Source organism: Tauraco erythrolophus, chromosome 6 (assembly GCF_009769465.1).
Source record: "Tauraco erythrolophus isolate bTauEry1 chromosome 6, bTauEry1.pri, whole genome shotgun sequence".
Lineage (NCBI taxonomy): Eukaryota > Metazoa > Chordata > Aves > Musophagiformes > Musophagidae > Tauraco > Tauraco erythrolophus.
The window spans coordinates 34,474,703-34,618,881 of NC_141470.1; the positions used below are offsets into that span (position 1 = coordinate 34,474,703).

The 144,179-nt window shown below is 43.1% G+C and overlaps 2 protein-coding genes across 9 annotated transcripts; one reads left to right on the forward strand and one right to left on the reverse strand.

Moving 5' to 3' along the window:
- Positions 1-14,700: 14,700 nt before the first annotated feature.
- EXD2 (exonuclease 3'-5' domain containing 2) lies at positions 14,701-35,943 on the reverse strand. 8 transcript variants are annotated; one of them, XM_086614093.1, is made up of 10 exons: positions 35,911-35,943; positions 34,711-34,848; positions 25,678-26,086; positions 24,494-24,750; positions 23,334-23,460; positions 22,199-22,524; positions 19,796-19,902; positions 19,442-19,577; positions 18,328-18,684; positions 14,701-16,119 (listed from the first exon to the last, which is right to left on the reverse strand). In XM_086614093.1, exons 3-10 carry the CDS (start codon positions 26,014-26,016, stop codon positions 15,903-15,905), a joined length of 1,866 nt encoding a protein of 621 aa, XP_086470219.1. In that variant the 5' UTR covers positions 26,017-26,086; positions 34,711-34,848; positions 35,911-35,943; the 3' UTR covers positions 14,701-15,902. The 8 variants fall into 8 exon arrangements, with proteins under 8 accessions (XP_086470219.1, XP_086470218.1, XP_086470222.1 ...); XM_086614092.1 differs by lacking the exon at positions 35,911-35,943 and adding an exon at positions 35,354-35,388; XM_086614096.1 differs by lacking the exon at positions 35,911-35,943 and having other exon boundaries at positions 25,678-25,819; positions 34,711-34,801.
- On the forward strand, positions 35,822-113,866 carry DCAF5 (DDB1 and CUL4 associated factor 5). Its single transcript, XM_086614090.1, is given in 10 exon segments — positions 35,822-36,035; positions 46,801-46,944; positions 51,167-51,203; positions 53,597-53,736; positions 57,901-57,956; positions 57,959-58,032; positions 78,977-79,190; positions 93,619-93,685; positions 105,087-105,214; positions 111,807-113,866. Coding segments are annotated over 10 exon segments (2,880 nt in total). The 3' UTR covers positions 113,613-113,866.
- The last annotated feature ends 30,313 nt before the right edge of the window (positions 113,867-144,179 follow it).

A 144,179-nucleotide genomic window follows, 5' to 3' on the forward strand; every position in this document is an offset into this window, starting at 1 on the left:
GGGGTGTTGGTTGATGAGAAGCTCAACATGAGTAGGTGGTGTGCGGCCCAGAAAGCCAACTGTATCCTGGGCTGCATCAAAAGAAGCGTGGCCAGCAGGTCGAGGGAGGTGATTCTGCCCCTCTACTCTGCTCTCATGAGACCCCACCTGCAGTACTGCATTCAGCTCTGGAGTTCTCAGCCCAGGAAAGACATGGACCTGTTGGAGCAGGTCCAGAGGAGGGCCACGAAGATGATGAGAGGGCTGGAGCACTTCTCCTGTGAAGACAGGCTGAGAGAGTTGGGGCTGTTCAGCCTGGAGAAGAGAAGGCTCCAGGGAGACCTTCTAGCAGCCTTCCAGTATTTAAAGGGGACCTACAAGAAAGCTGGAGAGGGACTTTTGACAAAGGCATGTAGCGATAGGAAAAAGGTAATGGCTTTAAACTGAAAGAGGGTAGATTTCTATTAGATCTAAGGCAGAAATTCTTCACTCTGAGGGTGGTGAGGCACTGGAACAGGTTGCCCAGAGAAGTTGTGGCTGCCTCATCTCTGGAATTGTTCAAAGCCAGGCTGGATGAGGCTTTGAGCAACCTGATCTAGTGGAAGGTGTCCCTGCCCATGGCAGGGGGGTTGGAACTAGATGATCTTTAAGGTCCCTTCCAATACAAACCATTCTATGATTCCACAAATGCAGCACTAACTTATTTGGAAGTTCTTGCAGAAACGGAGCTGCTGTCCTCCATGGAAACCCCTTGCATGAGGATCATGCAGGTCCAGTCACTTCTAATGAGAAACCTTCAGCAATGACAGCTCTGCCTAGCAAGACTCCACAATTAAACCCCTGTGCAACTCCAGCCTCTGGCGGGGTGGGACAGGTCAGTGGCCCAAGTGTGACATACCCACCCCTCCTCGTTCGTTTTGTCTGGGTTTCATTATTTCAGGGCATTTGGTGCTTCTCCGCGGCATTGGGCTTAAGCTCCAAGGCAGTGTGGGAGGACAGGGAAGCCAGGCTGACCCGCGCCATGCCACAGCCCAGGATTAATGAAGCACAAAAAGTACAGCGACAGTCAGGGCAGAGAGAGAGGTACCAGCAGCAGCCACCAGTGTCCAGGCAGGCACAGGCACCGCCTCGGCAGCAGGGCTGAGACTGACGCTGCGAGGCGCTGAAGGTGATGGTGAGGGTTTGGGGGCATTTGCTGTAGGGAACTGAGTTCCCCCCATCCCTGTTTGGTGTCTCTGCACTTGCAGGCCCTTTCCAGCCCTGCAGCCCATAGCGGGCACATGGGGCTCCCCCATTTGCAGATCAGGGCACACAAAACAAAAGGAGATGCAATGCAGAGGGCAGAGCTCTCCTCCAAATCTCCCCAGTGCTGAGATCTCCCCCAGGAACACACCTGACACCGGGGGCTGTCTGTTACAAGACACTCCAAAAGACTGCTAAGAACCGTAGCATTTGGGACAGAGTCAGCAGAAACACAAGTTATGCTTTACTGAGTGAAACCAAAGGTTTATTTTCACCCTGTCGCCCTGCTTCTGGCAGCAGTCACAGAAGACGCTGCCCAGGGAGACCTCATGAACCTGACCCCTTTCCGTAGTCTGAGCCTCTCCTATTCCTCTGAGATACTCACCCCCCTTATCTGAGATGCTGGAGGGTAGTCCTGCTATTCCCTGTAGGATCTGTTTATGGGAATAGAGCCTATGCATTTACATAATGGCCTTCTTAACCCCTTAATAGCATCTGCTTCCACCACCTCCTGTGACTGCAAGGTCCAACACTTCACTATGTGCTGCACAGCAATGCTTTATCTTTTACATGTTGTAAAAGAACCTCCTACGTGCTCCAAGGGCCCACTGGTCCTCGAGCCACAGGATTTGGTGCATGGCAGTTCTCCATCCACCCTATCCACTACCTCCACGAGTTTTGTCTTCTCAGCCAGCCTTCCCTGCCCCAAATAGACAAGTCCCAGACTTTTCATCCTTCCGTGAAAAGCAAGGTGCTCCATCATTAGGAAGTCATTTTTATAACACACACTGTATAACGAGGATATGAAATAGAGATTACTTTGTAATAGTAATAGGGAAGGTCAGATCCATAGTCTTTAAATATTCACATTTTAGGACAAACATTTTTTTCCCCCCTAAAGGGGAATCATAGAATGCTGTAGACGTGCTAAACAAAATGACCTCCACCACTTTTACATAGGAGAGGGGATGGGAATTATGAAGCAAGATATTGCACTATTTAAAAAATGACCCCTCATTTTTGCTCATAATTGTCTCCAATACCCAAATGCAAGGCTTGGCAATGAAGAGCTGCCACTGTGGAAACAGCAGCCAGAAAAAAGTAGTGAGAAATGGGAGAAACTGCTTAAGCCATTGCAAGCAGAAGGAGTATTCTTTCATTTGAATGCTTGCACATCTGCAGAGATACTCAGCACATCACTGCAGGTTTTTCAGATGCAGACATATAATATATCCTTGCATGCATATACATGTGTGCACATGTGTTTCATACACTTAGTGTCAAGTCTGACTCGAGTTTGCAGCAGACACTACTTTCTCTGGTGCTGGCTGAAGACGAGAAAAATATCTCCTACTGGAGTGAAGAGCCATTGCAAGCCTGACCATTTCTGTTTGAAGGTCACAGCAAGATCAAAGAAATGTGCCATCTCCAGCAAATATATAACTACTTGTGCATGTAATTCCTCTACAAACATGTCTGCTGCAACATACCTTTCTCCGCAGAGAGGGGATGAAAAAGCTTATATGCAACAATTATAACCATATTGCTTAATGACATACTGAAGAACATTTATGGGTTATAAAATCTATATAGCTGAAAATAACCATATTGATAGGCCCAAGTTTTAAAGCCTTGTGTAAAGCTGGGTGCAATCTCAGCCTGCAGATGGTTATGCTACCGGGCATTAGCATGATACCGGCCTTTCATGCTCCATAGCCCAGATCTTTGCTGCTCCAAGCAGCCAGCTCAGCTAGGCAGGCTGCGTCCCAGCTCCAGCACTGGCAAGATCAGGCCCCACGATCACAGCACCTCAAACACATACCAGGCTCTCCCATGCCATGTTCCCACCCTGACTGGGGGGGCAGCAGCCCCTGTAGCCATGCCTCTAGGGATGAAACACAGCTCTCCTACCTGGCATCCCCAGAGGCAGCTGAGAGCAGCAGACACAGAACAAGGGAAAAAGGAGGCACCAGGTTCCTTTTATCATCAGATGAAGGGAGGAGCTTGCCGGGAGAGCAGCTGTAGCCAGAGAGGACAGCTGTGTCTTGCAGGGCCATTTGGTCCCTGCTAAGCTCTGAGGGACACGTTTGCTCTGGCAGGTTTCCAGGGGCTTCTGTAACTCCCCCAGAATAATCCAGGATAAATTAGATTGTAAATAGATTTTATCTATTTTATTTTATCTCTCCTGCACTTCAAACATCTCATCCTCACTCATCTCTGAAGGGTATCATACAAGCAGCCTCATCGTGTTTGGGATTTGCTCTGCCCAAAGATGGGAGGCTGCATCAACTTCAGCGGTGGTCGCTGCACCCTCCAAGCTCTGGCCCACCCGAGGCCACTCTCACCGCCCCTCTGAAAGTCAGCTTTGAAACCTAACTTAAAAATCCAGTTCCCGCATCTAGGCTTTACTGTATCTCCCAGTGCATTTCTTTCTCTAACAGTGTCGCAGGGAGACCAAGATCCAAATTTAAGATGGCTTGTTGTTCAAGAGCAAAGATCCAGTGTCATTAGACTCTGCTCTGAGCAGGGGTGCCAAGGAGAAGAGCCACGTTTCATACGTCTCTGCTGGGGCAGACAGTGCTGCAGCTAATTATTTCCCTGAGATATTGGCCTGAGATTAAGCCCTTCTGGTATTGGCAAGGAAAAACCTGCTTCTCATTCTTGAAACATATAAACAAAAATGTTTTTTGAAAAGGAAACAATGGAAGAGATGGAGAAAAAAAACGGACATTTCCAATGGATGGGAAAGGAGGTTCCTTCTGTTTCTCAGAAGCTACCCTTGTAAATTGTCATTTTTGAGGTGCTTTACAACTTAAGCATCTGTAAATCGGAAAGCCAGCTGCTCTCTTCTCCTTTGCCAGCCCTTCTTTCTCTTGCAGAGGAGTTAATACACTAAAGCTGGGCCTGCCAGGTATAAATTTATCAGAGCACTGCAGGGGTTTGGATTTGAGTCAGAAGACACTATGGTTGCACTCAGTACAGAGGCAGCGATCAGATATGAAGACAGAATTGAGAAACTTTCCTCCATGTTAGGGATGTGGAGAGATGGTTAAACCTGAGGTCTCAGCATCCCTGAGTCTCTCTGGTTCAGGTGCGTACCTGCACTTTTCCCATGGACATTAACTTGCTGGAGAGGAAAAGCTCAGTCAGCTGTATTGAGGGTGGGTTACATGTTTCGTCTGCAGGCATACCTATTGCTATATTTTAGTCCAGCCATCACGCTCCATCCACAAGTTTATCGTGAAGCCTATCGGGCATGGCGCTTTACATATCCAAAGGGATGGAAAATGCTTGCACAATGACAAATTGGAGAAGGACTACACATTACTGCAATACAACACACAAGAGTCAGCTTGAAATACTGGGCTTCGTTCTCAGCCAGCCTCAGACTCCTCAGTCTCTCTTCTTGCTGAGAGAGATCAGCCCTCAAATAGGCAAATGTTCCCTTTAAAAACATATAAATAAATAAAAAATAATTATTTGAAAGGATGCTGCCAGCCACGTACAGAGGAAGGCTGTATCTCATTAACACAGGCAGGCCCTTGACAGTGGCCCAGGGGGCTCCATCACCGTCATCAGGTGTTGTCCCCTCTGGCGGGGCAAGCCCAGGGTGGAGCAGGGTGAGCCCATGGCACGAGGCAGAGGATCGCTTTGAAGGACCGGAGCCAGGGTCCCTTCTCAGCTGCTCTCAGCCAGATCCTCTGCCAGGAGTATCCCTAAAAGTTTTTTGTCTGTACCAGTGGCACTTCAGGAGGTGGACTCTGCATGGTGCACCAAGAATTGCCCTGGCTTTAGCTGCCTGTCTCTGAGAACACGTCGCTGCAAATGGTCCACCAAGTGGAAAACGGGAGCTGGAGGGACAGCATGGGCAGGCTGATGATGGCTACTGGACGCCTCTTACGCATAGCGAGCAACCTGCTCCAGTGTGGCTATGTCAGCTTCTGTGCAGCTTACTTTTTACTTCCAGACCTGGCCTGAATGCCATTTTCCCCACAGCAGCTTAGGAGCTCCCCCTCTTGCTTTGAGCTATGTCTTAAATTGACTTGAAAGCATTACACGAAACCAGCTTAAAGGCTGCCCCATGACTGAAATGAGTACGGATTTGTGTGGCCTTGATCTCACCACTGCCTTTGCAGCCTTAGCCTTTCCCTGGACTTGGAGGTGGCCTTTGCCAATCTGAGACCAGCTCACACAGTGATGAAGTGCAAAATTACGTGGGACAAATCCATCTTGTGCATCCTCCTGTGCAGCAGAGGTGAGATGCTGTCAGGAACACATGGGTTTTCTTCAGCAGATTGTATGTGCACCAGACAAGGGAGAGCAGTGAGGAAGGAGTGCAACATGACAAGGGAAGATGGACCGAGTTAAAAACAAATGGATGGAGAAGGTTGAAGGTTTGCAGAACAAGACGGAGGATGACAACCACACTCAGGAAAGGAAAAACCTCAATCCTTAACGGGCAAGGAGAAGCAAATGCTCCACTTCTTCCCATCTCCCTCCTCCTGCCTTCTCCTCCTTCAGGTTCTTCGTGGCGCCTGGATCAAAAAAAAAGAGCTAAGAATGAGCAATGTGAGAGTGTAATCAACAGCGAAGCAAGTGAAGCGTTTTCTGCTTGCTAGCAGAAAACTAGTCCTGTCATTAAATAACACAGGCTGACAGCCTTCTGTGATGTGAGGAAGTGGGAAATGAAAGGTCTGAGCCAGTAAAGCTGAGAGCAACAAATGGGAATCACAATCAAAAATGTTTGATGGATCTGGAAATTGAAGTCCAACCTCCTGGAGCCTCAGAGGGAGCCACAATGAGAGACTGCTCACCGGAGGAGAGATTTTGGGGAAAACCAGGAATTCCTTGGTCAGGTGTCCCACACATCACAAGGAAAAGCCAGGAGCCTGTTCCTCTCATAGACACACTCATCACTGCCCTCGCTGCTTCAGGACAAACCTGCTGGAAAGAGGAAAGCATTCAATTACCAGAGCGAGGTCCGTAACAACTGAAGTGAGAAGTGGAGGAGCTCCACTCCCCAGGACTGCCTCTTACTCCTTTGCTCCCCAGGCAAGCTGGCCCCTGGGGCTGTGACAACCTTCCGCCTCAGTTCAACAATGCTCCAGTGCCCAATTCCTCAGCAGGCTCCTTCATACAAGTCTGCTGGGTGGCAGCAGGGGTGCAGGCTGCCAGCAGTGCTTAAACACACCTAGCCAGAAGCCTGAGGGGGGGACACACAAATTTAATGCCTTTTATTCTCTGTTGTCAGAAAAAAATGTCATTTATTCACTACACATTTTCACTGTTAAAAGAAAGAGGAGCTTGGTGATACACAAGTAATACTGCTTTAATATACTGACAGCGTTAAACCAGTGCAGCTCCCTCAGGATGGACACAGCTGCTGGATTCGAGGTGTTTATAGCACAGCACTGCCAGGGGAATGAGCTATAACCACATAACAGACCTTTGCACCCCCCTTGACAGCATCAGATCAAATTTCAGTTAGATAAACAGTAAGACCATCCAAAAATCCACCCCCGATCAAAACAATAATTAACGACATGTAAGCAAGATCTAAATTTCTGGCTATGATGACAGAGCCAGATGCATGCAGAGGGTCCTCTTCAGGTGGTCTGTGGTAGCTTAGAAAACAGGTCACTTGATGCATCTCAGTGGGCATTAATAGGCATAGCTAGTTAAATACTGTATTGTTTAAGACACAGCCATGTTTTTCCTGGATGATATCTGCTCATCTGTCTCCTTGCCACTATGGTCCATCTCCCCAATTGGCTCATCATCAAGTGACCTTCCAAGGGTTTCATTTGCACAGTGCAGCTGTTGATGGGCAAGCAGTTTCAGCAGAGGCAATAAGGACACCAAAGGCAACTTGAATCCCTTCTTTGTCCTCTCTATGTCAAATCCGTAGGGCAGTAAGGCTAGCAAATGTGTAGAGGGAGTTTCTATTCTTCTGCCACACATGGTAATTAAGAAGTCAGATTATGTGTCTCTGACACTGTTCCCCTACAGCTTTTCATGTCACTATCACCACAATCCTCTGGCAAATATAGGAAGGATGGTGGAGAAGCCTTTTTTGTTTTATCAAACCAGCACACCTAGAGCATTGAAGTCTTTAGGGTTAAAATGTGCAAAACAGTCTGTGTAGCTCACCACAGGATCTGTCTGAACACCAGCGCTTCATTCCACAGATGCCCTTACTACGCTTACCATCGATCTCTGCATCTCCCATCCTTAAAAGAAATGGAGAACCAGCTAGAGAATAGGGTACTTCAAAGACCAATCTGTGTGAAGACTTGGAAGTTCTTTGTAAAACACCCTGCTAACTGACAGTCCCTCCATGCAGGATCCTTTCAGCCAAGCAAACTGAAGCAGTGCTGTATCCATCAGGGTCTTTCTCCTGCCTCTTCAAACCCTAAATGCAGTTTGGGAATTCGTGTTGTTAGAAACATGTGTGGCCACTTTAGCTGATGTTTTTCAGACAGCCGGCCCATTGAGAGTCTTCTCACTGCCCAGTATTTAGAGAAGGGAAGGTGAAACTAAATCCTGCTGACCATACAGCTCACCCTCTGCAAGGCAGTCACTGCCACATGTCTTGGTGATAGAAGACTTGCTAGAAAAATTCTGCCCAGCTTTCCTCAAACTACCACAAGAAATATCAATCTGTTTTCACCCTGAAAACATGAAGTATGAAAAACAAACTATCTACGAAAAACCAAACTCTCACTACTGACCACTACGGTCAGAGAAATTGTCTTGAACTAACTAGACTTTGGCTTCAGTCCAGCACAGCAACTCCTACATCCCCATCGTTGCCCTTATGGATCATTTGGGGCATATTTTTTTGCAGTGTGCTTAATATACAGCATCCTATGGCTTTTGGAATCCCCTTCAACTTCAAGTTGGTCACGTTTTCCAGGCTTCCTCCTTCATCTTTGTTTGAGATGTAAGTATAGCCCTTTAAGGACAGAAGTGAGAAAATCATGCTGGTTTTACTGGCGTGTATTTCCTGTCTTGATTCCAGCACAATTTGTTTCCTTGTCCAGCAGTTCCATTTAACTTCCCAGGAAAAAAAAAAAAAAAAAAGGAAAAAAAAAAACAAACAAAAAACAGCTTACACAAAAAATTCCCCAACAAACTCACAGCGATTTATAGAAAAATAAGACTGGTGAGGCAAGCGTCTTAATTGTCTCCCGTAAGTGAAGTTCTGAGATATAAAAAAAATGAGTGCTTATTTAGCAAGAGAAAGTTTGTTTAGGTCTGAAGGTCTGTTTTTGTATTTCTTCTCAAGGGAGCACTGATTTTTGGAAAGCTACTAAGTTGCACTTTTTAAAAAAAAAGCTCATTTGGCTCCTGTCCTTTTTTTTTTGAAGCATTTGACTGGAAGAGCAAAGCGCGGTGCTAACACACAGTGCGAGAAGCGAAGGGGAGGGAACACGTGCCAAGGTCACCTCCTCAGCAGTAGCAATGGCAAGCTTCACAGCAGTGATAGAAAACCTCCCTCTGATACAAGATACCACTCACAGCTACTTTTTAAGAGCCATAAAAATCCAGAGCAGGCACACATTAATTAAAGCAGTTCAGAGAGAAGCGCTGCGCGTCAGTCTTGGCAGCGGGTGACTGAAGGGCACGTAGTGCATATGGAAGCGGAATGCCCGTGGACAGAGTTAGCTGAAACATTTTCGTTTTTATCACCTCCAGGTTTGTCAGTGGGCAGCACAGATGGTTTGCAGCTGGGGAGCCAGCCAGAGCACTTGAAAAGGAAGCAATGTGACCTGTGTCATGAAGAATGTGTACCCTAAGGAAGCTTTTCTTCAGGACTAGCCCCAACCTCCTTCAGTGGCATTCGAGTCCATAACCTCCTGTCCTAGCTAGACTAAACAGCAGACCATAAAAATCCCCCTCCTCCTCACCACAACATTTTTCTTATTTATCTCCTTATCCCTCAGTTGTTAGTTTCCCCTGATCTAGACAAACACAGTTCTGGGCTTTGCTCATAAGCTGCATTTCCACACCGGTGTCCTCTGCAGAGCACAGGACTCCCCTTACAGAGTGGCAGGTCCTGAGCAAAACAGGCAGCAAAGAGGACTCTTAAGGACCCATCCAGGCTTCCCTCAGCCCCTTTCCCTCCATGGTTAGGGCAAGGCAGGCTGAGAGTCAGTTGAGGTTATTATCCAAGGGCAAATCCGTGAGCTATAGTAATTTCTATTCCTTGTCTCCTACCGCAGCTCATCATGAGAAATAAGCTTGGGCTGACTTTTTCTAGTGTGGGGAAAATATCTGTAAAATGGAGCTGGTCTTTCAGACAACAGCACAGTGCTCTCAGATGTGCAGTTGAGCAACATCTAGTATCACTACCCATCTATCACAGGAGAAGCAGAGGGGGAGAGAGGAAGGTGTAACACTTTTAAAACATATGGAAAACATTATCTGAATAGCAAAAATCTGACATAAAACTGTACACACGTACTTATAGCTCAGACTTGGGCTCTCCATAGTCCTTGGTAGACAAGTAGGGATAATGATTTTTCATTCACAGTGCATTGAAAGGAGGTTTCACTCTCACTTTCACAACTTGCCACCAGCAGTCAGTCTCTCTGCTTTTATTTATGGCTAAAAGTCCTGGACAGAGTCAGGGCACAGAGGAAAAAGGGAAGAGCAATTGGCAGATCTCAGCTGATGCAAAGTACTGTTTGGCATTTTTTAAAGGAAATCAATTGGAAAGGATTTGCTGTTAATCAATGTGAAACAGATACATGTCAGATCCCCACAGAGCACACTACAATGCGAAACAGCTTCTTAGAGCAGCAAGTTTTTGTGGAGGGGGTTCGGACAGGCAGTTTTTCGCTTAAGCCTGCATTTCTGATGGCTGCCTAGGACCTTTCTCCCAGACTTGTCACATTTGTGCTGAGATATATAAATGTCTTCTCTCTTTTGCTCCTTAACCATTGCACAACCTTTCAATTTTTTAAGCAAAGATAAAAGCCGTATTTTATATCATCTGTAGCTGAAGCTGGAGTTTTTCCTGTAGAAGGAAATGGTTTCTTGTTATCTGAAGATGACATCTCTATTTTACCATAAAAGCCTCCATCCTCTTTTTCTCCAGTTCTCTTTACTCCCTCTATCTCAGAAAATGAACTTATCCAATAGCTTGCAAAGAAAAACAATAAAAGAAAGATGGTTTTATTCTGTTTCCTGGCGACCAACACCACGGAAACCCCAGGTAGTATCACACTGGCTAATTCAAGACAGAAACAAGCACCATGACAGTTAAGTGGGAAGAGAGGATGCAGCACTAACTTTGGTGCAGAAAATCCTTGCCACAGCTGTCTGCTGTTCATGATGCAATTTACAGATAGAGGAATCTGGTTTGAATATGGAAAATTATGTTCCAAACATGTTTATTTGGCTTTTTGGGTTTTTTTTTTTTTTTTTTTGCTTACTAAGCTTCACCATCTTGGCTCTCTTACGTTACCCTCTCTAACTGTAAAAGCATTTAACAAAACTCCCTTGATGCAGGGCTAATTCAAGAGGACACACTGCGACTCCCTTAACTCCCAGAGAAAGCTGGATATGTCTTCTTGGCACTTACCTCAAACTGCCTCTCCCTTTCTCCAGAACAATGCACCCCTGAGGGTGAGGAAAAGTCCTTATGCTAATAACACAGCACTAAGTAGAAATGAGTAGAAAAGTAGAAATTTAAAATGGCCCTTATTCCCAAAGAACATGAAGGGGATGACAGTTTGTCTTAGACTGTGGGAATGAAGAAGGCATTACAGGTCTGGATTACTGTGGAGGTCTGAAGGAAGGAGGAGATGAAGGAGCAGCGATGGGAACTGACCTACTGGTTCAGACAGGAGATGCCTCTGAATCAGTACAGAACACTGCACACTGGCGAGGGCTCCTGGTGACTCCTGATTACAGAGGCTCCCTCTGCACATGCAAAATACCCAGTTCCTCAAAGGCATTTAGGCACAGGGCCAGGGCAATGGCTAACCACTTTGCCTTCACTGAGAAAAACCCACCAAAACCACGTTACAGACAGCGTGGCGTTCAGATACTCCCTAGGGAGCCAGAGCAATAGAAATGCATAGGAAGACAGCTTCCCTTCCCTGCCATTAGCGAATACAAACAGAGAAAAATGCAACAAGCCCATGGGGATACATTGTCTTCAGTACTGTCAGTCACAGATGTGACAGCTGAGACCTTTAAAAACTGTCAAAGGAGGGAAACCAAGGCACTCCAAATGCCAAGTCTGTCAGCTGCATAATTAACACATCATGTATGGTCTGCTCTGAAATGCAGCACTTACTGCACCTCCAACCTAGTGCTGGTTGTTGTTGTCCTGCTGGACTATCAAAAATGCTGCTTGGCTGGTAATTCCTGCACCTTGCAATAACATCTAAGTTACTGCAAAGCCAAGAAAAAGGCAAACTGCAGTGTCTGGGAAGACAGAAATCAGTTTGCAGCCCATGGGGGAAGGCAAGCTAACCTCCCACAGGGGCTGTTGGTACTCCTGCTCCAGAGGAGTGTCTCTGGAAACACGTACCCAGTCGTATTCTTAGAAACATCCATTTCACATGGGCAAAACACCTGAAACAATAAGGATCGAGGCAAGTTCTGCAGGGAATTCATAAACCAAGGCAGGTTTGGGGACCTTGGCAGCTGACACGTGCTCTCCACTAACCTGCAAGGACCAGTCTGAGGCAGGTTGCAACAAGTACCAGGTAAAAGGGAAAATTTTTCTCCTCTATCTCTGTCAGCATCCCTTGGGCAAACTTACAAACACAAAGTGACAAGAGACAGAAAAAAAAAATCCCATGTTGTGAAAGCCAGCCCACACAGAGAGGCACGGCAATTCTCTCCCTCCGCAGACAAAATGGCTGTGCACGGTTTAGTGCAGGAGGGTCCTAGTACAGATAAGATACTTGGGGCAACCTAGATGAATGCTCAGGTTGAGCAAAATCTAAGTTTTTATTTAAAAAAGGGTAGATTTGTAGCCATCATGACTGACCAACACAACCAGGCCAAGGACAGCACCTGAATCCACCAAGAGCCTCAGAACAACAATTCAAGTACACCTGGGCAAACTTGCTGTCACATTGCTTAGAAGTACAGTCTTGCTGCCAGCACGGGCTCTTCCACGGTTGATCTCTGACAGACAGATAAGGGGAGACACTGGAAAGAGAAACTCAGAGGGTGAGGTCCAGGTGCTACTGTAAGGAATGATGGACTTGTAAGGACAGGGTAAGACACAGGAAAAGAAGAGAAAAAGCAGGCATGCAAAAAAGAAGCAAAGAACTTCAATAGTGGTAAGTCTGGTAAAAGAGTAAATTTTTACTGAATGTAACAATTAGCAACGAAGACATACACAACTTTTATCTATAGATTAGCAGAAAATTTAAAATCATGATCATATAAAAATAATCTATTTCTGCATCATAAATATACCGCTTTCCCTCCTCTTTCAGGTTGACTTAAAATGATGCAAGTTAAGGATATCTTAGAAACAACAAAGAATCTTAGTTAAGAAAATCTTTATGAAGGAGGTTTTCCTTGCAAATTTCTATTTCTGAACAAGTGATTTGGAAAAAAAAAAACCAAACCCTCACAGAAGTTTTCAGTGATACCACTGACTCCTTAAATTTAGAGGACTTGTAATCCAATTCTTGTCTCAACATCATTTTCTTGTCTCAACAAACAGAAAAGACAGCAGCCCTGTGGTCAGCCCATCGGTTCCATTAAACAAGGACAGCTTTATCAGGAGTTTCTGCAGCAGAACAAAGGGAGAAAAAACAAAGCAGAACGAAGAAGTGAGATGAACACCTTGTACTCCTGATCGCTGAAAAGGAGTTTCTAAGCCATGCAAAGAGCTCTCGCCACCCTGATCAGATGGCACTAAAGACAGGAGATAGCACTATCTAAACACATGCTCAAAATGCTTTGGAGAGAAATAGTTATATCCGAGCTGCTGCTGTAGACAGGAGGTTCTTGCTGAGATTACAATCAGTTGTGTGAATGAACACAGAGACAGAACACATTTGGCTAGATCAGTTTTTGTTAAGACCTGCCAGTGGTACAGGAAAGGAATAAAATTGCCCCTATAATGAAAATGGTCTCATTTGCAGCTCTGTGATAAGTAGTGTTTATCATGAATCTTTGATTCCCTGTGCTCAGGCTGCTACTTTAGCTCCTCTGGGATGGCATTAATGTAACATTTCTCCATGGCTCATACTTATCTCAAACGGTCTCTGCTACAAACAGATTTTTCACCCTTGGCCTCCGAAATTTCTTGAATTATCTGATAAGGGAGAGTTTCAGCCATGATCACAGCAGGTCCACGCTTCTGCCCAAATGTTATAATAAAATCTGGGTCAACTGCACTATACACAGTAGGATGAAGTATGATTTCAGAGTTTTACTGAAACTTCTTTACAGAGATCTATAAAAGTTAAGCATAGCTTCATTATTCAGGAGAATCACGCTGATCTCATGCAATCAAAATCATTAAAAGTGACTTCACAGAAGGGGGCATTTTTAAAGAAGTCATATTTAACTAAGGTCTAGCACCAGGCAAAAACCACGAATATTTAAGAAAGTCAGACAGCAGCACATATTAAAAAACAACAGTAATAATTAGCACACATGAGCTTATATTTTCAAAGCATTTTACAAAAACATGAATTAATTAAGCCTCACAACACCCTTGTGAGATAGGTTAAGTATTATTAGTCCCATTTTAGAGACAGGGAAACAGGCATGGAGAGAGTATGACCTGCTCACCACCACACACGTCAAATCCAGGAACAGATTTTCCAGTTTTATGCCACACATGGTCTCTTAAAGATGCTAGTCTTTAAATAAAACTTGTTTCCTCTCATGCCTTTTCAGACACTTGACCCCATTTCAGTCCGATATGAAAAGGTACCCACTGAGAGCTATTCATGATAAACAAGTGGAAGTAGGAAATAACATTTTTTATAGACTGTGTGTTGCTGGAAGCTGTTTAAGACTTGACATGGGCATTTCCACACTGCCAGAGCCAAAGAGTGTCACTTCTCATCAGGCACCTGCCACCAGGAAACTCACTGAGGCCTATATGCAATGCTGATACAGCTCAGAATCTGCAAAAAAAAAAGAATCATAGAATGGTTTGGGTTGGAAGAGACCCTAAAGATCATCTAGTTCCAATCCACATGCCATGGGCAGGGATACGCTCCACTACACCAGGTTGCCCAAAGCCTCATCCAACCTGGCCTTGAACACTTCCAGGGATGGGGCAGCCACAACTTCTCTGGGCGACCTGTTCCAGTGACTCACCACCCTCTGAGTGAAGAATTTCTGCCTTAGATCTAAACTAAACCTACCCTCTTTCAGTTTAAAGCCGTTACCCCTTTTCCTATCACTACATGCCCTTGTCAAAAGTCCCTCTCCAGCTTTCTTGTAGGTCCCCTTTAAATAAATACTGGAAGGCTGCTAGAAGGTCTTCCTGGAGCCTTCTCTTCTCCAGGCTGAACAACCCCAACTCTCTCAGTCTGTCTGCACAGAAGATGTGCTCCAGCCCTTGGATCATCTTCGTGGCCCTCCTCTGGACCCTCTCCAACAGTTCCATGTCCTTCTGATGTTGGGGACCCCAGAGCTGAATTCAGTACTGCGGGAGGGGGGTCTCCTGCGAGCAGAGCAGAGGGGCAGAATCATCTTCCTCGACCTGCTGGCCGTGCTTCTTTTAATGCAGCCCAGGATACAGTTGGCTTTCTAGGCTGCAAGTGCACATTGCTGGCTCACGTTGAGCTTCCCATCAACCAACACTTCAAGTCCTTCTCCTCAGGGCTGCTCACAATCTATTCTCCACTCAGCCTGTATTTGTGCTTGGGATTGCTCTAATCCATTCACAGGATCTTGCACTTGGCCTTGCTGAACTTCATGAGGCTCACACAGGCCCACCTCTCCAGCCTGTCAAGGTCCCTCTGGATGGCATCCTGTCCCTCCAGTGTGTCAACCGCACCACACAGCTTTATGTCATTGGCAAACTTGCTGAGGGTGCACTCGATCCTACTGTCCATGTTGCCAACAAAGATACAAAACAGCGCTGATCCCGATACCGACCCTTGAGAAACACCACTCATCACTGGTCTCCATTTGGACATCAAACCATTGACTGTAACTCCTTGATTGTGACTACCCAGCCAATTCCTTATCCACCGAGTGCTTACTGAAAAGGTAAGGTTTCTTTGCCACTTCCAAGCAAGGAATCTCTGAGAAGAACTCATATGAGTACAACTGCACTGAAAGCAAAGACTTTTATCAGGAGAGTCTCAAGGTGCAGCTAAGGCTGAAGATGTATCTGTTGGAAAACCTGGAAATGTTCATATATCGTGCTTTGTGTTAAGAGAGAGAGTCTGGAGGCATCAGCCATCCTGGGGATAGAAAATAACTCTCCATAGTGAACTTAGCATATAACTTTTGCACTGAACTGGCCAGTGACAGACTAGGATTAAAAATTCCAAATCACTTGAAAATTCAAGTCAACGGATTTAACTCTTAATGCCAAATCTGGCATATCCACTGCTGCCTGTTTGCAAACCCAGGCCCAGATGTTAGTGGAGACACAGAAATAAAAACAGTTCTTTCACCTTCAGTTACATATGTCCATTAGACACTATCTAGAGTCCAGGAAGTTAGTTTCACGACAGCTCGATCTGAAGATCCTCCCCATACTTTCGGATCAGCTTCATGTGGTTATGGTCCACCGACCATTGCTCTGGAAGGTGCTTGGGCTGCATGCTGTCCAAGAAATGTTGCCGCCAGCGTCTCTCCAACTGCATAAGGGAGCGCAGGCCTCCTTTAGCAAAACACTGCACCACCTTCAGTCCATGTGGCATGTAGCTCTCATTGCAGATCCTGCCAGGACACAAGCAGAGTTTATTTTCACACAGGCCCACTGTCAGACTCTAGACCTGCTGCAATGAACAGCAAGACACTGAAAATGCTTTCAGCTGCGGAATTTAATTACAGACACATGGTAAACTAACCAGGAGGGAGAGTTTTAAGCTTTGCTTCAATGCCAGACTGCTTTCTGGAACACAGTTACACTGGGAAGCTGGTTTCTCTGAACTGAGAAATGCTAAACAAAGCTCTCAAGGTCCATTACAAGCTCCTCAGGAGACAGAATGCAAATTTCTCAAGGCAAGAACCATATGACACTCCAGAGCCCTGATCCTGCCACTGAATTCCCTGCCTGGATAGGTCCTGAGTTATAACATTGGCACATTACAAACAACAGTGAGTGTAACAAGCAGAAAATACTGACTTCGTGCTGACAGACACTAGATGCTAGTTAAGAAAAGATATTTGAGGAGGCTTTGAGAAAGAATAGAGGAGACTTATGATACAACTGTCTTTCAGTCTTCCTCCCTGATCCATCTTTCAAAAGAAGTATAAAATAGCAGAGGGGAAGATGGAGAGCAAGAATAGGAGGAGATTGCTTAAAGAGAAAGGGAAAGAGGGGAAGAAATGAGAGCTGCAGTTCCCAAACCACTGTTGGGTTGAGGGGAGAAAGGGGTAAACAAAAACACAGGGAGAAATGCAGACCATGCTTGTCTGCTTAGAGCCTTATGCAGCAGCACAGACAGTTATCTTCTTCCTATCCTTGTTTTCTAGCTAAACGTACCAAAGTACTTGAGTCTGGTTTCAGTAGCAGGGGAGGGGCTACACGGATAGCCCCTGTAAGGAGCTGCAAGAAGCTTTCCCGGCTTCAAGCTGGACCTGCCTCTGGTCAGGGCTGAGCCCATCGGCGCCTCTGAATAAACACACTTAAGAAGGGACAAAGAAACCCACGCCATGTGGGACCTGCAGTGAAGGGGTGGGTGAGGCAGGGGCCTGGCCCCTGGCCTCCCACGCAGGCGGCTGCCTGCGCTGGGCCACCGCCACTCGACTGCAGATGGCTGTGGTGGTGGCATGGCTCAGAGAGCTCCAAGTGCCCCACTCCCAGGGCACCTGCTGGGCAGAGTTCATCCTGCCAGGACTGCTGAGGTTTGTCCGGCTGGTTGGGCCAGGCGTGGCTGCAGCAGAGAGAGGGCCAAGACCTGAGAGATATGGCTATGCAGACACCAAGGTCAGTGAAGACAGAGCAGGAGGAGGTGTGCTGGAGCTGAGACTCCCCAGAAGCCCGTGGTGAGATGGCAGGTGGCCCTCCTGCAGTCTGTGGAGATCAATGGTGGAGCAGAGATCTACCTGCAGGCTGGAGCAGGTGGCTTTGCCCAAAGAAGGCCGTAACTCTATGGGAAGACCACACTGGGGCAGTCTGTTAGTGAAGAACTGGACCCCATAGGAGGGACCTCACGTTGGAGAAGGTAAAGAGCGTGAGGAGTCCTCCCTCTGAAGAGGAAGGAACAGCAGAAACGACATGTGATGAACTGACAACCCCCATTTCCTCTCCCCCTGTGCGGAAGAAGGTGGAGCCGGGAAGAAAGGAGGGGTGGAGAGAGGGGTTTTCAAGATTTGGCTTTGTTTCTCATTATCCTTTCTGATGTGATTGGTAACGAATTGAATTGTTTCGTCCCCAAGTTTAGTCTGGTTTGCTCATGACCATAATTAGTGCGTGATCCCTCCCTGTCCTTGTCTTGACTCTTGAGCCTTTTGTTCTGTTTTCTCCTCCTCATCCAACCAGTGTGGGGTGGGGGTGAGGAGTGAGTGAGCAGCTGCGTGGTACTTAGTTGCCAGCTGGGCTAAACCATGACAGAACTACAAATCCAGACTCTGCAGGCTTCTACAAATGATAAAGCTACATTTTTAGAAGCCTGTTTTTCCTCTGCAAATCAAATCAAGAATTGTCTCAAATTCAGACACTCCTTAACTTGACACCATTATTTTAGAAAGGATACTTTAATATCCCAAGGAGACCAGCAATGGGGTTTGTCTTATTTTCATTAAAAAGCTGGAGGGGGAAGTTAGCATGCGTGATCCTCAGCTCTGCAAATCCTGCTGGATTTTCTTTTATTTTGCTGCAGCAATATTTAGCCAAGGCTCTGTGTGTAGACAACTTTTTGTTGAACTTAAGTGCCAATATAAATTACTAAAATGTTGTATCTACTGATGAGCTTGTTATACCTAGTTTCCAGACCAGCTGCTTCCTGAAGCATCTCTGGGGTGACTGCCTCTGTGTTAAAGAAGTCCTTGATGCTTTGCAGAAGTTCTGCCCTTCGGAGGTTAGGCAGGCTGTCTGCATTCAGCAGGGCTCGGGCCCCCGAGCGCACTTGCCTGCGCAGAGGGTCCTCCAGCAGACGCACACCTTCCTCAGAGCCGATTGGGGCACCAAACTCCTCAGCCAGCTGCTGCTTTAGATGGTTGTCATAGTAATTAGAGATGGCATGGCAGGATGTGCAGAGTAGGAGCACGTCATGGGAGTTGTGGTCCTTCATCTGGATGGGGAAGTGTCTTCGGTATTCGTGAGGAACAATGTTCTTCCTAGGGAAGACAAACCAGTCAGCTCATTACATTTACCTGGAGCGGCTACTCCCCATTTCCTCCTCTTCTGGCCTACAAAGGGTCAACTAATACTAAAAGTCCAGGAAAACAAAAATAACCAGGGTCAGGAACCTCAGTGCAGCAACAGGTTCTGTAACTTATTTTGATTTGTACTTCTCTCCACAGGTTTTCTGCATTTCTCTTCCCTCCACCCCCTTCCAAAAAGTCACTGCTTTCAATTAAAAAAAAAAAGTGATTCATACTGTAAAACAAATAGAAAGCAATGCACTATGACCAGCATACTTCTCAACTAAACAGCAGCTGCAAAGCAAAAAATCTCACCCTTTGTGACCTCACAGGCTTCAGGCTCACCTAAACCTTTCAAAAATAAAAGGATTAAGTAGCAGAAGGAATAGTACAGCTATTTTCTTTTCAGAAAAGCATGCCATCAGAACAGCGCGTGTTGGCATACTGCTGCCCCCTGTCATTCAGACTGCAGCACATACATGTTTCACATGCTTTGTTCTCTCCAAGGACAGATACCTCTTGCCTCTGGAAGAAGAGGGAAGGTTGGCCTGTTCAGTGTCAAACTTACCCAGACATATACACCTATAGAGCATTCAAACAGTGATAGCCCATTCAGGATGTAAACAACTGTGATGTTTCAGGCCACTATCCAAGCTTCTGGATGCCAAACTAGACACAAACCTCAGTCCTGTTTCAAAAGATACTTTTTTCTCCTGTCCCACAAACTCACCGGATATAGGACTCTCGCTTGCCGCACACAACACACAGGTTCTCTTTGACTGTCAGATAATAATCAACTTGAGACTCCGGACGTCCTGAAGGCTCAAACCGCAGCTTCACAACAAATGGGTCTGTGCTAACTAGCTCTGAAAGGGTAAAGGCAAATAGAGAATACTCAAGACAAATTTGCGTTTGAAAGCTAAAATAATGATACTAAAACATAGGAGTCATCGTAGTGAATCCCCAACAGTATTTCCAATAAGAAAGGATACAAAAAATTCATGCTCAGTTATCTAATAAACAAGGCAAGGAAAAAAAAAAAAAGCTGTATTTCAAATACCAACAGGAAAATGGGTATACTCACCTCCAATCCCCTTGTCCAGATACCACTGAGCCTTCTTGCGATCACAAGTGCACAGGGGTTGTCCATCTGGTGCATGCAGGAAGCAGTTGTCGTACAGTGGAGACTTTCTATGAAACAAGGGCAGCATTACAGCAACTACAATAGTATGCCAAAAACACAGAGCGCTCTATAGCCATGTGTTCCACACTGCAGTTCATGCTGCCTCCTCCAAATCACAGGAGTGTCCCTAAACACACACTTAAGGCTGCTGAGCACTGCACAGGCTGCTGCTAAGAGAAGAACATCTGAAACCTTACTTGGGCTTCACCAACTGACTGTAAGGTGTCTTTGCTCTCCTGCTGACAAGAGAATTGTAACTCTGAATCCCAGTTTTCAAAAGATGCCATCAGCGATAACAGCAATTAAAAAAAAAATTACATTAGAAAACAAAAGAGAAATAAAGTCAAGAAGGACAGTGAGCTAAGAGTAAGCTAAGAGAAAGTGTCAACAGTTTCACGGATCAGCTGCCTAAGCCTGTATTTTAATGTTTTATTAAGATAACTTTTCTAAAACTTAGCGTGAACAGCAATTACTTCATTCATCCAAGGTAAATGCTCCAAAATGGCTCTAGCAGCACTGGGAACCCAAACACGAGTCCATGAGAACAATGAAGCTGAGCTGAGGCCCTCTGAAACACAGGCACCTAACCTTAGTGGCAAAAAGACCTGCTTGAGTGATCTCTGGTGGTTTGTGGCAGTGTGTGGAAGGGCTCTGTTTTGCAGAAAACATTTCCTTACTTTCCCAACCTTCTTCAAACAAAACAAAGAGTGGAGCAGGCTGGGCTCGGGACCACCTGGGAGGAACTGGCCAGGGATACAGACATGTCTCAATACACTGTGGAAATTTCCTTTCTTTACAGCAAGATCACATAAATAAGTACTCAGCAAAGCTCTACCAGCTAAAAAGGTTGATTCATAGGCTATGTAATCTCACAAAAGGACTTCTTCTGAGGTCCCTGGGGGAAAAAAAAAACACCACCAAAAAAACCCAATAATGATACAGGAGGTCTCCTTCCACTGAGCATCAATCACTATGATAATTTGAGTACTTCCCAATTCTAAATGAATAAACATTAAAACTAAACAGGCTTAAAGAAAGGAAGAGTGGAAAAGGACTTTTGAAATTACATCGGTCTTATTAAAAACCAGAGCCAGACTGCTGGAGATGCTGTAAAATACAGTGAGTCTACAGATCTCTCATGAAGTCAAGCGCAGTTAAAAACAATGAACAAAAACAAACATGGGGAGATCTCAATTTAGCTTGGAATGCAATTTTGTTTAAATTGTAATCCTCCCATGAGGTGCAGTCTTTCTGGTTTATATGACACAGGCTCCAGCTGAAAAAAAAAACCAAAACTGAAGAGACTTGCTGTGTACAACACAATAGTGTTAATGACTGCTAATGAAATCAATATAATTGACTGCATTAAAATGTCTTATTGCTAATCCAATAAACTTGAAAAGGAGGAAAACAAATACTAAAATGACTGTTTTTCTTTCCAAATGGTAATTACAGACAATTTTAGTTCCTACATCCACGTGATTAATTCTATTAGATTGTATCCGAACAAAACCAAACATACTAGCTCTCCATGTTTTCCACTGCATTGAGCTTAAATAGATTTCTCTACCTTGTTTTAATTCAAAACCAACTGAACTTTCATTAGCAAAAGGCTGTAAGAATTTAGAATTTGCTCCACAAAAATCACCTGCAGGACACGGATCCTGATTCCAGCAACAGCTGCCCCTGCAAGGCCAAAGTAGTACCATTCCCTCCTCTCTCCCTGGCCAACTCAGAAGCACAGTGCTTCGATGCTGCCATAGACTGTTCCTTCCTGTGCCCTCTGGCATCTCACGTAACCTCTCTCACCCCTTCTAACCTCAGCTTTCAACTCTGCAGAGTACCCCAATGTCTCCGTAGCCACAGTGACCTGGAGCAGCACAGCACAAACAGCAGTCCACGAGGCAGATCCGGCTCACAGGACAAGCTCTATGCAGCTGCCACCTTTCCTATGGAGGAGGCAGGGCACAACTGCTTGGGCAGTAAATGCCACCCAGACAGTCAATCGCCTCATGCTGGGACTCTGCTCCCTAGCTATGCCTCCACAGGAGAAGGAAAGGCAAAAGCTGAAGACAACCCCAAACCTGCTCATGACTTAGCAGAGATCCAAGTGTTGCCCCCACTTTCAATACCACCTAGAGGCAAATGGGGAAAACAGAAACAAGATCTGGCTCCCATGCCTGTTAGGTCCTGTGTTTCTTTTCCTAGCTCATATTATCCACTTTGTTTAATGAATAGAGCATGAGGCATCATTCAAAGTCTTCCATCTGCAGCGTGAAAAGAAAAATGTGCTTGTAGACTTACCGTGCAGAATATCCCACCCCCAGAGGCTTTCGCTTCTGCCTCCGTGGATCTCTGACTTGCTGACTCCCAGAGGGCTGGCCATTCACCGAAGATTTCCGATTCTTCGTTTTCTGAGGGGAGCGTCCCTCTCCACTCTTTTCCTCTCCTGTGCTGCCACTCCTTCTTCCTCTAAATGGGATATCCACCAAGCCCCGGCATTTACCCAGTGCTTTTTCCCAAGCAGCGACAGAGTTTTCAACTTCAGATGTAGCAGGGAGGCTGGCAAATCCCAGCAAATGGAGGAACAGAGCCACTGAGACCTGGGCATCCCTAGCAGCGTAGAGAACCTGCAGAATAGCATAGACATCAAGATACTGACAAACAACAAACACTCCCAAACATTGTCAGTCTAATTCTTGGTACAGTAAAGCCAGAAGTTACATTTATTTCCTTTTGAAGTTCACACGAAGTTCTGGCAGTTGAGTGACACACTCATAACATCACCACATCCCACATTTTTAGGGTCAGTCAGACTTGAAATACTTATGGGTGCCCCCAAGAGTCACAAGGGACTGAAAAAAATTCGGGTCAGCCAGGCCTTTAATGCCTTCCTGCCCCACCAAGCCCTATCTAATTAACAAAAAGCTCCCTCTTGACACACAGTCTACGAATATTCAGTGTGGTTATTTATCCTGTCACTCCCTCTACTGGTCACTGACTTTGCAGACATCTGCAGCATGACACTAAAAGTGACCAAACAAGGAAATCATAATGGTCTAAAGATGGTGAACAAGGTTTCCAGGGTCTCTCTCCAATATTACACTGACTGCTATAGATTGAAGGCAAGAAAATAATAGGGTGAGGTTTTGGGTGCACAAACACTTCTTCAAGGAATCTTGCCTCACAGATCTTTCAGGACCAAAGGAAAACAAGGGTAAAGTATCCAGAGAGAATGGAAGGAAATTATCTTCATGGAAAAGGAGGGAAATGCAGACACAGAGTCTGAAACTGACTTCACACCACAGTCACACATAAGGCTTAGAGGTAGAATCCGAAGCAGGCAGAATCCGACACAGGCTCAGATCTCCCTGTTGTAATGCCTCTTCTCTACTAAGAAGGTTCCTTTTCCTCCCAAAACACTAAGTTGAAGACATACCTGATCTTGAGTTAGTTCTTCTGCCTCCCAGTTGCTGCAACGCACATGAGGAGACTTGTCAAGCGGGCAGTTCAGAACTTTCTCAGCTAAAGACTTAAGGCTAAGGCAGTTGTGAAGTAGATCCTTCCTTCAGTTTAACAAAGAAAGTAAAACAAATATATTAATGCTGAAACTATACGCTCATGCAAATTTGCATGGCCTCACGTACCCTCAACCTGCCAGAACACAATGCACATGATGCATGACTTCACTCAAACAGCACATAGCTGCCTGTCAGTTTTACAGGCCGTTTCCCCCCCCTCTGCTAAAATGTTGTTTCTTGATTTAGTAATTACCTACTGTTTGCAATATGCAAAACAGGCAAGGCTGGGAGTTGGTAACATTTAAGGCCAAAGTGTTTGGCTCTAAACCACCCACTTCTGAAATAAAGAGGTCTATCATAGAGTGATGGACCAGCTGCTCCAGGGATTCATGAGGAGCATGACAGCCAGGCATGATTCAGAGGAATCCTGGCCGCTAGAGACAAGCAGTCCATCCTCAGTGCTAAAAAGGCACTACCGGGTCATCAAACCCGTGCCTCAGATCACTAACACCACACCCAGCCACACATACACTGTACATGAAGGATATTCCCAAGTAAAACATTTTATTTTGGGAAGAATTAAAAATAAGAAAATGACATCGTAATTGTAACCTTTTAATGGAAGCACTGTTATTAGAAGAGAAAATCAGAGCTGGTTTATTTTAGTCATTTTTCAAGAAATCCTGTAATTCCACAGTTCCACTTACATGCCCCTGGCACATTTACCTCATACTTCTAGGCAGTGTTTTCAAACATCTGTTGACATGGTGATCACTCTCACTGCATTACATCACTGTGCCTAGACTTCTTAAAAGCTGAAGCATGATACTCAGAAAAGTCCATATGAGGATTGCATGAGAAGACTAACGGACACAATTAGCATATGAAATCTCCATGAAGATTTCATTTCTACTAAGACCATAGAACAGAAGTATGACATGTTCTTGGGCTACAGCTGTCAATGCCCATGCATTGGACCTACCTGTCTGGTATCATTCAGCATATGCAAATTACTTTAAAAATATTCCCAACTCAAATGATGCCTCAAACAGAGCTGCCTCTGTCTTCAGACACTCACCGCTGTCTCATGGCTAAATACCGGAGATCCACGCTCCCTTTGACTGGAAGGCCATAGTCATGAAGTAACTTGCAAGCATCTTCCCAGCATCCTACCCCAACTTTCAACACAGTGCTATCTGCCATGATGTCCAACAGGGTCTTTGGGATAGTCTGTCCGCTGGCAACAAGCCTGGGCAACCGAACAAGAACGCAGCGGCCACTGGAAGAAGCCATCTGCAGGAGGGATACAGGATTTGCTTTTCCCTCCACAGATACCTGAAATAAAGACAAAAATCAGAGCCTGGGTTGCAGTATTATTAGCAATACTGGAGCTTGAACAAATTGCAAAAGAGGCCATTGAACATCTATCAGTTTACACAGTCAAGTATCATTACACGTCTCTCAAATTTTACTACAAATTATGTGATCTGTTTCACAGTATTACTGTCCCCCCAGATACTTCTTGCCACACTCCAACGAGAGAAACTTGCGCCCTTTCACTCTTCCCCCCCATAGCTGAGCTGGTGGAATAAATCAGACACATTTCTTAATCCACATTAATCCACCACAAAGCCACCCACCACATAAATGTTTATGGCAAACACATTGTTTAACTGTGGCTTATACTAAATACTGTGAGGTGAATAAATTTCCAGCCAAAAAAATGGCAAAGCCAGGCTTTATAAATGACTCAAAGCCTATTTTGAGAGTTTACAAAGCCAAACATGCAAGTGGAAGAGGAACTTTGCTTTCTGGCAGTCTCACTGAGTTTTATCTACTTATCAGTATTATCCTCCTTTTTGGGTTTATTATTCTTAAGAAATTTTTTCTTAAGTATATAGCTGGATTTAAAACAGTGCAAACCCAAGCAACTTCTAGTAAATCACCTTTAAAGAGATATTATACAAAACACAGAATGTCATACTTAGCCATACAATTATCACTATGTTTAATACAGTCAATTTATCACAGGTGTTCAGTAAACGAATACAACTAGTGAACTGACAACTTACAGTCAAGCACACTTAAATGTGAGAACAATCAAAATTAGTGGCTACTTCACTGCCGTCATGACAGATAATCACACAGGCAGTTTTAGTAGTCAGTCCTGTTGTATCCTTTCAAGTAAAGGAATCACTCCTCCCCAGATGATTTCCCATTCCAATTTGCAGTCTAAAGGAGAGGCGCTTCTTCATCACTCACCCACTCACAATCAATTCCAAGTACTGGCCACTTCTCCAGCTCCTTCTTCAGCAAAGGTTCAACACGATCCCAGTCCTCCTGCTCTGAAACTACTACTATGTCTGCACCAAGGGTCCTCTCTACCCAGGAAAAGGTGGGAGATCTGAAGAAGGAAAGCACCTCCTTATCCTCTGCTTTAATCAGTTTCTCATCTCCTGAGTTTACAACTGCTTCCTCTCGCTGACTACTACAGCATGCTTTTCCTTTCCGACGCTGGGTTGCTTTCCACAAAACCAGGCCCCCCACTGCAACACCTAGTAGGGTTGCCAAAGTAATCGTCACTGCTGTTTGCTTGGGCATTTTTTTCAATCCCCTTTTTCCCCCCTTCACTTCACCCACTCAAAATGGCATGGTAGGATTTTATCATGGCCTGCAAAGAAAAAGGAGAGAGGTGGAAATTAAAGACAACTTAATTAAATGTGCTTAGAGGTATTAAATATGCCGACTGGTATCATATCAAGGTTCTACCCGTAACTCGCAATACAGGCAGACAGAAAAAGGTCTGTGCCTCACTTTGATAGACTGGGGGTCAGGGGACAGACTGCTGCAGTGGTGGATTGGGCAGTAAACAGGAGACAGAACGCTGCTGTTGATCGCACCACCAAAACCCTTAAAGGGAATCCATTGATTTATACTGGTGCAACTAGATGCTTCCACAAACTCTTACATTAAAAAAAAACCAACCACAACACACCAACAACCCACAAAACAACAACAAAACAAACACAAAACAGTCAGGACTGTTAACATCTTTTAACTCAGTTTGGAAACAGATCAGCCTAAACATGGATGAGATTACTGCAGAATAAGCATGCTCATCCACGTATTATTAAAAATTAGGCATTGTCCATTACATTCACATCCACACTAAGATCAAATAGCTCTTCAGGCATTGAAAAGCCCTAAAGAAGCAGCATAATATAACCTTCCCTTTATCATACAAAATCTTTACTTCCCTTCAGTAAATTACAATCAATCCTGCCCCTGCATCCCCATCTCCCCAACCCACCCCGTTATTTTTAAAAGTCTGCCCTTACACGTCCTTCGACAAAAGCAGAAGCTCTAACAGCGTTCGGAGCACGGGCACGGACCTGAGCCTGCCTGAACGCCTGGGAAGCGACAAGTAATTCACTCTCACTTCTCAGACCGAGCGAGAAGGCTGAAGGCAATGAGGGCCACCCGCACCAACGGCCTCTCCCCTCGCTGCATCAGCTCCCACCTCTTTGGGAACCGGAGGATGCCGGTGCAGACCGCGGCCCTGTGATCCCTGGTAGCCCCTTTCTGCGGATCCCCCCATCCCATCCCGCCCCAGCAGGGGAAGCCCCGATGAGCCAAACCGCCCCCCGCTCAGCCCCAGCGCGGGGACGCCGGCCGGGCTGCGGAGGCTCAGGCCGCCCGCCATGGGGAGACGAGCGGCCGGCAGCGGCTCCGGAAGCAGCGGTGCGCCCCGGGCCGAAAGCTACGCGGAGGGGTAAGCCAGGGACCCAGGGCTGGGGCCTGGCCACCGCAGGCCACCACCAGAGAGAGCCGAGAGCGCTGCCCTGGGCCGCCCCGCAGGCCCCAGCGGGATGGGGGCGTGTAGGGAGGGGAAGCCGGGGCACCGGGGCGGAAGGGCGCTGCCCGTTTTAGGCTTGCTCGGGACTCTAGCGGGAAGAGGTCAGCCGCCCCGCCGTGGGGAGCGGGCAGGCGGGAAGCGCCGAGGGTCCGGCGAGGAGGCCACAGCCTCACCGGCCTGCGCAGCCAGCGCACCTACCGGTGCGGCCCGCCCCCGGGCTGCGCGGGGCAACCTAACCTCTCCCCTCCCGGCCCCTGCCGCGCCGCCGCCCGGCCCGCAAGCGCCCCGCCGAGGCGCCCACCTGCCCGCCCGCTACCTGCGTCTCCGCGGAACTGTTGTCTCCGGCAACAGGAACGACCCGCAGGGTAGTTGCCGCGCTCACCGGGAGGCTTAGAGTGGCGGACGCTTCCTCTTTCCCAGAGGTGCGAGCGGGCAGTGGGCGCCGCCATGTTGTACGGCAGCCGCCCCCTGGGCAGCTGAGGCCGGGCGCGCGGCGGCTCTCGGTACCGGCCCGGCCCACAGGGGAAGACGTATCCTGCCGCCTCGGTCGCTTCGGGTCGTGTTTCCGCTCCCGGGGCGGCGGGAGCCGCCCAGGCCGCAGCCTGCGCTCGGGGCGGCCAGCCCGGAGAGGGGCCGGTGGTGGGAGCTCCGCGCGGGAGCAGCGGGCGGTGGCGCGGTTGCGGTGACCTGTCCCTGAACGGGCGTTAGCGTGCCTTCAGCCGGGGGAACAGCACCTCAGAAATAATGCTGGGGAATCAAACACTAATGCAAGCATTGAAAAGTGAGCTCTTCTTAGAAGGCGTCTGAAGTGAGCAGAGAGGCGTGTTTGCGAGCGGGAAGGCTTGACGGACAAGCCGCAGCTGGGTCGTGGGAGCCACCCGCAGCCGGAGCGTGTCCGGGAGCGGGCGGGCGACACGGAGTCCTGCGGGGCCGGCAGCGCCGAGGCCTGCGAGGAGCAGCCGCGGACCTGCCGCTGGAAGGCAGCGCTGCCCACCGCCTCGGGCCCGAGCGGGACCCCTGCCCGGCGGCCAGGGCCCTCCGCCTGGGGAAGGGAAGCGGGAGCCCGGGCAGAGGCAGCAGAGCGAACGGAAGGTGAAGCACAAAGGCAGACCGGAAAATAAAAAGCAAATCGCAGCCATCTCCGAAGTGGCAAACTGGAAGAAAACAAAAAGGGAAAAATCAAGTGGAAAGGATTAAGGGTTTAACAGAGGAATAACGATGGCAAAGCTCGTGTGTGAGGAACAAGTATGAACATCAGAACTGTGACACCACAACACACGGACAACTATACAGCCAGCTGCTGTGTTCAGGGTTATCCTCAGAAAGTCTTGAGGCCAAGATTGTCAAAAAGCAAACAGGTTGCCAGCCCCAATTCCATTGCAACTGAAAGGGATCTGAGCACCCAATTGCTTTGAGTTCCTTTGCAATTCCCAATATTTCCCAATTATTGTGCAGTTAGAACTCGGCTAGTTGCATGTTTGAAGGAGACACTGAAACCACAGGAAATACTGCTTTAAATGGCTCTGACAATTTGACAGCATCAAATTTCATTTTAACTTTGCTGCTTGTAACAATCACCAGGATAGGAGGATCTCCCTAGCAGAGGCTCAGCATGTAGCAGATTGTCCGAGGGGTGCAACAAAGCAGCTAATGGCTGTCGTCAGGGAAAAATCTATAGAAGCAGTATTTTTTCCTGTTTGTAGGTGAATGCTTGCTTCTTTCCCTCCCACCTCCATCCCTGTTTAAAAAAAAAAAAAAACAAACAAACAAAACACCTCAGGAATGAGGTAGGGACTAATTAATAGCAAACAAGCAACATAGTTGGTTTCCAGATCTCTGAGCAAGTAGGGCCCTCTCCTTATCAGAAATAAGATGACCAGACCATTAAAGCTTAAACAGCTGCATGTTCTAAGGACCTGGTCTAAGCCCAGGATGGTATGATCACACCAGGTCTCACTGGTGGTGGGGTCACATGAAGAAAGTTTGTTTTCCATTGAGTTATGTCTGTATTTTGAATGTACAAATGCTTTATACCGGAGAGTTACAGCTTCAGTGTAAGAAGCCCATCTGCAAAGACCCTCAGTCTTTCTCTACAGTGAAGAAATTTTTATCCATTTTTATATTTATCCACTGGGTGTTACAAAGCACTGCAATATCACACACTGCAGTAATTAACGCATCTTGTCTCTGGTTCATTCTCCTCTACAGGGAAAATCTGTGTCTCCCTTACAGTCACAACCTGGCCACAGCTTCTCCATCCATCCCCTCTGATCCGATGCACCAGACACAGCTGACCAGATGAAATGGAGGTCACCAAGGAGGAGCAAGCCCTACTCCAAAGTTCATCACATGACTCACGCTCAGCAGAAAAAGCTGGAGGGGTCTGGCTGTAACTGAGTTTCCTACAGTGAGATGGACATGTTCTCCCTCCTTCTCTCCCTCCCTCTTCCCTTCACACCCCACAATGTATAATACTTTGTTCTACATGGGCTCCAGGATCCAGCTGCCCCATTACAGGGTAGGCAAGGCATCCTAAAGAGAACTCTATCAGAGCTCAAGATGAGTTCAGAATAGCGACCAAATCTGAAAAAATCTGCAAAGTTTGTTCATAGCTGGACCCATTTGCAATAAACTGGCATCTGCCCAGAAATCTGAAATAGACTGGTTTTTCCTTTTACAAATTGTTTATTTTAGTTTCTAAGGTAATAGGAGCTTAAACATTAAGTTACAAAAGAGAGAAAAACAATAAAATACCCCAGCACTTATTACACAGTGAAAGTCTCACAGAAAAGATACTATATAATGGAACCCCCAAGTCTAGTTTTTCCACAATAACAAGATTGTATCCTTGGCTGCATTTAAAGCCTTTATTTTTCATGGCATCACTGACATAAACATACTCCTGTAAACCACAGGTCCCTTTAACAGCTTGTCTTACTACCTGCATAGCCATTTATTCAAATATAAAGGTTAAATTAAAAATAAATGAAAGCAACTCATGCATGAGTGCACTCTGGGGAAAAAAAAACCCAAACCAACCAACCCAAACAAAAAAAAAAACCCTAAGTTGCCAACACCTGATGGAGACATTGCTGAAGATGTGAAGGTAACGAAGTGAGTAAACACCAACTGCTAGCTTAGCCTTACTTATGAGAAATCTGTTGCAGCAGGTACCTGGAAGCCTTTACATGGTAAACAGCAAGATTCACTTTTCTTTCCGTCTCTGTAGCCTGATCTGAGATCCGTGCAGAGGTCTCTGTCAAAAGACTCATTTTTAGCCTTATTTCCTAAGGAAAGAAGGCTTATGCAATTACACTGTCTGTTGGTGTTTCTGCCTGTGGGTCCCCTTTCTTCCCCCCTTTCCTTGCCAAAAAATCATGTTTAAGCCATTGCCTAATTTCATCTAAATTTGTACAAAGGTAGCTTCTGTGAAATGCAAAGCCAAATTGATGAAATAGATCCTAATAAAGCTGTCGCTGATAAAATGGCAAGCATGTGCAGACACTGCTTAATGAGAATCAAACACATACATATAAGAATCCACACAGCAGTACCACATGAGGGCAAGTCCATAGGAAACCAGGCTTCATTTGTTCTGCTGATCACAGAAAAAAAAAAAAAAAATTTATAACCATACTAGCTCGTCCTTTAACAGGGAGAGGACTAGGGCAGATGACTCAATGTTCAAAGGAAAATCAATGATTGTGGAATATCAAAGGAAAGAGGCTCCAGTCAAGAAAATTGCTGTTAGCAGACAATGAGCAGAGAGCTGCGTGTAGTCCCCACTAGCTCATTAATAACACTCTATTTGGGGCCCCATCCCAAGCTCCAGAAGACAGACAAGCTTGCAGCATTTCAACTCCTAATGTGATTTATCTTCCTTCTGTCAATGCTAGCAACCCCACGACTACATATTCAAACCAGTCATTTTGAGCGGGGTTTGTTTTAACAGGGCTGATACCAGGGAGGCAGTAGGACCGCTTCTTTCATAAAAAGCCAAAATGAAATCAGTTTCAATCAACTGTGAAGGTTCATCCTAAACATGGAGTTTCACACTGCAACAAGGTGGAGAGAAGATTTAGCTCCTGATAAAACTGCAATTCTGCTTCCCCCTTCTACCTGTAGGCGTTCTTCTACTGCCTCACTTCTGCAAACACTGGTGCCAGTTTGATTCAAGGAATTAAGTGAGCAGAAAGCTAGCACAGAAAAAAATAAGAGTTTTCTTCTGGTTGAATTCCTTGAACCAGCTCACCATAGAGCTAGATCTCAGTGAAACTATACCCTGAGCCAAAAGATGAATCAGTGGTAACTCACTGCAGGGATCTGCCAGAGTTTGCAGGTTTTGCAAAGAAGCTCAAAAAACTGCTGAGAGGTGTGAGCTGCCAGATTGATCTCATGAGGATGAGTTGTATTAACACTGATCATCACCAACGTTTTTCTTCATTAATTGCCAACTCCTTCATTGCCTATGTGGGAATAGAGAGGAATTTCACAATTCCATTTCTTGAAGAGCTGCTTAACTTACCCCAGTGGTTTAGTTCCAGAAGGCACACTAAGTTGGCCTCATAGTTCATAGCTGCTCAGAAGATGACATCCCTCCATCTCCCAAAACTCCACTCCCAGCTGGGCACACCTAACCCAATAGGCTGTTCCTTATCTCCCATTTCCTTTCCAGTTGACTCCTCCCCTCTATTGCCCACTTGTTAAATTCCAATCAAAACATCTTTTGTGCTTTATTTCATGCTGCTTTTGAGGCATGGAGGACACTATAAACGTCCTACCGAATTAAGCTCTTCAGTTTGGTCTGTGACATTCAAACAGTCTCAGTACAGCACCCCATGTGCTAACGTGTCCAACAGAACAGTAACTTCATCAAGTCCAATCTGTTTGGCTAAGTACTGTCCACACCTTAATTCCATTCCAAGCTGTGGAAGGTTCCTATTAAAGTAGAAAAAGATGCTCCATTGATGCTACTTCAGCGTGACTCAGGCCAGTATGTGTTTTGAAGAGATTACAGCACTCTGGCATTATTAACAAAGCAACACATTATTTTCAAAGGAAAATGTTACCAGTATAAGTCATGATCATTTCCTTAGGTGTTATATTCAAAATTAATTCAAACAAAGGAATCAGAGGTAAAAAGAATGCTTACCATCACTTTTTTTAACCTATATGGTCATGTGAGAGAATATTGCATTTAGCAGAACAGACTAGGAGTCTTCTACTATTTTTCTTTCAAATTCTGACAACATGGTATCTTCTGCCTGATGAATGTCAAAGAAAGTGTACCTTCCCAATGAGCAAAACTGGCAAACTGGTAACAAGAGACAAGGAGAAGGCTGAGGTACTCAACAATTTTTTTTGCCTCAGTCTCCACTGGCAACCTGTCTTCCCATATCTCGAGTGGATGGACTGCAAGACAGGGACTAGAGCAGCAAAGTCTCTCCCATTGTAAGAGAACATCAGGTTCATGACCACCTGAGGAAGTGGAACATACATAAGTCTATGGGACTCGACAAGATGCATCCAGAGTCCTGAGGGAATTGGCTGAGGGAGTTGAGGTTGTTCAGCCTGGAGAAGAGGAGGCTCCAGGGAGACCTGCAATAGCAGCCTTCTAGTACTTAAAGGGGGCTTATGAGAAAGATGGGGACAGACTTTTTAGCAGGGCCTGTTGCAATAGGACAAGAGGTAATGGTTTCAAACTAAAAGAGTGTAGATTTAGAGCAAATATAAGGAAGAAGTTTTTTACAATGAGAGTGGTGAGGCACTGGAACAGATTGCCCAGAGACATGGTAGATGTCTCATCCCTGGAAACATTCAAGGTCAGGCTGGATGGGGCTCTGAGCAACCTGATCTAATTGAAGATATCCCTGCTCACTGCAGGGGGCAACAGATGACCTTTAAAGGTCTCTTCCAACCCAAACTATTCTATGATTCTATGATTCTTTTGGATTGCTTACAAATGTGATTTAAAAAACCTCAGTTAAATCTTCCCTGAAAATTCTAGCACTGGGGGTTTAGGGAATAATTTTATTTCTATTTGTCCATGTAAGCACACATCTTTCCTAGAGTCTGGATCCAGAACATGGAAAAAAGCACTGGAGATTTTATTGTGTTGCATTTCAAATGAAAGGTTCCTACACCTATTTACTTCAATACAGAAAACAAAGATATCCATCCTGAACAATACTTTAGGAAAGAGGAAAAAATGAACCACATGACAAAAGTGACAGCTGCAGTGTTCAAGGCCAGGTTGGATGAGGCTTTGAGCAAGCTAATCTAGTGGAAGGTGTCCCTGCTCATGGCAGGGGGGTTGGAACTAGATGATCTTTAAGGTCCCTTCCAACCCAAACCATTCTATCATTCTGGGATTCCGTAATGTATTTCTGGAGGGCTCTCAGATTATATGGTGATGTGAACTGTCTGAAAATTACAGACAAGACAATGGAATACAAACTGACAGAGTCAGTTTAGAGTCTATAGGTAGCAAAATGTAATGCCACTTACCTATGTTGGTAATTCAGGAGTGAGCAACAGTTTCTAATATAATTGTAAGGGCATAGAATTTCATGGCATGCAAGCAAAAGAGCTATACAATCTGATTTATACCAGTGCAATTTACCTGTGTCTGAAGCTAAGGTAATAAACACAAATCGTGATGGACAAGGTTTTTGCCTCTCTATACTGAGGCTTGCTAGACATGTTACATCGCAATAGGTACCCATCAACAACTGTAACTAGAAAGAAATCGTCATATATCTCAGATGCAGAAGAGATTAACAATGTTAATATTAAAGTGAAAGCAACAGCCAATTATCATTCTAATAGAAAACAGTTAAGAGAATGTGTCTGGATAGTCCTCTCAAATTATTATTATGCCTGTAATTAAGTTGATATTTATACCTACTGATATCACGTACAGAAAAAAGTTACATAAAAAGTCGAAGTGTAAGAAATGTTCTATATTTTTAATACATTTTCTTACATTCTTTTTTTTTTCCAATTAGAAGGAAAAGTTTTGGGTTTTTTTTGTTATATGTTAGAAGTAAGGCTATAGTGCTGCCAACTAAAAAGTATGGTTTATAGGATTTAATATTCTTTCTCTAATCTTAACCAAGAAGAATCTCACAGCTTTTAACTGACTTTTTATAATGAAATAATGTAAGTTTCTACTGAAAAGCTGCCACTGGAACATGGCAGCAGTCTAACAGTACTCAGCAGTGTTGCTATACCACAGTTTATGTCAGGAAGGGTTTGTTTGTTTGAAAGCTTGGAGACTCCTAATTCCCAGCAGGTGCAGTTCCACACAAAGAAGGCCAGGACTGTCAGGCTAATACCTCAGCTTTCAGTTCCAGAGGTACTGGTGCCAGTTCACCTGCACCTGTGGGGAAATACAGACCTGAAAGTTTCAAGCTGCAGGTCCGGGACTACTCACTCACCTTGTGCGCAGGGAGTATGCAGTCAGATGCTGCAAGGTGGGACTGGGGGCTCCGCGCTGCACCTCACCGACGTTGCTCTTCAAACGACGCTCCTATTGTCTTATACAGCATCAGATGTTACATGTGAGGGACAGGGTCCTGTGAAAGAGAAAAGGTATTTTTCCCCACAAACACACTGGTTAGGGTGTTGTAAAACAGTGAAGGACAACACAGATCAGTTCCACCTGTTTAGCCAGCTGCCTTTTGCAGTTTTGTTGATACTGACAAGTAAGAGAAGAAAATTAATTTGTATTTCCAACAGTCTTCTGGGGCTCCAGAGAGGTCTACTCACTCACTGAGAAGGGGCAACCCTCCTATTTTCAGTGTTGCTCGGGTAAGAGCAGGGAGGACCAAGCAATAAAGCCTCACAGAGCCTCATAAAAACTGTTAAAGGGGAAAAAAAAAAAATCAACAAAATTCTAAAGACATAATTTTCGGAAATACCACAGAGATCTCTCATCGCTTATGGAGGACAAACCCCACTGCAAACCGTACGCACTTGGGGTATCTTTTTCCCCTCATCCTCCCCGCAGGACCCTGCGGGGCACACCTCGCACCCCCCGGCGGGCCGGCCGTGGCTCCGGAGAGGTCCCTTCCCCTTCACCTGGATCGGGGACGACGCCCGCTCGCGGCAGCACCTGCCCGGCCGCCCCCTCCTCCCTGCCGGCCGCGGGGCGGCTGGCGGCAGCGAGCCCCTCGGGCGGGCAGCCCCTCGGGCAGCGAGCAGCAGCGGCGGCGGCGGGAAACGTCCTCCCGCAGGTCCTCAGAGCGACGAGTGTGCCCGTCCCCGCCGCGCCGCTACAGGAGCGAGTTAAAAAGCGGCAACGGTGGCAGCGGCGCGACGTTAGAGTCGGGCCGGGAGGCGCGGGCTGCAGCTGAGGATCAGCTGCTGAGGGGAGCGGGGAGGAGCCAGCGGGATCAGGAAGCGGCGGAGTGTCTAACACCTCTCTGCCATGGCTGGCTAAAGAAAAATCATCATAACCATAACAAGGGGGGAAGCGGGGGAGGGGAGGCGGCGGCGGGGGAAGGGGCGGCGGGGGAAGGAGCGGCGGGGAGCGGCGCAGGCGGCAGCATGAAGAGGAGAGGCGGCCGGGGGGGCAGCATGCGGTCGGTGGTGGGGTTCCTGTCCCAGCGGGGCTTGGAGGGGGACCCCCTGCTCACCCAGGACTTCCAGCGGAGACGCCTGCGGGGCTGCAGGAACCTCTACAAGAAGGACCTCCTGGGCCACTTCGGCTGTGTCAATGCCATTGAATTCTCCAACAATGGAGGCCAGTGGCTGGTCTCAGGTAAAGCGAACGCTCCCCGTCCCTCGCCCCCTCCCGCCACCCCCTCCCCAGAAAGCATCTTCTTCCTCCTCCTCCTCGGCCGCCTCCCCCGCGGCCCGCGGGAAGGGGAGGGGAGCGGAGCCGCGGCGGCGCTCAGAGTCATTTCTCAAACCCACCGGTGCCCGGGAATAATGTTTCCCAAGTAGAGATCTAAAATGGTTGACAGGTTTTAAATTCTACTATTATTGGGGGGCGGAGGGGGAAAGCCCTGGACAAAGTTTTTAGGAGAGTGCTTCCAGGGCGCGAGGGGTGGAAGCTGGGGGTGCCTCTATATTTGATGGCTCGCGTGTTTTGCCCCTTAAAAGAGGATTTTATTATTTTGGGGAGACGACGGCAGAGCGGAAACAACCCCGCGGCGTGCATTGTGGGCGCCGGGTGACATTTGTCAGCGTCGTGCCCCGGGCCGGCTTCCCCAGAGAACAGGCGGGGGTCAGCGGTCGCTGCCGGGGGCCGGGCCGGAGTTCGGCCGGCGGGGTGGGGGGCTGCAGTCCCGCTGGGGGTCGGGCGGAGAACCGGATCTGTTTAATTTAGGGACCGGTCACTTTGGGACCAGCCCCCGTCTCCGTTTGGGGGAGGGGAGTCGGGTTTTGTTTTGTTCCTCCTTCCTGCGCTTGCCGGGCGCGTTTAGGGGTGTGTGGGGAATTATTTTCGTGGTGATGTTTTTTGGGTTCAGGTCCCCACTGTTGCCTGCTGGGGCTGAGGGAGCCATGGGGCGGGGGGATGCTGCCAGGTGAGAGGAAGGCGAGGGCTTGACATCAGCGGCGACACCGAGGATGGGGAAAGGCTCCGCACCCCCTTCCCCACGCCGGGGAGGGGCTGCGGGGCTCGGCGGCCGGCTGCTTGCCTCCCCCCCACCCCAGCAGCCCTTGGCGCAGGTGCCTCTTCCTCCTTCCCCGCCTCCGGGCTCGGAGGGGCGGCGGGGGAAGGAGGCAACTTCAGGCCGGGGCCTGGCCGGGCGCTGCAGGCCGCGCTCTCCTCGGGCGGCTCGTAGCGACAGGCCGGGGAATCGAGGGCCTATCCCGCCCGCGGCGGGGCACGGCACGGCGCGGCGCCGCCGGTCCCCGAGGGCTCGGGCCTTGAGGGAGTGCGGCGCTCCTCTCCCGCCGAGCCGGGGGACCCTGCGCCCCGCCGCGAGGGGACAGAGCCCTTCGGGGCGGCGCGGCGGGGGCAGCCAGCCTGAGAGGGGCTCCTCCTGCCGCGCCGCCCCGGGGACGGCCTGGCCGCTGAGCGCGGTGTCCATTGCAGGCCGCGGGCGGGGGCGTCGTGTCCCGGCCGCCCCACGCTCTCGCGGGAAGCGGGCTGGAGAGAAGGGCTCCCCTTCTCCTACCCTCCCGCCAGCTGGGATCGGCGGCAGCTCCCTCCTCCGGGGCCGGGCTGCAGCGGGGATGGCCCATTCCCAGTCGTATGGGGCTTAGGCCCTCGGGGGAATTGCAGAGCTCCTTGGCACAAGGCCGTAGCAGCTTTGTTGAGAGGGGTCTCCTTGCTTAAAAGGAGGCAATGGCCTGATTACCAGCCGAGGGTTGGAGGAGGGGCGAGAGGGTTCGGTCTTGCCTGGCCACCTTCTGATGGGCTGTAGATAGCGGCAGGGGCTACTGAGAAAGGTGATGTGGGCATGGCTGAGCCGGCTGCTTATTGCCTTGCCATGGTGTCTGTCTGGGCAGAGGTGGGCTCTGTCACACAAAGGTATCAGTAATAACTCCACAAATAACACAGGGATTCAGTAAAAGGTTATTATGGCTGTTGGGTTACCTTTAAGCAAGGGCAGAGTAAGAACACCTTGAAAACATAAAGGAAAAGCTGATACACTGAGACCTACTTAAATTTAACTTTATGTTCTGAAGAAACTTAAAAGCATAAGTCAAATGATTTCTGAAATAAGTGTCTGTGAAGGATCCTAGAGTTACTGTCAAGTATTCTTGTATTTATATGCACATGCAACTTCTGAGGTACGCATCCATTTATCTTGTGAGTATACATATATGTATTTGTACACATGTGCGTGTATGTATATACGTGTGTGTGTGTTGGGAGGGAATGCTGATTCATCTGTTTCGGAGTTCCCAGATGTGCTAGAGTCGGCCTGCTAGTTTGTACTGGTCCTTCTCCAGTTGTAAGTAGAACTGTGTATTTCTAGTTATAAAGTGCTACAGAGAGCTCAAGTGCATCTGTTGCTCTTTTATTTTCCATAATAAGTGATGGAAGCACCATCAGTATTTTCTGTTCTTACTCAAGAAAGCCTCAGGAGGCACTTCAGGTCTTGTCATATCATCAATGCACTTACCTATATTGACATCCATTCTTTAGATAGAGGCATAAAAAGTTGAGAGATGAAGGGACTTTAAGAATTATTTTTTTCCAAACTGCCTGAGTCAAGGTAGGTGCAGTGAGAGAATGGAGGCAGATTTCCCATCGCATGGGCATCTGAAGAAGCCTGGGTAAAAGGAAAGCATTCAAACTATGTCCAGTTTTCAATTTCCTAACTTCTTTTAAAGATACAGAATGTTTACAGGGGTTAAGCTTTTCCTCAGTATGTAAGAGATGAATGGTACTAGAGTTCTACCGTCCTTAATTTCATGAAATGACTCTGAAGCGAGTGGGGGGTGGGGGTGGGGGGGTTGGAAGAGGGTACTTAAGTTACATGTGTTAGCAGTGCACAAATTTGGAATAATCAAGAACAGACTACCTTAAGTCTGACCTTGTATTGATGCTCTGAGAAAATAAAGAGCTCTAATTATGGTAACTGTTTTTAACGAAGTTTTACATTAACTGTGACCACAAGATCCGGAATGCTTTATGTGACATAAAAACAGCAGGCACGTGCTTTGTTCTTCCTTCAAGAATAAGAAATTAAAAGGCAAAAGATTTATGGATACTCTGTTACTCTTGCTGCTGTAAGTCTAGACTTCATTAAAGTTACACTCAAAACACTCCTTTTTTTAAGGTCATACTTAATCTTGAAACTCTGAGAAACAGCAAAAGCAGGAAAAAACAGTAAGGAGAGCTCAGATGAAAGATAAAGGAAGGGTATAAACTGTCTCTAATCTGAAGTTTTCTAGAAGAGTTGCTTCAGAAGACTTCTAAATGCAGATAAAGCCTTAGAATAGATGGCATGTGGGTCTCTCCTCCCTCAAAATAGTCAGTGTGCTGAGGTAAAGATGAGATGTTAGATGCTTCCATCTGCGCTTATAGCAGCTAAGAGAGTTAACGGGGATATTGGAGTGTGTGAAAAGGGAGAGTGCAAGCAGTCTTTTCAGTCATTCAGTTTTAAGTAGTATGTATATTCTTAACCTAGAGAAGTCTGCTTCAGCTAATTGACTTGTTAACAACTTAGACCTTGTTAGAGCTGTTTTAAGTACAGCTGATACAGTGCGTTCGTGATGGCTATACTAATACTATTTAAATGCTAGCCTGCATCCAAATTAGTGCTGTTCTCATCAGTATTGGCTGGAATGCTTTTTTTGGGTGTGTGTCCCACTTTTTTCTTTTTTTTTAATGTATCTCCCAGGAGCAAGTCTGTAAAGCTAATGATTACTGTTTCAGTAAACATTTCAAACTGCTTGAACAGGGTTTATTTTGCAGTTCCAGATAGTTTTCCTGTTAGGATTTTGGAGAGAACTTCAGTGCAGACAAGTCTCAGCAGGCCTTTTGAAAGCATGTTTGAAACTTTTTGGTATCTTAACTTCTTCAAATCTTGTGTTGGAGATTACACATTTAATAGTAATTAATTTTGTTCCTAGCCATGTTTTCGAGTGAAAAAGTTGAGGTCAACAAGTTGGGTGGGAGGCCAGTCTGTAGGAACTCAGTGTTCTGTGTGGAACTATGTATGGAACTCAACAGTGTCACTTTAGAGAGAGGGAGAAGGAGAGTGAGATGATAATGTTTTGGGGCAGGAATGCTAGAAGAAGGGACAGGCATAAGGACAAGAATTAAAGAAAATTGAGAGAAATGAAAGGGGGAGGTGGATACTCAGGAGAAGATGCAATGTGACAACTAGAGAAGACCTGTTTGTAGAATCACACAAGGCTACAGGAAAGTGTAACATATAAGAAATGTGTGAGTGGGCTGAAATTAGTTAAAACTAGCTGCTGGATGGAGTTGAAAGATTTTGTTGGAAAAATTGTGTCTTTGCAACACTTTATATACTAGGTGGTGGTATTTTTCTGTTAACAGTTTGAGAAACACATGACTGTTCGTGCACGGAAATTAAATTCACCATGCAATGATATGCAACTGACTTCTTCCCTCAGATATGCCAAGCATCTCCTTCTGCAATTTAACTTCTTAAAAATCATCTTTACTTAGTCTGTGTGATAGGCCTGCCTTCTTCCATCCTCAAGTTTGGTGGATATGATATGTTTTCCTATTTGTTTATCTGACTTTCATTTTTCTTGCCTGCTATCTCTTACAAACATGAGTATCTTTTTCAGAACCTCCCACTTTTTCCCCCCCCTGTTTTAAACTGCACTTTCAAGATAACTTCTGGGAAGTACTGTAATTTGAGGCTTACTTAATCCACACGTACGTTCTTTTTCCCTCACCAGATAATGCAAAAATTAATAGCTCTTCTACGATCGTAGATTTGTAGGGATGCAAGAAAGTACTGGAAATTCATCTGTCATTTGATTGCCATGTAAATCTGAAGAAGCAGGAACCTAAAACAAAGGAATGAGGTGACTTTAGCAAAGGTAGTAGAATATTACTTCTGAATTAAGAGGATTATGTATCAAGTGTGTTTTAAAGAGAGGTAGTCTTGATCTTAGGCTCTTTGTATCAAGCAGAATTCTGTGCAAGGAGAGGTCTTAGATCCAGTTACTATGCGATGTTTTCATTAATGTCTGAGAAATTACAAAATTTAAAGGTGATACCAGGAAAGGCAGCAGTAATTGCAGAGGATAGGACTTGAATTTAAAGTTAATTATGAGCTGGAAAAAAATGGCATGTGATTTGATAGGGACAAGTGTGAACTACAGCAGGTGAATAAAAATGGTTGGCTATACAAATACTTCATGGAGACTGGACCATAGTCATGTAGAAGAGGATCCAAATATGATAGTAGATCACAAGATAAATATCATCAGACATGCTAAAGCATGTGAAGAAATCCTGCATTGTTTTGGTCCTGTTGGGGTCTCGTATGGAGTGCTGCGGTCAATTTTGGCCACTGTACTTTCAGAAGGATGTGGTTGAACTAGAGAAGGTTCATAAGAGCATGTGAAGAACAATCAGAGGTCTAGAAAAATGAAAGCCTGAAAGAAAGGCCTCCATTTTGTCTACAGAAAGAAAAACCGAGTAGAGATGCAAGTCTTAAGCTGCATAAAAGTGTTTTTAATTATTATTACATAAAGTTGTAAACTCTTCTTTGTCCACTGGGAATAGGACAAAGAAATGGTCTTAATTGTAGAAAGAAAGATTTTAAGGATGCTCTTTAATCTTACACTTTCCCATCATCTTGTAGTTTATTCACTTATGTCTCCTCTCCGTTGTTTGTAATGTGGCACTTTTATAGCTTAAAGTCATAAACTGGTATGATGGAAGTGTCTAAACAGGGGGAAGGAATGGGCAGGGAGAGATTGTTTGACTGACAGTTGATTTTCTGTCAGGTCAACTTCTTTAACCTACTCACACTCTGGCTGCATCACCACTGAATTCAATGAGAGGGAAAATAGCAGGACCACATGGCAAGAGGGAGTGGGATCATATATAATGTCACACTGCACCCTTGGGCTAGATATTAGGATAATCTGCCTAATGGCAAGGATAAGGAAGCACTGAAATAGGCTGCCTAAGGAGGGTGTGAAATCTACCTCAGTGGTAGGTTTTTAAGAATAAACTAGACACACATCTACTGGGAATAATTCTGACACAAGTCTGGCCTTTTGTCCATGGCCACGGTCAACTAAGTGATCAACTTCTTGAAATACCGTCCAATCCCACTTTCTGTGATTTGTGCAACTTCTTGAGTAAACATAAGGAATAAGATTAATCTTTTATGTTATGATTTAGAAGTGTTGCTCACTTGCCATGTAGGTTCTTCAGTGACTGGACCTGTGTATAGGAGACAAGAGGAGAAGTGGTCTTGAGCTTTGTCCACAATCGGCAAGGTTAATGCACTTAAAAACTGCAGTTTTTAAGTACTGACTGGTGTGATTTTGAAGTGCTCCTTTTGGCACTGAAGAGCTCAAGTGTGCTTCATGAGCTATGCAGATACTATTTGGACTAGATTTGCTTGTGGCAAGGATATGTTCTGGCCTCCTTCAGACTATTTTAGGACTAATAAGAACAGTCCTGAACTACAGGTAGACTACTGTTACTGTGAAGTAGACTCTTCTTTCAAATTGATTTGTGTATAAATTCAGTGATTACCTATTTAGAAGGTAACCAGATCAGAAAACTTTTTTGGGAAGAACTGGTCCAAAAGCAGGGCAAAACTAGAATGCTTTGGTTTAAGATCTATGGAGGCAGTGAACCGTTTGTGCTGAAATATATGCCGTGCTGAGTCATTTGGGACCTGTTCAGTTCTCTAGAATGGACATATTCTACCTATAGTGTTTGTCTGTGCTACTTTAAAATGGGAAAAAAAAAAAAAAGCCAAACCAAAACAAAATAAAAAACACGTTCTTGGGAGCTCTACTTCCTCCACCCACCACTTGCAATCTTAGGATATGCAGCATGCACGAACCATTCTGAAGCAGGCAGACTGTGAAGAAGACAAGCACTTTTAATTCTTCTGGGAGATTCACAGGAACTAGAAGTTTGCCAAGGGTGAACACAAAGTTTGTCTACTTAAGAATCTATTTCAGGATAACTAGTCCAAGATTTGAAATGCAAGCTTTCTTTTTAAGTATGTTCTCTTGCGTATCTTCTGGGTAGAATTCCTTAATCCTGCCTGTGTCTCTCATCAACATTAGTAAGAAGGCCCAAAGCATTAACAAAGTATTCCAGTGACTAGGGGCAGGAGAAGAAATGTGTGTTTATGTATTTTTCATTCATGTGTGCTTGTAAAAAAAATCCAAATAAAACAAAACCCAAAAAAACCCACAAGTACTCCTCTTCTCTACATCAAGACTAATATGGGAAGGTGATAAAATTTCCAGCCTCTCTGACCACAAATACTTCTTTGACCTGACTTCTCTTACTGCCTCACTTTGATTTTGAATGTAGAAGTTTGACCCATAATGAACACTGAAGTGCTTGACTAATTAAGTCTTTTAAAATACAGTTCCTTTCTGAAAAGTAACTGTGGAATAGCATTGTATGATTCTTAGCTGGGTCGCACAAGCCTTTGCTCCTCAAATTGTCAGTCGTGCAGTCCTAAACGGAATCAGCAAAACAAGATGTAAGTGAAGGTATTTCCACTTTGTAGATGTCAAACTTATTACTTCTACCACCATGAACTGAAAAATAACAAATTCAAGACTTATGTGGGTCTTCCATTTCTAGAAAATCTGCCTGTGGAACCCTGGTGGCTAAGGTGTTTTCATGTGAAGCCATATATACAGGTTTCCTAGATGTGTAGGAAACCTGTTGCTCTTGGTATATGCTTTGTATCATGTCAAGAACATACTTTTGCCATACACAGTTATTCTCTTTTGGAGAGCGTTGTGGAATTATCACAAGTTTGTGTAGTGGGTTCAGTGATTTTTGAAAAGTGTTGAGTGGCTTCAGCTTCACATGTTGTAGAATCGGTGTACATATGCAATAAATCCACTGTAAATTTAAAGCATCTTAATTAATCTGCATTCACGGATCCACTGTGAACGAATGCTGTAGGCCCAAAGTTTCCTATAATTCTCAGGCTTGTAACTCGTGTTGCATAATGTGCATTCACTTTTGTGTGTGATGAATCATGGTTCCTTTCCACAGAGTGTAAGCCTCTATATATTCACATTTTCTTTGCTGTCTCCCTGTGTATTTGTCCGTACATGTGTGCCTCCCTCCTTTCTTCCCTCTTGAAATAAGAGTCAGGTTTTGGTAGTGGAGATTGCATTTGGTGGTTTGCACCTCTCCTGGTTTCAGTCACGTAAATCTTGCCTTTTCTTGGATATATTTGCCTGTGACCTAACACTTCTTGCTGTCTTGTGTAAGGATGTAGAGACTGGTGAAGTGTCTTTCTGCCACAAATACTCCTCTGTGACTGGACATATTGGTAAGCCTTTTTCTTTCTGGTGGAACTGACCTCAAGTCAGGAGTATTTCTGGAATAGCTAAATTGGAGTTATGAGGGAACACGCTTCCAACCCAAGTAATACTATAATTTTATTAAACTTTCTGTCTCGGTGGGGTACGAGAGGAATAAAACTGAAGCATGAAACAGGAGTGTAGAAGTTCTCAAGGCAAGTATGTGCAAGACAATGTATAGATGGAGAAGGGATAGAATTTGATGAGTGTGGGGAGCATTTAAAAGCTCCTAAACTGTGGAACCTGTGCCACCACAAAGGCAAGCATAGTTCTCTGACTGCTATAATGTTGGATACTTGATAGTGGGGCCCTTTGTACCAAAGTCTCATGGAGATCTAGGTGTTGGGGAAGAGAGGTGGATTCAGTAGGAAGAGTTGGTTCTAAGCTGGAGGCAGAGAAGACAGGCACTAAGGTATAGGAACTCATGAAAAAGAAGGTAGTGGCAACTTGTAACGCTGTCAAAGACTCTTCTGCACAGGCTGCATTTTATCCCTCTCGTACCATCCTGTGTGTGTGCTGGAAACCACAGTTTGTTGTCTTTGGATATCTTCTTTATTTTTGTTCGTATCTGGACTAGGTGGGTAGCGGAAATGAATTGTAGGTTGCTGTTGAAGTGAGACACCTAGATGGCTGTGCTATCAGGTAGGAAGATGTGTAGACGTACTGCAGTGGTTTTGCAAATTGATTTGCTATGGTAACAATTAGCAACAGTATGTTATTATTGAATAATTATTGACTTGAAACATCTTTTACAGAAGTCTTGAAAGACAATAAATGTAGTCTGATAGACGCACCAGCCTTAAACGTTGCTTAAATTGTTTGCCAGGTAGTGGCAACTTTAAGACCTGGCTGTTGCCAGCTTTGAAAAGTAACTACTTTAAGTGTGACAATCACTTCTTGATTTTAGCGTTACTAACGTGGTTGCATGTTTCAGCAGTCGTATATTTCTGTGTCTCCTTGTTACTAGCTCATCTGCAATCACTAGGGTGCAATTACAACTTTCTCTCCTGTTTCTAGACAGAAAGCAATCTAAGCTCTCTATCAGTTTAGTTGACCATAAATTACTCTTTTTCTAGACCCATCACATTTGACTCTTATTCCCAGTAGTTATCAAATGCATCACAAATCTTTTATTGTGTATTTTTGTTTGCTCTGTAAAGTACAAAATCAGGAGGAGGAATACACAATTAATTTTACGGAGCATGGGTAAGCTTAACATGCAGCTGTACTGTCTATCAAAGTGATTGTCGTAAAATCTGTTAAGAGACTTAAAGGCTGAGAGACTGTTAACTTAAAGGATGTTTGACATAACTCAGCTCATTGGGAAAACTTCTTAATACCATCATATGATGTGAAAAGTTTTAAGAAATCTGATTAACAGTAGTCATGAATTCTATTTATATATTTACCTCTTCTTGAAGTAAACTGCAGACCAATTAATTTCAGTTTACTTTTTTCTCTTGTTTCATATCTTTTTCCTTCTGGATAGCAGCTCAGAAGGCGCTGAGTTTATGTTTTCGATTGTGCAAAGCAGTAAAATGTTTTAACTGAAATCAGTACTTTTGACTTGGGATGCCCTTCTCTTTTGTTTGTTATTAAAGACAGATACCAGAAATATTTTGAGTGTGTCTTGAAGATGCTTTATTCAGACTTTTGCAGGCACTCAAAATTGATGTTGAGAGTGCTTTCCAATACAATAGTATCTTGAATTTTTTTCTCTTCCTGGTAAACAACAGTTTAATGCAATTAAAGCGTGGACAGTGTCTAATATTTGTTTTAGATCTGACTGTTTACCAGAGGAGGAGGCACTTATTTGTGCACAGAGCTCTGAACTGAGACCTGCACCTAGGCAAGCCATTAGAAGTACTGCAACCTGTAAAGCAGGGGAGAGTTGAACTTCTTTTCCGCAGTTATTCTCTTTGTCCGGAGTTCATCTCAGAAATGGCTGTCTCAACCTTTACAGATCTAGAAGCATGACATGACTCTGCATGCTGGAGACTTCTGAATGCTCCAGTAAAATCTTTTTATGGCCATATGTCGGTCCTGTAGCCAATGTATGCTATGAAGGCTTTGCAAAGACTGCTTAGAGGAGATACCGTTGTTGGTGTAAGGGGAGAAACATTCCTGTTTCATGAATAACATAAGTGATGCAACAAGGAGTTGGTGTAGAAGCATTTTGCCAACATGGATATGTTATTTTGGCATGTAGTTCATCTACAGCTCGCCACAGAATTTTACATGCTAGTAAAATTCTGAGTCTCCAGGTTGCTATAGATTGTCACTATGTGTTGGCAGAATGGCAGCCGTTTAATCCAAACTTCTTCTGCTGGTTCCTCTGTTTTCATTAATATTAATTGAATACCTGACTGCATGGCATCTTAATGTAAATGTGTGTCTATATATGTAAACACTTATGAGGTATAAATTTTTTTATGCTAACTAGGGTTTCAGCAAAGCCTTTTATGAATAACTGCAGAGTTAAATAACTTGTCAGTCATCAGTTTACATATGGCTCAGGCAGTAATGCACACTTCCTTTCTTTCTTCTAGGGGGGGATGACCGCCGGGTCTTACTTTGGCATATGGAAGAAGCCATCCACTCAAGAGTTAAACCAGTTCAGCTGAAAGGGGAGCATCACTCTAATATCTTCTGCCTAGCTTTCAACAGTGGCAATACGAAAGTGTTCTCTGGAGGTAAGGAAAGAAGAGCACCCTCATTTCACAGGAGTTTGCATTGTGAATGCCTTAGAGTAGAAGCCATGAACGAGATCCTGCCCCACATGAAAGATCTTTTCCGTAGTCGCTGAAGGATCTGGAAGGTGTCCTTAATTAGCAGCTAAAGGTTCTTTGGGAACAGGGAATTCTTTAGCTAGCACGACATTTTCAGTTTTGTTGTGCTTCTCCTTTTCCCAAGCCCTGGTGTAAGTGCAACATGTCTTGAACTGTCCTGAGAATCCTAGGTCCAGTCTGCCCCTACTTGTGCTACAGAGCGTGGAATATGGTCTTTGGTATTCCCGCTTAGCTGTACTGAGAGCAGACACTGTGTCCTCTCTGCCACTCAAGCCGGATGCTTGAAAATCTCTGCTGCTGCTAGCTGATTTTAATGCACCCTTAGATGGCTGATGAAGGGCTATTGCCATCTATTGGTGTATCACTTTTTCTCAGACCTCATTTTAGTCCTCACTAGACAAGTGTCTGCCTTTTAGAAGTGTTGGCACATCGGGCTCTAATTGGCATTGATATTCTTCATCTTTTTTAAATAGAAGTCCACTTTTTAACACAAAGTTTAATTCAGTCTTAAAACCAACATAAGGAAAGTGGACATGTACTTGTTCTGAGGTAATAATTCCTAGAATTTAGGTTCATTTCATTACTTGATTTTTGAAGTGTTGAGGTAGAGAGGAAAATTGAATTGAAAAGAAAAAGGCACAGGACTGTCAAAATGCAGTCAGTGTCATTTTCTGCTCTACTTCATTTCCTCTTCCTAATATAATAGAAGAATGGACAAGGATTTGTATCTTTCATCAATATGTCCATTAAACATACAACTAGACTTCTTTTAGGATTTATGAGACTACTTGGTCAGTGCCCTTCATTACCTTTTTGAACCAAGATTTTTGAACTGCAAATCGACACTATAAATTGATTCTAAGTGATTGTGAACGGTGGAAGCATCCCATCCTTCAACGCCATATAATGTCCCTTAGAAAAAAAGACATGGCAAAGCTTAAAATGGTGTCAAATTTTAAGGATGAAATGATTCAGATATACTTTTCAGGTAGAGAAAATGGCCAAAATGTCGAATAGTGATGCCTGTCTTCTGATTCTTGAGACTGCTGTTTGTTTTATGAGGAAGACAGAAGTCCACACTGTCTTTAAATGAATGTATCTGCAGGAGTGATTCCAATGAAACTTTGGGCTGGAGTCTGCTTTATTATAGTTTGAATTGAGACAAATGGAACCTTACATGAATATTCAAGAAATGCACTGTTCCAAATCTTGCTGGAGCAGCTGTAATGGTATTTTCTCATTTCCAACTGAGCCTTCTGTCCATTGGGCCCTGCTGTCAGAGGCTACTGTTTTCACAGGAAGGGCGGCAGAATGGTTTGACTGTACCTTGCCGTGTCAGTGAACACCTGCAGTTAAAGATTTACGTCATTGATTATAGTGGATTTTTGCTAAGATGCCAGGTTAGATGAGCTGTGACAGCTGATGCACAGACAAACTGGCTGTTCTCATCTCTTTTTCCTCCTCCAGTTTGCATAAACATACTGTGCCTCTGCCAGAAATTATTTCCATTGGAGGAGTCAGGAACTCTTTCAGCTGCTCCACCAAGATTCACAGAGCTCATCTGCAAGGGCTGTGAGTCTGACTCTTGGATCCCTTGTAAAGAGTCGTTTTGCTGCATGGCCTAGATGTACCATCTGTTTTATCTCTGTCAGTAAAATGGGGCTAACTATATTTATTCACTCAACAGTGTTCTGAGAGATTCTTAAAAGTTTTGAAAGAATTGTGGGTCCTAAGATCCCTCCTCAATACTGAAGTTGGAGTTGTATTCAAATCATGGAAGTTGAAATACTTAAAAAAAAAACCCTAAAAATTAGAGTATGGAAACTAGCACCAGGCCCGCAGAACTCAATTCATTCTGTAAATAAAGCTGCCAATGACTAATGACTTATGATCTGATGACCTTTCCCTAAAGCAGCTCTTGATAGCAGAGGAGAAAGGATTTTCCACTTCAGTACAAATTGAATTGCATCCAAGGAATTTCAAAGCTCTTTGCTTTGAAGGAGCGCATGTCTAGCATGCACCACATGTAGCCATTACAAAATGGAAGGCAGGAACTGAATGGATAGTATTTTGCATGTAATCTCTGGAGAAAAAACTGTCTCAAGATACCAAAGAAGTTTGTATCCCTGAAGAATACTATTGCCCTTCTCTGTCCACACGCACTGAGAGTAGAGCAGCATTTGAAATGAAAGATCCCCTCTTAGTAAACTGCATGGAATTTTTTTTTTCTTTTCATGTTAGGTATACGAAAAGCTGAAATAAACCTGCAGGGAACTGCGTTGGTTTCTCTAGAGGCCTGATGTGACAGATACAGGGTTTAGGCACCCTTAACTGTGCTCCTCTATGTGTGCTCTGCAGTATTTCATACTCACAAGTATAACTGAAGGGAATGGCAGATACTTCTCGTCTTTTTGATCATCATAACTTCAGTTACCAAAAGAAGAAAGATTATAAATGGGAGAGTTGGATATACAATTACAACCCAATTGTTCTCAATGAAGAATGAACTCTCCTGTGTTAAACACTGTAAGTGGGAACCCTGCTGGGATGAACAGCAGTGACGTTTTCTGCAGGGATGAATCCTTACCAAAAGTGACCAAGCAATTTGTGGTTAGATTTTTGTCACCACCTTCTCCTCTTATACATGAAACAGAGAGAAGCAGTGGTTGTTCCACACTCCCCTTTCTTTCGTTCTTTCTTTCACATTTTGGAGCTTGTGATGGAAGGGAAGGTTGATCCCATGATGACTAGAGGCGTGAAGCCAGGCATCTACAATGGTTCTTGTATTCACGCTATATGGAGGGTGAGGAGCAGGAGTGTCTGCTGGCGGAAATTTTGTCACTGAAGAAACCAGGCTACTGGTGAAATACGTAGACACTTGAGTAGTTTTCCTAGGTATAAACCGTGCCTGTGATGTATAATGGACAGTTTCCATTGCAATTAATGGTCACAGGACACTTACAAGTAATTGATTTGGTTATTGTACCACAGGAAAGATAAGGTACTGCAGTAATCTACGACTGGCATGATTTAACTAGGAGCCTGTGCAAAGAGCAAGTGGATGTAGAAAAATCTCACACCTCATTAGTCAAAGAGAAGCTTTCTCATATTTCTTCTGTTGAGACACGCAAATTAAAATGTGTACGGGATAAATGAAAACTGAATCATCTGAACGCTTAATAATCACAACATGAAATCTTGCTCCTTCTGAATCTCTGGCTTTTGCGTACATTAGGAAGCCTTCACAACTTGGTATTGTGACTACAGAGACATACTGAGCATAAAAATATGACTGTGGGCTTCCTGTTTGTTTTTTTTCTTCTGAATTAAATATAACTATGTCTCCTTAAATATTTCTAAAGAGGAGGTGCCACGTTAGATAAATTAATATTCATTGCAGAGACTAAAAGAATATTCTGTTGCTATAGCTTGAAAAACACTTCATGAGCCGGTGGAACTACTCTGTAGCTGTGACCCTTTTAGTCTGCATGCATGTGGTTAGTTTGCATTGTATTCAGTTTGATCAAAGAAAAGTAACATGATTGTCTTGTTTGGTTTGGTTTGGATTTTGTTAATACAAAAGAAATTACACTGGCTGTCACGTTCATGCTTTCTCAGTGATTGCAAAACCCTGAACGCTGACAGTGTGAACTGGCGGCATTTAAACTGGGAGCCCGTTGCGTTTTGCTTGTGGCATCTCTTTTCACCCTCCATTGTCTTCTTATAGAGCGTCCTCTGAGCAGGAAGAAAGGTGTATTCACATGAGAGTTAAAGGTGTTCTGCTGCTTCATATGATATTCTTCTCTTTAGGGCAAGCGTCCCAAAACTCAAGCTTCCTTTGTTAAGAACAATCAATAACACAGTTAAGAAGAAGCATTTGTTGAGCCGTAGCAGATGGAATGGATTCGTGCATTTGATCATGACTGGAAATGTCACATGGAGCCTTTCACATAACTGAGCAGAGGGCTGACCACTTGGCAACTGAACTGGTCTCTATGCTTCAGTTTTGTTTTCAAAATAGAAATTAAAAACCCCCACATTTATTGTTGTGGTTGTTTTTTCTTTTCACAATAATGCTTTTTAACTGCTGGAACATGATGTTAAGTGTTTATATTTCTCTTTACAGGCAATGATGAGCAAGTTATACTCCACGATGTTGAAAGGTAAATACACAGTTTGTGTTTCCACTGCTTCAAGAGTTCCCTTAATGTCAACTCACTGGAGGCACTTTTTGTTTTAAATTAATGGTCTGAGAGAAGAGCACAAAACATGCTTTTTGTTTATCTAAATTCATATCTGGAATGAAGTATTCCCCATTACCCCATTTTTTTTCAGCACTTGGGTTCTGCATCGTTTTGACCTTGGGAAAGAGAACGGTTATTAAATACATATGCTCTCCTGCAGGCAGCATAATAGATCCTGAGTAGATTCAGAGCCAGATTGTTCTGGTACATATACACGCGTTGTGGCACATACAGGCTTTTTGTTTTGTATTTTAAAACACTCACCTGGCTTGTATTTAAGATCACTAGTGCTTGGCCTACCTAACTACCTTTTAAAACCTTGAGTGCAGCTCTGCCTGATTCTCCATGCTAATGTGAAGCACACTTATTCTGATACCTTTTACCAAAACTGCAAAGCAGTGGGAATTAGGCTTTGTTGTGCTACATCAAGATTAGACTGTTAGTCAAAATATAATTAACACAGTAGAGGTAATATATTAGATTGGTATTCTCTAGATATAATGTCTTTTGAGCTTACTGTTTTTGAAGTAGAACAAGTATAGAGTTAAAATTCTGTCTGTACTAATAACTTCTACGGATTTACGCAATGGCTGTTTAAATAACATGAACTCAAAAAACCAAGCATAAGGAAAATCAAGGAGACATATATGTAAGAACTGAGAAATATAAAACCTTAAATCTTTTGAGTTGCCTGAATCTGGTTAACATAATTTGGGCGTATTTCTTACTAGGTTTGCCCAAAGCCTTTTGCATTGAACTGGTTGGTTTACAGCTGCCTTCCATCGTACCTTATATCTGCTTCTTGTATAAATCTTACATGAGAGCTGGGCAAAAGTAAATTTATCTTACTCCTCTAGGTTTTTTTTCTGATTTTTCAATATATTGTTTGGTTTTTGTTTTTTTTTTTTGTTTGTTTGGTTTGACTTTTTGGGATTTTGGAGATGTGTGGATTTCATACATTAGTTTGAGGGGGTGGGTTTTTTGGGAGAGTTTTTTGTTCAATGCTTTGTTTTTTTTGTTGTTTTTTAGTTAAATGTGAAAATGTCAAAATTTTAGATGCTGGTGTTCATTGTGTTCTGACTTTTCAAGCTTCTACAAGATCTCAGTCCTTGACACTTTTCTATATAACACATTTTTTCTTGCTATGTTTTGCTTAGATGTTTTAACAAGTCTTTTTGATATGTATGTATTTGTAAGGTGCTTTTGTTATCAGGGTGGGGTTTTTTTAGGTGTGCTAAGTCCAGTTGTAATCCACACAGAATTCATTCCTCTAAGGCTATTTGTGTGATCTTCTGAAAGAAGCCTTACTAGTCTGACACACTGAATTCTGATTGATTTCTATGGAAAGTTCCTCTGTCTTCTTGAATGGTAACGCTTGGTCTATCAACTAATTTTTTTTCATGCTTTTAAATGGCTTTTTCTGTTACTGGTGGGGTTTTTTTGGCCTTTCTGTTAAAGGTCCATGAGACAGAGTTAGTACATCTGTCACTAAGAACATCAATTGTCATGCGAGCAAACCACTGATTTTCACTTGAGATCTCTTGGTGGAGTTTCCATGAGGTGTAGGAGTTAGATACAAAGTGTATTCTCTAAAGAAATAAAAGAGTTTTGCCAAAGAAATAAACAACCCCAGAATGTTCTGTCTTAGTATTTCAGCTTTTGGCCTCTCCTTGCCACTGTTTCCTCCTTTTTAATTGATCTAAAATGTTGGGAAAAGAGAGGAGAATGGATATTTTCTTTTTTATAGCTGCTAAATGGCTGAAATCTAGGTACTTTCAGGGAACTTGTTTTTATTTTGCTCTTTTTTGCTACTTTTTCTACATCGAAAGAATATTGGTCTGGTCTATCCTGGAGAACCAAGAAAACTTAGTAAAAAAGCCAGCTGGAAAGTTGCTCTTTTGTGAGCTTCAACTGGACTTCTGGATGATACAAAAGCCTGTATTAAGAATGAACTTCTGCGGTGTTTTACTTTTTACATTAAGTAGTAAAAATTTAGTCCACAGGACCCAAGACCTCTTTCCCTTTCCCATTACCTCCTCCCAAACTTAATCAATACAACATGATTTCTATCTTGCAGTATCTGAAGTTTTTCATGTGTGGGTTTTGGTCTGAGGGTTTTTTCCTCATAGCATGACATCTTGGTCACTCTACATGGGCTTTTGTTTGTTTTTTACTCTAATTAAACACAAGGGTCTTATGAAGTTACATAAACCTTGTCACTAAGTATTACTAAGTAGATAAAGCTGTAAATACTTGCTTTTTAAAAAAACAGCAGAAGAAGCAAAATTATAATATTATGTGTCTTTTGCTAGCACTGAGACCTTGGATGTGTTTGCCCATGAAGATGCAGTGTACGGCCTTTCAGTGAGCCCGGTAAATGACAACATCTTTGCCAGTTCATCAGATGATGGTCGGGTTCTTATCTGGGACATCCGAGAGTCTTCCCATGGAGGTGAGATCTCTAGATGGAAAGATAATTGATTTAGGAAGAATCTGGGCAAGTCAGGGAAGGGAAAATTTATCTGGGACAATCAAGACAGTGAGTGTTGGACAAGGGTGATAGTGAGGCATAATTCTTGTGGCCAGTGATAGGCAAGCCTTGGTCTTTACCATTCAGTGCTACAGCCTGGGATAAAAAATTTTGGACGTTTAGAAAGCTGTTATTTTGATGTGAATAATTTTCCAAAGCTATTTATATATGTCTCTGTGACACTGAGAATTGTTCTTATGCATAATGTCTTCTGGTTGTATGGAAACATGAGCCCTTATGTGATAACAGGAAAGTTGGATTACTGCTTCAATCTTTGTTTTCTTAAACAGAACTAAATACTGTTGATTCATGTGACAAACATGCAGTTTCTCAAAACACTGCAATCTGTGTTTTTACAGCTGTAGTTTTAAGGATGAAGAATCTCAGTTTAGAACTGTAGTTAAACAATTTGGAGAGGAATACTTCAGTAATTGAATTTCAGTATATGAATACTTAAGTAATACTTCAGTAAATGAAGTTGTAAGCTTAGCTCATCCTAAGGAACACAAAGCTGAGAATTTAAAACTGAACAATCTGCAGGAGTACAGATTCTGGTTCCCTTCCTTCATAGCGAAATAAACTTCCTTTTTTTTTTTTTTGTAAGCTCATTAAATGCAATTGCCTCGACTCATGGTTTCTATGGGTCTTACAGGAAAGTTGTTTATGGCACTGAAATCCAGCTTATGTATTTTATGGCAATTTGTACAGATTTGGTTTTGGGTCAAAGTTGCTGTTTAACTGAATTAGGTTTTTCCAGACCTAGTGAATTTGATAACTTTTCTAGACTGCAATTCTGTCCTTTTTTGACTAGGAAATGAAAGCTGAAATAAGACATACTTAATAGTCTCATAGGAGTCTTTTAGAGCCACTAGTATCATGAGGGATTTATTGAACATGAATAACCAGAGTTAGATCTTTCTTGATAAGCCCCACCAGAGTACCTGGAGTAGATTGCTTATTGATGCCCTCCCTACCCAGGCATATTGCTTTTGTAAAAAATAAAAAAAAAAATATACTAGCACTGCATTCAATTTTCAGTAGTCTGATTCTTACTGTGAATTCTAATTCTCTTTTGGAATTGTGATACCAGATGGGAAAGAGATAAGGGGTAATTTTATTAAAACATTCTGAAAAACAATGCACACAGTATATCACAAACTTGAATAAAAATATTTATAATGTCTCTTCTCTGTTTTTGAGGAACTCAGTAATAACCTCTGTCTTGCTCAGAAGTCCCTTACTGTTACAGTGAACTGTTGTTTTCCCTTCAGCCAGTTTCTTACCCCATGCAACTCCCTTTGCTTAGCCCAGCTGCCTGTCGCTAAACTTGATACTACACAACACGTGAATTTAGTCCTCATTAGATCTACCAATTTCCCTGTATAAAAGGTCAGTTACTTTACCAAAGAAGGAGATCAGATTGGTCTGATGTGACTAATTTACCTTTGGTAAATCCAAGTGTCACTTTCTCTCTGTTTTTCTGTTTTCATAATGTCCAAGTGATCAGACCAGACACTGAATATGGCTTCCAAATTAGAAATAGTGAATGCTCCTTTATTGCCTTCTCCTGAACTCTACACCCTAAAATCTCTGTCTCTGTTAGGAGAGCTACCTGTTGCTGATGGTTAATGTCAACAGTCGATGGGACTGGATGCTTAAATGCATCTGTATGAAGCTGCTCCGTATCATAAGCTAGTGTCCAATCTGATCTGAGTTTCTGAAATTGTATGAAATAAGGTTTGTCCTTCTTTGTTGTAGTTAAACCTTGCTACTGCTTTACTGTTGCTGAGACCTTGAATGAGAAGGCTGCACCAGTGAAATGAAGTGAAGTGTTGGCTGTTGTACATTTGAGGCTTTTTCGAGTAGTGTCTTAGGTTCTCTGAATTTTAAACAAAGGGCTTTTGCATGCTTATATAGGAGCCCTGAGTCAGCATTTATATGTGAGCCCTGCCAATGTTTACTACAATACAATGCTTCTCACTGGAGTAATCCTCTTGTCTGCAATGGTATTGTCATGGGAATATACGCTCTGCCTGCCAGCATTAAGTATAGTTAGTTACCATGAATGGCCAGCTCATTAAAATCTTGCAAATAATCTCCTAGTTTTAATAGTGCATGAAAAGAAGCTGGAAAAGGAGTTTCATTCCCCTTCTGTTTCTCCCTGTCTCTCACTGCTGAGTGATTTATGCAGTGATTTTATAAACCCACTTCTAATTTTTGTTAGAGAAGGTGTTGAGCTTCTCCCTTGAGAAAGATTGTCATACTCCAGTGTGTAAGAGCTACAATTGTGAATAAGCATAAAGAACAATAAAAAATATTCCCTCTACTTTCCATTAAAGTGACTTAGTGCCTCATTAGTTTAGCTCCTGTAACCTCTCTTTAATTTGACAGTTGAAAGGCAACTTTTGATATCTTAGAAGAAACTGTGGTGCAAGGCCAGGCTATTTATTATAAAGAGGTGAAGGAAAACACCAGTAATTAGTGACAATGATTTGAGTATACAAACATACACAAATTAAAAGTTATTTTAAAAAACCAGCTTCTTTATTCGCAATCTGATGTTGTTTGTCTCTTCACTCAGCTTATGCAGGCCATCACTTCTTGGTGTGGGCTGCCATTTTAGTAACACAGCCTTCTGTGTCCCAGCAGGGATCTGATTTGATGATGCAGACGTAGAAGGTCAGTTTTGGAGTTAAACCTTATTTGGAGCGCTAGCAGACCAACAGCAATCTGTAAAGCTTTGGGGCAGGCTGGCAGAACAAAAGTTTGCTTCTGTTCTTCCCTTTACCTCTGCCTCCTATGACAATTATAATATTACTGGGGAGCTTCAGCCATGGCCAGAGACCTGCGTTTTGATCACTGCTAATGAATTCTAAAAGGAAAGCTCCTGTGTCAAAAAGCTTGTAATAGAGGCATAAGAGGAGGATACAGATGGGGCAGGACAAGTAAACATTAATTTGGTCTCAGTTGCTTGAAGGGTGGTAGTTTCAGAAGGTATTAAAAATTTGAGAGGGTTATCTGTTTAACCGTGTTTTATATGTCTTAATGAGGGATACGAGGAAAGAAAGCGAAGTACCTTGGAAGGTACTTGTGGGGCTAAAGGTGCCTGCACACAGTGGCTCAAATAAGGGCAGTAAGAGAATTCCCCAAGCATGTGAGCAGCACAGTGGTTGCATCAAAGCAAACAGTGAGTTGGCATAATCCCTGACTCAAAATAGGCATTGATTCTGATTTCTTAGTTGAGTGAAAGAGTGGCAGTGTGCCACGAAGATACATACAACAAAGAGAATTAGACTGCCTAAAGCCATAAAGCTAGCAGAAAGATGCAGAGGATGATGACAGAATCAAGGATTTTTTCCCAGTGTTCATGGCGGCAGCATTTTGACAGAGTGAATAGGGCAGAGTAGCAGGCCAAATGCAGTCTGTTACACTAATCAAGAAGAGAGAGAGTCTGGATGAGCATGTTTCTAACTCTGTGTGTGAGCAGCAAAAGCCAACTGTTAACATTTTTATGCAAGAGGAACACCCTTCTTGTCTACTTGTACAGCACTTCAGAGGTGGCAGGCCTCTTTTTCCCCAAGGTTGGCAGCTACCTTTGAGCTGAGTTCCATACAAAACTTATTTCACTTTTTGTGTTATTATTCTCACATATAAGCAATTGCTGCTATGTTTACGGTTTGGGTGATCATCAATGGCTGTGGAAGCTTCCAGGCATGTATTGAAGGAAGCTTTAAAAAGCCTCTCCATGTGTAGTACTATTAGATGACCATTTGGTCATGAACCTTAAGAAGGTTCAGATACTTTAAGTGGCTAGTTTTAAACTCTCATAACCTCCATACACAGATGGTGTCTTGAATCCAGTATGTGTCCTTTTCCATATTTAGACAAAGTTAATGTACACGTGGGTGGATTTTAAAACCTCAGTTTTTATATTGCTTTGGATGTGTCAGCTTGAGAAATGGTTTGAACATGTCTCCATATCTTCAGATCTTGTTACACTGTTTCCATATGAAGCTGCCAGACTCATTGCATCAAATGGTTGTATGCATTGTTGTTCTATGTCTGAAATCTCAACTTTTTCAACAGAGCCCTTCTGCTTGGCACACTACCCATCAGCCTTTCACAGTGTGATGTTTAATCCGGTGTAGAACCCAGATTACTGGCTACTGCCAACTCTAAGGAAGGTGTAGGACTCTGGGATATTCGTAAACCTCAGAGGTAAGATCTGGCTGCCCTTGTCTTAATGCTGTGGTATTTCTTTCTCTTGAGAGGTGATGGCATGCCACTGTCTCTTATTTTTTTTAATATATTTTTAAAGTCAGAATACACAATGGTAAGAAAAGATGCAGAACGAAGGTTAACAGCAGTGTTAGTAATGCTGAATTAAATTGTTTTGCTTAATTAACATTCTTCTTTACACAAACGATCCAATTTAATTTAAAATGGGGCTAGATCTTCAATGTGAAGGTGAGTGATTTTTTGGAAACCTGCCTGCCATCACCACTGCAGATTAACTGGGATCGTTGTGTCAAGTTCGCATCATTATATTTAGCACTGGCTTGCTAATACTGGAAGAAGCAATGATGGGCACTGCCTGGTTTACAGTTTGTTTTTTCTACCCATCTCAGTGTTCATAGAATCATAGAATTGCATAGGCTGGAAGGGACCTCAGAGATCATCTAATCCAACCTCCCTGTCATGGGCAGGGACGCCTCTCAACTAGACCAGGCTACTCAAGGCTCCCTCCAACCTGGCCTTGAACACCTCCAGGGAGGGGGCATCCACAACTTCTCTGGGCAATTTATTCCAAAGTCTTACCACCCTCATACTGAAGAATTTCTTCCTAAAATCTAATCTAAATCTGTTCTCCTTCAATTTAACCCCATTTCCTCTTGTCCTGTCAGCGGACACTCTTGTAAAAAGTCCTCCCAGCCTTCCTGTAAGTTCCCTTCAGGTATTGGAAGGCAGCTATTAGGTCCCTCGAAGTCTTCTCTTTCAAGGCTGAACAATCCCAGCTCCCGCAACCTGTCCTCATAGCAGAGGTGCTCCAGCCCCTGGATCATCTTTGTGGCCCTCCTCTGAACACGCTCCAGCAAATCTATGTCTCTCTTATGGTGGGGACACCCAGAACTGGATGCAGTATTCGAGGTGGTGGGGTCTCACAAGAGCAGAGTAGAGGGGGAGAATCACCTCTCTTGACCTGATGACCACGCTTCGGTGGCTGACTAGAGATTGTGGTCAAGGCAGCTTTTTACTCAACACTTAAGAGTTTGTATAACTTCCTAGACACCTGGATAATAAATTTGGCTGCATAATTTGCTTCCAGGTTAGCATAGGATTTTAAGCAAATGAAAAGAAGAAAATGAGTTTGCAGTATGAAGTGTGGTTAGACTGGCTTCTAAAGCAGATGTGTGCAATGTCTGATGCCAGAGTTTCGCAGGCATAAGAGATTAAGTTTTGTTGAGTCTTTTTCAATCTTTCAGATTTGAAAGTAATTTCCTATTTTATCATAATACTCAGAAAAAAAATTGAGCACATCAAGTAAATCTTTCTCCCTTTCCTCCTAACTTTTTATGTTTACACGTTTCCAGTTACAATTTCAAAAAAGTGAAAAGAGAGGATGACATGTGCTACTTGTTTCACAGCTGCAGTAGCCTCAGCTATTTAAAATTTTCCGTAACGTATACTTGACTCTCACTTCATTGATGAGTTTCCGGAAATATCTAGAAGTGCTTATGACTAAAAATTCTTCATGGGTTTGTGCTGTACAGAGAGAAGGAGCAGTCTCATATGCAGTTAATTATAACTGCTTAAAAAAAAAATTTAAGATGTTTAGACATCCATTACAATAGCAACCAAATTAGGGTTGTAGGAGAGTTTTATTATTTTAAAATTGTAAACAATGGTTTGAATTTATTTTATTTTTAAGCTTGAATGAGAATTTGCATGCTGATGCTGGTGGCTCTAGAGCTTGCTCACATTTATAAAGTTTGCCAGAGCCCTTGTTGATAGCTGTTGTACAGTCTGCTATTAAATTTAGAGTTTGATTAAATTTAAATGGAAGAGAGTTAGGAAGTTGCCTAAGCTATCTTGTCTTATCCTTGTCAAACTCTTTAGGTGTAGGTCTTAGTTTGAGGTTAGAAGGTTACTTACTAACTTCAGCATTCACTGGATAGAGGGAGAGAAATACAAGGTGCTAGGGTTATTTTGCTGTTACAAAACATCTCTCTTGGGTTTTTTTCCCCCTAAAATTTCTGTCATTTGACTTCATGCCTGTTTTTTCCTTCTGAACTAATTTGGACAAAGTTGGCTTCCTCTTGCCAAACCAGCTGACCTCATACTCATTTTGCAGGATTCTTTATTTTTCAGCTTTACTTCAATTTGTGATTTAAGATTTCTGTAGGTTCTCTTTTTTTTTGAAAGGGAATTAACACCAACATGCTTCTCTCTTCAGACATTTTATTCTCAGAGTGCGAATATAAAAGAGTGATGGTAGAGTGATATAGCTTAAAGTGATAGAAGTTCTATATGGTTGCAAATTTAGATGGAATCTTTCGCTTGGGTAGCACAGTGAAATGGGATCACCTCTGGAAAGGTTGTACAAGGCTAGCAGGAATAGAGAGAAGCAGTATGACTAAAGACACAAGCATTGACCCTGATAAATGCAGGAGCAGATCACTTGAGTAAGGAATTCTTCTCTTACGAATTTTACCAGCTGCTTTCTAATAACAGAAGTAGTGCCTTTTTCTTATTTTTAGCTATTTTTATTAAGACTTTGATTTCTTAGCTTATGTATGATGAGCTATTGCTTGTGGTGGTAGCAGCTATCAGGTTATGGAAACTCAGAAGATCTCCAGTCTATATGCTATCCTGCCTTTTTCCCTAATCTTAACCACAAAGCAAAGCGCTTGCAGTGAGCTTGTTGGGTGCTACTGTGTGTGAAAGGGGTAATAGGCTGTGCTCACACATTTAAGGACATGTTTTTAGTTGTATTGTGGCATTGTTCTTTCTAATGCCAAATATAAAATAGCTATAATAGAATTTAATTGGTAATGCTTCCTGACAATAATTTGTATCTCTCCAGGTTTAGCATCAGTATGAAAGACTTAATAACCTTTGACAAATCTGAATTCTACAGGTTTTTTTGAATGATGAAAGGAGAGGGGAAAGGGTGCCTTCTTTTGCAGCCTCTGGGTCGTCTTGAAGGCCTTGCATAAATTAAATTGGTGGATGCTGTATGCTTACACCTGATGGACAAGAGCTACCCTTTTCTGGTCCTAATCTGATCAATTTAAATCTTTCCAATTAAAAAGCTAAATGGTGGTGGTTAAACATCATACCTTGCAGCTACAGTGCTGAAATTCTAGGTGTGTAGGTCACACCACTTCTTCCATGCATAGGGGAACGTCTGCAACGCCCTTATTGTATAGCTGAATGTACCATGCAGCTGTTCCCTTAAGCACTGGCATTTAAAGCATTTGCACTACTAGGTGTGGTGCTTTGTGTAAAATAGGCACATGCATCCTGCCTGCAGACGGCTCCTCCCAGAGGACTCAGAAACAGGAACAGGAAAGCAAGTAGTAAGAGACAGGCTGCTCCTTACAGAGTACATGCTGTTGACTGATGTTTAGGGCCTCAGACTTGGGCTGAGCAAGCTGTAACTTAGATGAATGCACGTGGTAAGGCTGCTTTCAGCTGCCATCTTTCTGGGACAGCCATCAGCCTTCTTCCTTTTCCTAATCAGAGATGTGCCCAAAACATGGTGAGAAGGGTGTGCTTGGCTGAGGGAAGGAAAATGGCCTAAAGCACTCTGCTGTCACTAAAGTTTGTTCCCAGGAATGTCTCAAGGAAGAGGACCCTGAAGAGTGAGCTGTGTCTTGCTACTGGGCTGTGAAAGCCAAAGTCCCTCATATTTAAATGAATTAGACTGGATTTTTAGTCTTTATTAAAGTAACAGAGCGTTTGCCAAAACTCCCACTGGTCTCTGCAGATCTAGTTCGCTAATCTAGAAATATGGAACTTGGTTTTTGATGTATTTGGGGCCAGTTCACTTTGTCTTATGAGGAAAAAACATTATTGAGTTCTGGATCAGTTAAGATATAATCCTCACTCCAGTGAGGAAGTGGAAGCCAGAATTTAAGATTTTCATCAGTGGGTTTTAGTTTGTTACAGTCTCTTCTGGGGAAAATGCACTGGGGAAATATGGAAATACACTGGAAAATGCTTCTGGGGAAAACTTTCAAATAAGTTTTTTCTAAGGATGAAGTAATCCACCTAATGCTGTAAATATTTGGGATAGACTTTACATAGAACTGAAGTTGGTATGTGAGGGAGTTTGTGTGTACTTTCTGTATTCGTCTTAATAATAAAGGATACAAAGTGTAGCTTCAGGTAGGACGTGTGCCAGAAGCTTTTTGGCTGATGAATTTGATATGCAGAATAGGTTAAACAGCCCTGAAGTTCTCCATAATCGAGGGATAAACAGGAAGCTGCCTGTGTAACTTGCATGCCAGAACACTAGCACAGCAAAGGGGCTACTGTATCAGCTGCTTTTCTCATTGTCAAAAATGTCTGCTAATGTTGGAAATCCTTGCTTCTCTACAGCTTTGTAGCTCTCTTTTATACTGTCATCAGTATCCAAGAAAATGTGACACTACTTGAGATATAGGAAGGATAAGGGAATTGAGGCTTTTGGGGGACACGATGTGGAAGTATTAACTTGCTGGGATTGTTGAATAGCACAATATATAACTATAGTATAAAATTGCTAGAGCTATCTGTTCCTTCTCCAGCCTACCTTTTTATTGCCATTGCTGCACATGCTGTAAGCTGTGAAATGAAATTCCTCCTTTCCTTCAGTGTGGATTAATCCTTCATAATACTGTGGCCGTTGTGGGAGTTTTTCAGCCCTTTCGTTCCACCTGTGGTGCTAGCAGAAATGACTAGATCAGGTAAACTTTAGCTGTTTTGTCACGATATGTGGTAGTGGGGTTTTGATTAGGGGTTGAATGGGTAGAAAGAAGGGGAAGAAGCGTTGATACTTTTAGATGTTTGCTGTGGATTGACAAAGTAGTAACTTCCAGTGGGTTAAGCAGGCTGGCAGCAACACCTCAAATATGGGAGAGGTGAGATGGTTATGTGTAGTTGATAATTTGCTGCTAGTATAAACCCTTCATGTAAAACTCATTTACCTCAACTACTGTCCTGTTCCCTGTCAGTTCTCAGAGGGAAGCAGAGTTAAACTGATGCAGCCACTACTTGGTTAGCTTCATGACTGAAGACTGTTCTGGGGATCCTGCTGATTCTGCTGCTCCCCTGCAAAATCCAGAAAGCAATGAAAAGCCTGGAATTCTAAAGACTAGCCGTTTGTGGCCAATAGCAGTATTGTAGCTGGTGATACCTTCACATAACATATATTACGACCAACCAGCAGTGGTGCTGTAGTACTCTTCACAGATACAGGTGAGGTTCGATAAGCCCACAGGATTCATTGGCCTTCCCTCCTTTGAAGGGGATCAGGCTTAATGCTGAATTTCTGGTTTTAACCACAAGAGACTCCTCAGGTGAGGTATAGTTTTTCTTTAGCTTGTTTAGCTTTGTAAAGCACTGTCAGAAAAGAGGTGTTTGCTGTTAACTTCTAACTTGTATGGCAGTCAGTGGAATATGGCTATTGTGCAGTTTAAACTAGTAGCGCTAAATTTTCAAGATCTTGAGTAGTGGTATCCTAGTAGGTTAGAAAATTCAGATATAGATCCACTGCTTGTCAGAATCAAATGAGCTGCATCTACTTTTTTATCTGGAAAGTCTGAGGGTTTTACATGAGAGTATTTTTTTCCAAAATACCAGCTCTTCTCCAATTGGGTTATAGAAGAATTTGTCTTCTAGCTTGCTGTTACATGCCTCCAACCGGGAGAGTTGTTTTTATCCACTTCTTTAGTCAGGTAGTACTAAACACTTCTGAAAATTAAAAATAAAATATTTTTAGGGTTAGGAAAAAAGTCCTGATTGTGAGTATACTGTAAAATTGGTTACTTTCTGATGGAAAGCTGAGAGTGCTTTATGCTTGGCTACTACAGTGAAGAGGTAATTGAAAAGCTAGCATTTCTTGGCATACATGGGGAAATTTAGAGACAGTTGCACAGCTCTGAATTGTGAAAAGTTTAGCTCACTTCAGATAGTCATAATTCGATTAGTCTTGCTGACTGAATCAGGATACAGAGGCGAATTCGTTTGCTATTTCCCAAAGTTCATTCACAGCTTGATATCTCTTCTGTCTCAGATTTAGTGCAGCCGTTTGGATTCCCTGCTTCTCCCCCAGTATACTAATAAGATCTAAGTGTGGTGGCTGGCTCCTCAAAAATAGCATACGAAGCACTGTTAAAGTAGAACTAATATAAACCCAGCATGATTACAAATTGACAGTTATCTGGAAATCTTATTTTTCTATTTTAGAGCATGTGATATTGCCATTCAGGTGGTCGTTAAACTGAACTAACTGTATTGTTTCTTTTTTTAAAACGTTGCATCGAAAGCTTAAATGTGGTCTTTATTAATGAGGCTGTTGTACGGCACTCGCACCACTAGATGGGTCTGGAAGCTGTACCATTTTAGAAAATCAAAAAAGGCAAGTCTGTGCATCTTAATGTTTACTATAAAATATGTGTTGCAGATATGTGTTGTTACAGAATTGCTGGGGGCAACTCAGCATGTCAGTTACATATATATATTTCAGGCAATGACTATGTAATTCAAGCTACTTATAGGTACTCATGTTCTCATTCTTCCCCTTTTTCATGCAGCCCCCTGCCCATTTCCTTCTTTTAACTGAAATCAAAAGGCTGCTTTTTTTCCCTAGGAAAATACATAGTTATCCCTCTTAATTCTCTCTTTTCCTACGTTCCCCCTCCCCCCCCCACTTATATCAACTAACCTGGAAGTTTTTGAGTTAAAAATTATTGTTGGCCAGTCCTATTTAATGACCATCACGTGCATTTAAACTGGTTTTCATACTACAGAAAGACTGTTCACAGAAGTGTTTTCTGCTTGTGATGGGAGTGTTGAGCCTGTGCTTTTTACACAATGAGATGCATTTGTGTGTCCAGTTCAAAGGTTAAAATACTGTCTTGGGTCAGTATCAGAATAAGTATCTCAGGACATTTTTGTGAGCCTGATAGGGCTTATCTAAAAGCTCCAAGGACCTCATTCCTGCTATGTCCATTGCACTAATTCATGGTTGACCTGTTTTTGAGCTAACTCATTGTGCTCAGAATTAGAAAAAACTTACCTGGAAAAGCTTTATAGCTTTCTTATGGCCTAACAAGCTGAACTGGGTTCAGGGAGGGCCCAGTGAATAGCATAGATGACGGAGAAGAGAGAGGGAGGCCTGTAAGGGTGAGAACAAGAGATAAGAAAGAAGCAAGATTTCCTCATTTGAGGAAGCAGTGAACTATTAGATCTGTTCAACTATTTGTGGCATTACTGTTTTACTTGCTTTGATTTCTTTTGCTACACTAATCTTCCCCTTTTTTGTCTCATCAGCCTGTTCCTTACCAGCATTCCTGGTGGCCTTTTAACAAAGTAGAAGAGATGAAACATAACCAAAGTTAGGGATGATTTACATTCCAAGGCTGCCTGTTTCATGAGAATAAACTATAAGCAGAGAGTGTTTCTGCTTGGCACTTGACTTTTTGTCTTCCTGAGTACAGCGTAGTGTTCCAGGACACTGGTCTTGAGTGTTTGAATTCTGGAACACTTTTGTCCCCAGAACTCGAGTAGTAGATTGAAGCTCTGAGTGAGGTAGAAATGCTTACATGTGATAGACCTTTCAAGGTTCTGCTGAAAGTTAAGGAGGCCTGTGCTGTCTCTGTAGTTACAAGTCAATGCACTCAAAAAGCCCAATGAGTTCAAAAAATCCTTGACCACCGGGGCAAACCTGGTATCCCTTGGTGACTTGTAAACTTTACGGCCATATTTTAAAACTAACTTGTTCATACAAGTCATAGTAAGCCCAAGTTAAAGGAGTGTCAATTTCCAGTTGTTTTCCATCAGTGCTTTACTGACAAAGCCAAACAGGAACATTATTCACTGTGATTTTTTTCTTGTCTTGGCTGAGAACTAACTGCAGTTCAGAGCTTTTTAAGCAAAACTTTTTAGCTCACATTAATGAGTACTTGTGTCTCAAAAACACCAATCAATAAGGCTCTCTTAATGGACTTCAAACTAACATCGAATTTGCCTCCTGCATTGAGAATCAGAGGAAGGCAAACTCCTAAGCTGTGGATGAGAATACCTGTTGTTAGATTTCAGTGAACCACCTAGTGATTAGGGTCTTAAATAGTAAGCAAAATATAGAGATGGAAATTTCTTCCCTGTAGTAGACTAGTAAGATTCAGGAGGATCTTGAGGGAGGACTCTTTTTAGCATGTTTATGAATGTCAAGGTATGTTGATCTTGCCAATGTGTGGAGTACTTTGAAGGGTGTAGCTGTACTGTGCAGCTGGTCTCCAACTGACTGTGTTCTCTAAAGTCTTGTCTTGAAAAGAGTTTTTCTTGCCAAATGCTAATTACTAGGTGTTCAGCTTAGTCTGATGCTGCAAGAAAACACAATCCAACTCTTAAAACAATGTACTGAATGCACCAGATACTCAGCCAGATCTTGGCTCCTGATTGTTTTGCCTCATAGTTCACTTGTTTCATTTAGTTTCACAGCCTTTTAAAGACTTGATGAATATTACCTTCTTGTTTTGGATCAGTGTAATGGTCTCTGATGGCAAGAGGAAAACGGTGTATGTACTACGTGACTTTTTTCAATGGAGGGGTATGGAATATCTCTGTAGTCATGATAATGTAAGGACGTAGAAGTCTTGCAGGCAGTTTATGTTAGATTGACATGCTGACATGTAGTTGGAAAAGCTAGAATTCAGGTTCACAAGTCCTTCATTGGTTTTGAAATAGAAATGGTAGCTGCCAGAACTACAGGCAATTTGAGAACAGATCTTCAGGGTTTAGTTAGATGCATGTCAAATAGACCATCTTTGCAAGAGAGGGCTAAGCATTACCTCTGAACAGAGACAAGTTTATTTTGTTGGGTGTTTTTTTTGTTGATGAGTGAGAGTGCAAGGAAAAGGAAGTAAAGGGAGATGATGAATATTTGCGGCTTTGTCTGTACCACAGGTGATATTTATAGCCTGTTGCTGAGAGAGGACTTTAGAAAACCTCTGTGGTGATGCAGAAGGTATTCTAAGGTCATAAAACCAGCATCGTAACTGAGACCAAGTCCATAGATTTAGGTCTCTGACGATTGCCAATTTTAGTTCCAGGCTCAGACCTTCAAGGTATTTGATCCTTAAAGATCATACCAGAAGAATGGAGACAGCAGTTATTTTCTGAGAAATGCTCATCCACATGCTGAGTTTTATCCCTGCTAGCTTACCTTCTTGAGCTCACTCTAAAAAGTAGCTGTTGCCTAGTTTTATCTCTGTATTGCCAAGATGTCTGGTATGTTGGCTGAAATACCAAGCTTCTGGAAGTGCAAGCATGGGATCCAGTATTGTTGATGATTGTGTTGCAGGGGAGAGTAATCCAGGAGGTAACCAAAGGGTTTGCTTCTGACAATGAGTTTAGTGAGGTTCAAGGCTCTTTAGAGAAGAACAACTGGTGGATTGGGAATTTTCTCAAAGTAGTATCTTTGGTTGTAATTGTGGGTTTTTCTTAAAGGTAGTAAGAACTTAAATGATGGCTATAGGAGTGGAATGGCAGGAATAGTATATGGAGATTGAAGGGTTTTCTTCAACTGTTTCTCGTTTTGACCTTGCATGTAAAGGAAGGAAGCTTGTGATTATAATCACTTCTAATGCATGTGCTTTGGATTGCCAAAGCCCCTGCAGATGGAGGAGTCCTCTAAATCATTGAATCGGCAGCTACCCATTTAAATTTCTTCAGTGTAGTAGAAGTGTGCTGCATGTTTCTGTTTGGAGACTTTTGTCAGTCCTACTCTGAGCAGATCACTGTATTAATGAGTGCAAGAAATATGTGTGTATCTTGGCAACCACTTTTTCGTTGTTAAGCTTATCAGTTCATTTCTTTCCCTTCCTAGTTGAACCATTTGTTGTGGATTTTGACTGACTTTATGCTGCTTAAAGTAATTTAGCTAGGTTACAGTATAACAAATTTTAAGTGCTATTTAGGCACTCACCAGTATGGGTCAACCACACCACCCTCACACAGTTCAAATAAACTATTCATCGTCTCTCGCAGTTCAGGAAATACAACTCATCCCACACATGTAACGTCCTCATCTGTTTCGCTTCTGTATTACTGAGCAGCTCAACTGTGTCTCAACGTACAATTTGAAGCTTTCATGACCAGGTCCAACTTGGCATTTTTGCTCTAAATAATACAGAACATAAACTTAGATTATTTTTTTCCCCATATTTGTTTTCCGTTATTTCTTAAAAGTTATTTTTAATGTCATAGAAAGTGAGCTAATTGTTGCTTAAGTTCCTGGAGATTGAGTTACTCTTTCTGGAAATCTTTGGGATGTGTGGAAGGAACTTTTGAACGGTAATGGCGTCTGGGAGGGTGGTGTTTTGTGGTGTTTTTCAGCTTTGTTTTCCTGATTGTAACTATAAAAAAATCTCCAAGCTGTTTGCCACAGATTTAGCCAAAATCAAATTACTTTAGTGTTAGAAACATCTAAAGTAATCTCCTCTGCCTTTCTAGGAGGGGGGCACTGAAGAAAAAAAGGGAGTAATTGCAAATAAGCCTTTTGGACTTTGGTCAAAGAGAGATGGTGTCAATCATTAAGGCTTTAGTCATGCTGATAGCTTGAGTGGTATTTCTGCTGAGAAGAGCTCTTCCTTGCATATAGACTCCTTCTTGCCGTTGCTGCTTTCAGCCAGTTGATGCTTTTTGTCTTTTTCTTTCTTTTCTTTTTCCCTTCGAAAGGCAGAATTGCTGCGCTAAAGTTGCAAAAGATGTCAATTAGTGAATTTATTGCTAAATATTTTTTACTCTGAGGCAAGCGATCTTTTCTGTTGCTGATGTGAGCACCAACTAATAGATAGTCCAGAAGTACTTAAGTGAGTGTGCGGATCTACAGAATACTGGCTGGTATTCAAGTGTGTGAAGCAGATGCTGTAGTCCCTTTTTCCCACCTTTATGTCTTGTCCTTCTTGGCGGAATTAACTAGGACGGTTCCATAGGAAGTGCCCTCTGCTTAGCTTCTGTTTCAGATGTACACGTTCCTTACCTTGTTTGCAGTCCTGCTTTATGCCTAACCTTGTCAGCCTTTCTTGGGATAGAGATTAGCTTAGATTGTATGTTTAGGCTGATATCCTTTCTGTAGTGGAGTGTATTGAGGTTAGTCCACTGATGTGCAACTGAAGATCTTTGAAGTTTTTTTTCAATGACATAATATTTTTCCTTTCCTCTAGCATCCCCAGATTCATTGATCAGACACACAACTGAGTTTGAGGTACTGAGGTTAGATTGTATAATAAAATGTGTATTGTTAGTAGTTCAGCTTTTAATTTTGGTTGTTCTCAGGGCTATGGTGACTCTTCTTCTGTTCAGCTCTTTCTGTCTTGATTTAGTAGTTTTCTCAAACCTTCATTAGTTAAAATCACACTATCCATTGCAGATTGTTAGCCCTCCATCATATGCATGGGGATTATCTGATTCGAAGATTAAATTTTTTCACACCTACCAGCATCTTCACACTAGCCCTGGTTTGATTCTGGCCAGGCACTTTAAGCCTAGTGCCGTCCCTTTGCTCTGTGGGATCCAGCTTGCTCCCAGAAGCAGCGGCAGGATTCAGGTTTATAATTCTCAAGAGTATAAGTAGCTTCAAGCATTAAACAAGAAGTCATAGAATCATAGAATCGTAGAATGGCATAGGCTGGAAGGGACCTCAGAGATCATCTAATCCAACCTCCCTGTCATGGGCAGGATGCCTCTCAACTAGACCAGGCTACTCAAGGCTCCCTCCAACCTGGCCTTGAACACCTCCAGAGAGAGGGCATCCACAACTTCTCTGGGCAATTTATTCCAAAGTCTTACCACCCTCGTACTGAAGAATTTCTTCCTAAGATCTAATCTAAATCTGTTCTCCTTCAACTTAAACCCATTTCCTCTTGTCCTGTCAGTGGACATTCTTGCAAAAAGTCCCTCCCCAGCCTTCCTGTAGGTTCCCTTCAGGTATTGGAAGGTAGCTATTAGGTCCTCCCGAAGTCTTCTCTTTTCAAGGCTGAACAATCCCAGCTCCCGCAACCTGTCCTCATAGCAGAGGTGCTCCAGCCCCTGGATCGTCTTTGTGGCCCTCCTCTGAACACGCTCCAACAAATCTATGTCTCTGTTATGGTGGGGACACCAGAACTGGATGCAGTATTCGAGGTGGTGGGGTCTCACAAGAGCAGAGTAGAGGGGGAGAATCACCTCTCTTGACCTGCTGACCATGCTTCTCTTGATACATCCCAGGATGCGGTTGGCCTTCTGGGCCGCATGAGCGCACTGCTGACTCATGTTGAGCTTCTCATCTATAAACACCCCCAAATCCTTCTCTTCAGGGCTACTCTCAACCCACTCTGTGCCCAGTTTGTATTTGTGCCTAGGATTGGCACGACCCAGGTGAAGGACCTTGCGTTTTGACTTGTTGAAGCTCATGCAGTTAGCACTGGCCCATTTCTCAAGGCTATCAAGGTCCCTTCTGGATGGCATCTCTTCCTCAAGTGAGTCCACGGCACCACACAACTTGGTGTCATCAGCAAACTTACTGAGGGTACGCTCAATGCTGTCTCCATGTCGCTGACAAAGATTTTGAACAGCACTGGACCCAGAACAGACCCCTGAGGGGACACTGCTTGACACTGGTCTCCATGTAGACATCGCATCATTGACCACAACTCTTTGAGTGCCACCATCCATCCAGTTCTTTATCCACTGAGTGGTCCATCTGTCAAATCCGTGTTTCACCATTTTAGAGACAAGGATGTCATGTGGGACAGTGTCAAATGCCTTGCACAAGTCCAGGAAAATGACATCCGTAGCTTTACCCACATCAACCAGCACTGTAGCTTTGTAGTAGAAGGCCACTAAATTAGCCAGGCACAACTTGCCCCTAGTGAAGCCGTGTTGGCTATCACCAACCACTTGGTTATTTTTTATGTACCTTAGTACAGGAGCTACCAGGAGAATCTGTTCCATGATTTTCTGTCACAGAGGTAAGACTGACTGGTCTGTAGTTTCCTGGGTTGTCCTTGGTTCCTTTTTTAAAGATGGGGGTTACATTTGCCCTTTTCCAATCTGTAGGAACCTCACCAGACTGCCAGGACCTCAGGAAGTCAGGAAACCTAGTTTTGTTTCACAGCATTGGGTGGATCTGTTGACTGACCTCTCTTGCCCTCAGTTTTTCCTGTATCAAGGAATGGGAATACTGCCTACTTAAAAAGCCTCTTGATGCTTAATCTTTTTGTTAGCTTTGAAATTCTCTAACACATAGGTCTTTCTAAAGCAAGAATTTGAAGTGCAAAGTATTGTCCTTGCAATGCAAATTTAAAAAGTATAAAACAGTACTCTGTTGTTCAAAAGAAGCTCTAATTTAATGGGGTTTTGGAGCCATATAAGCCTTGCCCTAACGACCTTTATGCCTCATTTCAATGAAGAGGGAATTAAAATGAGGAAAGGAATTAAAAGATATACCATTTTTTTGTTTAAAAAAAGAAAATACATTTTTTTTTTAAAGTTATTGGTGACTGAATACAAGGGAGAGATCCTCTTAGTGCATCTACTGGGAGAGCACCTGAAATTTTAGTTTGACCCTGTTGTATGACAAGGGAATTAGTTTTTGAAACATCAGTCAGTCCATGGGACTGTGGTGGAACCAACTTGATGATATCAAAGTTGCGTGTGCAGTTGCATTGAGTTAGCTTTATGTGATTATTCCTGTTCATCTTGTACCTATTAAAGGCAACAGCTTTCCTGATTCAAGACTGGACTGTGCTTCTGCAGGGGCATCTTGGATCTTGCCAGTTTTCCTGCCGAAACAAAGGCCTACTTTCTTGTTGCTGCTTTTTGATTTCAGCTTTTGTAGCTTTGGTAAATCAAAAATTATTGCAGCTTTGCTAGAGAAAAGAAGGGAGGTGAGTGTGTATATATTATTGGATGAGAAAATAAATCTCTGGCTGATGTTACTCAGCTTTTCTAATGCAATACAAGAATCACAGCGCAGAAATGTGTAGGAAAAATGCTTCACAGAATTTCAGTATTGATATGCGATTGCTTTCGCATAGAAGCTAAGGTGTGAAAATGGATTTATTCTTCAGGAATTACCAACTTTTACACTCTGAGGTAACATTCTCTGGTATCTGTGTTCTTTGTGTTATGCTGATTTTGGTGTATGCTTCTTTCTGGAAACAGCTCCTCTTCCTTCGTTTGTCCTGAAGGTCATCTCCCCATGCCATCTCTGGCTGTAGTCGCATCTTCTCTGGTTATCTGATGGAACCTGCTTCTTTGTGTTTTGCTGGATTCAGCTGAGCAGTGTTCTCTCTCATAGTCTGTACTCCATCGTACAAGGTACTATCTCTGAACAAGCTGAATAATGGACTCCAACTGTAGAATTTAGGCATTAGAAAAGGAGGAAAATTATCAGGTGATTTAGTTAGGTTGCTTGTGGTTGTCAGACAGTTGCTCTTTATTTTGTGTTCTCTACTTTCTTTTTTAATTTGTCAAAATGTGTTTGGTTTTTTTTTTCCTGCAAAACTATTTTACTGTCTACTAGATCTCATTTATTACTTACGTTACAGTAGCACCTACATAATTTAAGCAGAGTGCGAATAGGACACTCTTGTGCCTGCTGGCTCTCAGATTTGTAGTGAGGGCAAGCCTAGAACAGTGAGAATGTTTGGGAATAGGTCTGTCATCAGACCAAAGCAAACCTTGGATAGAGCTGTAAGAGGATGTGAACCATTAAAACAAATAGGGTTTTTTTTGTTTGTTTGTTGTTGCCATTTGCTGCTGTTTAATTGCTGTAATGTCAGAGGTAAACCTGAAGTCCTAAAAGGATAAAAGTAATACAGATGAGGGGGAGAGTTTAGTATATTTTATGTCTCTGCTCTTATCTTCCTGAAAGTACTGAAACTACAGTTTTTTTTCCTGTGAATGAAGGCAAAATAAAGGAAAACATAATGCTTTCTGGAGAACTGCCTGAGATCACTGGTGAAGCAACATTAGCATTCAGTGATTCAATTGGATCACAAAGGCCAAACCATGCAAGCCTCTGCTGTTAGGAGATCTGGCTGCTCTGGGTATGTAAATCTGGCGAGGTTTTATCCTTCTTAAGGCTTCAGATTCTGAAGTCAGTTATCAGATAAGAATCTCTCTTATTGAAAAAAAATAATAAATTATTGCCCTCCTGGTTTGGAGGGAAAGGTGAAGCTTCAGCTCACCTTAGAGCTTGCCAAACATGAAAGTTTATTAATGGTGGGAGATTCCTTTTTATACTAATTTACATGTTCCTGACCCTAACAGTAAAAAGCAGAAGGAATGACGTGTTCTTGAACATGCAGAATCTTTACTTTAAATTGCCTGCTTTTCCAGTCTTGGTGGATGCGGTTGGTTTTACTTGTTTCTTTTTGAAGGAAAGCAAAGGTGTTTAGTTTTGCTAACAATACACAGCCTTTATTTTAGTTGGTTGTTCTTTAAAGTCCAAGCAAATACACCTTACTTCCCGTTAAGGATTCTGGGGGATGTAGTTCTTGAAGAGAGTTCTTGTAAAGGTCTTGAGATAATCAGAAATAGTGATGACAGAATTTAGAAAAATGAGCATGTTACTGAGAAATAATCAAATCCTGAGTATGGCTTGTGTACCTTTTTAATCTTAAGACACTGATGGGCTTCATTCACATTTGTTAACACTTCTAAATACATATAGAGAAACTCTATACACTTTGACACTACTTATTTGCTTTTCAAAGAAACTATCTGGAGATTTCTGAGACTTATAATCTACTTTTTTTTTTATAAAAAAAGTATGCATGTTAATTGATCTTGTGCTTACTTTTCTATCATTAGTTAATTGGCTCTTTCTAAGTGTTTCCCCTAGGCTAAATAAGAATTGTGTGTGTTTTTACACACACAGAATAACTTTCTTCTCAATAAAAACTCAACCTTTCTGCAGTTTTCCAGGCCAAGATTCTGTTTGCCAGTTTCATTCCAGTTCGTTTTGCACAGTTAGAAGTTCCTCAATTTTGTGGTTAGAGAAATGCTGACAAATGTAATTGTATGCATGGTGGGTATTAGTTAAGAGCATTCAATTTATTTTTTCCTTTTAAGGTTGTTCTTTCATTAAGTTAGTTTCACACACTGCTATTTATGATATCAATGCTTCCGTCTGTCCTTCCGTCCATCTTTCTCCCTGTTAAATGGCACTCATTTCCCAAGGACAGTGTCTGTACTGCAGTTCATTGTCAGATTTGTAGCTTGTCAAGAGAAGCTATTCAATGGTTTTATTAATGGTTCTATTAATGCTGTCATGCATGCAGATTTTCTTTATTTCTACCAAGACACTGATCTTCTCTCAGTTTTAGTGGCCACTGTCTGTTGCCGAGCTAAACTTTGAGTAGCCGGGGTTAAACTTACCTTACCATCAGGCAGTCAACTTTTCAAAAAAGGATGAAACAACATCTTTGTTTAGAAAAGGGGAGAGAGGAGGAGAGAGAAATGCTTGTTTCAGGTGCAGACTTTTCCTGCAAATTCTGAGTGCAGGGAGACTGCTTCTTCCCTCACCCCACTAGCTGCCAGTAGAAATGGATTTTTTTACATTAGTGGTGCTACTCTTGGACTGAAAGCCTTCCATTGTTTGGCTGAGCTGGTATTTAGTTAACACTTGAGTGCTGCCTGTGTGCAGCACGTCCAACTACGGAAATGACCATATTGCACATAACTGTCCATTCTCTCCCTCCTCAGGCTCCCTCCAGCATGTGTGTTTGGATTGTAATGTTCCATATGTGGTCTAAATATTTCTCTTTGTCATACAAGATGACTTTTTAAAAAACTCAGAAGTGCATGTGTGTGTGTGTGTCTCTATTGCTTCCAGAGCTGGTAGGCATCATTAGCATTCCATGGCTGGCTGAGTGAGCCAAATTTGGAAGCAGACTAAATCCCAGAGTGATCTGGGTCTGGAATCATAATGATAATGCCTCTGACAGAAAGGGCACCCGTCTTGTTCAGAGGTGCCCTTTTAGGATTGTCTTCAGAGTTCTCACTAGCTGTCATGGTCTGAGTCTTCAAGAGGAGTATTGTGTTTAGTTTGATGCATCAGTAAACTTTTTATTAACTGCAAGAAGGTGTTGCCTCTGAAATTCCTTTGCTGGAGCATGCAATAAGGAGCAGGCAGAAGTGGCAGTTCTAACATGAGCAATGTATCCAAGCATGTCTACACTGCCCCACATAATCCTGTGTGAAAAAATCCAAAATTAGCACTGACTGAAGGTACAGAGCAGCACCATGATGCAACCAGGAAAGTGGAGATAGTCATTTGAACATTGAATGCTTAAACACATGCTTGAACATGCTTAAACACAGCTCTTCCCTTTCTCTTCCCTCCCTACCCCCTAAAAAAAAATGAAAAAGAGGAAAAGGTCTATGTCTGATTAGTTTGAAGATCTTTATCAAGATTCTTGATTCAGACATCTTCTTTAGTGCTAATGAGTATTGGTAGTGGTTTAATACTGTAAAAAATAACTTCCCTCAGCTTCTTACTTGGAGATAGCTGACTGCTTTTTTCCTTCCATTTTGATGGAGATGGAATACTCTAGAAGACATCTTGGGCAATTACTATTTTTTTTTCCTAAAGCCAACATGGTGATTCTACAATCAACTAAATGTTATAACGGAAACTGCTGAAGTCTTGGGATTTCTCAGTTCTAAATACTGCTACTGCTACTCAGTTCATATACTGCCTGCAGTAGGAGGCAGAGGAAGAGAGATTTCTCAAATTCTTTATGTCCTCTATTTGTGAGCTAGGTTCCTAGCTTTTCCACCAAGATGGATCCATGAGTTGCACTCCCTTGATATCATCCCCCATCATATTTCTGACTGTATCTCTGAGATGTTCTTTTGCAGGAGGAGAGAGAGAGCAAATATTTCTCCTCTGTTTGGGTGAGGAAAGTGGATGTTTGGGGGGTTTTGGTGTCATTTTGTCTCTCTTAATCCCCACCTACCTACCTACTGCCTCTTTTCATAGCTTATTAAAGGAAAACACTGTGCAGTTAATTTAACAAACCCTTCCAAAGAAGCAGAGAGGAAGCAAACAGGACACAGCAGGGTGAGGAAGACAGAAGACCACTGTCTTGTGTTTAGTGCAGCAAAATGCTGCACTTGGAGCTATAGTGTCTGATTTTTTGGGGACAGAATTGAGGCAAGTGGGGAAAGTGATTGACATGTTGCTCTTATATGTGAATGGCAAATGGCTATTTCAGCGTTTCCTTCTCTATCAGCCAAACAGCCCACTGTCTTTTTTTATTAGGTAGGGTCTGGGGAGAGTGATGGTGTGTGTTTATTTGTTTTTTCTTTTTCCTTTGAGCCAAATATTCAAGGAACTGCAGCACAAACTATTTCCATTACATGTGTGGCTGAATTGTGTTGAGTGAGGGTATGAGGTAGGCAAAGCTGTGGATCTTTTAAGGGGTCTTAACTATGCAGCCCTTTAATTCTAGACTTCTTATGTGTGCATATGATCATAATTTCTGAAGTTCTAGCCTTTTGTACTTCATTTAATTTCTGAAGTAATATATGCTTTTATAGCTTTGTTACACTAAAGTTACTGAAACACAATACATAATTCAACTCCAAGAGATGTTTTCTTTGATAGCTTTGACTGCTGTAGGAGATTAATGAAAACATCTGTAAGCAGAATGGAAGCTAGTTTAATTTTACACTACTATTATTACTATAAAATATAATCTCAAAATATTTCAGGCAGGGCATAATAATAGTAACCATGGAAACTTTGCTTGAAGATTTGAAAGGATGGGGCATCTGGTAGGCTTGCTCACTTGTAGGCAGGAGAGAATTCCAGTTTGCAGTTTAGATTGAGGAGGAGAACTGGTAATGAGGAGAGGGGCATAGTGTTGGTGCAGCAGTGGCCTGTTAAGTCTGGTTGATGCATATATGTTATGGTGTTCTTATCCATGGTGGAGAACTTATATATTTTTATAGAAAAATTCTCCTTTCTTAGCCAGAAAAATCTAGGTTTATTTCTTCTGCCTATTTTTTGTGTTGGGGTGTTGGTGGTTGTTTTTTTTGTTTAATATTTTTTTAAGGAAGTAGAACTTTCATAGAAAAATCTTTTTACTTACACAAACCTATCAGGAGAGAGGGAGGGAAAAAAAGAGTCATGCGTGTTTTGGGTCTGGTTTTGATGTGGTTTTAATGCCTGACTGAGTATTTTGAGCTGGCTGCGTACTTTATGGATCTTGATCAACAGAAGCTAGGACTGATGAGGGAGATTCTACATCCTCGTCTCTAAGGTTACAGTTTCTAGTATTAAATTTTCTCATGTTTTTATTAAAAAACATAAACACTATTAAGAGAAGCTCAGCAACTTTGCCGAGGAGGAGGAGGATGCATGCACATGTGAGAGCAGGACTCTTCATGCTGATGCAGACGTTCAGAAGTTTTGGTGCCCAGCTTGAAGCTCTGACTAGGTGGCTTTGAAAATGTGACTTCAGGTTCCTTTATGGCACCCTGGCTTTGACCGTTCAGTTCACAAAGTGCGTGTGTGTGAGCAGTGTATTTCTAGTGCATTTGTTATGTAGAATCTTCTATTTTGGCTTTGGTTTTGTTTAACTCTGGCTTAGGAACAATAGTTTTTTAACTTTACAGTATCTCATGTAATGATACTTGCTTCAACCTGCATGGAATGTGGCTTCCCATCCATGTGGAGTGACTAATTTTTCACGAATGTTGAAGCAGAAGACTACATCAGAAAGTATAATGCATTAAAATGTGTAGAATCTGCAAATTCTGTGCTGGCATTGCCTTGTCTGGTCCAGAAGGTGCATAAGTGTCACAGTTCTTAACAAGATTTGGTGGAGATTGTTCAAAATTTGTTAGCAAAAGGTCGAGCTCTAATAGGGCTTAAGGAGGTTTCAGTGATCACTGATTAAAAAAGGGATAAAATGTCTTCCCTCTTTGTCTCCCTTGGCATACGCACAATCATTTCAAGTACAGGGAATGAATTAAGTCTTTGAGAAAACCAGAAAGCCCTTACAATGCAAGCCTAATTTCAGGTATGCTTTGATTATCTTTAAGCTCCTAGATGGAAGAAATTCCATATTTTGTTATTGTTTTAAAGAGAGAGCCTGGAAATTTGTGACCCTTTGGTTTTGTCTTGTATATGCCATAAGAACTGATACAATACTCCAGCTCTGATCATACAGCCTTATATGAAACAAGGAAACTAGCTAATTCAACCATGTGAGAGTTTTAGGTAATAGTGTCATGTGGTAGCAAAACTGTCTTGCCTACTTGGCAATATTTTTAGACGAAGCAAGTTTGAGATTTGCTAAGTGACTTATTTTAGCATTTCTTGCAATGACTTGTTAGTAAGATGGCCTTTTATTTAAGACAGCTGGAACTGCTTGTAGAGTGCAGACATCCTCTGATGCCCTGTAGAAATGTAAATAGAAGCAGAAGGGAGACAATGGTCAGAGTATCTGCAATCCGACAAAATGCCATCTGGTGCCAGAAGAGAGCAAAAAAAAAGTTGGAGATGGCTGGATTCAAGCACCAGCTGAACAAAATAACTGAGTACTGGTAGGATCAGACATCGCAGAAGTACAGGAACAGCCTTTTTAAGGCTAAGGTCACTCTGTGAGATTTTACTGCTATGCAGGAAATATATTTGTCATTAACAAAACTGCTCACAGTCTTTAACTTTACTCTTCTGAAGACTTAGTCTTAGCAATTTGATAGTTTGTCGTTCAGGTTTTGAATCAAGTTTGTTCAGGAATTGATGCTTTGAAGCAGAAACTAAATAAGATTATAGTTTACTGGGCTTATTTGTTTGAAATGACTCAGTAAGATTGAAGAGAGAGTTCAGCCTTTTAAGTAGCTCAGTTCATATGAGCAGCCCATCTCACTTATTTCCTCTTTCTTTTCCCAGTTCGCTGCTCCGCTATGGTGGAAACCTCTCCCTTCAGAGTGCCATGAGTGTCCGGTTCAACAGCAATGGAACTCAGCTGCTGGCACTGCGTCGGCGCCTTCCTCCAGTCCTCTATGACATCCACTGCCGGCTGCCTGTCTTCCAGTTTGACAACCAAGGCTACTTCAACTCATGTACCATGAAGAGCTGCTGTTTTGCAGGTGATCGTGATCAGGTAATAAGCAAACAATGCTGTCCTGAGTCTCTAGAGTTTCCAGGAGTGTTTGAAAACACCTCTGTAAGGTGTTTTTTTTCCTGAGTCAGGAGATGAAACAGGAGGCAGGACATGTATAGACTTACCTCAGAACTCTTTTGCAACGTAGGCTCTCAAAGAAGAAGAACATACCAAAGCACATGATAAATTTTACGTCTTGTTTGCTGTGATCTAATACTTACTTGGAAGGTGATACTCACAAGAAAAATATTTACAGAGGCTTTTTAGGTCCAATTAATATGATTCTAGAACCATGTGTAGACAATATTAATCTACTGATAGTAATGAAGCATCTTCATTTCATTTCAGTATTGCTACTGGGTGCAGTAGAGGCAATCCCACAAAACTTAAGTATTGAACATTTATAGAGTTATTGATTCTTCTTTCAAATCATAATGTTTCTCCCTTAAAATATGCTACTGGATCAGATTATAAGTCTTTACAGTTCAGTGTTCTGTAAGTGGTGATGGCAGGTGGTTAGGAAGGAATAGTTTGTTACTTGACTGAGGCAGGACTCTGTCCCTGCTGCTAATCGCAGAGAAAATAGGTCAAACATAAGGTGACTAACAGCAGTTTGTATGATTCTAGAGCTGGATATTGTCTTTGGACAGCTGTATTTTATAACCACTAAAACTGTTTAAGGGAAAAAAAAAAATGTATTTTCAAGCCGTGATAGTATAGAACTAAGACCTGAAAATTTCTTTGCTGTTGTCAGTAAAATTCCTGCAGTCAGAATTTGGTCATTAATTCTATTGCTGCTGCTGCAGGAGGCAGAGTTGAGCTGCTTTCAGATTGCAAGTAGGAAGTATATTTATGTCACTTAACTCGAGCAGTGGTTCTGAGTTTTACATAGGTTTTTTTAGAAGGAGTGTGAAAATGCAATAATGAAACCATCTTAAAGAACATAAAGTGGTTTAATATAAAGAATGGGCAAACATATGTATTGTTAAGAAGAAAACTGCTGATGATTGGTGGTCTATTATTTAGTCGGCCTAAAGATGTCACTCTGTTCTCCTCTGGAAGTCAGAGTAGACCTGTGTACACTCTGACATATAGTTTTAGCTTCTCATCTGGTACTGTAGATCTAGATAGAAGCTTTAGTGTCTGTTGTGTTTTTTAAGCCGTTTTCTTATGGGTATGGTGTTATTTTATTGGGAAGATACGGCTGTTCTGTATCAGGTTGATGCAGTAGTTCAGAAGCCTGCGTTTTTTTAAAACTCAATATTCTTTTGGCTTGACGGACTTTCTGTTCAGGTAAGTAACAGCACATAATGCTACTAACCAGTTGGAAATCAGAGCAAAAGACATTTATATTCCCTTATAAGTGCTATAAGATGCTAATAGGGAAGATGAAGTTTAATATGGAATATTAGGGAGATGTGGAATTTGACATTTAGATACCTGTTTGTACCCATCCTGTAACTGGAAGGAAAAAAGGTAATGAAGTTGCAGAAAATGCTACCATGTGGTCCAACTGTGTATGTCTGAAACTGTCCAGTAATGCTCAAATTCAGTTGACTAAGATAGTTAACACTATGGATAGTCCTTAGGAACCACCATGTTCAGAGAATCCAATTCCAGGTGTATCTAGAAAAGAAGTTTAGAGTTGGAGACTACTGAAAGATACACAAGATGGATGAAAAAAATTTACAATGTTTTTTGAATTTTGCCCTTCTATATAAGTAGCATACTTTTGCTTTTGGTGAGTTTTCAGGGTATAAAATAATGTATACAAGACTCCTCTCGCAAATCAAAATTCAGCAAAAAAAGAAATAAATCTGTTTTCCAATTTAATCTGGTTTCAGCCCCATCTCCCGTTTAATATTGCTGTCCTTTGCCTTAATAAAAGATGTCTTTCATTTGAGATCCTTGCAAAGTGAGCTTCATAGAATTCCTTGCTTATCTTTCCTTGCAGGATCAAACTTTTTGTGGGCTAAGGCTTGTCTGAAGGAATCTTAAGGATAAGGAAGCTGTGTACGAATTATGAGTGTTGCTTGTGATAGGAAGGCTTCTTCAGAAATTTTCTCTCATTGCACCTCTGAGTTTCTGTCTTCGATTTTTCTTTTCAGCTTTATTAAACTGATGACATCTTTTTTTTCTCTTTTAAGCTGACTTAAATAGTTAGGTTTTAATACTTCATACAGAGCCTAGTAATTTAAAAATGTGACTCTCCTGTGTCAGAAACTTATGTGTTGTCTGCATGGTTAGTTCATCTGATAAAGTTGCATTTCATTTCTATATTTTAACCCTAACAAGAATGGGATATCCTTAACTCATCAGTGTGTAAAATGCAGTTGCATTGGGAAAAAAAGTGAGCTGCTGAAAGAGGAAGGCCTTTCTTATCCAGCAGAGGTGATGCAAGACCTTCCACTGATTCAACTTCCTAACCTGACAGAAGCATTTGCTTCTTTTATGGGTTAATGACTTATATTGACACTCAGGGGGCTCTGGCAGGTATTTGAATTCAATATAAGGAAGGATGAGTGACAGATGGAGAGATAGCCTTTCGGTGCTGTGAGACAACAGTTGAGCAACATGGTTTAGGGACCCTGACAGTGCAGGGTGAATGGTTGGACTCGATGATCTTGAAGGTCTCTTCCAACTAGACAATTCTATAATTCTATGACTCTGCTCCTCACAGAACTACAGCCTTTGCTAGTGTTTCTATGAAGTTTGTACATGGAAAATGGTTTGCTCACAGGAAGTGTTCCTGTAAATCATGACCATCAGGATTTAAAAACCCACAACTGTCTCATAGTACTTGCCTTTGGAGTTTGCTGTAACACAGTGGTGCAAATCTGCAGAGAAGGTAAGTAACACCATGTTCCATATGGAGCTGTTGGATTCTAGCATGCAAAATGAACAGATTCCAAGCTGCAAGCACACAACTTCAGAGTTCTCTTAGAGATCACCCTTATATTTTAAGATGTTAAATACTTAAGTTCCCATAAAGATCAGATGTGTCATTCTGTCTTTGACAAGGTATGTATGTTAAATTAGTACAGTTTCTTTGCACATATAAACCACAGACTACTAGTTGGGGAACGCTTTGATTGATTTGTCTGTTGATGGCAGTTAGGCTCTGTATACTAATGTTTTCTCAGTATTGTCTTTTTAGTGCCCCCAGATTGTGACAGGTACTCAACAGGACTAGTATCCAGAACTCCTGACTTGTCACTCTGAAGGGGAGCCTGCTACCAGCAGGTGTCCAGTGATCTGCATACCAGCTTGTTTTATTGGAGCATCTGTGATGCAAGTAGATTGAAACCTCTTAACAAAGAATGAAATACCATTAATGCTATAAGGAACAAAACTCAGAAGATTCACCTGTTAAGCTAAATGATTTTTTTTTTTTAAGTTTAAAAGAACACATTCTGAAGTGCTTAGGTGGTTTTGAGTTGTTGCAGGTATTTTGGGGTTGTGGGCTGTAGCACAAGATAAGTGACAGAGCTCTTGGAGGGTGAACAGCTTTGCTTCTTTGTATGTCCTTGCAAACTGTTGTTTTCCTCCAACAGCATTATTACCATAGTCCTTGTGAACCTGAATGAAAATCAGTGAACAGTCTATGCAAGCGTTTTTCCTAGAAATGCCACAGTCAGACTTGTCTTGTTTCTTAAAACTACCAAAGCTTGAGAGGCAATTTTAGCTGATGTTTTATTTGCACCCATTTATAATTGCCTTCATTTGCTTCTCTCAGAACTCTGTCTTGTCCATGTCATGAGTGTAATGACCTCATTCACGTGCCACTGATTTTTATTTTCTTTGTAGGAAAGCTCTGATGTTGGTAGATAAATGTGCTCAAAATTATATGCCATTTGCGTTCCGGGAGCTCGCTTGAGTCATATAGCTGTGGAATGGAGGAAGGATAAGATAGGCTAGATGGATCAAGCATGACTCTCAGCTGACCACTCCCTCAGTTGGCTATAGAGATTTATGTGAAAGCATAATCTGTCCATCCTTCCGGTACAGGCATCCAGGCCCGGAATTTTAAAGGCAGTTTATTTGTGCACCTGACTCCCACAGGCTTTGCCCTAGTGCACGCAAGTGTTTGTCTACATGCAAATCATAAAATGTGTGAGAACCTCACATTGTGCCAAGGGTACTGAGGGAGTTTTCATTCTCCTTGTTAGCATTAGAATTTGGGAAATGTTTGTTTCAATATTAAGGATTTTTAGTTCTAGACTGGTATGGAAAGTATCTTCTTGGATCTGATGATACAGGAATTATTGAAGAGTTTCAAGTACCCAGTTGCATTTCTAAGTGTAGGAGCCTCAGAGGCCATGGTGATGGGCAGCAACAAAAAAGACCCACAAAAAAACCCACAAAACACAAACCCCTGTCCAAACTAAAATAGACCAAAAGCTTTTCTTACTCCAGAATTGTTGCCTGTGTCACGATGATGAATGCTATCAGCTCATACCTTTTTTTGCTCTGTGCAGATACTATGAGGCTCTAACGCTAGTAGCTGTAAAATCAACTGCTTATTGCCTGCTTTAAAAAGTTGGGGATGGGGAGAAATAACTTGTACCCTGTGAATCAAACAAAAAGTGTCTTGACTCTGGCATGCCCTCAGACATTACATCACCACTCAGCCTTTTCTGTTGACATTACTCTGGTATAGGAGAGTTTCAGGAATGCACCGCTGCGGGTACTGCAGACTGTTCCAACTCCCTATAAAGTTACAGCCTTCATTATGTTGAAGTCTGTGTGCTAAATAGCCGTGGTCACGGACAGCCCAGTTTTTAGCAGGGCAGAATTACTACATGAACATAACCCTTCCAAGAACAGGATTAGCTGTATAGGTGCCAGGGGTCTTACATGGCTGTGCATTGCCTTTGTAAAGAAACTTTTCATATGTGTTCTTCGTCATCTATCTTAAAGGCCATTTATCTCAGGAAGTAGTACTTATCAATGTCTAGCTTTAAAACTAAAAAGAAGGGAGTTATTCTTCTAAAGAATATATTGTGAGTTTCCTGTGCATAGAAGGCTTAACGAATAGTACCTTATTACAGTCAGTATTTCTCTAATATAGGAAGAGCACTCATTGTGCAAGTATGTTGCTGTGCTTTGATAAAAAGAAAATCAATGTCTTACTCTGTCTTCAATTGGCTTCTTTTAAAAATTACTGATGAGGTTGTATTTTGGTTTTTTACTTTATCTAAATGGCAGTTTTAAATCCCAGCTATATGCATAACATTACATACATACAAAATACATACATAAGTAATTTATCTGACTATGACATTATTTATTTATTTCTTCCACATACTGACAATGTTTCTTCAGAGTCAGGGTCTTGGCAGAAGGGGCTGAGAGTTTTCTTTTAACCCTTCTTGTTCTGATCACCTCTTCCCTGTTCCCTGGAGTATCCTGCCAGCATCATTCCTTCTCTTCTGCATTCTATAAGCCCTTGGGGGAGGTTTTAGACCTCTGGACAGTAATGCATTAGCCCAAAGGGACCCATACTGAAGCCAAATTCAGGTGGAGTGGAACCCTGACTCGGGAAACTTTGAGGTTTGCAGGCTTTACGTTCCTCATAGGTGCATCACAGAAGATCTGCAATTTAGTTCATCCCTTGCACAACTGGGAAGATGGAAGGGAAGGCAGAGTAAGCAGGAATGCACTGCTAAAAATGACACACAATGAGTGCTGTACTGACAGTGTTCCTTGTTGAGCTGTTTAAACCTAGGCCTTGTATATGTACTGAAAAAGCAACTATGAATTCAGGAAGATTTTGACTAATAGAATATTTGATTTAATGAGTGTTTGAAAAGTGAAATAACAGATGGTTGAAGAAAACAAAAGAGAGCAGTTGAGGTACGTGCAGTTTCAGCCGTGTACAGAAGAGTCTCATTCATATGCTCAGATAGACTTGTGCTTCTTTGGAAGGTAATAGGAATATTTTCCTTGCCACAGAAATCCACAGTAAGAGTTTCTAATTTGCTTTTGTTCATGAATAAAATTACTCTTGTGGCCTTTCTTGCATGGCAAAAAGGCAGCTATAAAATTTTGATGGATTGTGTCTGATGATGCTTCTGTAAGCTTTAAAACTGCCCCACACAGAGTTGGCTGCATATAAGATTAGAGATTTAAGAAGTGGAAATACAAATTTTTGACTTCGAATTTTGTGTACTAGAAGCAATTTGTGTTTCTCCGGTTCTGCTGTGTCACAGCTTTTCTTTGTCCACTTCATGAGACATGTATGCTTCTTAACTGAAGAGCAAAGTTTCTGTCACAAAAAGCCTGTGGACGTACCTGGTTGATTCTCAGGCCGAGATGGAGAACTTTTAAGCTCCTTTTTGTGCCAATTTCAACCTTCCTGAAAAACAGGTTGCAAAGCTGCTGTCTGGCTAGCATGAAAACAGATGACTTTTCAAGCAACGTGTTTCTTAATACCACAATGCTGTGAGCCCTAGTTGGAGATTACTGTTTAAATTTGTTAAATATTGCACAAAAGATGTGATTAACACCCCAGAATTTATTACAAAGCATAAGATAAAAGAATGTGTAGGTATCCTTTCTTGTGACTTTCTTAACCATAAGTTTTCCAAAACACATTTCAGAGAAATGGTTTCCCCAGTGCTCTGCCTCTTACCTTGGGTTTGTTGTTGAGAGACAGCAACAAGAGGTTAATAGCCTGCACAGGGACTCCTCGTTATGTCTTCTGACCCTGCACCCTGGTTAACTGCCTTGGAGAGAGAAACTTCTTAGTTGGTAACGGGTGAGAGTTTTTCTAAAAGGAGAAGAGGCAGCCACTCGGGTTGCAGTCTGAGAGTATAAACGAGGCAGTATGCCATTGAGAGGGGAGCTCCTGTACTTTGTGTGGGCTCTACTGGGCACTCACCTGACCCTTGTAGAAGCTGGTTGAAATACATAAACGAGAAGAAATATATGAATGACTGGTTGCAATTTATATGGGATTTTACAGTTTTAGCTACTGAACCAGGTCACTGCTGTGTAGTGAGCTCTGATGTTGGCACAAGGGATGTAGGTGGGAGCATACCCTACAGAGGAGGTCAGCAAATGATCATTAGAGCAGCTTTTCAAGCTGTGCTCAGTGGGAACTCTACTAAAAGCCTAGATTCATCAGCACAAAGGTAACAGCCCGACAGAAACATCAGGAATTGCAAAGAGATGAAAGTACTTGATCAATTGACTGTTGTTTATTTCTTACTTGTTTAAGGAAAAGAAAGGAGTGCTCTGCTCTGTGGGAGATCCTCTTTTTTTCTTTTATTCATCTGATATTGCCCATCTCAAACAAACTGGGTTATCTTGTTGATTCCTTGTTTGTTTGCTTCTTGTTGCTTTTTGAATAGGAAAAAGTCTTTTCTTCCTCCATAGATGTCTTCTTACCTTATTTCCCCTCTGGTCTGTAGGTACTCTAACAACAGAAAGATGATTTGAAAACAAATCTGTGGGTTTTCTACCTGCTGGAAATGCAAACTTAACACTAAATTCTGATCAAATGGTAAATGAAGTATCAGGCATTTTTTTTAAATGAAAAAAATAGCAGAGGAGGTCTCATTTAGAAGGAAGATGTGTAGAGCAGTCTTGGCATCACAACAGGCCCAGAAGCAGCTGTAAAAAAAAAAAAATAATTCTGGTTGTGTTCTATCAAATATTTTTCATGCAAAATATGTAATATAGAGCAAGACCTGTGTTCATGGTGGTGATTTTATATATGTATATATATACACACACACACATACATGCAGCACACACGCAAGTATATATGTATACATGAGGTGACCTTTCTTACTTTTTGCTTTTATTTATTTATAGCTTGCTTTCTTAACTCCTTTGAAATAGTTCCATGAGAAGCAGATCGTGGTGATATCATTGGGATTTTGTTGGGTTCAAGGATGAGTTCCCATTTGGGTTTCCTGATGTCTAGTAGGGGGCATGTAATTATGTTACTGCTTTGCTCTCAGTGGCTACTTACAGGGTCTCTCTCTGCTCCGTGTGGCTGCCTGTTTGTAAAACAATGTTTCTACTAGGCAGTCCATAATTCTGGAACCCTCAGGTCCTCTATGAATTTGAAATTGGCCCTTAGGCTTAAAAGTTCTTTGAGACAGAGATGCCACAAAGAACAAAATAACTTGAGTCCTATTTCCTTAGGAAAACCTATTCTCCTTGGAAAAATGCACAGTTTTTTATGTTCTGCATGTAAATGGATTCTTTCTCCAATGTGCTGATTGCTTCGAATTTCAATCTCTTTTGGACAAATAATCAGTATTTTTTTAGACTTCAGTGATGCTTCATGTCAAACTCTGGTTTCCTCAGTGCATATCCCACACAGAGAAGATGTGTAAGGTAGCTCTTCTCATATGCTTAAGAGGAATTAAGACTTCAGCCTAGCAAACTGTCACCAATCCAGTTTCTTTATCTGTTGTCACAGGAAAAAAAGCAAAAAGCCTACACCCCACCCATGTGTTATTAATAATTATTACAGACAATATGAAGGGACTGTACATTCTGCCTCTTAAAGGACCTGTGCAAAGCACCAGCAGCACTATTTCAAATTTGGATGCCTCTGTGCTTCTTCCCTAGTGTGTGGATTTAGCATTACTTCAAGAAACTAAAGGAGAGCTCGTTAAAAGCCCAAGAAAAATTCTGTCCACTCTGATCTTTCTGCCCCAAGTTTCATTGGCCCCTCTGAGGAAAGGACAGACATGCTCAAGTGAGAGGGAATTGAGATTTAAGAAATTCAGTCTCTTTTAGAGCTGACTTGTTAGTAAAGTTGTAAGCAGCAACACAGAATTGGAGTCTCTCTAACACACATTTTCCTGTTTAGTAGTTAGCTGCAATCACTTTTCAAATGGTTATCATCTCTGTACTGTTACCTGTGGTCTCTTTCATCCATTTTTAATTATATGGTGATCGTGCTTTTTGGCTTGTGCTTTTAAGACAAAGTCTTCTACATTCTTCTTTTCTCCCCTACGTTAGTAGGGCCGTTCAGAAGACTTGCCGATACTTTTGGAAAAATGATCCATGTCTGCTGGTCCCTTGTCTAGGGCCAAAAGCTTAAAAATGTCTCTGATATAGGTCATAAGTAAGAGGAAATTTTATGGAAACAGGAAATGTGAACGTTGGAAACTGTAAAATAAGGTTTGATTTAGATGCAATTTTATTGAAATGCTCCATATTCAGTAGCATCTGAGGAAATGTAGCTTGTGGGATTTTGAAAGCTTTCAAACTGGCAGTGGTAAGAACAAAAATAAATTCCCCAGAGTGATAGTGCTCTGCAAAAGACAATGCTAATGCTACTGTTACGAGACTATAGCAGCAGCAGATTAGATCTCCATTTATTTATATCGACTGCTGTAATTTCCTTAGGGAGAGGGAAATGAGAAGAGCTACAGTGGAATGAGTGGGGAGCGCTAGTCCAAAGTAATTCTGCCAAATTCCTGATGATAGTTCATTTTAAGCATTTTATGCGTACTTGAAGCTCAGACTGAATTTGTGTTTTCTCCACCAGCAGACTCTAACCACGTTGGAGTTTTCTTCCTTCTAAGGCAAACTTCTGAATCAGCAGCTTGTAATCATCTGGAAGCCTTTTCCTGTCATTGTTGCTAGCAGCTAGACATAGAAGTTGGTTCTTCCCTTCTGAAAAGGCTCTTATATTAATTATTAGAAACTGTTTTTCCGTCTAATCTCATGTTCATGTAAATATTGTGAATGTTGATTTCTGAAGTCCTGGTCAGATACAGCAACAAAAATGCAGACAATGAAACAGATGGCTTTAATATTGGTGTCTCCCCTCAGACATCTGAGCATCTGAGGTCCTTCTGCAGTGTCTGGTCTGATTCAGAATTCAGCACTGCACTGGTTCTTGGGGTTATGTTCTGGTTGGAGTTTGTCTTTTGGGGGTGAGGGTGGGAGGGTGTCTTAGCCATTTACTCATCTCTATGAGCACTCGTGTTTTTGCCTCTCGCTGACTTGCCTCTGTGATTTGATTATCTGAGCTTTTGTTCTTTAAGTGAGTGAGTAGAAGGTATTCTGCTAGGAATTACGTTTTACGCATCCCCTCAGGACCAAAAATCCTGGGCCACAATTAAAGTGGAGTCCAAGCATATGCAGCATGACATTCTTTCATCTACCCCACCCCAACCCTTTCTTTTTATTTCCTTTCTATTCCTTCCTTCTAAAAAGTCTACTCCATTCCCTCAGGATTTCAGCCTTATTAACTAGGGCTTGGCACACTTCATAGTAATTATTTCTTTGAGTTTTCTAGAAGTATGGACTATTTTCTCAATTCTTATTTTCCAACTTTCAGCTAGTGTGGAAAACTATTGGCTTATTGTTATAGTAGTAATGAATACATCAAAGAAAAATTTTCACAGTTATCATGTAAACATCCTAATAACATCAGTCCAGCTGTGCTCTCCGGAGACCTTGGGTTCCCATTGTCTTGTGCAGAGTAATAAGTGGAATTGAGTTTCTTTTTGAATATCATGGAAGAGGCGTGTTCTGGCTTTAGCAGCTTGGATGTCTGCTTTTGAAGCTTCAGCTGGCACATCTTCCTTGCAACAGCTGCAGTCATGAAGTTGTGCATCTGGCAGCCTGTTGATGTCTATCTGAAAGCCACATTCTGCTTCTTAGCCCCCTATCACCTGGTCTTACAGAAAAAGACAAAAGGAATGCATTTGAGGATTCAATTCTGTATTGTGATAACAACAGGAGAACATGTACTGCAGAGGTATCCTAACAGGGAAAACGAGTGGAAGACAATGCAGGCTGCTACACTGGTGGCAGTGGAATGGCAGCAGACATGCCAAATAGTTGAATATTTTGTGGAATATATTCTATTTCTGGTAATTATTGGCAGAGCTAACTGTCGAAATAAATTTATATGAAAAGTTCACAACTTGCAGCCTGTGCTTACAACAATTAAACTTGTGTAAATTACTTTATCAATTAATGCTTTTGGTGGTTATTGAGGGCTGTCACAGTTGCAAGATTAAGCCTGTAAGCACTTCTTCAGAACAGCTCAGATCCTGAGCTGGGCTCTGTACTGTGAATAGACATAAATTGCAATGCAGATGCTTTATTCATTCCTACTTATTTTCTCTTTATTCACTCCAGAATACTTTGGCCAAGCGTATTTGATAAGTGAAAATGTCACTAGGATCGAAAACAGTAAAGAAGCGAAGGATTTCATGGTGCTTTTAAGTAGGTAGGAACTATCTCAATTGGAAATTGTTGGACTGAGTATCTCTGCCATTGGAGATACTCAGAAGCCATCTGGACATGGTCCTGGGCAGTTGGCTCTAGGTGACCCTGCTTGGGCTGGATGGTTGAACTAGATGACCCCAGAGGTCCCTTCCAGCCTCAGCCATTCTATGATTCTGTGAACCACTTTAAGATACTTTGCCAATTTCTTTCTTTAAATTCCGCAAATTGTGAACACCTGAATTTATGCAAGTCTGTGTGCTGAACTGCAGATTATACCTCTATGTTGCTTAACTTTGGAGTTTTCATGAAGCTGTGATGTGTGATGAAGCATAAAGGTTTCAGGTGGGCATTTTCCTGACACTGCCCTCTCTCTCCCTCTCCTCCCTTCCCGCCACCCAACCTAAAACCCAACTCCAATCCACCAAGATGGTTATTTCCCTTTTTACTTTGGTAATCTTTGAAAAAATTGAATCAGAAGAGAGCTTGAAGTCATCTGACTTAAGCTGCTTCTCAGAGCAGAGCATCTTCAAAGGCAGATCAGGTTGCTCAGGGAATTGTCCAGGTCAATTTTGGATTTGCAAGGATGGAGATTCCACCGCCTTTCTGGAGCCGAGTTGCAGAGTTTGTTACACTCCTCCTTAACATGCTGTTCCTTTGTGCTCAGCTGGAATTTCCCTTGCTGTTACTTGTGACTGTTACTTCCTGAGCGTCCATAGCATGCCTCTGAGAAGTCTGTCCTTGGCTGCTCTGTGTTCCTTCAAACAGTGGGAGACTGTTGAGGTCCACTCTGTCCCTTCACTTTTTCTTCTGGCTAAATAAGGCAAGTTCCCTTAGCTTTTTCTTGCAGGTCATGTGCCTTCATCCACAGTGGCCCTCCTCTGCTCTCTGTCCAATTCATTAGTGCCACTCTTGTATTGGGGAACCAAAACGGGACACAATATTCCAGGTGTGATCTCAAAAGTCCCAGGTAAGGGGAATAATCACTTGTCTTGACCTCCTGGTTGCACTCTTGATAATGCAATCAAACTGCCATTAGTCCACATCACTGCGAGGGCACTCTAAATTTTTCTCTGCATGTGTCTTCTGTATTGCATGCCTGGTGCAGGATATTTGAAATCTAACACTTTGGGGCCTGTCATTGTTGATAGGTTTGTTTGATTTATGACGTAGAAGTGCTAAATGACTCTTATATTGAATTGTTAGAACTTGTTTGTTTGTTATGTGGGTTTTTTTTTAAAAAAAAAAAGGCATTGTGGTCATAAATTCAAGATACTGAGCTTTCTGGCTGGTTTAGAAATCTTATTTTCCCCCAAATGTCCTAGGCAAACCAGTTGCTGCTTCAACCATACAATTTGGTAATAAATACTAACAGTTGGTAACATCTTTATGACTTTAAACAAGACTTTTTTTTTTTTTTTTCCCATGGAGCATTTCTTGTGTAACAAAACGTATCAGAGGAGCTTTCTTTCTGATTGTTGAGAGGTTGCCTATATGACCCCTAATCTGTGCAGTTTTGGCGCAGTGGCTCAGCCTACTGTGGGCTAACATTTATGAGCAGTCAAATAAAAGGAAAGCACGTATTCCTGGCACTGTCAGGTCAGTTTGGCAGAGACAAGCTGCATAAGTGCTCAAACATGTTGGCTTGTAGAAATAACTTTCTGACTTGGAAAGGATGGGTCTATGAGTGATGTAGAACTAGTGCACACAAGTTTTTAAAGGAACTTTGTTTGATCAGTGCTTCTTATCTGTCAGAAAATGAGCAGAATTGCATTCATAAGTGCTTACTCACATCCTACATCCTTAAAAATCAAGAGAAAAGAATGATTGGATTGTGATAGTAGGAGACCAGAGAAGAGATTTTAGTGGTTGGTTATTGCATTTTTGTGGCTGGAAACATTCAAAGGCTTCACAAACGTAATTAGCATTGCAAACAGAATACATGCAAGTTTATAGCAGTTTTCTCTGTGTTAGTGTATATTTTTTGTTTATTTGCTTCTGAGACCTATGTTATTTCAGGACTTGTCTCCTCACTGCTTGCTGTTTCTTTGCCTGATGTGTTTATGTATCCCTGGAGAATGAAAGATAGAAACCACTTACATTTGAGCCAAACAAAACAGAATTTGTCTCCTGTCAAAGGTTAGAAAAGGGACAAACTTGCTCTGTTTCTTTCTTTTTCTCCCTTCCTTCTACCCTAATAATAATAAAACGAAAAACCCAACTTCTTAACTGTATTGATTAAGCAGAAGCCTTACAGCAGTTGAAGGCTAGAAATTTACACTATCTACACCAGTTTAACTGGAATTGGAATCTGCCCTTGTTTCCCTTGTGTGTCATCTTGTCTCGAATTCAGGAGAGAAATAAATGACAGGGAGTACAGTTTATTGGAGAAGAGATATTTGGAGACAAGGCACGGTTTGTGGCCTCTCGTATCTGAGAGGCATAAGCTTTTTACCATGTCAAATGTCACCTGTCATTCCAATGCATGTTTGTAGTATATTAAGCACTCAAATTGTATATTGCCTTAACTTCTGTACAGTAAAGAGATTGCTCATCATTCATGCACTGTTGAAAAAGGGCAGCCTTCCATCTCTTCAGAGTAACTGTAACCAGGAAAAGAAATGAACAGTATTATAAATACAGGGATTTTTTAAACCACTTGAGACTTGCTGACAGTGAATGTTTAGTTTGGTTTTGTTCAGTGTTCAAGATTATCTCAGTGACTGATTTTTGATGGTCTTCAGGACTCTGATGAACGAGACGTGTTGTGGTTGTGTGTAATGGACATGCTAGCTCTCTCTTAGGTGTGTGTTGATGGAGTTTTACTCAGTAGTTCAGGAGATGAGAAAAAAGGATGAAAGACTTCAATATTGTACAAAGACGAGAGTTGCAGGCTGCAAGATGTGAGAGTTTGATCTAGATGCACAAAGCCAACCAAAATCCATAGCCTTATTTAACAAAGAAAACATATACTTTAGGCAGTAGGCATTAGATACGTGAAGCATGCTTTTGAATTTTGGTCTGTTTACATGCATGCAACACTTCTATGCTGGTACCTCACCCCCTTTTAAGGGTAAGTTTATCAGCAAGGTGCAAAGAATTATACAGATGGTGGGGGTTTTTTTCATTTTTGGTTTGTAGAAACTAGATCAATAATAAAATAACATAATTCAGGTGATACTTTGTGATAAACTGCTTTTGTTTTTATTCCTAACAGTACATCCTTTCGGGCTCTGATGACTTCAATTTGTATATGTGGAGGATTCCTCCAGATCCAGAAGCAGGTAAGCTTCCTTGTTGTGGAATTTGGGGAAGGAGGAGGCAGGTGTCTGACAAGTACTAGTTTGTGTTTTTTTTAAAAATTGCTGTTCTCACTCAGCCTCTGAATTTAGAGTAGTTCTGATGAAAGCTTGATGAGGAGAGTTTTCAAATGCCTAATCCGGTCTATGGAAAACAATGGACAATGCCATTTGAATCTTGTATCATACTGATTTTCTTTTTGTTTCTCTTCTCGTATAATGATCATTTAAATCTTCTAGGTAAGCTTATGAAGAGAAAGAGCTGTGGCGGGAGCAGCGTGTGCCTTTCCTCCCTCTTGTCTACCAATGCTGCTGCTTCTAAACTGATCTGAGTTCACTGAAGAACTTAGGATCTGTTACTAAGAAATTTAATCTCATAATGAAGTTTGCAGCATCAAATGTTGCTGGGTTCACAGGCTGCTTTTTACAGCTCCAGTGCATTGGCTTCTCCTCTTTCTTTCCTCTTACACCAAAACCCTCACACCGATTTCCAATGCAGAGCAGTTAACGCTCTTTTATTTTGAGTGGAGAAGCACTCTCAGCTGGTGGAAATGACCACTTTTGACTCATTTCTGACCCTTTCCCATGCTGGGAATTAGCAGACATGCTAAGCAAGTAGCACCAGCTCAACTCTGTGTGAAAGTGTAGGAGAGGGGTGTTAAAGTAAAGAAAAGCAGCAGTGTGTGTGAGATGTAACAGTAGTGTCGTAGATGCCACAGTTTGTCAGTGCTTAATTTGATATCGTCTAATATTGTGTAGGGTTTAGCAATAAGACATCATCCACTGCTATCTCTGAGCCACACAATGTCAGCCTATCTCCTCTGTTGAAACAAATTGCTATGCTCTTTTAAAAGGGTGTTGAACCTTGATTGAAAGACTCAAGACTCTAGGAAAATGTACTACCATTTCAATTTTTAATGGCTCTGACAGTTTAAACTGTACATTTTAGTGGTATTAAGTACAACTGAGTGCTATCCTGTGGTATCAGATGCTTTAGCAATAGTGAGAGCAAATTACAAGCTGTATTAAAGGTAAAATGAAAATATTTTGTTTCATTTTCAAAGGCTGTTAATCACAGCTACATAGCCCACAACTGAGAGGATTACTAGCCTCCAAAAGGTTTGGTTAACAGCAGGGTTTTGAGGAAAATGTCGTTGTAATTTTGGATTGCTTATTTAAACAGCATTTGATGTTGCAGTCCAGGAGTCCTGAAGATGGTCCTGCTAAATATACCAGTACCTTGGCCTTCTGTCTTTGTGTAGGGTTTATAGAAACTTTGCTCTGCTGTCCTTTTAATTTGTATGATTTCCTTTTATATTTGACACTGTTTTACTACTACTTATGGAATTTCCTCTTAGTTAAAACGAAGGTTACATATGTTTAGATTAGTTACTTATAGATAAGTTTTTGTGTGGACTGTAGAATTATATTTTATGCATGTTACTGTACTTGTCCTGACTCCATATGTAAATTCTGGATTTGGGATTTTTTGTTTATCTGACTGTGATGCTCCTGAAAACTTTTTTTCCCAGATAGCTGCAGACAAGACTTTTGAGCAAAGAGCGATAGCTGGAATTGCCACAAAATGATGTCATATGTGTTTTGGTCAGCTTTCTTGTTTCTAGTTCTTGTAACTTGAGAAAGGATGTCAGTAAACTTGCAACATTTCAGTTACAAAAGTAATTACTTAATGTCAATTGCCATCAGTGATTGCTTAATAGGATAAGATCCTCTAGTGGGAAGGTGTATGTCTTAGTCTCTTGTAACTTGCGCAATTCTCTTACTGAAGCATTGTAGTGAAACTCATGAGTTTTGTTTTGTTAGACCTAAAGATTCGGCTTCTGTGGCAAATAATTCATTGGCCATCCAAATCGTTTGTGATAGGCTTATGGAAGCTCTTCTTTTCTTCATTCAGCTCTTCTTGAAGGGTTGCACCTGTTTTGAATGTGATGCAACATCCTTTCTTAAATCTCATCCCATGGTTCAGAATAATTCTTCAGCTAGAGAGGTTGCTGTGCTTCCTTCTTGGAGAAAGTGTCTTGCTCTTTCTGGAGACCTTGTAAGGCTTCTGCTTCAATGGAAACTTGTTTCATGTTCTAGCTTAAATAGGAATGTCTTTGGGTCTGTGATCTGAGGGTTGGAATGCGATCTTTCATTGAAAATATTGTACAAACTAGACAGGATGATGTAATGTCCTTTACTGTTGGTTGGTATTTTAAATAAAAATATCTAACTGATTTCTACCTTCTGGTTGAATTCAGACATTGTGTCACTATAAATATTTATGATACAATTCCCTTAAATTATATCAACTACTTGCAAATAGCAACTTTTTTGCGAGTGTACATCTTTTTACAGCACTGCATCCTTAAAAACAACCCTGAAATAGATTATTTTTCTTAAGTACAGGTGCAGCAAGTAGTAGCTATCTAACAGCATTGCTACAAAAAGGTGAAGAAAAGTGGGAAGAAATACACAAGAAAGTCAGACAATTGCAAACATATTTCAAGTTGGAGGAATGTGGTTACCTGTGTTGGTGTTTTGACAGGAAAATGGAAAAATTCTGCTGGCTTTTTCCAAATAATCATTATTTAGAAGTGTCCTCCCAGTAGGTTGTATTGAGTCATTCCTCCTCATCTGGAAACTCTACCAGCGGTTTTGTTTGGTCCAGCTATTAAACAAAATTTACTTCGGGCCAGGAGGTCTGTGAAAAAAGGTATGTCATAAATTGCTTAGGAAGCTGTTCTGTGGAAAAGTTTTATTGGCTAACTCCTTCCACAATCTTAGATTATTCTGAATAGGCCAGGATTTCCTATGCCAGAAGGTTGATTGGTTTTTTACCACCTTTTGTTCTTTCTTGAAGATGGAATAGTTTGCTCATTTTTCCACTTCCTTCTCCATCCAAGTACTACTCAGCTTTCCACTGTGCTTCAGAAGTAATTGCCAATTGTTTGGTGAATTCGTTAGGCAATTTCCTCTTTAAAATATATATATCAGTTTTCTTGCGAGGCAGAGTTTCTAGCAAAATTAATACATTAGTCTGGCAGAAGAAAAGTAGTCCTCAGTCTCCACAGCTCTTACTTGACTCCAAGGCAAGCTAGAAGTGAGAAGAGACATTTGCTCTACATGACCTGCCCAGCAAGACTGTTAACATTTAAGCATTTTGGGCAGTATTTAAACCTAACTCCCATAAACGTGGTCTCTTAGCTGGTAATGAATCCCTGTTCAAGACAGAACCTGACATGTCTTGTGGGGTAATAGAGGGCTTGGTAGACCAAATGTTTTGCCAAGTGGAATTTACATTCCTCACCCACTACTCTGAATCATCTTTGCAACTCAGAGCTTGTCTCTTACTTTTGAAATATTGCTCAAAGATGTTATGAAGGATACAATATTTATTTGCGATTGAGAAAACAGTTGGGGATCCTTCAGTTTATGTGAGCAGGCTGTCACCAGACTTCTGAAAAACTTCACCAAATCACAACAGCAAACTGCGTTTCAAAACCTTTTTAGTTCTGTAACTGCTAGCCAGAAACTAACTGCTAGCCTGTCATTGTGGTCCAATTACTAAACTCATTGCACTATTCTTTAGCAGAACTGATGCAATTTTTCTTCCCTTTTTTTTTCTCCTCATTGGTCATTCTAAATGCAGGCACCTCTTTAGGCTTGAAGAATTCAGCAACAGATCTTTTCACAACATTTGAACAGGATTATCTCATTGGAGACAGCTTGTGGTTTAAGTTCTTAAAGTTGCACGCTGATAAGTGAAGATGAATAATAGATGATTAAGTGTTTCTTAATGCCTTTAGCTATTTTTGATATTTTTCTGTATGTGCACACATGCATATATATACACACACATCAGTTGGGTTGGGACAGGGGGAAGCCATCCGGCCCACTGGGGCACATGCTCTGGAAAGTTTGATTTTTTTAAAAAAAAAAAATTTTTTTTTCGGAGACATGGTCTTGGGTTCTAAACTGTTTTACTTTTAGGACTGTGCTTTATCTCCTCCTTCAGGTCAGTGTTGACCATAGTGTGCTATGGAACAGTTGTTCAGAGTAAGTGGTGAGGCAGTGTAGAAGAGATTCTTGTATTCAGTGGAATTTAGACTGGCTTCTGGGGTTTTTCTCACCCTGGATTTGATGTGGCCAAAGTCAGTTTTACCTGTGCTGCTGAGAAACCTTGAAGTTGCTCTGGCTGCAGATTCCAGACCCCACTAGAAGGGATGCTACAGGGCTCTGTGCTCTCAGGGCAAGAGCGCTTGTTTTTAAATCTTGCTTCAATACAGACAGGTCTCAGGAGCAAAGCCCTCTGCTGCCATGCAATTGTATGAAACAGTACAGGTGTGTGAGTGACCAGAGAGAGGCTTTTAAGGAATCTAAACATAAGCTGCACTGAAGGCAGAGGCCCTATATGCTGTGCATATTTGCTTGCATTGTGCTGTGCATTTGCCTTCCAAACTATGGTATCTCTCTTTGTTAGTACATCATGACCTCACAGAATTCAAATGCAGAACAGTGGTCTAGGTCTAAATGTGTCCTGGATTATTACTAATGAAAACGAAATTAATTTTAAATGAGTTTTCTACTGTAGTGCCAAGTACTACAGTGGAATGATATGCTATGGCACACTGGCAGCAGCTGCAAATATCTGTTTCTTCTCAGGAGTTTTCAGCACTTTGAGTAATTCATAAGGCTTGTATGAAGTTATGCTTTAGTCTGTGGAACGTCTTTCTACCTTATATGAACAACAGTGGGACTTCTTTTTCAGTGTCCTAGATAGCAAGGACTTCTTAATGAGGTCATTTAATTCCTCTGTTACAGAGCCAGTGGAGGATTGTTCCTTATCCTAGCAAGTTATACGGTGCTTTGACAGTTTTTTAACTGTTTGGAACAATGCAGCTTCCATTATTTTAGAGGCTCTTCTACACTGTTACAGATTTTCTGCACTAGGGCACTTTTCCTAATAATCTGTCACTTCCCTTTTTTCCTTGTTCTTCAAATAATTCATTCTTCTGGTTTGTGTTTTTTTTTTTTTTTAAACACTGTTACGTGTTCTGGAACTTGTGCATGGGAAGTCAGATTCTTGTCCAGATATCTCACTCTCCTTCATTGTGTTTTACTAGTGTTTTTTAAAATGTGTTGTTATGTACCATCCAGCATGTTCTCAATATGTGAAATGTCAACTCATTTGCATAAATATTTACAGAACCTCAGAATTAATGAGGATTTCATTAGCATAATATTTAAAACATAAAATAATATGGCAAACCAAGAAGTAATCACTTTGTCAACTCAGTAGACATCTACTACTTCATTGCATTGTATTATTCCTTCCTTCTATCTGAATTGGAGCCTGTGGATATGCCTTGTATTGCCATGGTATTTTTATTAAACGTGTGTAGGGGAAACCTGTTTTAAAATGTACACTTCAGATTTAGCCTTTTATAAGTTATTTCTTCCAGCTGGTCGGATATTGTAGTAGGATATTATTTAACGACTTTTTTGAGACTGCGTGTTGCTCCTCTTTGGAGCACTTATTTGGAGGGTGTAGAGGAAGAGGGATTCTCTTGATATTTTACTTTGCATATCAGATAAAAGCAGACAAAAAAAAAAACATCAACCAGCACAATTAGAACACTAAACCACTGCTCAGAATTGTCTTTAAGCATAGCAAATTTTGGAAAGTATTGCAAACCAGCCAGTGTATCTCCATCCTTTTCCTCTAGCAGTTAGAGGTTAGAAAGTTAGAAACCTTCTAAAATTGACATAATCAGCCTCTGAAGACTTGAAGGACTTTTTTTTTTAAAGTATTATTAGTAACATATATGTAAGCTAATGGCTTCTGTATAAACACTGCTTAAACACGTGGTGACTAGCTAAGAATATAAAAGCTGCCGTGCTAAAACAGTTGCAGGACCTGTGCATGCCACTAAATCCAAAAAGAAACACACCCCCATCCCCTAAAAAACACTCTGCAAACCTCAAATACAAAATTTGAGTGGTGTTGGGATAGCAGAGGTCAATTCTGCTGAAACAGTAGAAATAAAAAGACCAGTTCAAGTGAAGACAGCAAAAAGAAATAGAAATTATTACATGCAAAAAGAAAGATGGCCTCAGGAATTTGAGCAGTTTATGGCCATCCTCTGCTTACCGTACAGATGCACTTTTTTTTTGCCAGCAGACATGAGTAAGCTTAACTCACGCTGTGAGATGGCTAGGAGCTGTATGGCTGCAGCTAAGCCTCTGCTGAGAGACCAGGGGATTCCAGACAAGTCTGGACACAGGCATATGTCCACCACTCAGATATTCAAGTAATATGAGACCAACTTTGCTGGACTACTATAAAATGAAGGATAAGGATGTAGAAGGCTCTGCATTAAGCATTACTTAGAGACGTCGCTTAGGCACATAGGAGTTGGTAGACATCAGGCAAGGGGTTTTCCAAAAATGAGGTTCTGAGACAGTCTATTATACTTAATACAAAGATTATTATTGTCAGTCTCACCTCTGTGCCCAGTAAGATCATGGAGCAGATCCTCCTCGCGACTATGCTAAGGCACATAGAAAAAAAGGAGGTGATTGCTAACAACCAACATGGCTTCACTAAGGGCAAATCCTGACTGACTAATTTGGTGGCCTTCTATGATGAGGTTACAGCATTGATGGATAGGGGAAGAGCAACTGACATCATCTACCTGGACTTATCCAAAGCGTTTGGTACTGTCCCACACAACATCCTTGTCTCTAAACTGGAGAGACATGGATTTGATGGATGGACCACTCGGTGGATAAGGAATTGGCTGGATGGTCACACTCAAAGAGTTGTGGTCAACGGTTCAGTGTCCAAGTGGAGACCAGTGACGAGTGGTGTTCCTCAGGGGTCAGTACTGGGGCCTTTGCTATTTAACATCTTTGTTGGTGACATGGAGAGTGGGATCGAGTGCACCCTCAGCAAGTTTGCAGATGACACCCAGCTGTGTGGTGTTGTGGACGCACTGGAGGGAAGGGATGCCATCCAGAGGGACCTTGACAGGCTGGAGAGGTGGGCCTGTGAGAACCTCAAGAAGTTCAACAAGGCCAAGTGCAAGAATCCTGCACATGGGTCGAGGCAATCCCAAGCACAAGTACAGGCTGGGCGGAGAATGGATTGAGAGCAGCCCTGAGGAAAAGGACTTGGGAGTGCTGGTGGATGAGAAGCTCAACACGAGCCGGCAATGTGCACTGGCAGCCCCAGAAAGCCAACCGTATCCTGGGCTGCATCAAAAGGAGCGTGGCCAGCAGGTCGAGGGAGGTGATTCTGCCCCTCTGCTCTGCTCTCCTGAGACCCCACCTGGAATACTGTGTTCAGCTCTGGAGTCCCCAACACAAGAAGGACATGGAGGTGCTGGAGCGGGTCCAGAGGAGGGCCAAGAAGATGATCCAGGGGCTGGAGCACCTCTGCTATGAAGACAGGCTGAGAGAGTTGGGGCTGTTCAGCCTGGAGAAGAGAAGGCTCTGGGGTGATCTTCTAGCAGCCTTCCAGTACTTAAAGGGGGCCTACAGGAAAGCTGGAGAGGGACTTTTTGCAAGGGTGTGTAGTGATAGGACAAGGGGCAATGGCTTTAAACTGAAAAGAGGGGAGATTTTGATTAGATAGAAGGAAGAAATTTTTTACAATGAGGGATGTGAAGCACTGGAACAGGTTGCCCAGAGAAGTTGTGGCTGCCCCATCCCTGGAAGTGTTCAAGGCTTTGAGCAACCTGGTGTAGTGGAGAGTGTCCCTGCCCATGGCAGGGGGTTTGGAACTAGGTGATCTTTGACGTCTCTTTCAACCCAAACCATTCTATGATTATCAGAGTATTGCTGGAATCAACACTTTTTGGTTTAAACTATTAAAACTTCTTGTACTACTGGAGAAAGCTGACTGCTAAGATTTATGATTTCAGTAATCTGCTCCTAGGGGACGTATCCTGGAATTGGGCAGTTAGTTGTTTTAAGAGGCCTTGTAGGGAAGTTCACATTCACTCTAAGAGGAGTGAATTATGTTCTTAGAACTATACTTCCTCTGATTTTGCTGTTAACAGCTTAAAAGGAATTTAAGGAACTTCAGTATTAAAGCAGAAAGCTTTTGAGTTCCTTCATAGAATCATAGAGTCATAGAATGGTTTGGATTGGAAGGGTCCTTTGAAGATCATCTAGTCCAACCCCACAGCCAAAAGCAGGGATGTTTTTCACTGGATCAGGTTACTCAACGCCTCATCCAACCTGACCTTGAACACTTCCAAAGATGGGCCATCCACAACTACTCTGGGCAACCTGTTCCAGTGTCCCACCACCCTCATTGTAAAAAATCTCTTCCTTATATCCAATATCAATCTACATTCTTTCAGCTTAAAACTGTTGCCCCTTCTCCTGTCACTACAGGCCTCAGTAAAAAGTCTCCCTGTGTCTTTCTCACAAGCTCCCTTTATGGAAAGGCTGCAGTAAGGTCTCCCGGGAGCCTTCTCTACTCCAGGCTGAACAACTCCAGCTCTCTCAGCCTTTCCTCATAGGAGAAGTGTTCCATCCCTCTGATGATTTTTGTGGCCCTCTGGACCTGCTCCAACGGGTCCATGTCTTTCCTGTGCCGAGGACCCCAGAGCTGGACGCAGTACTTCAGGTCAAGTCGCATAAGAGCAGAGTAGAGGGTGAGAATCACCTGCCTCGACCTGCTGTCCATGCTGCTTTTTATGCAGCCCAGGATAGGGTTGGCTTTCTGGGCTTCAGGCACTGCCCGAATTTCACTACAGCCTAGGGAGAGCTGTGTTCTAGACATGGCATGCTGTGCACTTTTCATCCAGTGCTCTTAGTGTATTGATAAACATTTAAAGTTTAATACCAGAATACAGTTCTGGCATTAAATAACTGTTTTCGCTGTTTTACTAGGAAGATAACCATGGGTTAATTCACACTGCTGACAGTATCACGAAAGTCCAACGACTGACTTGGAAATGCAGCCGAAGACATTGTTGCCCTAAGTTTGTGTTTCATCTGCATTATAATTCTTTCTGTGCTTATGGTCTCTCTAACTTTTGACTCTTTTGTAAGTGTTTTGTAGGGCATGTTTCTTGTTTTGTACTGAATTCAGTCAGCTAAAGTCCATGGATAGTTAAAACTTGTTTTAGGCATTGCTTACAGACTTGGAAACACTTTGGAAGCAAATTGCCTCTTCATTCAGAAGGCCCTCTTTCCTGGAACATTTGTCTACTAGGTCAAAATAAATGCGTTGAGAACTGGACTTGATGTAAGCATCTACCATTGGCTTGATAGATGCAGTTGGATTGACAACTGCGATTTGGCCGGAAGGAATGCTGTGGGAGTAGGGCAGCTTGCCATCAGCCATAAATGTGGTCATGAATGTCTGGTGGTCTGAGCAGAATGAAAGGACGTGATGAATCTCATAAACTGGAAAAGAAAACCAAAAGAGCCCAATTTGGCATTTAATGAACTTGCTCTCCAATCAGTTACTTCTCAGTCAATTTTGCTTACACTGGTGACATCTTGCTCCAATGGCTGAAGACAGAACTTACCTCTGAACCTTTACAGAAAATACAAGTCTACCCAAATAAGAGAACCATTCCAGGTAGCTAGTCTCAGTGCAGTTTTGATGAACATATTTAGAAGTTAACTGGAACAATAGTCTCCTTTTCAAGTTTTCTTAATTTTAAATGAGTCTTCATTCTATATACAAAGTCTTTAAAATGGTTGTGCGTTTTGGTCCTTGGAGTTACTGGCCATCTCTTTTCCCTTCTTCAGGCACATTGTCATCTATCCCAAAGTGCCATGAGACTGCAGTTTGGTCTGCAAAACTTGATTTGTGCAAATAGAACGCTTTGTAGAAGCACTAAAAAGATTTATCTGCGGATTTTTAGGAGCTGGATGATTCCTCATTTCTAAATCCTTTTCATGGTTTGTACACCATGTACACATCGATCCAGTCTTCAGAGTGTAGTTACAGTGAGTGGAAGGGGTAGAGTACTTTTTCTAAGAGGACATGGGCTGAACACAAGCTCGTTAGCTGCACTTCTTTATCATTTATGTAGCCTAACAAATAGAAGGTGATACAGGAATGCCTCCCCCCCCCTTTTTTTTTTCCTTGATCCTTCTATCTTGCTATTCCTCAGTGTTAACACAAGTTTTTCTTTGGAAATGTGTATTGCAGGAGAACTCTGACTCTCCTATTTTAGAAGACAAGTTATTCAACATCAGGGTTAGGGCTTAAACCAGCAGCTATTTCAGCTGAAAGAGCTCCTGTTGAGGACAAAGGAGGATAGCAAACACCTTCAGCAAGAACATAAAGTTGATTTGCTTAGTGTTAAGATGACTATAAGTAGCACAGAAGCTAGTGAAATTATTTTAACTTTCTGTAAGGTGTGCTTACGACCTTTGAAGTTGTAAATAGCAAGATTGTTTTCCTCTGAAGTGGTTTTCAGTTTTTACTTCCCCTCTTTTTGTTTCCTTCACTGAAAATGTAATCATAGCATGTTGATTGACACTTGTTTATTCATATACACAGCTGTGCTTTCTAAAAAAATTATGGTTTTAATTGTGTGAATCTATGAATTTAAAAAATTTATTGTGTGACAGTTTCTTGCTTCGGTGTATAAACCTAGTAAGAGTCAATGGCCAAGCAGAAAAGTTGTCTGGCTTCTGTTTCAAGTTTACCATAAGCGCAAAAGCATTCCACTTGAGCTACTTCCCTGCCTTGTGACAAAGAATGGTATAACCCACTGGTCAACTGTGTTATTTCAGGTCCCTCTTTAAGCTTGATTCACAGACGTATGAGTTGTTATAGATCTCAGTCTAGGCAAGGCTATACTAAGTCCAGCTGTAATGTAGTAACTCAGGTTAGTAGCCTTGAAGATCACCTGCTTTAGATTCCTACCTGTCAGACTGGAGTCCACTGTGACAGTAAAGAATTGCTGATTTAAAAAATATTTTTTTTAAAAAAAACTATAGCTATTAGAAAAGTCAACCTCAGATAAATAGTCTGCTTCAAATTTACAAACTGTGAGTAGTGTCATGCCTTAGGCACTATGGTTTCACTGGTGATTTCATTAAGTATATATGGTGTTCTCGTTCACATACTTGTCATATTAGGTCAAAACCCCTTATTGTTTGTTTAGATAGGTGAACTAAAGTAGTCTACAAGTCCTAATTTGCAGTAGGATGCTTTTCATCAAACTTGCAGCTTTTCATAGGGACATTGCTCATGGAGTTGGAATTCTGCAGCCAACACAGGCCTTAAAATATTGCAAAATAAAGCTGAAGCACATTGTCAAATATGACGACTTTAACTGATTATGAATGAAAGCAATATGGAGATTTAATTATTCATTTCAGTGTGCGCTTGTTTTCCCCCTAGGTGGCATTGGCAGGGTCGTCAATGGTGCTTTTATGGTCTTGAAAGGTCATCGGTCAATTGTAAACCAAGTCCGGTTTAATCCTCACACTTACATGATCTGTTCTTCTGGCGTTGAAAAGATTATAAAGGTAAGATTAATTATTAGAAAATATGTTCTTTGAATATTTTGGGAAGAAATACTTTGTTTTGCTCAGCATTGTTCTTTTCTGCACTCATCCTGTCTTGTCATCTTACTCTTTTGTAAAGTGGCATGTCTCATTTTCTGGCTAAACTGATGCAAATTTTAATTGGACATTTCAACTTTAAAGGTTTTAGAGATAAGGGATAAGATCAGAATTTCCTGGATTTGTACCATGGAAAAGGAATTTTTTTTCAGTTTCGTTGTGTACATAACTGAAGTATCATGCAAAGAGCCCTTTTTGGGAGAGTTTGGTCACAGCTGTAGCATATGATCTCCGAAGACTTCTGATACTTTGGGCTAAAATTTAATCAAAACATCTCCAAAGAGTATCATTGAGCCTTAGCCTAGCCTGACCTAGCTGAATTTGGCCCAAATACTGCCTCTGGAGCCCTTCTATAATTTTCAGACATGCTTCTGCATTGAATCAATTCAACGTACTTTTCTGGGGCTTCCAGAGGAAACAGGACTCTTAATACCTTCCACAGCATGTCTTTTCTGAATCCTATAACAATGTACAGTATTTTTAGAAAGTTTGTGCCTTTTTATGTGGAATGTAAAGAGATAACAAACTTTGTTAGGTTCTGAAACTTTCTTTCCTTAAGGAGAGACAACCAATAGTGTGGGAGCAAGGCAGAAACTTTTTTCTCATTTCTAATAGCAGAGGTTGAGGAGGGGAAGGCAGAGGATTATGCTACACTAGAGCACTTTGCATTCTGCTGCCGTAGAAATTTTGCTATAATTTAGGTCTAGAACCTAAGAAGAATGAAAGAAACTGGAACAATTTAAGTAGGATAATGAGAACTGATGCTGCTTCTAAATATTTGTTGAATGACTTCATAAAAGCCTTACCTGCATGTGGCTATAAATGATTATAAATCATTTGATTATTGTTAAACGCTTTAGTCAGCTACAACTTGACTGAATTAACTTGTCCTGCAAAGGAATGCTTTAGTGGTCTGCAACTTACGGACCAGATCTGGCCCAAACCCTGGGACTGTGGCCCAATGCCCAGCTGCATCACTTGCATTACAGCTACTATCAGCATTTGGGTTCTGATTGTAGTTCAGCTTTCCTTCTCTTCTATCTTCCGCTGGTACTTTAGTTTGCTTTTCTACTTTTTTCTTCATCTGTGTCCCTCTGACGAGTGTGATCACAAATCGGTCAAATACAGGCTTTGAACAAAAGAGCATTGAATGGTCTTAGCAGCTCATTGATTTTTCAATTTCCAAGTGGTTCAACTGCCACTGTTTAATAACAGTTTTGCCAGAGGCATTTTTTTTTGCTTTGGGAACTTGATTCACACAGCCTGAATCCTCCCTTTTGGATTTTGGATCTGCTGACCCTTCACCCTATGAATCCTTCCTGCATGAGTGTGCTTAGACTGTTGGATTAGCATTGGTATAAACATCCCCTGTGCAGCTTTTGTGTACTTCTGCTAGGGTTTTCGTGTTGGTTTTTTTTTTTGCCTGGTGATTAAAAGGTTAGTTCGATTAAGGGCCTAGTCACAGGTTGTGTAACTCTTCCAAGACACCTCTGCTTGAGTGCTTCCTCAGAAGAGAACGCCTGTTGTGTAGCAGTATGTGCAATGGAACTCGTGTAGCTGCTTTGAAAGAACTGAATTCCCCAAACATTGCAAGCTAGAAACAAATAAAGGGCAAGGTGTTTAATGTATTAAGTTTATTAACAAGCCAGAACTTCTTACCCTTTTGTTGTATGTCATTTTGTCTCAGCTTGTAATGTGCCTTGTTTGGGGATCAAGTTGTTTTAAGACCCATGCCTAGTCTGATCTGCATGACTTCACTCTTTAAAGGTACTACTGTCTTAGTCAGCAGTGGTTTGTGGGTGACCATACAATGGCAGTTTCTTCCTCATTTCAGCTACTTCTGCAGATAGGCTGGAGGCTGGTAACTGCCACTAGCAGAAGGACAAAACAGAAAAAGCATCACCAGCAGTTCTGAGGGTTTCACTGCATTAGAAACAGCTGGGAACACAAGCGCTTCCCTTGCATGGCTATCTTTCTTTCCCTTGTGTAAATGCTCGATGTGCTTGCTAGGAGAAGTTGAGATGACAAGAGGAATAGCCGTAAATAATAATTGTAGTTAGGATTTTTCTATGCTTTTTTATTGTTTTTTTGTTTGTTTGTTTTAATCAGTTCCTTAAGAAATGTCCTTCCTTTTACTGTCCTTCAAGTGTCTTCTAAAAATCTTTCTGGGAATTAAATCACAGAAGATAACTTTACTGTGGTTGGCTGGTATTCCATTCCCTCTGTTGCAGAAACTCTGTGATGAATTAAAAATGTAGATGCAAGTAGTTGTTTATCTAAGCCCTTAATTTTTAGACTAGGTGGCCTAAATTTAGTACTTCTAGAAGTGAGGAACTGATAGCACCAGCATCAAGGCACGATACAGACAAGCCATTCAATAATTTCACGTGCTTCTGCCAACACACTTGCTATTTTAATGCTGATTGCAAATGAGATACAATTTCATCTCAGGCCTAGCCCTGCTGAAATAAATAGTATTCGCAGGAATGATTTTGACCTTTGTGGTTATGGTTTTTTTGCTTTAGTTTTATTTTGTTATAAAGCATGTGAAAGAATATAATTCAGTAACTCAGTGATTTAGAGTTTGATTTCTGCTAGATCTGAGAATACAATGGATAAGATGGGGAAGGGATGTGAATATTCAAGTGAAGAGATTTCTGAGACCTAAAATAAGACTCAACAAGCTCGTTAATGAAGGATACTAGAAGCCTTGACTCCAGACAGTGTATGTGCTGGGCACATCAACCCAAGTGAATTGCTCATTGCCCTTCAAATCAGAAACCTGAACCTCAGTAAAATTGTATGGAAAAGCACAGCTGTGAACTAAAGTTACCATTTGCAGCAAGCATTTGTCACAAAAGCTAAAGCAATACAAAATAAAAAAATACCACTTTCCTCTCAGTTAAGTGTGTGAGACATTGGGATGTGCTAGCAGGAAGATGAATTGCATTGCAGGAGAAATAAATGAGGCATTCCTTCTGATGTGTTGGGCTTAGAGGAGGGCCATGGAGAATTATGCAGTTAAAAGACAGTTCCAAAAAAGATAAAATAGAGAAAATGCATAGGAATTTTCACACAAAAAAAATGCTGTTTTGTATTGGAAATGGAATACTGTGTAACTGAGCACAACTGTTGTAGGTCCCATTTGTTTAAAAATCATCAGTATATCAAAGATAGCAAAGTCTATTTGCCCATGTTGCTATGGTGACAGATTAATGTCGTTGTGGCTAGCTGCCTCTGCCTAATCAGATAATCTAATATAGCTGGTTTTAATTATTCTCACGCTATGGGCATAACTACTTTTTTGTTTTAAAATGTGGGTGTTTCCTATCATGGATACAAGCAATTCAAAGATGCTCTCTGAAGCATCTCTGCTGAAGTAGAGAACCAGTTTTGTACTCCCCTTTTCTGTTATTGTTCCTATTTTTGTATCCGTACTTGGGGCATCAGTGAGTAATATTCAGCTCCTTAATCCTCTGACAGAGAAAGAACTTCTTGATAGATTGTTGCTTCAGTGGGATGATTTGCCACCTTATTTTCTCCAATTTGCTCACGTTCTTCCTTGGCATGTTATCAGTCAGAGGACAAGAAAAAGGCAAAGGCATTCCATTTATAAAGAAGCCCATTTCAGATGCCACAGAGAGCACTGGACCAGTTGCTTCCAATTTAAAGACTTCTTGGTTTCTGCCAAAGACAGATTCTTAGTCTGATTTCTTTCTGAGACTCTGGCAGGCCCTCGCACTTCCTCATAGCAAAATGTCTAAAAAGTAGGAGTAGCAATCTCCACAGACATCTGATCCTGTACAAACAGATATCCATCTTGAATTCCCTTGACTTCTCTTTATTATTTTTTCCTTCTTTGTGAACAAATGGGAATTGTTGCCTTGGAAGGGGAAAAGCCTCACTATGGACTCTTTGTAGCTATCTTTTCAATATTTAACATTGCTGTATTTTCTCTGATGCTTGTGGAGTGAGCAGAAGGATCTGGTAGCACTAACAAGGATGTGGGAATCCGTGCACACTTTATGTACCTTTTTTGATGACTTTTTGTTATAAACCAGACCTTTCCCAGAGGGACTTCAGAGCAGACTCCCTCTCATCCATTTATATTGACTCATACAGAATCTAAGAGTTATCCAATTCTCTTGCTTAAAAAAAGAAGTTTTATAAAACCTAGTGATCAGTCTAACAATGCTACGACTGTTTGAGGAAGAGGCATGCCAGCCTCCTTGTCCAGGTATATGCTTCGTAAATACAAAAACATCTGATACCTGCTTGCTGAAATGCTCAGTAGTGGGACGCAGAGGGGAAAAGAACTAAAATTGTGAGAGAAAGTACTGAACGTGTGCTAGCTAGTTAAATCATTATCACTCAGAAGGCAGCAACTGAGAAGAGTCCTTTGAGGAAGTAGGGTTCTATTTTTCTATTCAAAAAACTTGGTGTATCCCCAAATCAACAGCCTCTCTCATGCATCCACTGAGAGAAGACTCTTTCCTATGTTGTCTTTAGGAAGTGGAGTATGGGAAATAATTAGAGGATGAAGTGAGATTCTTTCTGTTATTTTGAATAATTCAAAAACGTTAAGTATGGTTGATGGAAGCCTATACGTAGTGGGCTTAGGTTGGGTTTTGCTACCTTTATCCAAACCTGATGCTTGTCCCTTGAGCTATGTGTTCAATAAGTGCAGTGCTTGAATCAAGCAATGGAGACTGTCTTCATTCTTGTTTCAAGTATTATATTAATGAACTGTACTAGATAAGATAATTTGCTTAATTACTGCAAATAATAAAAATAGCAATTAAGTACAAATAGCAAATACACCTTGATACTGAGACATGTTCCTAGGAACATGCTAACGTAATACAATGTAAAATTCCTTTGCCTTTGCTCTGAAAGGCAGCTTGATGACTGCCATAAGGAGAAAGGTATATCTGCAGCCCACTTTAATTTTGGCATAGTGTCTCTTTTATCTACGTAACCAGATCATATGTGGAAGCTCTGATACCCATAAATTACAGAGGATCCAAAGTAAAGGCATTCAAGTTTGGGAGAATTCCAGAGTAAAGGTTACCTGTGCATCTTAAATTTGGCTGTGCTGAACAAGTAGCTGCAAGATAATTTATTTTGGTTTACTTCCAATATTAGAGATGTAAGGTCTTACTGTACACTGTTGAAAATCTCTGTGAATACAGAATTACTGACATTCTCGTGGGCTTTTTTTATAGTGCTTGTCATGGTAGTATCAGATTATGTTCCATGTGTTAACTACACATCTATGAGATGAGTGTTGATTATCTCATTTACACAGGCAAAACACTCTTTTTGTTAGCAGTTTTGTCTACTTGGAACAAAACTTGACTAATTTCTTTTGGGAAAAGAATTAGATGTTTTTGCCAAAGCCTATCCCAAAAGGCCAACCTGGTATCGACAGCCAGCATAGAATTTTTTTCCCTGAGCTAGTTAGCTTGGTAAAACAAAGCATGACTGAAATCAGCTATTTTGTAAGCAGAATGTTACGGCAGTATTGTGGATAAGCTACATACTAGCTCTGCTTACAGTTGTGCATCACATTAACCATCGATCTAGAACAAAGTGATGGTAGTTATCCAATGAGTGCCTTAATCATATTGTCCCCAAATTTCTGAGTAAAACTGAGAAAAGTAAAGAGATCCAACTATGTTTGCTGTGGATTACCAGTTTCTTAAGGATACTGGTGTGTCTTCGTTGGGCTTTCCCCACCCACCACCACCACGTTTTCCTCTCCGCATCTGGAAAACTGAGAGAAGGCTGGATGGACAGCACAGTCAAGGCTGTTGCTATTGGGGAAATCATTAAGCTTTGCAATGTTACTGCCTCTCTCCACTTCAAAAGCAGCTTTCAGTAAAACTCTTCTCCTTCACCTTTCCTCACTAACTAAAACTGCTTGAGAAGATGTTGGATCTCTTTGTTCCTTCACAACTGTTCCCTAAAGGGAGTAGTGCAGCTCTGCTTTTCACCCCCATGCATTCAACTCCCTGCCTGCTGATGAGGTATGACTGGCTATGCAGCTGGATAAAATGTTACTCTACATCACTGGCACAAGCATCTCCAGTTTCCTGGGAAACAAGTGCCTTCATTAGTGCTAAGACTGTATTGTAGGCAACAAACTATTCTTACTGTTAGTGAGTAAGCATCCCCTATTATGTAAAAATAGAGCCTTGCAATTTGAGAGAAATTATTACACACTGAAATATTGAAATGATGGATAATCTGCAGCGTGAGAACTTTTAAGTTCTAGATGGGTGAAGTAGATGCAGGAAAAACATTTCTAAAGGAGGAGAAAAAAATGCATCTCTGAAATACTTGTAAGTGTGGGTCTTAGGAGTAAAAATTAATAAAAACTATCTACAACTTGGAATGGTTCTTAGTATTTGCGCTATTGTTCTATTTGAAATGCTTATAATAACTTATGAATTCAAAGCCATATGTTTGGGGTTTTTTTTATTTTCTATTACAGATCTGGAGTCCTTACAAACAGCCTGACTGCACAGGGGATCTGGATGGTAGAATTGAGGATGATTCACGCTGCCTCTACACTCATGAAGAGTACATCAGTCTTGTGTTGAACAGTGGTAGTGGTTTGTCCCATGATTATGCCAACCAGTCGGTCCAGGAAGATCCACGGATGATGGCCTTTTTTGACTCCCTGGTGCGCCGAGAGATCGAGGGCTGGAGTTCCGACTCAGATAGCGACCTCAGTGAGAGCACAATCCTGCAGCTCCATGCAGGAGTAAGTGAACGCTCCGCTTACAGTGAGTCGGAGTCGTCCGCCTCTTTGCATCACTCCCCACCACATGTGGCTGAAGAGTCTGATGGAACTGCCTATAACTTAAGGGCCTTAAGATCAACTGAATCCCCCTCAGCCAGAGAAGATGTGGCTTCCCGTCAGCAGAGGCTCTCTGCACTGAGAAAGTACCAGGATAAACGTCTCCTAGCCCTTTCCAATGAGTCCGATTCTGATGACAATACCTGTGAGGCAGAACTAGATACAGACCTTTTCCCACGGCCGCGGTCCCCAAGTCCCGAGGAGAACGAATCCAGCAGTTCCAGCAGCAGCAGTACAGAAGATGAAGAGGAACTGAATGAACGACGCACGTCTATGAGGCAACGCAATGCACTGAGGCGCCGACAGAAGGTGCAAAAGGAGGAAAGGACTAGTACTAACATGGAGAATGTGACTCCCTACATAGGTGAGGATATCTACGATTACCCCCAGATCAAAGTAGATGATCTATCTTCTTCGCCAGCTTCTTCACCAGAAAGGAGTTCAGCCAACAAAGAAGTTCTCAAAGAAAGGACTTCTCCTTGTTCAGATAGTGAATCAGTGGAGAGAAAGATTTACAAAGCTTACAAATGGCTTCATTATTCTTACATATCATATTCAGCTGGTAAGGATGGTGAGTCCTCCAGAGGAGATGGGGAGAATGACGAAGGGAAACCAGGAACTAGTGGAAGGCACAGTACAACACACTCGCTAAATAAGGAAGATGCTAGGAACTTGAGTTTAGTAGTTCCTCAAGGGTCTCCAGCTCTTTCTACTGAAGGCCACAACAAAGAAACTTTAAAAGAATGTGGCTGGATAGAAAATTCTAGTAATGGTCAAGCTCATGAATGTGACAATCAGCGGCGGATGGAGGGTCAAGAGAACACATCTGAAGACACTAGCAGTGGAGGAATAGAACATTCTTTTGAGACGAAGAAGCTCAATGGAAAAGCTAACTGCAAAGGGCTAAATAGTTGTACTGAAGAACCTTGCATTCAGACTGCAGGACTTGTGGAACAGAAAAAAAGTCAGAACTGTCAACCAGCGTCAAGCCATCACTCGCTGGTCCCTCCATTCTCCACTGTTGCCATCTGTAGCATGTCGGGTCACTGCTCCAGAAACCAGACTGATGACAGCGAGGAGAGGAGCCTTGACACCTCCTGCGTTAACCACAATAATGGCCACTTGCATCTTCGCCCTTCATACTTCAACAATGGACAGAGTTTTGGAGAGCAGGAGACTGTGACGCAAGGACTGCAGGTGCACTCAAATGCTGATAATGGCAACCTTGTACAGATGGGCGTGACCTTGCACAAAGACTGCTGCCTGTCTGAAATGGACTCCAACAGCTACAACGTGAGCACGAGAGAGGATACTGCTGACTTACATCCTACAGGCAGTGAGAGCACTCAATCTCTCGGAGGACTGAAAAGACACAGAGTGGAGTTGGAAGATGCAGATTCAGAGAGTTCATCCTTAGAAAAGAAGTTAAAAACATGATAAATGCAAATGTCTGTCGTAGTGTGCACTCTCTCTCAAAAAAAAAAAAAGGAAAAAGAAAGTATTAAAGGCACATAGAGCTTGGGTCTGAAACATTGTGTTTGATTCTCCATTCCATTCTTCAGTGGGTCTGTTTTAGATTGCCAATGGTTCATGCTGTATAAAAATCCAACTTACTCCTTAATGAGACTGAGTCTAGTGTACCCATACAAGGTTCTGTTTAAAGTAAATCCTTATTAAGACGGTTGACTGAATTATTCTTGTGTGAACATGTGTCGTTTGTTCAGCCAGCCAACCAGGATGACTGCTTTAAGTTTTAATTGTTCTTCTAAGAAGGAATTTTTCCATAACTGACACTTACTATACATTACAGGCTGAAGAATGCTCGAATTAGATCACGCTGGTGGTAGCTTGGGCTGTGTTTCTTGTCGAGGAAAATGGGGAAGGAGCCTTTCTGGCCCCTTTATTCTGCTTCAGAAACTGAAGAAATGCAACCATTAGGGAGGATATTTTCAAAATGGACTGGTATCTTTAGAGATGATAACTTCATAAAGCACTTGCTTCTGATACAGTTCAGTGACATTATTTTTATGCCAAGAGAAAAGCTATAGGAAATGAGCCTCTTTCCAAAATCAACTTTAGACTGTTCCCATGGTGACATTCAATTTCGTGTGTTTTTTTTAAAGAGAAGAACTGAATAACACAGTGTCATCACTATTCTAAAATGTGATTGTTTGGCAAGAGGAAGGTATTATGCCACAGGCCTCCCTCTACCAAGGGCTATTAAAAATCAGGCATTGAAACATGCCTTTCTGTGAGCTTAACGCGTTCATTATTATTAAGAATATGGCTCTGAGTGTTGGGGTGTATCTTGACTGTGCCCTCCCCTTCCCCCATGTGCTTACTTTTGCAAGGCAGTAGGCCAAAGAGAAAATAGCAGAAGGATGGATAACATAACTGATGCATGTTAACAGCAACAATTGGTAAAGTCTGATAGCCCAAAGCTCACAATATGTTGGCATCGGAGATCAGGGTTGGTTTTCCACTACCGTGCTGCGGATATTTGAAACTGCAGATGGGTAGTGTGTGTAAGAGAGAGCTTCAGAGAAACATCCCTACACTTGAGGACACCGGGACTCCAAGTCTGGCAATCAGAATTTGAGCAAGAGCATAGCTCTGGCTGCCATGTGCCATGAACTCGCATACTGTTCAGGTGGACTGAGTCCCTTCTTTCCCTGGGCTCTGTTTTTAATGAAGCATCTAGTGTGTCCTCTCAGTTCTGGCATGCTGGAATTAGCAGAATGGGACTTGCTTCCCTAGCAACAAGGTAAGAGGAGTCAGTGTGTGAAGGGAAAGAAACCTCCTATAAAGGACATGAAAACCATGTGTTTGTGCCTTGCAATGCTGACAATAGAAAAAGAGGCTTCGTTTGACCCCAGTAATTGTCACAGGCTTTCAAGCCTGGTACTGAAGAAGGGCTACATTAGTTTGAGGAATAGGAGATTTTTTTCCTTTTGATATGACTCTAGCAGTACACACTGTAGAGCACTGGTCTCAGAATATTCTATTATTTCACATGCACAGCTACCTGGTGCCTGGGGAAAGAAGCAAGATGCCCCGTTAGAACATGATGAAAGTAAAGGAGCACTTCAGAAGGGCTGCTGGGAGGGGAAAATATGGGAGGGAGAGTGAAGAACATGAGCTGGAAAATTTTCTTACAACTCCCGTGTGCCATAGGCTGTTTGCCCACGCTTATTCGGCTTTGCTAAGTGAGAACTTGGAAAAAGATATGATGTAGTATTTAAGAAGCATGTAAGACAGCTGAAAGAGAAAGGGGTGTTTTCAAACACAAGTGAAAGTGGCAATGAGAACAAGCTGATGCATTGTTACCTTATTGAAAAAAAAATTGTTCTGTACTGATTATATTTTAGATCACTGCAATCAAGATCACTGTGAGAGTGTTCTCCTTGGTTGTATAAACACTTTATTGTAAATGCTGGAGTTTAGCCAAAATCTAGAGGTTGCTGAGCCAAAGCTACATTTTTATTTTATTTTTTGAAAGTTCTTTTCATTGGAAACGTTTTCTCAGCTGTCACTTTTTCTGCCCTCCTCTGAACAGCGCCCAGATTGCTGGTGAATGAGCATCCCCACTCTCCTTTGACATGGTCATCTTTTCTTAGTGTTTTCTCAAATGCCTCGTGGTCTCACTTTCTGGTTCTTTTGTTTTCCAAAGCAGAATACAAGCTTCTGAGTTTGGTGTTAAGGCTTCTCTACAGGCTCTGGGCAGAAAGGTTAGCTGTGGTTTCCCTAAAGACAGTCTCCCATGCTGTCTGCATGCTTGTTATTTCGAGTTTCTGTAAAGCAGAAGGAGGAAGGTGGGCTGCCATCTTAACCTTTTGTTCATAGGAAATTTCCCTGCACACAAGAACTGTAGCTTCTAAATCAGTGAGTTTACCTTCTCACATAAATAAATGTTATCAGCACTAGGCAGCTGCATTATCTGGAAAAGACAGAAAAAAAAAAAAACAAAGCCAAAAAAGGCAAGCAAGCAGCAGCACGCCGGCTGCAGGTAGTCAGCAGTGAAAAGAGCTGCTCTTTGTAGGTTGCTTTACTTTGCCATTGATCCCATGCATCTGCTCGCTCACCCCTACGCTGGGTTGCCAACCATGCTACGTGCCAGCCGTCTGCTGGGCTGCTAGATGGGAGCGTTGCTGTATGTTTGTCACTTCCATTTCTGGGGAAAGACTAAGCTGTTTGGTGGAAAATCTTCCAAGTTCATCTGAAGAGATTTCACCTTTTCTAATAGTCTGTGCCCTGAACTTAGAAACAAAAAAGTTGTGTAAATATTGAACTACATTGTTAGCCTCTATGTACTTATACAACTTGTTATGGCAGGAACTTTGCTAGGCCAGGTGGTACAGTCCATCTCCAGAAAACCTTGTCTTACTAAAGCTTATTAAAGAAAAACTCTCCCTTAGTTCTCTTCGTAACACTTTGGATAGAGAAAGATTGATCTTTAAAGAAGTTCCTTTTGATCTTTCTCCAAGCTCTCAAGCTATGTATTTGCTTATTTCAGCTTTCTCTGTTTAAAACTTTCATGTCAAACCAACCTGTTTGTGAGAGAGTCAAAGCTGGCTCGTCCTCTGAAGCAGACAAGCGGGAAGCTTTTCTGGGCTGGGCTATTAACCGCTTTCAAAGATGCAAGAGAATATGAGGTTTGTCAATCGAAGTTCTGATGGGGTTTTTCCAGCTCTCAGGTGATCCTCTTACCAAAGCTGGCAAGTCTTCTCCAAGGTGAGTGGTTCAGTGAAGATCACGCTGCTGTTGAGGAGCAGCTCTCTCACAGACAAAGCACACGCAGAAAGACGGCTGCCTTGGGAAGTGTGGGGCACAGGGCTTTGACCATAGACATACCAGTTGATGGCAGTATGTTCTGAAATCCAGCCTGTCTCAGCTGGAGTAATAACTGGGAAGAGCAATTTATTTCAGAACCTTTTCTTCTCAAAGAATTGCAGTGGATTTTTTTTCCCCTCTAAGTTTCATAATAGAATAAGTGATTGACACCTGATCCTAATCTCTGTTTATAAGCCATGTCACTTGGTAGCCAGAAAATCACTCTTCTCAAATATTTAAAGATAAATGCAGTTAGGTTGACTTCTGATGTCTTGTACTTTCCTGCATTGTCACATCTCAGTCTCACTGTGGCCATCAGAAGCTGATGTGACTTGATACTACTAAAGCATCTTGGGATGCTTTCATTTGCAGCTACAATTTATTTTGCTGTTTGTGGACAAGAGCATGACAGGAATTTCGTTTCTTCATTGAATTAAAATGCTCTGTTTTAGTGAGTTTTCATCTCTTTTTTTTACAGGCAGTACTATGGAGAGAGTTACCCTTTACACCTGATGCTTTCTTTCATTTTCACCCACTCTGTTTCTCCAGATGTTTTTGCTAGACATGGGAAGGTTAGTGCTCAGCTGCCAGGTCTGCAGAGTACCAGAGAGTAATGCAAATAGCTGCAAGAACTGGATTACTATTTGCATATGTACATAGTTCTTCAGAAATTATTTAATAAGCTAATTCTAGCACATACATAGTTTATAAAACACATCAGCACACTCCTGCGGCTGTGTCAGGGTGCCCAGCTAATGCTATGCTAATACGAACAAGAGGTCTGTTTCAAACACCTACTGAGAGATGACAATTCTTTAGAAGGAAGAAAAAAAACACCAAAAACTCCAACAAAAACCTCACTGGTTATGGTAGGTGCTATGCTGAAGTCGTTTTCAGTGGTTGTGCAAGTCAAAAGCAGTGAATAGCAGCCTTCCAGTACTTAAAGGGAGCCTACAAGAAAGCTGGAGAGGGACTTTTTACAAGGGCATGTAGTGGTAGGACAAGGGGCAATGACTTTATACTGAAAGAGGGCAGATTTAGATTAGAAATAAGGAAGAAATTCTTTACAATGAGGGTGGTGAAACACTGGAACAGGTTGCCAGAGAAGTTGTGGATGGCCCATCCCCGGTGGTGTTCAAGGCCAGGTTGGATGAGGCTTTGAGCAACCTGCTCTAGGGGAAGGTGTCCCTGCCCATGACAGGGGGGTTGGAACTAGATGATCTTCGAGGTCTCTCCCAGCCCAAATGATTCTGTGATTCTATGATATGGTTTTATGTTGATGTGTTGTGTTGTGAAGTAAGCAATCTGAATTTGATGTTTGTACTCTGCCTGATTCCAGTCAAGGACCTGAACTTGAGTCTCCTGCCTTTCACTTGAGTGCCATAAGCATCCTAAGCATCAGCCTATTACATTATTCAGGAGTGGGCTTTGTTCTTCTTTTGTCTGAAATGCAAAGGGGAAAGGAAATGGAAACAGTTACACAAATACTGGATCAGGGACTTGAGCCCGGCTCTGTGGGTTCTTAGTTTGCTGAGCAAATGCTAGAGGATTCTTTCTCCCTTCTCCACCTCGTGTAATCTGTGGTCCAGAGAGCAAAAGGGCGATGCTGACCCTGCCTTGTATACATCCCGTTTGTCTTGAACATGGGAGAATTGTCCTTTCCAAATTGGACAGTGTGTGATTTTTTTTGTTATTGTTTTCCTGTAGACACATAATACCAGCCTCCTAAATGAGCGCCCAAGCCAGTGAGCAGTTTGTTCTGGGATATGGCTGGCAGGCTCAGCTTTTCTGTCTCATGGATACTTTTCTGTTCAGTTCTAGTCCCAAATATCGGCCAACACCTACACAGCACTGGGGCTGCTGCACAGACGTAGGTTGGCATTGTCACTGCTTTTCGCGTCGATTAGAGTTGCCCCTTTGCTGAAGCTGCCATTTGCACACTGGCTGTTTGGAAGTAGGTGGTGCGGATTGATAAAAACATTTTGTATGTTCCTATAAATCGGCAAAAACTGCCTGAATTTAAACTTGTGATGGGAGACCAGGTCCTTCAGAGTCAGATGATGCCTCTGGCGATAGGCCTAGCACTTTCATAATTAGATGCTACAGGAGTTGCTACTTAATAGGTAGAATCTACCCCTAGGACCACATTACACTGAGGCAGTGGTCTGCAGCTTTTTACTTCACAAACCGCGTTAGTGAAGTTAATGCTTCTTATAGCAGCTTAATGCTTATAGCAGCATTAACAGCTGGAACCAGGTCCTACATACTTACGGGGTTTGCATTCTGGTCACTTCAAAAAGGTCAAACTATATGCTCTTTGGGATAGTCTTGTGTGCAGGTGTCCTGCTTCCGGAACAAAGACTGGAAGGGTCAAGTTCTACTTCTCTGAAACAAAACTTGCTTCAAGGAAAGCCTGATACGTATTTTCAAAGAGTTTTGACTTTAGCTCAGCATTTAACTTTAAAATACTCATGAGATACATTCTGAACACTTTAAAATGGGGATGTATGGCAGAAAGAGAAACAGCATCAGCTTCAGAACTGAATTCTTGCAGGGAAATGTGTTTAAAAACAAGCAAACAAAAAAAACCCTCCATACCCTAAGTACCAGTTAGGTTCTGAATAAAAGTTCATCACCTACTTCTAAATCTGGCTCCTATGAGATTGAGCAACATGTTAACAGAAGTGACTTCTCACACTTGAACAGCCAAAGATCACTGATCCATAGAAGCCGAGAAGCCAGAGCCATGCCTCGCAGTGCTCTACGAATGGGCTGACCAGGGCTGTGTTTCCCGGCAGGAATCACTCCTTCATTCGGCAGCCTGCAGGGAGCAGAACAAATGGCTGTCAGCAGCGAGGTTGCCCCTGACTCTGACCAGCTCATTCTGTCTCTTTGTTTGTTTCACTGTCAGGTGTACCTTCATATTGCCTGGGAGGTGCTGAAGAAAGATCCTTAGAGGAAAGCACTTCAGGTTCAGTTCATGTTTCCCTCTGGACCTTAGAGGGAAGTTTTGGGGCTATGTTTCAGGGTGATCTTTATGCATCCTATTAAAATGAGGAAAGAAAATGAATGCATCCTTGCAGGAGGAACAGAAAGGTCCAAGGCAGGAGCCTCCTCTAACTTGTTCTTCCCCTTCCTGAGGTTTCTACGTCTCCTTGAGAAGCCCTGTACATTCTTCTCTCTAGGATCTAGAGATACTTGCAGTTTTGGGTGGCTAGAAAGCAAAAATGACACTGTCGCCAGTTCAGGATGTCACAATGCTCTTTGCTTCAGTGACGTTTCCAGTATATTATGGCCAGATCTGGCATTTCCTGGCTTGGATTATATCCTCAAATACCATTTTCTCCAAAGCAACAGAAAAGTCTGCTTCCCATCTATCTAATCTTTGGAGGGAGAGAAAGGAAAGATGATTGCGGCTTCAACAGTCTTGGAACAAAAGGCAGTACGTGCTTCAAGCTATTTATAAGCCCTCTTTGGACTCTCGGTATTCCCAAGATTTGCCTTTCACACACGCCGACTCTGCCATCCAATGAGCTTACCTGCACACAGGGACGAGAACAGCTGCAGTCCTGTATTTTCCTGTAATTCAGGGTGAGAACTGAGAGTTGATTCAGTGTGTCTGACAGGGCAGATCTCTAGTCTTTCCATAAAGAAGCTTTTTTTAGCTCATACATGTTTCCGATGATGTGGAAGACTTATTTTTAAGATGGGAAAGTCTATTGCAATGTTTTGAATTCCTAAATGGCTGACCAACTAGGATAATCTATCTGAGGAACACTGGAAGCAATTACAGCCTTAGATGGAGATTTTTATTTACTTGCCCATACTTTTAAAGTCAAAACTTTTGCAGTTTGTCACCCGATGCAAGGGGTCTTTGCCTTTCATCTCCCATGTATTTGGCCAGGAAAGGGGTACTTCCTCATTCCCTCCACTAATGATATAGAAGCAAAAGATACAGATCTTTTATGGTCCAACTTCCCAGCAGTTAATGAACATGTTGGGACAGTAGATCACCTTGCTAGAGAGACACAAATTGCAGCAGACAGCAGGAGTAATGGCTCATTAATCACTTTGCTATGCTCTGAAGTTGAAAATCTGCACAAACATTGGAAGGTTTCAGTCTGAGCGACACGTCTTGAGGTCTCCTGCTGCCAGGCCTGAAATACCTTTGATGTTCCTACGATTTTATCCTGTAATTTCCGAAGTCTGTGTTTGTTTCCAGCCCAAGGGCAAGTCTACTTTAGTCTTACTCTTGCCAGATGAAAATTATTACAGAACTTAAAGTCGATGTATTGCTTAGCTGATTATGTTTGTGAAGTTTAAATTAGATGAAATCCTCAGCTTATCATGCTATGCAACAATTACGCTGCCTAAAAGGAAGGATTTCATCTGTGTACAGCTGGTAAAAAAAAAATATTTTAAACTGCAAACTGAGTAAGGAGGAGGCTGATGGTTTAACGACCAGTTGAGATCTGCTAGGATGAAACTGCTGCAGAGGGAAAACTTCTCCGGGACAGAGGCACACAGCCCCGTGCTGCTGGGCTCCCTGTGGGAACCAAAGCTGGTGGAAAGCTGACAGGTTTCTCCTGGGTTAGCATCAGCTTTCCCTTGTTCGCTTGCAAGGAAAATCCCAGAAGGAGCAGCAGGAGTGTTTGGTGACATCTGGGCTGGAAGAGGGGTGCTCTGCCTCCTCTCATCAGTGGGAGTTGGGGAGGCTCTTCCACGAAAGCGTTGCCCTATGGAGGAGTGATTCCTGGGGAGGGAGTGGAGGGAAGTCACTAGGACTTCCTTTCCGTCCCTCACTGATCCTGCTGGTGTGGCACCCTTGCTTTTGGTTTCAGGGTGTGAGAACCCCACCTCACGGCTCCCCGTAGCAGGACATAACACAGCTGCTAGGGTAGCTGTGGCTTCTTTCCCTCCAGCCCTGGCTCGAAACAGTTTTAGGACATTTTCCTAGAAAGTCCAAAAGCCACATCAAGAGACCTGGGTACTGGTGGTTTGCAAATGAGCTTGGGTTCAGGGGCAGTAATTGCAGTAATAAAATATGTATTTATAATTGGCAAAGAGTGAAAAGGGGAAGCTCACTGCAATAAATATAAATTAGAAATGTGGGCAAGTAATGAGGGAAACAAGGGTCTTGCGAGGGAAAAAAAAATACACACCTATGGAATAAAGGGCAAAAAGGAGTGTTCAGTTAAATCCAGATCAGAAGGAATCTGTTGTTTGTTGCGGATTAGCTGAAAGTGCACTTTGTGCGTAGTAACACACAGCGTGTGGCGAGTGTGCAGGATCCCTAGTTCAGAAGCCGCTGGTGAGATGCCCCCACCACTCCTGGGGCCAGCAGGTCCACCCCCAGCAGGCAGGGAAGCCGGGAAGCAGCTGCTGCTCTTGCTCGGTATGTTCGAATCTCTGGGAGCGGATAATAATTTGCACTTGGGAGTTTTCAGCAGACCACACGGAGAGTGTCTCTGAACAGCTAATATAGCGGGAGTTTTTATTAATCAGCCTTGGAGCTCAGGGGAGCTCTGGGGGACTGGGAAGCAGCCGTGGAAATGGGATGACCTAATTCCAGTTGTGCCGGCTTGCTTTCAGCGCCGGCAGAACGATGGAAGGCTTGTTATGGGACAAGAGCTAAAAAAGAACCAAGAAAATATCATCATGGCTAATTAATAGTGCAAACTGATAAGGAACAGCATAGGAAATAGGCTGCGTAGAGCTAAGCATGTTTTATGAGCCTTCAGGTTAGGCTGATAAATGTAGAAATTGCAATAACGCTTGGGCTCCAGTGCTGAAGCTCCAGAGGTGCCATCAGCAGCCAGGCTCAGCCTTGCAAAGGTTGGTCTCTTTAGTCCTGACCATCAAGTGATGGCCACCACCACATGTGGATCCCATGATACCTCACAAGGCTGCTGGGTTGGCTCTTCCGGCCATCACCCTCCCAGCCAGGCTGGGTTTCAAGTCACTGCCAAGGTGTGGGGCTGGATGCCGAGAGCAGGGTGGAGGGACTGACTGCACTTGAGGCACTGAGCTGGCGGTTGTGTCTTTGCTGAGGCCCCCAGGACAACGCCTAATGTGAGGGAACCGAATGCAGCACGTCCTTCAGCCCTCCATACGGAAGGCAACAGTGGAAAATATGTTTTGTATATTCAACTGGCTTAGGTTGTTTTCATTTGCCTGGATATGTTTATATTCTATGAAAACATACAGCTATACATTTACACATGCACGTGATGCTATTTGAATTCGCTTGCTGTGGCAGCGTCGGTTAAACCCCAAAGCTGCTGCCTGCTGCCAGCGATGAGAGCAGAATTGTCCTCAAGCGCTAAACCGAAGTGTACAGAAAAGCTTTACTACTGCACTTGCAGACTATCTCACAGGGTGCAGGAGCCCCTATCTCTTACATCCTAGATGCGATAGACGGGTCCGGTATTTGGAAGGCTTGGCCTGTCAAAGATTAAATAGCTGATTTGTACAATGCAGTGCTGACCCCGGAGCAGCCTTTCGGTGGGTCGGGCAGCCCTGACAAAGGGAAAATAGGTCTGATGCCTGCAATCAGGAGGGCTGCCAAGATGATCCGAGGGCTGGAGCACCTCTCCTATGAGGACAGGCTGAGACAGTTGGAGTTGTTCAGCCCAGAGAAGAGAAGGCTCTGGGGAGATCTTACAGCAGCCTTCCAGTACCTAAAGGGGGCCCGCATGAAAGACAGGGACAGGCTTTTTAGCAGGGCCTGTTGCAATAGGACAGGGGTAATGGGTTTAAACTAAAAGAGAGTAGATTAGGCTAGATATAAGGAAGAACTTCTTCACTCTGAGAGTGGTGAAACACTGGAACAGGTTGTCCAGAGAAGTTGTAGATGCCCCATCCCTGGAAGCGTTCAAGGCCAGGTTGGATGAGGCTTTGAGCAACATGGTGTAGTGGAGGGTGTCCCTCCCCATGGCAGGGGGGTTGGAACTAGATGATCTTTGAGGTCCCTTCCAGCCCAAACCATTCTATGATTCTATGAAAGAAAAGTGTCTTTGATGCTGAAGGACCTGGATATTGCTTATTACCAGGGTCCAAATAAGGGCTTGTTTAGGCCAAACCTGGGCCTATTTCTCGAGAAAAAGAATAGCAGTTAGACAGAAGATAAATCATGAGGCTTTTTCTCTTTGTATTCACTTACTGCTTGTGCTGGCTTCTTAACAGGCTTCTGTGAGAGGAAAAGTTCAAGTCTTGAGACAGCCCCGGCTGCTGGGAGCTGGTTATGGGAATGCTACACCTCCCTTCACCCCATATTCTGACTTAAGGGGGAAAGGCGTGCCTGCCTCGCCGTGCAGACAGCCACAAGGATCTCCTGCCCTTGGCAAAGTGGTGCGGGGCTGGGGATGAGCTGGTGCAGGAAGCTGGTAAATAAGAGGAGACATAAAACACGTATCTCATGTCATGGATGGAATAAGCATGGGAAGGGGAAATGGAGACCTTGGGCACCTGGGTACAGGAGGGACGCAGCCAGAAAAGCAGTAATTTGTATGACTGAGGGGTTTAAAACAGGCAACTCGATACTACCTTCTCCTAACCTTTTTTAAGACAACCAGATGAAACCAGACTCCAAGCACTTTCAGCAATTTGTGCGTTGAATTGTGGCGCTGTCGATCCCCTTGGCTGCTGCAGCTCAAATCAAGCCCGGGGGTTTCTCACAAAATGAAAAGCTTGAGTACAGCGTGGTGGTTGCACGATGCTGACTTTTCCGTGGCTGTACCACAGAAACGTTAGCGGTACAGACATTCGTCCCTGTAAATCTTGTATTAAACAGCCCAATTTCCTGCGGGAAGTTAATGCTGCGATGTGTAATGCTCTGCAGAGGTGAACCTGTGCTTGCCTGATGCACTGGAGAGGTGAGCAGAGAGAGAGAAACACCTGAAAAAGTGTTTCAAATATCATTTCAGGTAATGAGGCTGCGTGCATCCATCAGAATCTACGTTAAGCCCACATGAGCCGTTCCTAAGGTACTGCAGCTGGCTGGTCCAGTTGCCTGCTTTTTAGATGAATATGAAAGCAACGTTTTCCTTGCATTACAAAGACAAAATCCCCTTTCAGCCCATTTTCTTGCTAAGGCAAGTTGTGGTTCTTCTCTTTTGCGGTTTTCTTCGCACCATTCCCCACCCCTGTGCTGCTTATCCCCTGCTCTGCAGAGCGGGCGGCTGGAGCCAGCCATGCTGGCAGCACCCTGCCAGGTGGCAACAGGAGTTTCACCGGTGCTAAATGATGACCAGACAAGGAGATGGGAAAGAGACTGATAATAGTGCAAATTGGATCGTAACATCATTGAATCCTGTGTCCGAGGGGTCCCTCGGAGCACTGCACTGAGCCCATGCCATTCCTGGTTAATTGATTTTTTGATATTAATTGATTATATAAATGAAAATATCATTAATTGATATTTTCAAATCTATCAATTCAGACAGGTCTCTGAAGAATAACCCCTGGGGCCGTCCGGTTCTGTACGGTGACGGGCTGAGGAAGAACGGGACATACGGATACTTTGACTGCAGGATCTGTTCTGTGTTATATTTGCACAGTAGTATTCAAACTCTTTAAGACAGAGTAGTAAAGTAATTCACTAAACAGTTGTGGTGATGTTTGCTAAGTTTATTATATGCTTTGTTATCACTTCATCTCTGAAAAATAGCAGCTTGAGGATTTTTCTCCAAAAACTTGGATTTTGTTCAAGGTGGTACTTCACTACCTTCAACAAACTGAATTGATTTAAGTTCCCTTCTCCTGAAAAGTATGATGGGGGAGCGGATTTAATCAGTCAGAGAATTCATCATTGCGTAAACAGAGGAAGAGGCTGAATTAGCATTAGTGAGAGATCTATGAATGCTCCTGGAGAAATTTTATTACTTTAAACTCAAAGAGCTGACTCTGGGGCCTGGCTTTTTCTCCTTAGTTCTGTAACATTTCCCAGTGGAGCGCTCAGTGATGAATAATATCTATCTCAGTTGTTCTTTTCTTAGATAAATCTAATTATTTTTTTTTCAGTGCAGGAAATGGAACCAAATTATAGGTATCACTCATTCATCCTTTTATAACTCATGTAATATTAACAAGACAACGTCCTGCTGGTGAAGAAAGTGGTGTGCTTGGCCCCGAGCAGTTGGTAGAAGAAGATGGAAGTATCAGATCAAATTACTCGGCCTCCCAAAGAAATAATTTTTAGATGATGATGGTAATTACTTGCTCCTTGCTTTATTCTGTCCAGGTTGTTCCTAGCAGTGGAAAATCACAGTGGCAGAGGAGCGATGCTGGACAGGGGGATATGGCTGGTGCTGAGCACGAGGATGCCACCGAGGCAGTGGGCTGGGTAACCCGTCAAAGTACAAATACTTGGTAATCTCATACATATCTTGGATTCTTCTGTAGAGCTTAAAGCATGTCACCACATACATCCTGAATTATGTATGAGTAGCTGATTGGACGTAGCGTGTCTGTGTAACCACAGCGTTATCCACCCGCCCCAGAGCTGTCGGCTCTGCCAGATGGGAAACGTCTGCTCCCGCCCAGCCCATCTGCGCTCTGCGTCTTCTTCCTCCTGAGTCAGAGATCCCAGTTGCTGCCAAACTGGGGTGGCCTCTGTCCCAGCAGAGGCGCTGGCCCCACTGCAGGACCAGCACGCACCACAGCAGCCGTGCAGAGTGCCAGGCGAGCGGTGACGATCCTCTCCTTCCCTTGGCAGATGGGCAGCAGATGGGGGCTCTTGTGCCCTGATGACTGCGTCAGCGTTGGGGCAGGTGCCGACCCGCGCGTGGGCAGCCCCTTCCACCCCGGGCACTTTGCACCCTGCGTCCTGCGGCGCCATCCGCCGCAGCCAGCCGAGGGATGGAGGGCTCTGCGCTCGGGATGGAGCAGACAGGCTCTCTTGGGAAGTAAAACATCACTGGCCAAGGGTTGAGCCCGGGGACTTTAAAAGCATGTTTGTAGTGGAGCAAGGCACGGATGGCCCTCGTCTTGTGGAGGTGGACCCTGGACACAGAACATGGGCACGGTCCAAGCCCCTCTCCTCACCTGTCTGCAGTGGATGCAGTCAAGAAGAGAGATCCAAAAAACAGCAAATAGAGATCTCCTCTACCTTCGTGCCTTGTGAAAAGCTGCTAGCAGGCCCCTGAAGTATACCTGCAGGACTAGGACTGCCCGACCTGCCTGCAGGGCCAGTGCCCTCTGCCGTGCAGACCTACCCCAGCTCCAGGCAGGGTCAGGCAGGGCACACCGCTGGCAGATGGGCTCAGCACCCTCTTCCTGAGCAGGGGACTCTTCTTTTGTAGTCCTCATCCATGGAGAACTGACCCAGTCTGACCCCAGCACTCTGTTTATTTCAAATTTTAGAGCTTTAGAAAGATTCCTATCTAATGATCTAGACCTACTTACGCCCCACTGCTGTGTAGTGAAATTCCACCAGCACAAAGCAATATTTCAAACAGGGACCAAACTTGCCGTCTGAGTTCAGAAGCTCTTCACCATTGTGGGAGCAGATCTCTTAAAACCTCTCTCAAATATTTGTCTTTTGCATCATGTCCAGAAAGTTACATGATCTGGACTTTTTTGGACTAGAAAAGTGTGAAAGTCATTGCCTATTTCCCTGGCCCTCTTGTCCCCACGGAGCTAAACCCTCTACCCATGTCCCTGGCAGCTCTGGAAAGACTGGATGATGGTGATGAGGCTTTGTGCATGACGACATGCAGAGAAACCAGTTAAAGGTAGCTGTATAAATCCCCTAAGAAAAGGGAGGGAATGGGGCCCTGGGGCTTTCTGGAGCCAGCTCCTATGGCTGTTCCCATCTCTGACTGGTTATGCAGGTACTTTGATGTCTCACCTCAGCCTCTGCTGGAGAAATGTCTATGGTGCTGGGTTAAGAAGAATGTTGCCATTAATACAGGGGAAAACAATGAAAAGTCTGAGACTGATAACCTTGGCAAGAAGACTGAACACAACATAGGTCATGGTAGCCTGAGCTTCAGTGTTTATGAGATTCAGGAAACCTCATAAAAGGCCAAGACTGACTTAAGGTATGTATAAATACAGGCTGGGGGACGAAGGGATTGAGAGCAGCCCTGCCAAGAAGGACTTGGGTGTACTGGTGGATGAAAAGCTGGACATGAGCCTGCAATGTACACTTGCAGCCCAGAAATCAACCGTATCCTGGGCTGCATCCAAAGTGTGGCCAGCAGGTCAAGAGAGGTGATTCTGCCCCTCTACTCTGCTCTCGTGAGACCCCACCTGCAGTACCGCGTTCAGCTCTGGAGTCTCCAACATAAGAAGGACATGGAGCTGTTGAAGCAGGTCCATAGGAGGGCCACAAAGATGACTAGAGGGCTGGAGCACCTCTCCTATGAAGACAGGCTGAGAATTGGGGTTGTTCAGCCTGAAGAAAAGAAGGCTTCGGGGAGACCTTATAGCAGCCTTCCAGTAGCTAAAGGGGGCCTATAAGAAAGATGGACACAGACTTTTTAGCAGGGCCTGTTGTGATAGGACAAGAGTTTAAGCTGAAAGAAGGTAGAATTAGAGCAGATATAAGGAAGAAATTTTTTACAATGAGGGTGATGAAACATTGGAACAGGTTGCCCAGAGAGGTGGTAGATGCCTCATCCCTGGAAACATTCAAGGTCAGGTAGAACGGGGCTCTGAGCAACATGATCTAGTTGAAGATGACCCTGCTCACTGCAGGGGGGGTTGGACTAGACGACCTTTAAAGGTCCCTTCCAACCTAAACTATTATATGACTCTAGGACTGTCTCATGTCTGCCTAGCCATGCGGTTCTCCACTTCCCTCTGAACCGTCTCGCTGGGGCTGTTGCCAGATGAGGTAGACCTCAGGCTTCAAGCAGCACGGCGATTCCCTTGTCCCTTCTGCTAATTGTTTCCCACAACCCTCCTACCTCCCCAGCTGCTGGCCCTATCAAAGAGGACAGGCTGGATTGGCTGCCAGGGCAGTGCACTGGTTCCCTGGCTGCTGATCTTCCCCCACCTCTGCCATTGTGGCTCCTCAGTGAGGTGATGTGAACAAAGTTCAAATTTGGGCAGTTTCCTAGCTAAAGGGAAAACCTCTTTCTCCACAACCAGCTCTGACATCTCTTGTCAGGAGCAATTTCAAGTTCACCAGATACAACAACAACAGCAACAAAAACCCCCACACCTGAACTGCAGCCCTATTTCAATGGTCTGAGGCAGGGGCGAGTCCCTGGGGGTGACCTGTGCCCCCGTGGGGTGGGTGGCTGCTGCTCCCCACAGCCTCGTCGAGGAGGGCAGGCAGCCACGTCCTCCTGCGCTGCCTGTGCCCTGCCTGTGGGCGAGGGGCCAGCCGGTTCCTCAGGCTCCCTCCGTGGAACGGGAGGCTTTCTGCGACCTGCGCCTGAAAGCTCTTTCCCCATCTGACGTTGCCTCCTAATAGGATTTGGCTGCTCGATACCGGCTAGTGTGCGCGGGGTGAGAGCGTTTTTATATGAGTGTTGAAAACTCTTTCGTGGAGAATTTCCAGCCTGCTTATTGCTCCAGGTGGGAGAAGCCTGGAAGAAAGCCACATGCATGCAACAGTCTAGACATGTTTGATTTCTTTTTGGAATTAAAGAACAGAAGTCCCATAATACCCTTTTCTTTTTTTTTCAGCATTCATACAAGTAGCCAATATAAACAATTCTCTCACTGCCCTGAAATTTGGAGTGGCTCACAGGATGAAGCAGTGACCTACTGAACCTCTGGGAAGAGTAATATTAGCCTCCGTCTGGTCTGCTGCCTTCTTGGCTTGGGTCTGGCGACTGCAGCCCAGCTGCCCTGAGGACTCGAGCAGGCGCTCTGGTGCGGCATGTCTCCAGGGTGTTTGTGGGTCTGCTGCTCCCATAAAAGGAAAGGAGATGCACAATGACATGGCTAAAGTCAAGGACCCTCCCTGCATTTAGGCCCCTAACAAACCAGCTGCTTCTCAGATGCAGTGGATTTCCCAGCTCCACTTCCATCCATCTGGAGGACTAATCTACTGAGGACTAATCCTGGGGTCTGTGAATGGCACTAGATCCCATGAAACTGTTGACCACAGAGAACATTTTTCCATTGTACCCAAAAGCTGCTGCTCAGGATGGATTTCAAAGCACACCTACCCACACACGTTCAGGACAGCAAGCCCTCAGGCTGACTCTCAGGCAGATGACTCCTACTGTGATAAGAGATCACTTCTGAGGTTGCCAGCACCCTCACTGTGGACTGGCTTTCATGCAGGAGTGATGGAGTTTGTCACAAAATGAAATATTAGGATAAGTGTCAAGGAGGCCAGATAAGTAATGCACTTGCTCTCAAGTGAGGACAGGGGCCGATGGTTCCTCTCGTGGTGCTGTTCCTTCAGGCTTCCCTAAGCCTTTTTGCCACCATACCATTGCCTGGAGTACACCTACTGTCACTTCTCCAGCTTGTTTTATGCAATTAGATTTTCTTTTCTAGGTTTTCTATTCCTTCAACTTTGGTTCTGCCTGCACACTCGACCATGGTTAGTATTGCATCAAAGAGGCACCCAACAAAGAACAACACAGAGCAGCTGCCCATACATCCTGCTTGGCTTTGAGTGCAGTGGAGGAGATGGCAGCTGCCCAGCTTGGACTCCCAAGCATGGAAATGGCCGTAGAATGTCAAAAATGTGTTGAATGAAAAGATCCACTTATGAGTCAGCCTCCCTGACAGTGCAGGGAGGGAGGCTTGATGCCCCTAGGTTTGCAATGGCTGTATAAGCCACCCTATGCAATCAGGAGACTTCTTTTTGATGAGCAATTGCAACAAGAATGGAGTGTCCATATCTTCCCTATAGCAGTAAAATGAGAGTGAGGGATGTAAGGAGCTCCTAAATGGGGTGAAGAGATTGTTGCCTTTCAGTAAAGCTCTTGTCCTTGCCTCTTAGGACTTCAAGATAAAGAACAGGCCTTTGGATCTAATCAGAACTTAGAGAAGCATCCAGGCTGGTAACACGTTTCAAGGCTTTCAAGCCCTCTGGATTCATTTTAGTCTAATCTCCGTGTAGTCTATTTTACTTCCCAAAGCCCTTTTGCAGGCTCTGTCACAGGCTCTGTTCTTCCTTGTGTCCCACCTCAGGCGTACGTGGTGCTGGTGGGTAACCTTGCAGAGGTGCTGCATCCCACCACAAGCGCCTGGGTCGATCGACTTCCCTGTGCTCCATGGGCCCAGGAAGGCAACTTGGGGTCCCCTGGCCTGAAGGTGCAACCCCCAAATGAGTAGTTATGGCTGTTATCATGGCTGAAAATTCCTCTGGTACCTCTCACTGACCTTCATTTCCTGCCTTCCTCTGGCAAAGCTCCCCGTTTCCATGGCAATGATTTATTCCTTTAAATAGTTCCCATTCAAGAACAATGTCGTGGGTCCTTCTCTGTTGTTGGTTTAATTAAAAATAACCCACTCTTCTCCTGGCGTCAGTCTTGGCTGAAGCTGTTGGAGTGGGACACTAGCCTCCAGCCTCTCCAATCCACTCTCGTTCCCACCCAGAGAAGACGACCCTCCTGCCACTCCACTGCTAGATGTTAGCCCCGAGGTCTGTCCTTGGCCCTTCCTGACCTGCCCTACTGGGAAACTTCACCCAGGTGGGTCTGGAAGGACGATGCAGAGAGGAGGAGGAAAGACGGGACCGGCTGAGCTCTGACAGGACCACGTTGCACAGCGGAAGAGGAGCCTGAGATTTGACCACGGCTCAGCCCTTGAGCTCTCTGTGCCATGATCAGGGAGGCTTGTGAGAAATAAGAAACGTCATGAGAACAGCATGGCCTTGATGAAACGGTCTGCAGCGCATCACTCATCGTTGCAGCCCGGATGTTCAAATAAGCTGCCAAAAGGGAGCCTTTTCCATCCTCCCCGGTCCTTGGTTTCCAAAACAGATATTTTTTTCTATGAATGGAGCAAGGACTTCTAACCCGGAAACTGAAAAACAAAACAAAACAGAAGAAATAAATTAAAAGGCTGCACAGCTAAACTGTGTATTCGGTACATTTTAAAGTGCCTCTCTTATTGCGTAAAAGTCTGAACAGGCAGCCTGGTCTCCAGACAACAGGGACCATTCGGTGTTTCCTGGGACACTTACTCCTTGCTTTGCATGAAGAGGGAGACTGAGCATCTGGTTTCTTTCCTTCATTTTAAATGCCAATGCTTGTTTTGTTATTACATTTAGATTACGATTTTCCTCACACACAGTGAAAAAGGAATGCTTTGGATTTCTTCTGGACAGAAGCACATAAGCTTGGTTGTTTTTCAGGCAGCAGTAGCAGATATGCACTGAGAGCCTGGGGTTCAACCCTCAGAGAGGATAGCAGACTTTGGGGAAAGCCAGTTCCCATCTATGAAACGAATTTCTGATTCGCTGCAGAGATTTTCGGGCGTGCTGCATTACCTGCAGTGAGCACTGGCTTAGGCTGGGAAAGGGACAAATATCCAGCTACCAAAAATAAAAGCATATGATGTAGCCTCCCAAATGGTGGGGAGGCTCAGGCGCACAAAAGAGCATCCTAGGAATGCCAGGTTGCTAATCCAGAAGGGCAGGTACCAGGTACATTTCCTTCTGCAACACTCAGGCTGAGAAATCTTTTAAAGCAGTTGCAGCAGCCTTCGAATGAGCAGTGAAACTCGTCCTTATAAGGTGGAAAAGCTCCATGCTCTGCTGTTGGAATACTGGAATGTGAGCACGGCAAGGATTGCTCGACGTGAGCCCCTTATCTGAGAGATTGGTGATAAAACTGAAGGAGTTCACATGACACAAGACGAATTTCTCCCTTATCTAAAGGAAGCCGGAGATGTGCAAGTCAGAGGTACAACACACAGGATGAGTTATGAGGAGGAAACAATGTAAAGGGGCCGAACGGTTTGAAAATCTGCCTGCTTGCTCAAGTGGGTCCTATTTTGGGCTTTGGAGGATTGTATTGACATTGATACAACATCAATTTTAGAAACACCCGGCTGGAGGCTGGAATCTGCTGGCTGAAGGGTGAAGAGAGAAAATGCAATGTCTTCAGGGACCCTCAAAGTGTGCCAGCCCTAGTTTTGACCTCTCTTTGACATTGAATTGGGAGAAAATGAGGGAGAATTTTGACATAAGCCTTTCAATCTATCAGTTATTTGTCATTTCCCTCAGGCAGTTTTTCCTGAAAGTAGCAGTCTCTATGCCTCTTAAAATACAGTGGGGAAGACGCTCTGCTATCAAAACGGTTCATTTGCCTCTTACCAGACAGTGTGCCTGGAAGAGATTTTTCAATCATTTAAACTTTGTTTTAAGATGGCTTTTTTCCTTTACAAGCAAAGAGGAAGATGCTACTTCTGCGTATAAAACATAGGCACACCAAGTGTTAAATTCCAGCTATTTTTTCAGTACCCTTTTCAAAGCCTGGCTAGAAACTTCTTGCACAGTTGCAGGAAGCCCGTGTGGTCCTCAGCTTCTCTCAAAATGTCATTTTAGACAGCGTTTCTCTGTGTGGTCCTTGGTTAATCTTCCCATCAAAACCCTCCTGCTTCTGTCCTTCATGCCACTGCTTCTGCGTATTTCCCATTTTATTCCTTTTCCATGGTGTGGGGCAAGGGCAGCAGGCAGCTCCACCTGCCACCAACCCCTTTCCCTGCCCGATCTGCCACCAATCTTACACCAGTGGGAGATGTTGTCCACCTCTAGGGCATTCAGGGGAGAGACCCAGGTCCTACTTATGACATTGGGGCCAATAAACTTCCTTTTGAAGAGAGCAGAGGTTTTCCACATAGTCATAAGTTTCCATGGAGGAGACAGGACTTGGTTCTTAAAACCAGACAGACCCAAACACCGCTAAGTTTCCCATTGGGAGCACATGACCTAATAGTCCCAGTATGTCCTTCCTCCTTCTGTTTCTCTGGTTCTTCATAGCCTCTCCTTCTCCACGTTTCCTTCTGCCTGGTCTATGTGCTTGGCCGAAACACTGCTTACCCTACCCAGCACTGCATGATGGAAAGTCAGACATTGCATCATCCCTTGCCTGGTCCATGAACTCCAGAAAAAGCGGTCACAAGGCACAGGACTCCTAGCAAAACTAGAGGGCTGCAAGGGATGGACCGCAAACTCACCGTGTCCCTGGGCAGCGCAGACCCAGCACACTGTTTGGCCAGGAGATCTCCAAACCAAAACCCAGGTACCAAAAGAAGAGGTCAGCTGCAGTGTTTTAGCAGTGGTGCTATTGACGCCAAGCTATGGCAGATACTGTCTTTCAGATATGTTGTTTTATCAAAAGACCTTGTCCTTCACGAGATGCTCAGAGCGTGTTTTTTAAAGAATAGCCTTGGATTATTTTTATCAAAGACAATGTGGCCACTAGAAGTATCATAATGGGGCTCAGCATGACTTGCTTTTTTCCAGAACAATGGCCATTGTTCTGGTGGAGCTGAGGACAGTTTGGGCTCTTACCAATCGCCGCTTCTGTACAGACCAGGAGGAAAATAAAATAGAACCTGACTCCTTAGCTGGGCAGAGCTGCAGTGCTTTTTGCATTGCTAGTGTGATGAAAATGTGGTAAAAATGCAATCCAGTCTCTCAAGCCAGCAGATAGGATGAATAAGAAAGCATTAGTGGAATCATGCTTTTTTTCACTGAATAACCTGATCAAAACCGGTCCTGCTCTGGGCCAGCAGTTAGGCCAGAAGTCCTCCAGCGGTCTCTTCAAACCTGAATTATCAGATGATAATCAAGACTGACAGACTCCTACTGGTCTGCAGAAAAATTTGTCCTCAACTTTCGCAGACATTAAACCAGAATGAGATTCAAGCTTCTAATGTCTTTTTACATCATAAGCCTGGGACTTGATGTGGTTTTCTGGTATGGTTTTTAAGCGAAGCACGTGGGAGCACCCAGGACCCCCCCGATGCAGAGCTCCCCAGCAGCCAGCCCTCCCGGCCCCATGGCTCAGCCGGTTCCTCCTGCCCAGCGTATGCACATCACCCCGGAGAGCACACCCAGCAGTGGCAGCTCTTTCCAAGCCTCCTCGTTGGAGCTGGAAGGAGCGAGAGACGTGTGTAGGTAGAGATTAAAATGCAAGACCTGAATTTTTCTCAGTAGGGATGAGTGTCGAGCGAATGCTGCTTCTGCTCTTCCAGGGGAGGTGGAAGGCAGAAACTGGACCTGCTCCTTCTTGAGGGCATCCATCCCAGGCCTATCTGAAAATAGAGACCCACGCTGGTTCTGTCCTGGTCTGAATGTCATCTTATGCCTAATAAAAGGGGATGGTGCAAATGTGAGAGGGTGCTAGCACAGGCAGTGTGGGGCTGTGCTCAGGGGATACCATGATCCATGCTTTGAAACATCCACATCAACAGCAGCCGTGGAAAGCTGGGGGTCTCTGGGCTGATTGTGTGGGCAGAGTAAGGAGGGAATCAGCTCTGCTGTTAGGAGGGATGAGTTTGTTGCCAGGAGGTTGGTACTTCTGCTGAACCAGGCTGGAGACCTGTGGAAGGAATTTTTCAGCCGTTCGCACCCATCTCTTAATTTTCTCCCACCAACGCTCTGGCAGAGCTGAAGTCTATTGATGTTTAAGAAGCTCTTGGATCCGGTTTCTTCTCTCAGGGTGTTCTGGATGTATGCAATACACTGTGACTATGCTCCCAGAAACCTGTTGGATGGGCTGCGTTTTGTAAATATAAATGCTAAGTCACAGATAAATTAACAAAGCAGATAAGCAGGTACAAGAGAAAATGCTACCGTAAATCCAAGATATGCCTCTTCTGTAGCTTTATTTGGGAATCAGGAACATGCCAGCACTCAGTTCTGTTAAAGGTAATGGTAGTTTTGTGTATTGGGCACACACAGTTTGGACTGGGCCCAGACCGTCTTTCTTCCTCTCTCTTTTTTTAATTGCTCTTTCCATAATTACCACCATTGTTGTGCATAGTTTTTTTTTTCCCTTGTGAAAGTTTTCATTACTTGAGTGCAAAAGCTATGATGCAGATGGGAGTGACTCCCAGAGAGTGCCCAAGGGCTGAGGTGCAACTGTGCTGAGATGGGTCATGCTGCAACACAAGAATGGCCAGGGAACTCGTTGCAGACCAGCTGGCATCGGCGAAGATGTTGTGCCATCGCTGCACTGCAAAAGAAGCGCAAGCGCTGTCAGCCTTGCTCATGCCCCAGGAGAACGTGCATAGCTGGGCTGGGACTCCTCTCTCCTCTGTGGTGGTTGTACAGAAGGGGTTGGGCTTTTTTTCCCTGGAGCTGTTTGAAAGGTCTGGGCAAACAAGGAAACTGGCCCTGGAGAGAAAACTCAGCAATTGCATGGTGCTGACTAACGTCCAGAGACAACAAACCACAAAAGCATGGAGAAAACAGGGAGCCTTGTGCCCCGCGCTTTGTTTTTCACTTGTAGGGATCTCAGGTGTCATGCACAAAGAGACCAGACTGCTGACAACCCCATAATATTTACATTTTATTTTTAGCTAAAGCAATGTAACTTGTGGCTAATTTGCTGGTTTAAGAAAACAGAATCAGAGAGGAATGAAGTTATTTATGTGTTTCAGTGAGACCCACACAGCCTGTTCCAGCAGCTCTACAGCCCCAGCCTAAGCCCCTGGGCAGAGGGGTTGTGCATGTAGATGCCACCACGCTGGCAGCTGCACTCAGCTCTACTTTTAGCAGATGCTATAAGCTCATATATTCTCTGCTTTCCTCTCACTCAAGTCAAGCAATGGTGCTAAACTGAACTCAGCACAAGGGAGACCTGGTACCTTTCAAAATCCAAAATGGAGCCTTGCTGGAGTCAAGTGAAGTATTGAGAGAGAATTATTTATATTTATTTCCTACCATGTCAATTGTGTACTTTTTGCATCGCCTGTCATTCAAAGAATGGCAATTTAGGAGTCCAGGGAAATGGCAGGGGATGTTTGGTTACTTTTTGCCTTAGCAGAAAATCATCCTTGAATAAAGAGCCTGGAAACATGATTAATCCCAAAGCTGAATGTTTCAGAAATTATGAATATGTGGAACAGAGTCTACAGACAGACCTATGATGGAAATTGTTTCACAATTTCGTCTGCTAAGAATCACGGAGCACCCCAACGAGGTGCTGTCAGGTCAGAACTTAACCAGAACTTCCCAGAAAAAAAACTACATCAAGCAAGCTGGTATTCATGTAGTGCTAGGGCTGACTTTGGCACTGCCTTGGCGGCGGTTTGCAAATGGATAATTTGCCTGTAAGGTCCCTTAGGTTCTTAGTCAAATAGTTACCCTTTTTTGTTTTCCATTTCCATTATTCTTCAGAGTACCAGGTACTTGATTTAGGTGCATGTAGGTACACTTGTATCTAAAAGAAACCAAGAGAGGGACTAAAATATGCTTCATCGGCTGTAGGTGGAGGTCTATCAGCAGAGAACTAGAATTGTTTCTCTGAGAGCACATTTCTGGCTTTGGACCTGAGATGGCCATGAGCATTAGGAAAAACAGAACTGTGCCTATTCATGGTTGCAATGATTCGCTGTAGAAAAGAATATATTTCACTGTATTTCACAAACAAATATTATCAATTCATTTCACACAAGTGGCAGCCCTCTTAATTTTTTCACATTTTCCCCTTCAGAAACTACTTACCATTCAAAAAAGAACGAATTGCCTTTATAAACAGGCAGGCAGACAATGCCACAAGGGTTTTTCTTTGACGTGGGTGTTGCTATAGAGAAAGACAGAGTATAACCTAGTGCTATAGCCATGGAGTATCTCAAGAAACATCGAAGTTCATCTATGGTAGCGGAGGACCTGGAAGAGGTACTCACAAGAAATCATCATATTTCAAAAAATCTCAGTATCTCGGCATTTCCAATTCCTCTCTGCCAGACTGCAGCACTGGGAATAGCGTGTCCCAGAGACGTTGAGTGTCAGAGGGGTGTTCAGAAGAACAGGATAGTGCCACAAATCCACCTCAGCCCCAGAGCTGCTGAGTCTTACTTTCTTTTTCTTCCCAGGCTTCTATTTTCATCACTACTTTTCAAAATCCTGGCTGATGCAGTACCTGCAAGATGCTCTTTTTAGCTCTCCTTTACGAGGCAGGGAACAGAGTACCTGTGGCTCTTTACCACAACAGTACAAGGAACTTTTCTAAGGCTCGTGCTTCATTAGCCCAGCTTCTCCAGCCGTAACACTTTGGGTACAATGTACATGACCTGTGCAATGATTACAGCAAGAGAAAAATCCTTGATGCCTTTTTCTGCCCTAGGATCTGTGCACTGCTATCAACCATGGGAGACTTTCTGCTGGCCCCATCTATAACTCTGTTTCCAAATACCTGCAAGCTGAGTTATCACAGGAATTACTGCAGTAAAAATACCCTATGAGATGAGGTCTTTTTGGTTTTTTTTCGAAAGCTAGAGATGAGTGATTAGGAGAAAGAGGTCAGCACACTCACCTGTGGCTCATTGTCGTCATCTCTCTCTTCCATGGATGGGAATATCCTCACTTCTTGTTCAATGACTTTGAGGCACTGGTGCTTGCTTGGGGTCAGCTTCTCAGAGCTGTGGGTCGAAAGCAAGACACACCAGGCTGTGTATCACCAAAATGCTAAGATGGAGGAGGAGACCATAGTAACAAGCATCTTGGCTGGAGAACTGACCTCCACTGAGTGGAAAAATGCTGTGGTCAGGCCTCAGGATACACAAGCGCCACAGGACCACCTCTGCAGGTGAGACTGAGGGAAAACAAGGCCTTTTCCTTTGCCTCTCTGTCTTTGCCTCCCACCTGGAGTGGGGGGGAGGGGGTAGTATGGCCCACCAGGACAACCAGGGGCACCCAGCTGTTGTCCTCATAGCAGGTGCCAGCCAGTGCTGGAGCTGGGGAGAGACAGAGTGGGTAACGGTGAGTCCAGTCCACAAGTGCTGCAGTGATCTGGCTTGCATGCATCACTTACCCAGGGGGACCCGTTCAGGTCACCGACTGCTGGGCTTGACAGCAATTGCACTAAACCCCTGTTTAAAGCTTCAAATGATGTCATGTAAAAGCCCACGGTTTTATTCCCAGGCGTCCCTCATGGGACCACATCTGTTCTTCCCATGACAGGGGCATAACTGCAGGGAAGGCCTTTGCTTGATGCCATCCCTGTCAGAAAAAACAGCCAAAGCAGCATCTTCTAGATTTTTTGCAGATCTCCTAAAGGTCAGGAAAGAAACATGTATGCACAGGGGTTAACTGGTTGGTCCAGCAAAAGACATGAGAGAGTGATGTCTTGACAGGTGGACTTCAGGCTTAATGTAAGGTCTGCTTTACCACTTCATATTATTTATTATTCCTCAGCCCCTTCATCTTCCTCTCTACTATTGAGGAGATAACTGAGGCTTTCTCAGGGAAAAGAAAAATATTAAAAAGCAGAATATACAGATGGAGAACAGGATGCCCTGGGAGGAGCTCTTAAGGATGGGGGAGGACTTGCTTATGGGACAAGAGAGTAGATTTAGATTAGATATGAAGAAGAAACTATTCACTCTGAGAGTGGCAAGGCACTGGAGCATGTTGCCCAGAGAAGTTGTGGCTGCCCCATCCCTAGAAGTGTTCAAGGCCAGGTCGGATGAGGCTTTGAGCAACCTGGTCTAGTGGAAGGTGTACCTGCCTGTGGCAGGGGGTTTGGAACTAGATGATTTTTAAGGTCCCTTCCAACCCAAACCATTCTATGATTCTGTGACAAACTCTCTGAACAGTGAAGATGACTTCTGAGCCCTGGCCCTGACTGCTGATCTACAGCTACAGACAGCACAGATGGGGCACGCACAGTCAGCAGCCCACACTGAATGTAACGGAGGCTGGGCTGCCCCAAAAGCCCCCTTCCCTTGATCCGAAAGCAGCACTGTCTGTGTTTCTCATATCTCTCTTTACTTGCTGTGTTTCAAAGCTGGTTTTATGGTAGGCCAGGAGGGAAGGCACAAGCAGGTAGTCATGGCTCAGAAAAAACAACAGAGGCAAATCACTACAGGAAAGCCCAGGGCTTGCAGTGCTGGTTTGGAGCCTCCTCTTATGAACAAAATCACAGGTGTACATTATGTGAGAAGTTGGGAAGGAGGAGAAGTCCTACTAGAGAAGAGATTGAAGGAAGCTGTGGAGAGCAGCTTACCTAGTATGCTTGCTGAGTTGCTGGCCCTGCTGTGTGCTGTGGCCGGCCCTGCTGTGTGCTGTTGCCCACCAGTACTTCCTTGCTTGTGTCTTCTCCAAACTCCATTTTACAGCACTGAACGTACTGCTCCATCAGTGTCACCTTCCTGACAATGGAGATACTGAAATATAAGGTTATGAGGTTTGCTGCTGCTTCCCAAATAAGAAGCTTTCTGGTGTCGGAGGTAACTTCACACTGCGGTTTGATTTGAGATAGCTGTGCACAGTAGCTCCCACTGTACAGAGAAGAAACAGCAAAAAGAATGAGCCAGTTAGGAGAAAAGCATAATGAACACAAGACTATTTTCTGTGCAAAAGCATGCATAACCCATAGCCACTGATACGCAGCAGTTTTTGTTTGCGGAGCACAAGAGCTTAACCAGCTCTGCAGAGGCAGGCAGGCTGCCGACCATCCAGGTGCTCCCTGCACCCTCCAAGGAAGTGGGATGAAGGGGCTTCTTCAAGCAAAGCCCTTAGCCATCCCTCCTTGTACAATGGACAACTTTAGGCTCCAGCAAGTGTACTCTGGGAAGGCAAGTTAATGGAGCACTGGCTTTAGGCTTGGCATGTGGGTCCTGTTCCACTTCTGAGACACATCTGAATTTGGATCCCAGCCTCATTGACTCAGCATCATGTTTCCCACTTACTGCTGGGCCACTATGTGCTGAGAAAAAGCTGGCATGCCTGGAAGGTTGTTGGTGTGGTTTTCAGCTGTACCAACTACTTTTCGGAAAGAAGCGAGCTCTTCCTGCATGCCACGCTGTGCTAAGCTGTGCCACTTCTGCTGCTGGTGGAGGTGGGTGGCTTGACATGGTCCAGAAGACACCAAAAACCTGCAGCTCAGCTGCTTCTCCCCTATCTCCCAGGGCAACCTTTGGAGCACTAGATGATATTACAGGAGCCTCGATTAGCATCCTGATGACCACAGCTAACAGGTAAGAATTAACCCACCCTCCTTCCCCCTAATTTTAAGAGCACTCATGTCCTGTTGGTGCACTGATGGTGAGGGTGGGCCTCCCTTCAGTCACGTGGATCTGCATTATCTTAGCCCTTTATGAACTATCTGTCATCATGGCCTCATACCCAAGCATGGATTGTGAATACAGTTTGCAGTCTGATGTCACTGTGACCTGTCTTGTTACTGAAATAAACAATTGATGCTAAAAGCATGAAGAGGTGGAGTGGCCGTGAGAGGTGTATTTGAAAGTCAAAACTAGGAGTGAAGCATCTCCTCTCAGCATCTGAAGTACTGATGGTGAATTTTGCTGGTAGCTGTAGCACAAAAGAGAACAGCCACTTCCTTTGTGAGAGAGCTGCAAGTGTATTTAAAGCAGTTTTCGTCCATGTAAGTGTACATAAATGTGTGGTTATACTTTTTTCCCACAGCCCCTTTTACCTTAGTCACCTCTCTCAGCTGAATCAAGTTGCTGCTGCAGTCATGCCGCAATGTGCTTCACACATGGGCTTCTGATGAGACTGTCTAGGTCAGGTTCCATATGTCTGATTTTACATTTTTACATCCCTGCAGCTGTAAATGCTTTTCTTCCATCGTTAGTCTCTTTACAACCATGTCATGTTGCTTCACGGTACTATCTTACCCTCTGAAGCTGAATGTGTTACAGGGCTATGAAATGAAGCTGGAGGGGATCCCTAAAGATGACACAGGCTCGTGGTGAGATCAGTTGTCCTTGAAGTTTAGCCTTTCTTATAGCTGTCCTACTTGCTCTTTAAAGCCTTCAGCAGTGGAGATTCAGCAGCTTCCTTTGGTGGCCTACTCAAGTGCTTTGCTGTCCTGACCGTTTGCAGATTCTCTGGGGGCTATGGCAAATGGTGTACTGTCTTCCGCTTTGCAGTAAACTTTTACATATTTGAGGTCTGCTACTGCGTCTCACTTCAGTTTTTTCTTCCCTAGACTAAACAAGCCTGCTTCTTTCAGTCTCCCCTCAAAGGTCAGGTTTTCTAGACCTCTGAGCCTTCTTGTTACTTCTCCTTTGGACTCTCTCCAACTGATGTGTATCTTTCTTAAAAACTGGCACTCAGAGCCAGACGCAGCACTCCATCCATGGCCTTACAAACGCCGAGGGGAACAGAAGGTTTTGTTCTCTTGTCCTACAAAATGACACTGATGTGTATGTGCACTTGTGGGCATGGATTTCTTGGGGAAGGCCTGAGAGCTGCAGCTCTGGCATTACATTGGACTGCATAGCACATATACCTTGCCATGCTGCTGCAATTGCACAGCATTCCCTGGCTGCTTACGGGACAGGCATCTCCAGATCTGTGGATACCTGTTCTTCTGAGTTTGCTTTGCATATACAACTAATATAGTCTCAAAAGCAATGCAATGCGAAGTTACACCATCTCACACCATGAACTCCTCCACCTAAAATCAGAGTGCAGTAGCCACCTGACCTGCTTGTATCGGATTTTTCATTTTATCAGATTTCTACCATCCATACCCCTCTGTGGTTCCCACCGTGGCACCACCCCAGGCCTGCATTGTGCAGGAAACAAAGACTGTGAGCAAATGAACACCAGCATGACCAGGTCTTACACCAGCTCTCCGCAGCCACGGCATAAGCAGCCTGTCAGGGATGGAGCGGCCACGTGACCAGAGCACTGAGCTCTCTGGTAATCCATTTCTGAGGCATTATCCTTGGCAGGCCCAGTATACACTAGAGCAGACCCAGTATACACTGGAGCAGACCCATGGCTGCTTCTCACACCCTGCAGATCCCCTCCGGGCATTCTTCTCCTGTTCAAAATGGCACCATGGATGGGTGGATGGAGCCTGAAGTCTCCAGACCACCGAGACAGCATGTGAAAGCTCGAGCATCCACCATGGATGGGTGGATGGAGCCTGAAGTCTCCAGACCACTGAGACAGCATGTGAAAGCTCGAGCAAGCGTCCCCAGAGCACTTTGCTCTGAACATACCTAAGCATAGTGATGGTTTTGGTCAGGTAGGGATTGCTGATACACTATTGCAACAACAGTAACCTAGTGTTGCATGCCCTAACTGTACCAGCTGCGACTGCAATGGACCCGGTGCATCCTAGAGCAGTGACAGATGGCACAGCAGTGACTGTTGCTGCTCTGGCCAGCATTAGGCTCACGGGTTATCGGCAGACCCACACGGGAAGGAGGCTGGTGCAGCGTGCTGTTGCTGAAGTACGATGAGGAAGCTGTCCTCCTCAGAAGAAATGAAATGTTTGTTGGCTCGCTCTCAGGAAAGTTATTTCAAGCCGTGGCCAGAAAGGGATTCTGCTTGAAAACAGCCTGAGGATACCACTGCACGAGTGATACTTGGAGATGGGGGGAGGGCTGTTTTTTCCAAACTTTGTGCTAGAAAATAACAGACCTGCAATTATGCAGAACATCAAAGTGAAGGAAAGGGATTTTAAGTGAAGTTTTTAAGCTGGGGCTAAATAATGACAGGTCTGAGAGTTCAGTGACTCTCTCATAAGAAAAGATTTTCTGTGAGGGCAAGGGTGTAGCTGGAAAGAGACTAACCCCTGTGCTTGCCTTCCCACTACCATCCTGCTGCTGTTCGCTTTCCAGAAAGACTTCACAACATTTGCCTCCAAAGCCTGTCACACTTGCTCCACAGCCAGTTTTGGTGCCTCGAAAGCAAGAGAAGCAACAAATTCTGCCTCTTGCATCTGCAAGCTATGGGCTCATCATCTGGCACGCTCTGCTCAGCCAGAGAGTGAAAACAAGAGACTCAAATTTGAATTACCCCCTTGATGGCACCAGGAATGAGCCAGCATGGATTTCATCTGCAACCTCCAGAAGTAAGCAGGCTCTCTTGCTTTCTCACTACCTTGGCCATGTGGAAGGCACAGGTTGGATCTGCCTTTCAGAGCTCTGCTCGCCAAGGTGCGTACTTGCTGCAGTCCCCGCTGCACCATGGCTTCTTTCCCTGTGCCTCGGGACAGCCTCTCCCATGTCTGCTGCCTCCACCAGAAAAGACTGCACTGAGCACAGCCTGGATCAAGCCTTCAGTCAGCACATGGATATACCAGTTGTTAGGGA

Bases quoted from the DNA above. Each gene is read 5' to 3' on its own strand.
- EXD2 (XM_086614093.1), bottom strand. From the start codon at position 26,016: ATGCCCAAGCAAACAGCAGTGACGATTACTTTGGCAACCCTACTAGGT. The intron at 24,751-25,677 runs GTGAGTGATGAA...TCTTTATTTCAG, and splicing joins TTGGAATTGATTGTGAGTGG to GTATCTGTGGAGGGAAAAGC. The intron at 22,525-23,333 runs GTATGTCTTCAA...GCTATTCTGCAG, and splicing joins AAGAACTAACTCAAGATCAG to GTTCTCTACGCTGCTAGGGA.